Source organism: Geotrypetes seraphini, chromosome 5, assembly GCF_902459505.1.
Source record: "Geotrypetes seraphini chromosome 5, aGeoSer1.1, whole genome shotgun sequence".
In the NCBI taxonomy this organism is placed as follows: Eukaryota; Metazoa; Chordata; class Amphibia; order Gymnophiona; family Dermophiidae; genus Geotrypetes; species Geotrypetes seraphini.
The window spans coordinates 13,959,473-14,097,229 of record NC_047088.1 but is presented as its reverse complement, the minus strand read 5'-3'; the positions used below and the strand labels follow the sequence as shown (position 1 = coordinate 14,097,229).

The 137,757-nt window shown below is 43.8% G+C and overlaps 2 protein-coding genes across 8 annotated transcripts; both read right to left on the bottom strand.

The window, feature by feature from the left end:
* Positions 1 to 17,584: 17,584 nt before the first annotated feature.
* LOC117360941 (pre-mRNA 3'-end-processing factor FIP1-like) lies at positions 17,585 to 56,032 on the bottom strand. 5 transcript variants are annotated; one of them, XM_033945610.1, is made up of 12 exons: positions 55,958 to 56,032; positions 51,898 to 52,008; positions 48,877 to 49,007; positions 47,140 to 47,267; positions 43,216 to 43,321; positions 40,502 to 40,715; positions 33,040 to 33,066; positions 25,672 to 25,729; positions 25,300 to 25,355; positions 23,158 to 23,320; positions 19,520 to 19,690; positions 17,585 to 17,988 (listed from the first exon to the last, which is right to left on the bottom strand). In XM_033945610.1, exons 2-12 carry the CDS (start codon positions 51,902 to 51,904, stop codon positions 17,868 to 17,870), a joined length of 1,182 nt encoding a protein of 393 aa, XP_033801501.1. In that variant the 5' UTR covers positions 51,905 to 52,008; positions 55,958 to 56,032; the 3' UTR covers positions 17,585 to 17,867. The 5 variants fall into 5 exon arrangements, with proteins under 5 accessions (XP_033801501.1, XP_033801499.1, XP_033801503.1 ...); XM_033945608.1 differs by lacking the exon at positions 55,958 to 56,032 and adding an exon at positions 54,671 to 54,807; XM_033945612.1 differs by lacking the exon at positions 55,958 to 56,032 and adding an exon at positions 54,492 to 54,599.
* Positions 56,033 to 58,548: 2,516 nt separating this feature from the next.
* On the bottom strand, positions 58,549 to 137,191 carry CHIC1 (cysteine rich hydrophobic domain 1). Of its 3 annotated transcripts, XM_033945613.1 has the most exons (9): positions 137,011 to 137,191; positions 124,300 to 124,354; positions 115,433 to 115,588; positions 103,307 to 103,363; positions 103,011 to 103,070; positions 78,300 to 78,385; positions 60,408 to 60,447; positions 59,026 to 59,110; positions 58,549 to 58,610 (listed from the first exon to the last, which is right to left on the bottom strand). In XM_033945613.1, the coding sequence occupies exons 1-7, from the start codon at positions 137,163 to 137,165 to the stop codon at positions 60,444 to 60,446; spliced, it is 573 nt and encodes a 190-aa protein (XP_033801504.1). In that variant the 5' UTR covers positions 137,166 to 137,191; the 3' UTR covers positions 58,549 to 58,610; positions 59,026 to 59,110; positions 60,408 to 60,443. The 3 variants fall into 3 exon arrangements, with proteins under 3 accessions (XP_033801504.1, XP_033801505.1, XP_033801506.1); XM_033945614.1 differs by lacking the exons at positions 58,549 to 58,610; positions 59,026 to 59,110; positions 60,408 to 60,447; positions 78,300 to 78,385 and adding exons at positions 88,614 to 91,479; positions 98,377 to 98,670; XM_033945615.1 differs by lacking the exons at positions 58,549 to 58,610; positions 59,026 to 59,110; positions 60,408 to 60,447; positions 78,300 to 78,385 and adding an exon at positions 88,614 to 91,479 and having other exon boundaries at positions 137,011 to 137,180.
* Between the last annotated feature and the right edge of the window lie 566 nt (positions 137,192 to 137,757).

Genomic DNA, 137,757 nt, shown 5'->3' with positions numbered 1-137,757 from the left:
TCTATCCCTGCGGTCCCTGGCAAATTGGATGCGCGGTACCGCACGGTGCATCATAAAGGCTTCGAGGGTCCTCAGCTTTCTCACCAGTCCCTCCTGGTCGAATCCTCGCTCAAGCGGTCTCATCCTGGCCAGGTCTATGCTTCAGTGCCTCCGGGCCGCGAGGGCAGAACCATGGATAAGTTTGGTCGACACATCTATCAGAATTCGATGATGGCGTCTCGAGTCCTGAATTACAATTTCCACTTTGCAGCCTACTTGGAATTTTTTCTACCTGTGCTTCGGAAGTTCACACCATACATCGAGTCCCAGGCTAGGTTTGAGTTTGAGGAAGTGGTTGCTTCGCTGTCCCAACTTCGGCTTCAGTTAATGCAATCTGCCTATGATGCGTTCGAGCTCTCAGCCCGAGCGGCGGCCTGCTCGGTGGTGATGCGCCGGTTGGCCTAGTTGCGGACCATTGATATGGACCCGAATCTTCAGGACCGCCTGGCGAACGTCCCGTGTGCTGGGGCGGATCTTTTTGACGAATCCATCGAGACTGTCACGAAGATGTTGTCTGACCACGAAAAGTCCTTCCAATCTATCCTTCGGCTGAAGCCTAAGCCTCAGCAGTCTCGACCTTCTCGTCCGCCGTTGATTTATCAGAGGCGTTATCAGCCGAGGCAAACTCCACCTGCGAGGCAACCGGCGAAGCGTCAGCCTCCTCAGAAGGGTCAGCCTAAGTCTCAGTCGCCTGCTGTCCCTAAGACCACTCAGCCTTTTTGACTGTCTCGTCGAGGGCATAACCAACCTCGTTCTGCCTCCCCCTGTTTTTCCCATCGGAGGGCGCCTCCATCATTTTTATCATCGCTGGGAGGCCATAACAACCGATCCTTACTATCATCAAGGAAGGATACTCTCTTCATTTCCATCGGGTCCCTCCGGACCACCCTCCAAGAGAGTATCCTTCCAACTTGACTCAGACCGCCCTTCTTCTTCAGGAAGCTCAGGCTTTGCTCCGGCTTCGTGCCGTGGAGCCGGTTCCGTCGGACCAACTGAACCAGGGGTTTTACTCCCGGTACTTCCTTGTTCCAAAGAAGACGGGCGACCTGCGACCCATTTTGGACCTCAGGTCCTCAACAAATTCCTAGTCAAAGAGAGGTTTCGCATGCTGACACTTGCTTCTCTCTACCCCCTCCTCGAGCAGAACGACTGGTTATGCTCTCTGGATCTCAAGGAGGCCTACACTCATATTCCCATTCATCCGGCCTCTCGCAAGTTCCTCAGATTTCGGGTGGGACATCTCCATCTGCAGTATCGAGTGCTTCCATTCGGCCTGTCTTCGTCCCCCAGAGTCTTCACCAATGTCTGGTGGTGGTGGCCGCGGCCCTCCGGAACCAAGGTCTTCAGGTATTCCCCTACCTCGACGACTGGCTGATCAAGGCTCCCTCGGCCTCGGGGGTCCTCTCAGCGACCCTGTCAACGATTCTGTTCCTGCAGAGTTTGGGATTCGAGATCAACTTTCCCAAGTCTCATCTACAGCCGACCCAGTCTCTTCCCTTCATCGGGGCTGTCCTGGATACCGTACGTCTCAGAGCATTCCTTCCTTCTCAGCGCATGGATGCTCTTCTTCATCTCTGCCAGTCTGTGTCTTCTCGCCAGACCATCTCAGCGAGACACATGATGGTCCTCCTGGGCCACATGGCCTCTACAGTTCATGTGACACCGTTTGCCAGTCTCCACCTCAGAATTCCTCAGTGGACCCTGGCATCTCAGTGGACTCAGGTGTCGGATCCGTTGACTCGACACATCACAGTCACTCCTGCTCTTCGGCAGTCTCTGCTCTGGTGGATGACCTCTTCGAATCTATCCAGAGGTTTGCTGTTTCATTCTCCTCCCCACCAGAAGGTTCTCACAACCGATTCCTCGACCTATGCCTTGGGAGCGCATCTGGATGGGCTTCGCACTCAGGGATTCTGGACCTGTGCGGACCGACTCCATAAAATCAATCTTCTGGAGCTCAGAACCATCTTCAATGCTCTTCAAGCTTTTCAACATCTGCTTCACGACATGGTGGTCCTCATTCGCACCGACAATCAGGTCGCCATGTATTATGTCAACAAGCAAGGGGGCACGGGCTCGGCCTCCCTCTGCCAGGAAGCTCTCAAAGTCTGGGATTGGGCGGTTCGCCACAACACCTTCCTCAAAGCTGTCTACATTCAGGGGAGGGACAATGTCTTGGCGGACAAACTGAGTCGTCTTCTCCAGCCTCACGAATGGACACTCCACTCCAGGCCCCTTCATCAGATCTTTGCTCAGTGGGGAACGCCTCAGATAGCCCTCTTTGCGGCTCCCCACAATTTCAAGCTGCCTCAGTTTTGCTCCAGGATCTACGCTCCTCATCGCCTCGAGGCAGATGCTTTTCTGCTGGATTGGGGGAATCGCTTTCTGTATGCGTTTCCGCCATTCCCTCTCATTCAAAAGACTCTAGTCAAACTGAAGTCCGAACATGCCACCATGATTCTGATAGCTCCTCGGTGGCCCAGGCAACCTTGGTTCTTCCTTCTACTTCAACTCAGCAGCAGGGAACCGTACCTACTTCCAGTGTTTCCTTCACTGCTTACTCAGCATCAGGGGTCTCTGCTTCATCCCAACCTGCAATCTCTCCACCTGACAGCTTGGTTCCTCTCAACGTAACTCCGCACCAGTTTTCCCAGGCGGTGAGGGATGTCTTGGAGGCTTCCAGGAAGCCTGCTACTCGTCAATGCTACTCCCAAAAATGGACTAGATTTTCTTCATGGTGTATTTCCAATTCTAAGGAGCCTCAGCGAGCCTCCCTATCCTCTGTTTTGGACTATCTTTTACATCTGTCTCAGTCTGGTCTCAAGTCGACATCTATACGAGTCCACCTGAGTGCTATTGCGGCTTTCCATCAGCCTCTACAAGGGAAACCTCTCTCTTCTCATCCTGTGGTTTCCAGATTTATGAAAGGACTTTTTCATGTCAATCCTCCTCTCAAACCGCCTCCAGTGGTTTGGGATCTAAATGTTGTCCTTTCTCAGCTTATGAAACCTCCTTTTGAGCCTCTGAGCAAGGCTCCACTAAAGTTTCTCACTTGGAAAGTGGTTTTTCTGGTGGCCCTCACATCTGCTCGCAGGGTCAGTGAGCTTCAGGCCTTGGTGGCGGACCCACCTTTCACAGTATTCCATCATGACAAGGTGGTCCTCCGCACTCACCCGAAATTTCTGCCTAAAGTGGTCTCTGAATTTCACCTCAACCAATCCATTGTGCTTCCAGTGTTCTTTCCAAAGCCTCATTCTCATTCTGGAGAATCAGCTCTTCACACTCTGGACTGTAAACGTGCTTTGGCTTTCTACTTGGATCGCACCAAACCACACAGAACTGCTCCTCAACTTTTCGTCTCCTTTGATCCAAACAAGTTGGGACGACCTGTATCGAAGCACAACATCTCCAACTGGATGGCGGCTTGTATCTCTTTCTGCTATGGCCAGGCTGGATTACCCCTTCCCTGTAAGGTCACAGCACATAGGGTCAGAGCAATGGCAGCCTCTGTAGCCTTCCTCAGATCGACACCGATTGAGGAGATTTGTAGGGCTGCCACTTGGTCCTCGGTTCATACGTTCACCTCTCATTATTGTCTGGATACTTTCTCCAGACGGGATGGGCAGTTTGGCCAAACTGTGTTACAAAATTTGTTCTCCTAAGTTGCCAACTCTCCCTCCATCCCATTGAGGTTAGCTTGGAGGTCGCCCACTAGTGAGAATACCTGCCTGCTTGTCCTGGGATAAAGCAATGTTACTTACCGTAACAGTTGTTATCCAGGGACAGCAGGCAGCTATTCTCACGTCCCACTCACCTCCCCTGGGTTGGCTTCTCTGCTAGCTACCTGAACTGAGGAGACACGCCCGGACCATCGGGCGGGAAGGCACTGGCGCATGCGCGGTGCGGGCATCTCGAAACTTCTGAGTTTCTTCAAGCAAGACATGCTTGCAAGATGTCCGTATCGGGGCTTTGTCGGATGACATCACCCACTAGTGAGAATAGCTGCCTGCTGTCCCTGGATAACAACTGTTACGGTAAGTAACATTGCTTTTTGGTTTGTTTGCTCCTTGCTAGGTTCGTGAGCCAGGGGAGGAGCCGATGGCACCTCGACAACCGACGAGGACGAACGGGGGAGGGCGGCGATGCCCACGCGGCAAGCCTCGCTTACCGATATGCCGCCATTAGAACCCATTACGCCTCCGCGCCAACATGGGACCAGACCTCCGATCGATACTCGAAGCCCTGGGCATAGTCAGGAAGAGTTCTTCCGTACTCCTTACCAGACTTGGGTAGCATCGCAAGAACCCGCATCGCAAACCCAGTTACGATCCACCGCTTCCAGCCCTATCCACTTGGGGGCCTCGGGAGACCATGCGATGCACAGACGATCCCGATCCCCGTCCCGCCACCGAGACGGGCACCGATCGAGACACTCATCCTGGCACTCCTCACGCCATTCGGAGGTGTCACCGCAGAAAAAACTGCAACGTAGGGGATACTCCTCATCAGAGGTGTCCCCTCCGAGGGGCCCGGAGTACGAGGAGACACCGGTGCCCGATTCTCCTTGTCACTCCCCGATGTCCACGGACCTGGAGGCCTCATCCTCCTCCAGCCCGTCCCACAGACCGACGCTGGCGGAACAATTGTCCTTCTCATCATTCCTCCGACAAATGGCGGATGATCTGGATGTGACCCTTGACATGGGCTCCAGATACTCCAAAGAGTATCTGGACACCATGCACTTACCTAACCCTCCAACGGAGTCGCTTCGGCTCCCCTTGCATAAATTACTGGACCAGACCTTCATGCAGTGCTTCGAAACGCCGTATTCCATACCGGCGATCCCCAGCAAACTCGATGCTCGATACCGCATCGTGCACCATAAAGGGTTCGAGGGCCCTCAACTCTCCCACCAATCCCTACTGGTCGAGTCCTCCCTTAAACGCTCTCATCCCTCCCAGGTCTACGCCTCTGTACCGCCGGGCCGAGAGGGAAGAACGATGGACAAATTTGGTAGAAAATTCTACCAAAACTCCATGATGGCATCACGGGTGCTAAACTACAACTTCTTTTTCTCTTCCTATCTGGAGTTCTTCTTGCCGGTGCTCCGCAAGTTCACTCCGTTCATAGACAACCAAGCTCGATTCGAGTTCGAGGAAGTGGTAGCCTCCCTCTCCCAATTACGACTCCAGCTGATGCAATCCTCCTTCGATGCATTCGAACTCTCGGCACGCGCCGCCGCAAGCGCGGTAGCTATGCGTCGCCTAGCATGGCTCCGTACTATCGATATGGATCCCAACCTACAGGACAGACTCGCCAACGTACCATGTGCTGGAGCTGACCTGTTCGATGAGTCTATCGAAACTGTTACCAAGAAGCTGTCGGATCATGAAAAATCCTTTCAATCCATCCTACGGCCCAAACCCAAACCTCAACAGTCTCGACCTTCCAGGCCACCCCTGATTTACCAGCGGCGTTACATGCCCAGACAAACGCCTGCTGCGAGACAGCCTGCGAAGAGACAACCTCCCCAGAAGTCTCAGCAAAAACTTCAGCCACCGGCTGTACCTAAGGCTCCCCAGCCCTTTTGACGCCCCTCCCGGGAGCATAACCTCGGCCTCTCCCATAGGGGGCCGCCTCCATCTTTTTTACCACCGATGGGAGGCCATAACCACGGACCTATGGGTCCTCTCCATCATAAGAGAAGGATACTCTCTTCAATTCCACTGGGTCCCCCCGGACCATCCTCCAAGAGAGTATCCTTCAAGCTCGACGCAGACCGCCCTTCTTCTTCAGGAAGTCCAAACCTTACTTCAGCTTCGGGCTGTCGAGCCGGTCCCGTCAGACCAATTGAACCGAGGGTTTTACTCCCGGTACTTCCTCGTCCCGAAGAAAACGGGCGACCTGCGACCCATTTTAGACCTTCGGGCCCTCAACAAGTTCCTGGTCAAAGAGAAGTTTCGCATGTTGACTTTGGCTTCTCTATACCCCCTCCTCGAGCAGAACGACTGGTTATGCTCCCTGGATCTCAAGGAGGCCTACACTCACATCCCCATTCACCCGGCCTCCCGAAAGTTCCTCAGATTTCGGGTGGGAAATCTGCACCTACAGTATCGAGTGCTACCATTCGGCCTATCTTCGTCCCCCAGAGTCTTCACAAAGTGCCTGGTGGTAGTGGCCGCAGCACTCCGGGACAGGGGTCTACAGGTGTTTCCATACCTCGACGACTGGCTCATCAAGGCCCCGTCAGCCCCAGAGGTCACTTCGGCGGCCTTGGCTACAACCTACTTCCTCCAGAATTTGGGCTTCGAGATCAACTTCTCCAAGTCTCATCTACAACCCACCCAGTCCCTCCCCTTCATCAGAGCGGTCCTGGACACCACCCGACTCCGAGCATTCCTGCCCCGGCAACGCATGGAGTCTCTTCTTCATCTCTGCCAGTCGGTGGCTACTCGCCAAACCCTACCGGCAAGACAACTGATGGTGCTCCTGGGCCATATGGCCTCCACAGTACACGTGACACCCTTTGCCAGACTCCACCTCAGGATCCCCCAGTGGACCCTGGCATCACAGTGGAATCAGACATCCGATCCACTATCCAAACGCATCGTAGTCACACCTGCTCTTCAGCAGTCTCTACTTTGGTGGATGACCTCTTCGAATCTATCCAGAGGTTTGCTGATGCACTCTCCCCCCCATCAGAAAGTTCTCACAACCGATTCGTCGAATTACGCATGGGGGGCCCACCTGGAGGGTCTCCGCACCCAAGGATTCTGGACCAGTGCGGAAAGACTACACCAAATCAATCTATTGGAACTCAGAGCCATCTTCAATGCGCTCCAAGCTTTCCAACACCTACTCCACGACATGGTAATCCTCATTCGCACAGACAATCAGGCCGCCATGTATTATATCAACAAGCAAGGAGGCACGGGCTCGGCCCTCCTTTGCCAGGAAGCTCTACGAGTCTGGGACTGGGCGGTGCGCCACAATGCCCTACTCAGAGCAGTATACATCCAGGGGGAGAACAACGTCTTAGCAGACAAACTAAGCCGTCTGCTACAACCGCACGAATGGACTCTCCATTCCAACCCCCTTCACCAAATCTTCACGCAATGGGGGACGCCTCAGATAGACCTCTTTGCGGCTCCCCACAACGCCAAACTGCCTCAGTTTTGCTCCAGGATCTACACTCCTCATCGCCTCGAGGCAGATGCTTTTCTACTGAACTGGGGGAAACGATTTCTATATGCGTTCCCACCATTCCCGCTGATCCAGAAGACTCTGGTCAAGCTGAAACTCGAACGGGCCACCATGATTCTAATAGCTCCTCGGTGGCCCAGACAACCTTGGTTCTCCCTCCTACTTCAACTCAGCAGCAGGGAACCAGTACCACTTCCAGTGTTTCCTTCACTACTTACTCAACATCAAGGATCACTACTTCATCCCAACCTGCAGTCTCTCCACCTGACAGCTTGGTTCCTCTCAACGTAACCCCTCACCAATTCTCACAAGAAGTGAGGGAGGTCTTGGAAGCTTCCAGGAAGCCCGCCACTCGACAATGCTACTCCCAGAAATGGACCAGATTCTCCTCATGGTGTGTTTCTAAGTCAAAGGAACCTCAGCGAGCTTCCTTATCCTCCGTGCTGGACTATCTCCTACACCTATCTCAATCTGGGCTCAAGTCCACATCCATACGAGTCCACCTGAGCGCTATTGCGGCGTTCCACCAGCCTCTACAAGGGAAACCCCTCTCGGCCCATCCGGTGGTCGCCAGATTTATGAAAGGACTCTTCCATGTTAACCCTCCTCTCAAACCACCCCCAGTAGTTTGGGACCTCAATGTAGTCCTTTCCAACCTCATGAAGCCCCCGTTTGAACCACTCAACAGGGCCCCTCTGAAGTATCTCACCTGGAAAGTGCTTTTCCTTGTAGCCCTTACGTCCGCTCGCAGAGTCAGCGAACTCCAGGCATTGATGGCGGACCCACCATTCACAGTATTCCACCATAACAAGGTGGTCCTCCGCACTCACCCGAAATTCCTGCCTAAGGTGGTCTCCGAATTTCATCTCAACCAATCCATTGTACTTCCAGTATTCTTCCCTAAGCCTCACTCTCACCACGGAGAATCGGCCCTTCACACTCTAGACTGTAAACGTGCCTTGGCTTTCTACCTGGATCGCACCAAGCCACACAGAACCACTCCTCAACTTTTTGTCTCCTTCGATCCTAACAAGTTGGGAAGACCCGTATCAAAGCGCACCATCTCTAATTGGATGGCGGCTTGTATCTCTTTCTGCTATGCCCAGGCTGGATTATCACTTCCTTGTAAGGTCACAGCCCATAAGGTCAGAGCAATGGCAGCCTCAGTAGCATTCCTCAGATCAACACCAATCGAGGAAATTTGCAAGGCTGCCACCTGGTCCTCGGTTCACACATTCACCTCACATTATTGTCTGGATACCCTCTCCAGACGGGATGGACAGTTTGGCCAAACAGTATTGAAAAATTTATTCTCTTAAGTCGCCAACTCCCCCTCCATCCCACTGAGGTTAGCTTGGAGGTCACCCACTAGTGAGAATACCTGCCTGCTTGTCCTGGGATAAAGCAATGTTACTTACCGTAACAGTTGTTATCCAGGGACAGCAGGCAGCTATTCTCACGTCCCACCCACCTCTCCTGGGTTGGCTTCTCAGGCTAGCTACCTGAACTGAGGAGACACGCCCGGATCTCCGGGTAGGAAGGCACCGGCGCATGCGCGGTGCGGGCATCTAGAAACTTTAAGTTTCTACAAGCAACATGTGCTTGTGAGACGTCCGTACCGGGGCTCTGTCTGATGACATCACCCACTAGTGAGAATAGCTGCCTGCTGTCCCTGGATAACAACTGTTACGGTAAGTAACATTGCTTTACGGTAAGTAACATTGCTTTTTGGTTTGTTTGCTCCTTGCTAGGTTCGTGAGCCAGGGGAGGAGCCGATGGCACTTTAGCTCGCTCTGTTCTCTTTCCACTAGTTTCTGCTTGGTTGCTGAGACACCATGTGTAGGGTTACCAGATAGTCCAGGAAAACCTGGACACGTCCTCTTTTTAGAGGGCTCTCCAGGTGCCTGGATAGGTTTCCAAAATCCAGTAGTGTGACATCATCACACTGAATGTGCACATGCTCACAGGCTCTCCAGATGCGGCCCGAGCTCGGGGAAGAAGAGACAAGTTCTGTGTGGGGGTGGAATGGGGCAAAATTAGGGCAGGGTCGTGTGTCCTCTTTTTTTAAGGAAGAAATCTGGCAGCCCTAACCATGTTGGAACTGGCAATACTCTTGACTACCCTGACAATTCTAATAAATGCGTTTATATGAGAGAGACTGGCGTGGGTAGTAGTATTGTCACAGCGTGAAGATTCCTCATGCAATACTCATCGTGGACCAGATGCATGCACCATTGTTCTAATCCAGGGGTGGGCAACCTGCGGCCTGCCATTCAATTTCATGCAGCCTGTGAAACCATGGCCTGTATATACAGGAAACAATAGCAGGAGTTTTAGCTATTTTAAATATTGTAGTTTCCAAATATGTTCAGAATAGCCATTAGTACTTTGTTTCCATCATTTTTAGACATAGAAACAGAAACATGGTGGCAGATAAAGGCCAAATCGCCCATCCGCAGCATCCAATATCTACTCCTCTCTCTATTGGCTAAGGCTCTTAACACTTGCATTGTGATGTCATAGAATTTTCTGATTATAGAAACATGATGGCAGATAAAGGCCAATGGCCCATCCAGTCTGCCCATCCACTATCTCTTCCTCTCACTAAGAGATCCCAGGTGATCTGTGGAACTCTCTGCAGTTCTGGTTCCAACCTATGTAATATTGTGGCCCAGTAGGAATAGTATTGACCATTTATACCACTGTTCTAGTTCTTTGTCCAGAACCTCAGGATTCCATATGCTGAGAAATGTGTAACAGGAAACTAGTGTCCCTCTGGAGGTGGGAGTGACTGAAGAGTAGGCTCCCCTATGCCCCCCCTCCCCCTGGGATTATCTTACAATTCCTGGAGGTCAACTAGTATAGTCATGGCAAGGAGCAATGCCCCAGTTGTGGCAGCCATTTTGAGAGCTGGCCTGGAATGGGTAGGAGTGATCACTCTTCCCCCAGCTACAGCCCTAGACCACCAGAAGTTGTAAGTTGGGCTCAGGGGAGCCTATAGGTGAGGGAGGAGGTTCTGGGGAAATGGCAACTCCTGTGCAGGGGGAGGAGGATGGAGGGGTGGAGACAATGGATCAAGGGACAAAGCACAAATTTTCAGCTTCCACTGAAAACACACAGTCATTTTCAGCCAAAGACAAAAACATGGCCAAAAATTAAAATAACCTTGTGACCAAAACTGAAACCACAGTTTTGTGCCGTGAACAAAATTTTATAAGCCTCTAGAGTAGGGGTGTCAAAGTCCCTCCTCGAGGGCCACAATCAAGTCAGGTTTTCAGGATTTCCCCAATGAATATGCATGAGATCTATTAGCATACAATGAAAGCAATGTATGCAAATAGATCTCATGCATATTCATTGGGGAAATCCTGAAAACCCGACTGGATTGTGGCCCTCGAGGAGGGACTTTGACACCCTTGCTCTAGAGTGAATGCCATTGAACCTGCAGGGGCCTTATCTTTCCAGACTCCAGGGTGTTAAATTTCCCTCTTACCCCACAGCTGTGTCTCACAAACTTTTCTCTGCCCCGGCACACTAAACTTGGGCCCACGTCTGGAGGGTCTCCGTGCATGCATGGATGTCAACATGATGACATCACACGTAACATCACATTGATGTCCGCACATGTATAGAGGCCCTGAGCTTAGGGACTTCCAAAACCCAGACAAACTACCAGGTTTTAGAAATTCCTCTATCTGCTAGCCCTAGTGTGGGGACGGGAGTGGCTAACTCGCATACAGGATGTCTTTTGCGGCACACCCAGAATCTTGCCATGGCGCACAGTTTGCAATTCACTGCCCCACAGAATAGGGCAAAAATTTGGAGAAATGTGTAGTTTATCTACCTTGGCTATTTTTTATATCCTGCTGAGACCAAGCAGAGAACGAAATGATGCAGATAGTATAAAAGGGGAGAAGGACATTTATTTATTTATTTTAATTTTAATTTTATATATGTTTGGAATCAACCTATAAATAATTGAATGAATAACATCCCACTATTGTATATTGTTGGGAAGCTTTTCTCAGGCATTTGCTGAACAAAATTATCCTAGAGTTCTTGAGCTTCCCCCCCCCCCCCGAGCTTCCGTTTTTTGAGACCAGGTGCAAAGTGCCCCCCTCCCCATAGCTCAGCACAAAGGGTCATTGCCCTTCTTGTCCTCCTACACCATTGTAGAGCTTCAGAACCTGAACAGCAATCGGGCTTAAGCTGTCCTGTATTTCCTCTAAAGTTTGGAAACACGAGAATAAATATAAAAATGGAGACTAGGGTCCTCTGGATGCAGCTAGTATCAGCCTTTGGGTTTGCATGCATCCTGCAGTTCTGCGCCTCAGCTGTTTTTGGTCCTAGTCTACAAGACATGTAGAAATTGTTGAATGGATTTGTTTAGATTTGGTCATCTTACTATTGTTAAGCTGTTAACAAAATTGTAAGTTTTATGTTAAACTGTACCTACTCTACATCATCTCGGGTGAATCTCTTCATAAAGGTGGTTAATTCAGCCCAATGAATAAAATAAATGGGAAGACATGCGCTAAACTGTATTTACTCGATGCTTGTAACTTCCTGTGATGAGCACACAAACACAATGCTTCAATTATCACAAATCTGAAATGCCTAAGCATCAAACATGGAAACATGACAGCAGAAAAAGGCCAAATGGCCCGTCCGCAGCATCCATTATCTCCTCCTCTCCCTATTGGCTAAGGCTCTTTACACCTGCATTGTGAGGTCATAGACATAGAACTTTATTGTTATAAACTAAGGCTCTTAACACTTGTATTGTGAGGTCATAGAATTTTATCATTATAGAAACATGACAGATAAAGGCCAAATGACATCCACTATCTCCTCCTCTCCCTATTGGCTAAGGTTCTTAACACTTGCACTGTGATGTCGTATAACTTTCTGATTATAGAAACATGAAGGCAGATAAAGGTCAAATGGCCCATCTGCAACATCCACTCTCTGGCTCTTAACATTTGCATTGTGAGGTCATAGAGCTTTATGGACATACCAATAGAAACATGACAGCAGATAAAGGCCAAATGGCCCATCCAATCTGCCCATCCGCAGCATCCACTCTCGTTTCCTCTCCCTAAGAGATCCCATGTGCCTGTCCCACACTTTCTTGAATTCAGACACAGGCACCAAGAGCAGTGAGTGGTGATGCTTCTGTTTTAACCATATTTGTGTGTTTTAGCCAAGAAAGGTTCTCTCACAAACACTACATCCTGCTCTGGTCCTTGATTCCTAAACAAAACTGAACTTGTCAGCTTCCTTCTGGTACGAAACCGCTGAGCGACCAGCTGCTCCAACAGTGAATGGAGGGGAGCAAATGATGTGGTCTGGTAAAGCCTTTTGAAAATCAGTACAAATAATGTGTCACTGTACTTCAGTGCTTGGCCAGGCTTCTGCCAGGAAAATGGGAAAAGCATGAATTTAAACAATGTGGTATATAACTCAAGAATCACTTTTCACCTCTGTACTGGGGTGAACCCAAATTTTCCTCTTTAGTGGTATGCCAGCTCGATCATAACTGTGAGCCTTTAATAATAATGACAAGAGTGTGAGATGCCCCATTCCATGCTATGCCCCACCGCTTTCAAGACTCCTTCATAAATGATCTGGACTTACGCAGGGAACAGGGCAAATATAAGAGGAAAACATTATCAAGGACGTTTTTGTCTTCGAATAAGCACTAATTATCCAGAAAGAGATCATGAGAACAATTTTGGTCAGCAAGGAGTTCAAAATCAGGATTTGTTTGTTTTTCTGCCATAAAGACAGCTGGAGGTATCCAGTCTTGGAATTAATTTACAGAGTTACAAAACCATGTTTATTTTTCCCCCCTTTGCCACTCAAGAGTTCCCCAAGTTTACTAACCCCATCTTATTATACAAAATGGACAGAGCATAATAATCAAATTCCCAATGTTTTAGCTAAATTCTTACTTCTATAGACTACATTACAAAAAGTGTTTGCAAAACCGAACAGCCCTCGTTCCAGGAGTGTTTTAATCAGAGCAAGGCAGAGCCATGGATCCTCTGTTCTCTCTCTGTGCTAGCAAAAGTTAGAAATATTTGAATGTGCTAAAACAAAAAAAAAAAGTTTGACAGAATCTGAGCCAAAATTCTCATTTTGGAAATTGCCAAAAATGAAAAATGTACCTCAGTATGTCTAAAGCAGCAACCATATGCCATGGTTGCTCTGCTTTAAGGAGGCTACAATATGTTTCAAATACAGCGTTCCTCCTTTGTCAGTTTGGACACGTTTCACAGTTTAAGATAAGTTTTGACTTCGCTTTCTCTTTATGTGGCTGACATTCAGGGTAGAAACATAGAAATAGACGGCAGATAAGGGCCCACGGCCCATCTAGTCTGCCCACCTTAATGTCCCTCCCCTACCTTTGCCCTGTGAAGAGATCCCATGTGCCGATCCCATTTGGCCTTAAAATCAGGCACGCTGCTGGCCTCAATCACCTGTAGTGGAAGACTATTCCAGCGATCAACCACTCTTTCAGTGAAAAAGAATTTCCTGGTGTCACCTCGTAGTTTCCCGCCCCTGATTTTCAACGGATGCCCTCTTGTTGTCGTGGGACCCTTGAAAAAGAAGATATCTTCCTCCGCCTCGATGCGGCCCATAAGATACTTGAACATCTCGATCATGTAGAGGGAGAGGGGAATCTCTCGGAAAAGCTGTTGTTATATTTTGTGTGTTGAGTATTTTTAATAATATCGCATTATACTTATTATGATTTAAAGCACACTGTGCGAAATCCCATCATGCTGTGTAGTTTTGACATGTGAAAAAGGTTCTCAACTGGGTAAAATGTAAGCACTGGAGTCCGGATTTGCAGTTTGCACTCTGTTTGGCTTACCACTTCACACCGAGAATTTGAAACACGATTAAAAATTGTTAAAAGTAATAAATCATAGTCTTCCGAGAGCAGGCCCCCTAGCGATATTTATTATTTATTTTGTATTAGAGAATAACACGGGGACAAATTTGTCCCTGTCCCGCAGGAACTCAATTTCATCATGCCCACAAGTTTTATCGCTGTCCCTGCCCCATTCCTGTAAGCCAGGGGTGTCAAAGTCCCTCCTCGAGGGCCGTAATCCAGTCGGGTTTTCAGGATTTCCCCAATGAATATGCATTGAAAGCAATGCATGCACATAGATCTCATGCATATTCATTGGGGAAATCCTGAAAACCCGACTGGATTCCGGCCCTCGAGGACCAACTTTGACACCTGTGCTGTAAGCTCTGCCTTAACTGCACAGGCCTTGAATACTTATGATGTTAGTGTATGAGGCTTGTGCAGGTGAGGACGGAGCTTAGGCATTGGTGGAATGAGACATTATGACATCACAAGCTGAGCTCTAGAATGTTGCTACTTAGGATTTGAAAGTGTTTGAGGCTTGTGCAGATGAGGACGGAGCTTAGGCATTGGTGGAATAAGACATTATGACATCACAAGCTGAGCTCTAGAATGTTGCTACTTAGGATTTGAAAGTGTTTGAGGCTTGTGCAGATGAGGACGGAGCTTAGGCATTGGTGGAATAAGACATTATGACATCACAATCTGAGCGCTAGAATGTTGCTACTTAGGATTTTAAAGTGTTTGAGGCTTGTGCAGATGAGGACGGAGCTTGCAGCAATGGAGCAGGGACAGGAAAATGAGTTCCCGCAGGGACGGGGGAAAAATTTGTCCCTGTGTCATTCTCTATTTTGTATCTTTTAAAGTCAGCAGTCAAACGTACAGAAGTTAAACCAAGCCCATCTGCACTGTTATGAACAATTCTATCCCTTCCCTCGGAATGGAAAGTGACCGAAGAGTTTTGTCTGACTCACTGATAGGGGAGGAGAACAGGAAGAATGGTTTTCCAAATCCGCTGCCACTCAATTACACTCATCCCCATCAGAGCTACCACCTTTGTATCGTATTTGGCACACCAATAATTTTGGAATGTCGGCACCAATGGTTGTCCCTCTGACCAGCTGTGTCAAGGGGCTGCTAGGCAATGGTCTCCCCAATGTAATTTCAGGTTCTTACAAAGCATCAATGATTGAATATAAGCCTAATGCCATCATGTGACAGTAGTAAAGTATGGAGTTCTATTTTAGAATGTTAAAGCCCTTCTTTAAATAGACCTGCTTCCTGCCACCCCCCCCTACTCTGACTCTTGGCTTTCCTGTTTCAAAATTAAAGGGTCCAGGCATTTCCCATTAATGCCCATAATCACATTGTTATTTGAAACGTCCCAGGCTTCATGGTTAACAAATGTGCCATGATAGGAGTGACTGTCATGACAATTTCTTTCTCAGCAGATTCCAGCACATGAGACCCTAAGTGAGGATATGTGTGGAGGTGGTGGGGGACATAATAAGCCATCCAATCAGGAAAAACAATTAGTATAGATTGATCAAGGACCCCAGAGGTTAATAAACTAAAGATAGGGAGGATTAGTTCTTTAGTAGTCACCTAAAGCTTCCTGGGAGGCCTGTAAACATGTAGCCAGACCCATCCGTGCTTGCAGGTATGTGGCGTTTTTGTGGGTCTTTTTTTACTGTTTTTGGAACCCGCTTTGCATAAAGCAAGATATAAATAAAAAACATCAGTTACATGTGCTCAGGGGCAGAGAACATTTCAGCATTTTACACACACTCTACAAAATGGAAGGTATTTGCACAGATTCCAAAACCTCTGTCTGACTCTTACCCCATGAAACAGCCATTTCCAAACTCATAGAAGTACCCGTGAACGCAATTTCACACACTTATGTGCCTGTATGCTGAGCAATTGTATCAGGCAACTAATAACTCACTAAAACTACCCCCTTCAGCTAAAACTGTGACTTTACAATTTCAACCACTTTTGAAGCCAAAAGGTGCGATGGGCTTTTCCCTCGTGCTTTTGTTTCTTGATACACGAGTACCTGATTTGGGCTGTGAAACAGTGGAGAACTTGCTAGATCGTCTGGCATGGAGTGTGCAACTAGCAAGAGTCACCCCAACCCTCTTCTAACCCTTCTGCTGGGGGGGGTATTTGTACAAATAATCTAACAGATTAGCTGCTGAAATGCTGCTTGGTCACCCCTGCTGACATCAGACTTTTCTCTGCCTTACTAAGCTACAAGGGAAGAGGCAGCTGCTACCAGTTCAAAATGAGCCACCATCCTAGAATGAGAGTGGAACAATAAATTACCCACTTATCTCCTCCAAAAAATACAAAACACTTTGCATGAAAAAAAAACATGAATGTAAAAACATACTCAAAGTTTATGCGAGAGCTTTAAGGATCTTCCATGAGTTATTTTATCATAGGGAGAGGGGACAGAGTGAGAAGTCAGAAGATGAAACTAAAGCGTGAAAGGATCAGAACCCACAACCTTAGTGAATGGATTCTGCCAGGTTTTGCAACTACAAAATCCTGAACGGTCCTACCGATGACTCTAGACCAGGGGTGTCAAAGTCCCTCCTCGAGGACCGCAATCCATTCGGGTTTTCAGGATTTCCCCAATGAATATGCATGAGATCTATTAGCATACAATGAAAGCAGTGCATGCAAATAGATCTCATGCACGTTCATTGGGAAAATCCTGAAAACCCGACTGGATTGTGGCCCTCAAGGAGGGACTTTGACACCCCTGCTCTAGACAGTTATTTTGCAGTTCTGTGGAACTTTGTGCGTGCCAAGGTGGGGTAAAAATAATTCTGGTCCCATGGGGCGGCCCTCGACAGCCCACAGAGCTATACTGCTTGGAAGAACAGATATTGAAACTTTAAGCAAAGATTTAACAAAGCTGAAAACATTTCCATGTGCAGCGCCTCTGTTCAATGCAGGTGTTTCCAGAGCTGTCCTGGGACTTCATGATCAGGTCGGCATGTTACATCATCCACAGTGAACATGGATGGCACATAGAGAGAGTGTAAGCATATTTATCTCGCTGTAAAGATCCTGAAAACCTGACTAGCCACTCAATTAAGATGGGTCTTGAAACCACTGGTGTAAGGTAATCCCCGCCACTTGATGTGTTCCTCTGATGCAAAACTCAATCAGCAGGGGGGGCCCCAAAGCCCATTCTGACTAGAGGTCAGCTTCTCTCCCTGGATGCTGCTACCAATGAGTAAAAGATTCTAGTCTATACTACGGAAAACAGTAAAGTCACTTTTGAGAGAGGGGGGTAATGTTTAAAAGATCTCACGCCTCCCCTATCAGTAAACAATTGTCCCTCAGCTGGTGAGTTGAGTCTACATTAACCATCACTCAGGCTGACTCCCATCTCTCTCTGGGATGTGGCGTTGCACTGGGTTTCTCCACCCTCTGCTACTCTCTCCCCCCCCCCCCCCCCTGTTTTTGTCTGTGAAATTGTTATTGCTTCCTGTTAATGACACCAATTCCATTCAAAGCTGCCTTGGGTCAGTGGCCCTGGGGGGGAGGGGTCTGATGAGAGGCATGTGCCTGGTTCCATAGGGGCTTAGTAGTTCACAGCATGCATGGCTTCTGCTCAGCAGCCAACTACAGGCGATCTCTGGTCTGCTACCAGCGCCAGCTCTATCCCTTGGCTCCATCCCACCCCCCCACCCCACCCCCCCTGGCTCTTCTACGCTGGTGGAGTTCGTTAGTCTTTGCTGTCCTGCTCGCTCAAAGAAACCACGTCCTCTTTGTCCTCTCGTGCGCGTTTGCTCTTTTTGTGTTTGTGGCGTCTGTGTCCTTCACCCTCTTCATGCTCGTGCTGTTTCCTGGTTTTAATAAGAACAGAAAACAGTCAAAACCTATACGCCTGGGAAAATGGGGATGCATGAATTCATCATACACAAAAATCAGAGTTGTTCTCCATGTCTGTCCTTCATGGCCTCCAAATAATTTATTCAGGTACTCAAGCATTATTCCCTGTCTGTCCCAGCAGGCTCACAATCTATCTGATGTCCTGGGGTAATGGGGGGATTTAAGTGACTTGCCCAGGGTCACAAGGAGCAGCGCGGGATTTGAACCCACAACCTCAGGGTGCTGAGGCTGTACCTTTAACCACTGTGCCACACTCTCCCCATATAAGTCTGGTTTTTAGTACAACCACAGCAAATCTACACAAGATTATACTACAAACCAGCTTAATTTTAAAATTTTGATTATCCTGAAAATCAGGCCTGCAGGAGGCCAAAATTCAGCGGATTAGTGAAAAGGCTGGAGAAGCAGCTCTGGTTTAGAGAATTAAAGAAAGTTTCATCCTCTGGGAACCTAACGTCCAGGAAAAATGTTCCATTCTTTTATATAGCAGATGACTGCAACCAAAACAAGTCACAAAACCAACCCAATTAGCCCAAGTAACAGCTACAAAGCCTCGTGTTGAGCAGATTCCATTATGAGACTAAGGAATGCTTACACGTGTGAGCTTCAAGGATGGCTAAAGCTGTCACCTGGTGGACCCAAACCATCACTGTGGGACTGGGTTCAGAAATGAACTGGACTGGTATTGCAGGGGGCAATTGTAGAACAGTGTGCCAACATCATTTCTGCTTTATAAAAGGAGAGAAGGCATTCCTTTTCTTTCTAAAATCTTACCTGGGTCTTATATTAATTTGTGCTCCAAAAAACACACTAGGGCTTATTTTCGAGGAATGGTTTATTTTCATTTTTTCATGTACAACGATCATCTCTCCCTTCCTCTCCTCCACCACAATTCTTCCTCTTTCCTTTCTTCCCCCCCCTCCTGTGCAGCATATTTCCTCGCCTCTCACCCATCCCCTTGTGCAGCAGCTCCGAGGCCTCCAAAAACAGTGGCAGCACTCCGAATGGGCTCGGGGCAGGGCCATTCCCTCTGCAGTGTCTTTCTATCTATCCCTCCCATCCCTCTGTGCAGTAGAGCCCCACCGACCCTCCCACCTTGAGCCTGACATACCTCCCCTTTGAAGCCTCCAAAACAGCAGTGGCAGCAGTGCTCTGAATGGGCTGCTTTACGGCTTTCCCCGCTGGGGGGCCTTCCTTTTGCCGCATTACTGATGACATCATCAGTGAAGCAGCAGCCCGTTCAGAGCACTGCCACCCCCAAGACAGTTTTCTAGGCAGTCCCCCCCCCCCCACACACACTTACTACACTACTGAGATCACCTTCTTTATAGGGAATAATTTCATTTTGCTGACTCCCTAAACACATTTTAGAGATGTCAAACCCCACCCACAGTAAACATACAGGAGACCCCATTTGATTACTGTCAGGTTGAGGCTCCCCTGGACCCCAGGCCCGCTAAAGAGTTGGACGCCGAGGCCACTCACCGCCTGGATGCCTTGTGTTTGCTGCTCTCCTCCTTCTCTCGGTGCCTGCGCTCCCTGTGACGCTCCTCTCTTTCTCTGCTGTGGTCTCTACTTCGCCGGTATTCCCGCTCTCGCTCGTGCTCATAATTGTAACTTCTCTCCTGGCTGTAGTAACGGTATTGCTCATCGTTGCTTTCAGAACAGGGAAAGAAACAGACACTGAGAATCACTTCACCTCCTCACAAAAAGAAACGTCACACAAGTCCTTCATGAAGCATCTCTCGTATCGTGATTAATGTCCACTAGGGGCCGCCATCTCTATACAGTGTCAGAGAATTGGACTGCATGGTAATACATTTGCAGATGGAGAAATTAGAGAATATCATGAGATCTAGAAACCTCCGTTTTTAAAATTTTCCTATATCTCATTTTATTTCTCCTTTGGAGTTACTGAAAATGTATTTGAAAGATGTTCTTCACTATGTATTGGTAGATAGCTTTTCTCCTGACAACCTATATTACATTTCCAGAAACACCAAGGAAGTAGTAGAAGAAGAAGGATCGATTGGTATCACCAGATAGTCTGAATATTTCTCAGTTTTTGGAATCTTCTAAAGATTATATTGCAAAATGAGCGACATTACTGGTAACGTTTAAATCTGAAATGGAAAAGCAAGCTATTCTTTTTCATAAACAAGCTCTATTCTGTGGACAGAAATGAAATGTATTTCCAGATGTATCCAGGCAAACACAGTATAGGAGAAGACAGTTCCTACAACTCAAGACGCGAGTTATGGCAGTAGGAGCCTTATACTTCCTTACATTCCCCTGTAAATGTTTGGTTACATATGAGAGTAATAAGCATAGATTTGTTGATCCATCTCAGTTGGAAATTTTCTTACAAGATAAACATAAACTAGACAAATTACCTGAGATTATTACAGAGGTTGACAAGAAGTGAGAAAGTAAAGAAAGGAATATAGATGTGCCTGATTGCCAGATTATAATTTAAATTTTCCTGTAACTATGTGATTTGTCGGTTAAAGTCACAGTCCCAGTAATGTGGACTTGGAATCAAATTTATTTTCTTTGAAGTAATAATTATCTTCTTTATATTAGTGTGTATTCCTAATTTTATTTGTTGAAACAAATGATTAAATTTATAAATAAAAAAAATGAAACTTCACACAAGTCCTACATGTAGCATATCTCGTATCGTGATTAATGTTCACTAAGGGTCACCATCTCTATACAGTGTTAGAGAATTGGACTGCATGGTAGCTGTGACCAAGGCAGAACCAGAAATAATTTACAAAACAGTAACAGCAGAATCACTATATGTTATAAAGCATTGAGTGAGCCAGGGTAGATACTCTGTGACACTGAACCAAAAAGTGCCACTGAATACCAGCGCTGACTTCTGTGGCACTCACTCGACCCTCAGCGTATGGCGTTTACTCGACAAAGGCACTGCAAACAACTGAGAGCTGAGGTCTGACAGTTGAGAGGGAGACAGAGACTGTGTCTGAATTCAAGAGAGCCTGGGATAGGCACGTGGGATCTCTCAGAGAGAGAAAGAGATAATGGTTACTGTAGATGGGCCATTTGGCCTTTATCTGCCATCATGTTTCTATAATCAGAAAGTTCTATGACATCACAATGCAAGTGTTAAGAGTCTTAGCCAATAGGGAGAGGAGGAGATAGTGGATGAAGGGGGTGAACAGACTAGATGGGCTATTTGGCTTTTATCTGCCATCATGTTTCTATGTTTCTATAATCAGAAAGTTCTATGACATCACAATGCAAGTGTTAAGAGTCTTAGCCAATAGGGAGAGGAGGAGATAGTGGATAAAGGGAGTGAACAGACTAGATGAGCTATTTGGCCTTTATCTGCCATCATGTTTCTATAATCAGAAAGTTCTATGACATCACAATGCAGGCGTAAAGAGCCTTAGCCTATAGGAGGAGGAGATGCAAACGTTAAGAGCCTTCGCCAATAGGGAGAGGAGGAGATAGTAAATGCTGAGGATAGGCCATTTGGCCTTTATCTGCCAGCATGTTTCTATGTTTCTATAATCAGAAAGTTCTATGACATCACAATGCAAGTGTTAAGAGCCTTAGCCAATAGGGAGAGGAGGAGATAGTGGATGGTGTGGATGGACCATTTGGCCTTTATCTGCCATCATGTTTCTATAATCAGAAAGTTCTATGACATCACAATGCAGGTGTTAAGAGTCTTAGCCAATAGGGAGAGGAGGAGATAGTGGATGGTGTGGATGGACCATTTGGCCTTTATCTGCCATCATGTTTCTATAATCAGAAAGCTCTATGACATCACAATGCAAGTGTTAAGAGCCTTAGCCAATAGGGAAAGGAAGAGATAGTGGATGTTGCAGATGGGCAGACTAGATGGGTCATTTGGCCTTTATCTGCCGTCATGTTTCTAAGTTTCTATGTTATGAAGGAATCATCAGCTCTTTAAGCTGAGTAAAAATGTTTAGTGTTTAATCCCTTTGCACAGTGGTGGGCTTAGTCCCTATTTGAAATTCACATTTTAAATTTTTTTTAATTTATCAAGCATTTACATAAAGCAGAATCAAATAGATACTAAAGGAATTATTGTAATATCAAGAGAAAAAAAAATAAGAGTCAACTTAATCAATCTCAAGTCCACAATTATTGGAATCCAAGATAGTATTAAGCGGTTGTAGGATTCTCTAGAAAATTGTAGAGAAAAACAAAATAAGGCGAGCAAAACATTTGAAGCTGAGGAGAGATGTCACATTGTAATCCTAAGAGCTCAAGGCGTTTTCAAAGACAGGAAAGTTGGTACTTGAAAAGGTTCAAAAAACACATATTTAAATGAGTGATATTTCACTATGCATTTACAAGATCGGAGGTCAGATGCCACACGATAACATCACGAGCATGCAGGCAACAGGGGGCAGGGCTTGGGCGGGACTAGGGGCAGGTCTAAGGGGTCCAGTAATTGTTTAAACATTTAGTATGATCTCTTGTATAATGGGGTTTTTCTTGGTTAATTCAAAGTGTCCTCCTTCAACCTTGACACATTCGTGAAGTCCTCGACGCAATTGAGCTGCTGGCTCAATGAATTCTGGGGTTTCGTTGATTAAGAGCTCAACTTTTTTTGTGAGCTCCATCCTGTTGAAAAATAAAGGACTCAGAAATCTCAGGCAGAAGTAGGACATTTGGGGGCTATTTGGAAAAATTTGGGGAGGCCCGTTTTTTCCAGACAGTGTTCAAAATAATACACAGACAAATGCACTGCACTTAAAGCATTACCAGTGGTGTAGCTTTAAATAAAGAGTGATTTGGGGGGGGGGGGGGGGTATGGTTGTCTTGTTTAGTGCTTGCTCAGAAGTTTCTCTGCTTTGTTTGCTGGTTTAGGGATATGGGTAGGGGTCAGGGGGGCTTCCGGGGGTGGGGTGGGTGTTTGCACTCGGGAGTGGGTGGGGTTTGGGGACGGGGGCTTATTTGAAAAATCGTTTTGTTGTACTTTTGGTGATCTCGATCTTGCTGTATTGTTTTGTATTGTCTATTTGCTGATTGTGGACCAACAGAACATGATTTACACTAAATAAAGAGCAACTGGACCAAGCCATGTCAGCAAGGGAAGACGCTTCCAGCCAGGTACTCACTTGCTATATTCACTGATGGACGGCGGTCTCTCTCTGTCCCGCTCTCGTCTTGATCTGGAATACTCCCAGCGACCTCCGCCAGGGCTGCTTATCCCCTTACCCACTGTCGGCACCCAGGGTGTGCGAGGACTGGAGACCGGAGGATAGCTGATGAAGCCCGAATCTGAAGCGAAGAAACACACAGCCTCCTCAGTGTCCAAGACCCCCCTCCGAGAGCAAGCACTATGGCCCAGATATTAAAAAAAATATATGTATAGACCTCACTATTAAAGAATGACACGGGGACAAATTTTTCCCCATCCCCGCAAGTTCTTTTCCTGCCCCATTCCTGCAAGCTCCGTCCTCATTTGCTCAAGCCTCAAACACTTTCAAATCCTAAGTAGCAACATTCTAGAGCTCAGATTGTGATGTCATAATGCCTCATTCCACCAATGCCTAAGCTCCGTCCTCATCTGCACAAGCCTCAAACACTTTGAAATCCTAAGTAGCAACATTCTAGAGCTGAGATTGTGATGTCATAATGCCTCATTCCACCAATGCCTAAGCTCCATCCTCATCTGCACAAGCCTCAAACACTTTCACATCATAAGTAACAACATTCTAGAGCTCAGATTGTGATGTCATAATGCCTCATTCCACCAATGCCTAAGCTCCGTCCTCATCTGCACAAGCCTCAAACACTTTCAAATCCTAAGTAACAACATTCTAGAGCTCAGATTGTGATGTCATAATGATTCATTCCACCAATGCCTAAGCTCCGTCCTCATCTGCACAAGCCTCAAACACTTTAAAATCATAAGTGTTCGAGGCTTGTGCGGTTAAGGGAGAGCTTACAGGAATGGGACAGGAAAATTGAGTTCCCGCAGGGACGGGGACAAATTTGTCTCTGTGTTATTCTCTACGCACTATCCTATAATTCTAGGTGAATTAGGCTGGTGACCCATCACCCACCCACAATATTTTGAATATAATCAATGACAATTAATTTAGCAACTGCCCTGTTTAAAGCTTTAGATCTTTAACAAGCAGAAAGCAATTCCTAAGCATTCTGCCACCTTGCTAACTATGGCAGGGGTAGGCAATTCCGGTCCGCGAGAGCCGGAGCCAGGTCAGGTTTTCAGGATCTCCACCATGAATATGTATGAGATGGATTTGCATGCACTGCCTCCTTGAGATGCAAATCTATCTCATGCATATTTATTATGCATATCCTGAAAACCTGACCTGGCTCCGGCTCTCGAGGACCGGAATTGCCTACCCCTGAACTATGGGGATGCCAATCTCACGTATCCCCCTTTGAAATGTCCACTGTAATAGATAACAGTGTAGTAATATCTGAAACTGAGCTGAGCTGAATAGGTAGATCCCTACTTTTAACATGTGACCCTTTATACACCCCCCCCCCCCGGACTCATTTGACCCATCCAACCTGCTGCCAACCCCTCACCCATTATACCACCACTTGCTCTGCCCTCTCCACATAGCAACACTGCCAGACATCACTAAGGATCTCTCCCCTGCTGCAATATAAAAAAGAGATTTACGTGATTGCATTTATTTTAAACGTAGAATCTTTTCCCTGTTCTGCCTATAAAAATGATGAGAGAAATTAGTGAGTCTACATTGCCATAAGCAGCCATTTTAATTAAAATGAGGGTCAGGACCGTCTTCTTCAGTTTGTCTTAGGTCACCGGACTGCAGATGTGGCTCTCAAGAACCCTACTGGATCTGAATTTCAGGGAAATTAACATACACAGATTAAGCTGATTAATTAGAGCAGGGGTGTCAAATGTCGGTCCTCGAGGACCACAATCCAGTCAGGTTTTCAGGATTTCCTCAATGAATATGCATGCAATCTATTAGCATACAATGAAAGCAGTGCATGCAAATAGATCTCTTGCATATTCATTGGGGAAATCCTGAAAACCCGACTGGATTGCGGCCCTCGAGGACTGACATTTGACACTCCTGAATTAGAGCCTATGGACGGGACCCCAGACTGAATATCTGCTATGGACACCGTTAGGTAAGGCCCAGATGCTCTGCGACTTCTCCAGGACTGTACTTGGGATCCACCACCACACAGGCTCTGACTAACCCCCAAGAGACTGTTCCTGATCAGTAGTACTTATTCCCGGTTACCTCTGGAGTTGTATCCAAACGAAGGAGGTTGTCTGTTGTTGTAGCTGGCAGACGAACTTTGGAAAGAACAGAAGAGAGAGCCAGAGTAAGAGATTGCAAGGCACCTCAGCGATGTTCTCAATCTTACATTCCAGCAGCCGGGGTTCTAGAGGCCGCGACACAGAGAGCATCACGGTTCCCAAGGCTGTGCCACGGAGAACTGCACGGTTCCCAAGATCGTGACGAGTGCGCTGCTCCTGAGGATCAGGATGTGGACAGCACATTTGGTAAAGTGTGACATGCAGAGAAACGGCAAACGGAGCTGAGATATTCTAGAAAGAGTGAAACATCAAACACTTCAAAGGCAAGCACGATAATGGAAGTTAGTTTTACCTGCCAAGTGTAGGAATCAAAAGTGCTGGTGGAGGAGCCAGAGGTGGAGGAAACAACCCTAAAGACAAAACAGAGCATGTGGAGGGGGTACTTGGACATTAGAGCAGAGGTTAGGCTTTGGCATTCTTCACAGACACAGCGCTCCCCTCACACCCACTCCATGATCATACAAGCACTCCCTCCCCAATCCTCACAATACACTGCTGGAACAGCTTCATCTCTCAAGACTTCTGACTGTGCGAGAGGGACCAGATTTGGGTTCCCGCTCCAGAAACACCTTTTCCGGATTTGACGTGTGCAGTGTGTGTATCTGTACGTCTACGACTGATTTTCCTAGTGACTCTGAATCTCCAGAGGCCGAAACACGCAATTGTGGGTGTAGCAGAAAACCAGAAGGTTGCTTTATCCTGTCTGTAAAATGTCACATTCGTGGTGTAGGATTTGGGATTTTGTCTTGATTCAGAGTTCACTTTTAAACTGTAGGTAACGGTTTGTGGGCTGTGACTTTTGTCCCAGTTGCATGCTTCTCTGACTGGCCTACGTTATTGTCTTACAAACAATCAGATCATTACCTAAATTATCTAACCCACAATGATTGTCATCAAGAAAAAAAGGGGGGTTATAAAGGATAATTGTACCAAATCTAATTCGATAAATTCATTTACTGCACAAAGGTGTCTAGTTGCTTTTTCAAAAATTATTATCTATCATCACTGAAACCCATTTTTGATCATATGGAGAGCAATCATTTTATTAACATGTTTCCCCCATTATATAAATTAAGAGGCTGAAGTATCATAAAGGATGCATGATTCTCAGTAGAGAGACCTCTTATAACGTAGATGTTATTTCAAGTCTTCATCCTGAATGCATGTTAATATAATCATTTACGTCAGACCTCCTTCCTACCTTAAACCAACGTTGGGGTAGTTCACAAACCCACCAACGTTGGTTTTGGCCAGGAAGCCATCAAGATAAGTGTTGCTGTTCTTCTCTAACATATTGAATCGTATGTGATGGATTGAATGAATCAATTTGAATGTTGGAATTCATTATTCAATTAAATTAAGTTAACAACATATAATATATTTATTAATTTAAATAAAGATAGGGATAGGCCTTGCACTCTTAGATAATTAATTATTTAACAATTTTTTTAACTTAATTAAATGAAATAATAAACATTAATAATAAAAAAAAATTTTAAGGTAGGAAGGAGGTCTGACGTAAATGATTATATTAACATGCATTCAGGATGAAGACTTGAAATAACATCTAAGTTATAAGAGGTCTCTCTACTGAGAATCATGCATCCTTTATGATACTTCAGCCTCTTAATTTATATAATGGGGGAAACATGTTAATAAAATGATTGCTCTCCATATGATCAAAAATGGGTTTCAGTGATGATAGATAATAATTTTTGAAAAAGTAACTAGACACCTATGTGCAGTAAATGAATTTATCAAATTAGATTTGGTACAATTATCCTCTATAATAAAACCCTAAGCACGCATGCGCACTTAGGAGGCCATGATCCCTGCCGCCGTGCTGTGCTTCCATGGCCACATTCCATTTGCGGCGCGTGCTTGGGGCAGCTTGCAGCGTGTGCGCAGGCTTGGAGTGGCTTGCGGTGGGTGCACGGGTTTGGGGCAGCTTGCGGCGCACGTTCCGGCTTGGGGCAGCTTGTGGCGCGTGCAGTGGATTGAGCGGTGGTTTGTCTCAGCAATGACAGGAATTTGTCGTGCGGGTGCTGCGAGATGTCCCATGCTGGTAAGAAGTGGAGGGGGAAAGGGGGCTGCTTTGGGAGGGGGGAGGGTGTGCTGGGGGGCAGAAAGCAATCATGGCTTGCTCTGGGAGGGGAGGAAACAGAAGGGGGCCATGGAGAGACAGGTAGGCATGGCGCAACAGAGAAATACAGGGTCAGGGGGAGGTAAAATAAAGGGAGAAGGGCTGCTGCTGGACAGGGGGAGCAGGCAAGGGGTGGTGGTGGACAGCCAAGGAAAGAGAGAGACAGAAAGAAAGAAACAAAGACAGACAGACAGCGGCCAAGGAGAGAGTGAGAAAGAAAGAAAGAAAGACAGACAGACAGCGGCCAAGGAGAGAGAGAGAGAAAGAAAGACAGACAGACAGCGGCTAAGGAGAGAGAGAGAGAAAGAAAGAAAGACAGACAGACAGCGGCCAAGGAGAGAGAGAGAGAAAGAAAGAAAGAAAGACAGACACACACATCTATTTTAGCACCCGTTAATGTAACAGGCTTAAAGACTGGTCCTTTATAACTCCCCTTTTTTTCTTGATGACACTCTATGTTATTGTCTTGGCAGAGTTGGACTACTGCCACTCCCTTTATGACTAGGGTTACCAGATTTTCCAATCGGAAAATACGGACCCCTAGACCCGCCCACAGGCCCACTCGGTTCCACCCATGCCTGTCCTGTAACACCCTAATCCCGCACCTAGCCCCCTCCCCCAGTTTGCTATTGTCGGTCAGGGAGGAAATACGGGCATGGGCGTATGCCACACGATAATATCACGTGCACGCACGTGTGTGCGTGATGTCATCGCGTGCCATCTGTGCATGTGCGGATTTCCTCTCAGCCCGACGTGATTTGAGGCTTTTCAAAACCCAAAGTGCCAGGTTTTGAAAAGTCGTCCAGACATGTCCTCAAAAGGAGTGCATGTCTGGGGAAATCCGGACGTTTGGTAACCCTATGTATGAAGCTAAGACGGCTGCATGAATTGTAGAATACCGTGGCAAGGATTTTGACAGAGGCAAGGGGAAGGGATCGATTCTCGCCTTTATTGTTAGCAGTGCACTGGCCCCCCCATAGAGACTTTTGCAGCCATCAAATCTCACCGAGTTTCGGTGAGATCCTGAGGGATTCCAGCCCACGCCGCCGGAGACCGAGGACGACCATCGGACCTGCCTGCAGGTCTAGCGAGGCCGCTCCGACTCCTCCCCACTGCCTGCCGGGAGAGGAGACTTTTGCTGCCATCAAGTCTCACCGAGTTTCGGTGAGATCCTGAGGGATTCCAGCCCACGCCGCCGGAGACCGAGGACGAACATCAGACCTGCCTGCAGGTCTAGCGAGGCCGCTCCGACTCCTCCCCACTGCCTGCCGGGAGAGGAGACTTTTGCAGCTATCAAATCTCACCGAGTTTCGGTGAGATCCTGAGGGATTCCAGCCCACGCCGCCGGAGATCGAGGACGACCATCGGACCTGCCTGCAGGTCTAGAGAGCCCGCTCCGACTCCTCCCCACTGCCTGCCGGGAGAGGAGACTTTTTTAGTCCCCCTAGTTTCTACTCTCGATCCCTGACCCAAGCCTCTCACCCCCACTCAGCAAAATGGCACCCTCCACTACCAAACTCCTATGCATCCTGTTACTGCTTTCCCTACTCTCAACAAACTGGAAAACAGCAGGCTACCACTTTTCAACAATTCCAATAGTGACAACAACACACAGACAGACACATCCACACAAGAAACTTCAGATAGGAAACCTGATAGAATGCACAACAACCACACAAGAAAGCATCCCAACCGCATGGGGACGAAAACCACCCCACAACATAAAGAAGTCAGGTCACAAACTCTCCCATACATCCAAGAACCTCCTTCACCCACAGCTTATTCCCAACATCCACAAGAATCATATCACAATCCCCTGTGCGTACATGAACATAAGATCAATCAGCCCAAAGGCAGACCTATTAAAAGACTGGATAGTTAAAGAACAGTTAGGCTGCCTTTTCCTAACCGAAACCTGGCTATCCTCCGACTCGGACCCTAGCATTACAGAATTCTGCCCTAAGGGATACAAACTCGAATTAGTCTGCCGAGAAAAAAAGCGAGGGGGCGGTCTGGCCATCCTAGTGAAAAACAACCTTACCATTACAGTCCTAGACAAACACTCCACCCCCCAATCAGACCTGCTTGCCTGTCAACTCTCCAGTAACTCACTCAAAGATACCCTAACTTGCATCCTCTGTTACATCGTTCCAGGAAAATGGAACGCCACAAAACACGATCTTGAAGATTTCATCTTCCGGAACTCATTAACCTCAACACACAACCTGCTTCTCGGCGACATAAATCTCCACCTAGAAGACAACTCCTCCAAACAAGCTGAAGGCATAATCTCTTACCTCAATGCACTCTCCTACCAAATTCTGTATCCTCAACCCACACACGAAAAAGGCCACCAACTCGATATTGCAGCTTACATGGCCCAACACCCCCATACACCTAACATTCATATCTCCAATGGGGCCTGGCACCCCTCTCTATGGTCAGACCATTTCAAATTCACCTTCAACATCAACTGGACACAAAGCACAAGCAAACACGAAACCCACAAAACCTCCTTCAAAACCCGACCAAAAATCGACCCCTCTACATTCTGGACCACAGTAGACCCCGCAATCGCCTCCATAGACCACAATGTATTCATTCGCCAGTGGCACTCCCTGAGCGAAACAACCCTGAATGGACTAACCCCAGAAAAGACAAAACACAAACTCTGCAGATCCTCAGACAAATGGTTCGACACAGAACTTCTTCAACTAAAAAGACACTGCAGACAACTCGAAAGAGTATGGCAAAAAAAGAACCAAGAACTAACCAAAGTAGCTTGGAGAAACCTAATAAAACAATACAAAGCCAAACTTAAAGAAAAACGAAGAGCTTACTACTCCAAACTAATCGGCACAGAATCCATAGACACAAAGAAACTCTTCCAACTTGTGAAGAACCTCACAGACACGCAGCCATTCCTAGCCACTCAAGGAATCCACCCTCCAACGGCCACCCAACTAGCAGACCACTTCAAGAACAAGATCGCTACCATCAGAGCCTCCTTCTCCAATTCACCGACCCTCCTAGATGAGATCATAATAAACCCCACAACTGATGAAGCCACTGCAGCCGACAGACACTGGTCCAACTTTACAAAGGTGCAATGGTGGGACTTCAACCAACTCTACAATAAATATAGTCGAGCGTCATGCGACCTGAATAATTGCCCCTCATATTTACTAACAAATGCCTCCCCCAAATTTAGAGCTTGCCTACTGCAATGGATCCAAACAACGCTCACGGAAAGCCAATTCCCACAAGACCTAGGAGAAATCATAGTCACTCCAATACTGAAAGATCACAAAGGACCAATAGACACCCCTTCCAACTACCGACCCATAGCCTCTATTCCATTATATGTTAAACTAATAGAAGGTCTGGTTGCCCAATACCTCACCAACTACCTTGAAGACCACAACCTACTCCACCCAACTCAATCAGGGTTCAGATCCAACCACAGCACTGAGACACTGCTAGTCTCCCTTCTAGATACAGCCCGACAACACCTTAGCAAAGGAAGAAGGATGCTGATAATTCAACTAGACCTCTCAGCCGCATTTGACCTGGTTGACCACAGTATACTTCTTCAGATACTAGAAGCAATAGGGATCTCAGGCGGAGTATACAACTGGTTTCCAAGGATTCCTCAAAACAAGAACATACAGAGTAAAAACAAAAGATCTAATATCAGAAACCTGGACCAATCCCTGCGGAGTACCTCAAGGTTCATCACTCTCACCCATGCTCTTCAATGTCTTCATTTCCTCCCTTGGTACCCTATTAGACAAACTCGAAGTAACCTCATTCAGCTATGCAGACGATATAACCATACTCCTCCCCTTTGACTCACAAGACCCCACTACAACAGATAACCTGGTAAAAACCCTAGAAACAGTGGAAAAATGGATGACAGAACACAAACTGAAGCTCAATCCAGACAAAACTAAATTTCTACTGCTTGAAAAAGACAAAACCCCTTCGATAACAGAACTAGAAATAAAAACCACCAAATATCCTATACAGCCCACTCTCAAACTCCTTGGAGTAACAGTAGATAGATGTTGCACTCTTCAGGTGCAAATCAACAAAATCACACAAAAAGCATTCTTTACCATGCGCAACATTTGCAAAATTAGAAAATTCTTCGGCAAAGAACAATACAGACTCATAGTTCAATCCCTAGTCCTAAGTCTACTGGACTATTGCAATATCCTCTACCTTCCTTGTCCCACCTACTTAATAAAACAACTACAGACCGTCCAGAACACTGCCCTCAGACTGATCTATTCCCTTCGAAAATTTGACCACATCACCAACGCCTTCCTAGATTCACACTGGCTTCCAATACAAGCTATATTGCATATTATTCAAAACATTAAACGGAACGGCACCCTCCCACTTAAACAACCGCCTAAATAGGAACCTCTCTTCCAGACAAAGGAGAACCCAGTCCCCTTTCTCCTACCCCCCTTATAAAGGAACTAAGCGCAAAAAGATGTACGACAACCTACTAGCAACACATGCAGCTAAATTGGACCCCTCCATCACCAACCTACTGACAGCTTCAACTGACCTCAAAGCTTTTCGAAAAGAAATCAAAACCATACTATTCAAGAAATTCATCCTAATTTCCTAACCCCACTCTTCTCCCCTCTCTCCCCCTCTTAGGATCCTCCCTTCAAAATGTGATTTAGACCTAACGCCTTTAACTGTATTCCTCTTCCTGAAAACGTCCAGCTATCGTTTTGATGTATCAGGCCCAACGTCTTTAATTGTATTCCTCTTCCTGGAAATGTCCAGTTATCTTTTTGTTGTAATCCGCTTAGAACTGCAAGGTACAGGCGGAATAGAAGTCATTAATGTAATGTAATGTAAAATGGTACGTTTAAGGTTGCCCACAAGATTGCCCCTGAGTGTCTAAATTCTCTGGTGACTGAGCAGGTCTCTCCTAAGCCGTTGTGTTCACCCTACTTGGGGCGATTTCCTTTCTTAGTTGGATTGCAACTAACTTGGTTTGCAAGTGTTTTGCAAGACAAGCAAAACATTTTATTAAATTTTAACTTGATATACAAGCAATGTCTTGTAATACAAGTACATACAGTATACACACATCACAAATGAGCCGATGGCTCTTCTCTCTCTGACGCTGCAAGAGTGTAGTGACTGTTCTAAACAAGCAAAGCCTTGCAATACAAGTATATACAGTGTACCACGCATCACATCATCACAACCGAGCCTATGGTTCTTTTCTCTCTGACACTGCAGGAATGTAGTGACTGTTCTAAATGAGTGAGGTCTTGCCATACAAGTATGTATAGTATTTTGTATTAAAGTTTTTGGGTTGTGGAACGAATCATCTGAGTTTCTATTATTTCCTATGGAGAAATTCGCTTTGATATACGAGTGTTTTGGATTACAAGCATGCTTCTGTAATAAATTATGCTCACAAACCAAAGCTTTACTGTATCTGGAAATTATTAGTCAGTGGATGAGGCAAAAAACGAGGCCTACCTGGGATCGGGCCTGGAGGCGGCATACCTGTGAAAGAAGAGAGCAAAGAGAGGACATTTAGAACCATTTGTATATTCTGAAAAAGATCCAGCTAGAGAGGATGAATTTTTGCCAGTGTGCTTTCTTTTACTCATGTAGCCTACAGAGAGCACAAATGGAACACAATTAATAAATGGAAATCAATAAATCTAATCTAATCTAATCCTTAGGTTTGTATACCGCATCATCTCCACGTTCGTAGAGCTCGACGCGGTTTACAGTAGGAGAAATAGGAAGGAACTACAACAGAGGGTTAGAGGTAGAAGTGTGAAGAAAATTTAGAGGACTTGGGATGCCAAGATATAAGAGTTTCTTTGATTCCTAAATTGGAGGGAGACTTACATTTTTTGAGAAAAGCCAGGTTTTCAGATGTTTGCGGAAAACTTGGAGAGAGCTCAGGTTCCGAAGAGGGGAGGTATTGTTGTTCCAGAGCTCATTGATTTTGAAGTGGAGGGAGGTCCCTAGCTTTCCTGTGTGGGAAATGCCTTTTAGCGAGGGGAAGGATAGTTTTAATTTGTGGGAGGATCTGGTGATATTAGGGTTTGAGGAATTCCAAGAAAGAGGGATAAAGGGAGGGAGGATACCATATAGGATTTTAAATAAGACACTCCCCTTTCCACAAGCCTTCTCAAGGCTCCCGGCTTTCCATGGTTTCCTTATTTCCTTTCCGCACTCGCTGGCACAGGCTTCTACATTTTATATCGATCCTCAACGCACCAACTCCTCAGACTGTCCTTGCCTGTGTGTGGATGTCCTGACTTGGACATCTCCAGGCAGGCTTGGGCGTGCTTCCTAAAAAGCTGCTCCACATGAATGGCATGAAACATCTAATATCACCAGATTTTAAACATGAAAAGCAGTTTGTCATTCAGCAACACATCAAACCTATAACTGCTTTTGAAATGTTAAGGCCTGTGCATTTTAGAGAAGAAAACTGATCAGGTGACAAAAAATTGCAGTCTCTTTCTCGATGCCTTGGAGACTTCTTTCAACTCTGACGCGAAGTGCCTCTGTGGTTTCCTACATTCCTCTCTGTTCTCTTTCTCGGAGGTTGGATATCTGCTAACAGACACTGCCTCCTCCTCCTGGTATGAATATGACGATGTGTTCAGGAGAGATATTAAAACCATACTCTTCAAAAAACACATAAAACCAATCCCAACCCAATATCCAACACTCTATTTACCCTTAGATCTCTCTAATACTCTTCTATCTACCAAACATTATCTAAAACCCATAATTTCACCCTATTCTTATCTCCTAAAGACCTCCACTTCCCTTTGGTAACTCTTTACCCAACATATATTACCTTAAAAATTCTATGTCATCGCTTATTCTATTCCTTCAAATTTTGAATGTAATTTTTGCTTTAGTTTGGATGTAATCCGCCTTGAACCGCAAGGTAATGGCGGAATAGAAATCACTAATGTAATGTAATGTAATGTGTGATAAGGTGATGCTCTTGCACTGAAGGGAGTCTGTAACAAGGATGTCTCCATGGGTATACCTCTGAATAGTAGTATGGCCAAATTAAGGCCCTTCAAATGACAGTTTTTGGGGGGTGGAAGATTCTAAGGATGGAGGGGTCCTCTGAAGCAGTTTCAGAATGCAATCTGCAGTAACCCATTGTGCTTCCAGCTTGAGCAAACCCTTTATTCTTTAGGTCTGGTAAAATTCATGCTATCGCTTCTGAATACATGTCTCCAAAATGACAGAGACGCTGAATGAGAGAAACTGTGTCTCCTCAGAGGGTGGTGGAAGCAAAACCACGAAAAGGATTCAAGAAAACCTGAGGGAGGTTGTAGGGAAGTGAGGAAAAGGCTTGATATTTATTTTAATTTTAAAATATTTTTAGACTGTCTCTTTGACTCAAAGAGTCGTCCAAACAGATATACAATAAATATTGCATACAAGATTGGTAACATTTGGGAATAGGGGGGGAGGGGGGGAGGGATTGAAGAGATGGGATGGGGATGGGTGTAATGGGAGGTTATCGGTAGATAAGTTACTGTTATTTAAGTCTCTTTTCTTATGTTCAAGTAGTTATTATCTTTTATTGTTAACTTTAATGTTGAACTTGTCTTAATTACTGATTTTTGTTCCTATTCCGTACATTTATATCAATTATGCTGGCATAATATTTTGTGTAAGATTTATTATATGTATGGTTTTTATTATTATAACTCAATAAAAATTATTGAACATTAAATATCGCATACAATTCAATATGAACACAACATCATTCTCAAACAGTTGATACCAACTCAGCTCAACCAACTGGCACCACAATCCCACACGGAAACCCTACTAATCCCACTTCAGCCTTCACAGATCAGAACATAATTCCACAAATAGTGGGCTGCCCCAGAAACGGCTCACTTCCTCAGCCTGACGTTTTCATCTCATGTACGGAAGGACTCTTTGACAATACAGTCTAGACATGTGGCATTCTAGCTTCCCCCACGGTCATTGTGGCCCTTTTCAGATTGCAACTTCATAAGAACATAAGAAGTTGCCTCAGCTGAGGCAGACCAGAGGTCCATCTCGCCCAGCGGTCCGCTCCCGCGGCGGCCCATCAGGCCCATTGCCTGAGCAGTGGTCTCTGACTAGCTCTATAACCTATCTCTACTCCTATTCCTATAACTTACCTCTACTCCTATCCCTCTAACCTACCTCTACACCTATCTATACCCCTCAATCCTTTGTCCTCTAGGAACTATCCAAACCTTCTTTGAAGCCCTGTAATGTGCTCCTGTCTACCACAGCCTCTGGAAGCACATTCCATGTATCCACCACCCTCTGGGTGAAAAAGAACTTCCTAGAATCTTATATTGACTATGAGCCCCAACAGGAAACCAGTACAACCTAGCGCCACAAGAACCACTTGTAGCCAGCGCATCTGCTTCCTCGTCTACTCAGCCATTCCCAACCTAGTCCCACTGGGTTTTCAGGATATCCACAATGAATATACATGATCTAAGATTTGCATGCATTGCTTCAATTGCAAGCAAACCTAACTCATTGACTATTCATTGTGGATATCCTGAAAACCCAACGGGAATGGCTGCATTAATTCCTAAGTTCAGCCCATTACCATAATCCAAATAAGGGGGTCACATCAGTACGCAACGCTATACAGAAAGAATAAGTATCCACAACTGGAAGCAGTTTCCAAAGCACTTACACGTATCCCTGCCCACCACATTTGTGCCAGCTCTATGGCTGGGGTAAGTTTAGGCGAGCAAAGGTTAGACATGCCAATCTTGGGTTACGGTAGTTTTCTAGAACAGAACCTCAGCACCTCCCAGTGGGTGGCACCCAGTTGTAGAATGACACAGGGACAGAATTTGTCCCTGCCCCCGCAGATAACTGCGAGAAACAATCTGGTGTCATTCTTTAGTCTACCTCAACCTCATTTCATCTACACCAGCGTTCTTCAATGCAAGGCTTGAGGGTCAGTAGCTGGGCCCACTCTGATTCTTCCCTCTCTCCTTAAAAAATGACACAGAGATGGTTTCCAGTGGTTAACCGCAGGTTCAGGAACAAATTCTGTTCCCGTGTCATTCTCTAGAAGTGCCCAGCAGAGACCCAAATAGTAGCAACATTTCAGAGCTGAGATTGTGATGTCATAATGCCTCATGCCACCAATGCCTAAGAGCCAAACTCGCCAGTGATGTCACAATGGCTTGACTATCTTATATTTGGCTCACATAAGAATTTTCGTACTAGGACAGACTGAAGGTCCATCAAGCCCAGTATCCTGTTTCCAACAGTGGCCACCCAGGTCCCATTTTTTAGTGTCTATCTCATCCTCAGTCCTTCTACACCAACATTCTTCAATGGTCAGTGGCTGGGCCCATTCAGACTCTGATTCTTCCCTCTCTCCTTAAAGAATGACATGGGGATGGAAACAAATTCTGTCCCCGTGTCATTCTTTGGCTCACAGAGCTGCTGAATTTACCAGAAATTTGGATTCACAAGCCCTGATACTATAAATGGCACCTATCTTTTAGGCGATGAGAAATGCAATTGTCAATCATCTGCTAGGCGCCATTTATAGAATTGCGCCTAGTGGTACCTAGGCAGTCTTAGGCGCTGGCAGGGGTTGAAACCTTAGGTGCACTCCTGTTATCCCAGGGTTTTCTTGGCCTGAGTGTGCCTAAATTAAACCAGTACCAAAATTTGCCCCTAACTACGCCTACTTTTTGGTAGATGCCTCAGAGTAGACACCTACCAAGTTAGGCACCTACCAGCTAATTGTTTTTAATTGCTTTTTAATGGCACCTACATCATCTAGGCCAGGGGTGCCCAATACGTCGATCGCGATCGACCGGTAGCTCAGGAAGGCAATGTGAGTCAATCGCTAGACTCGTGTTGCCGTCCTGATCTACCGGGCCGATCAGCCTTCTTCTGTATTCTCCCTAGGGCCCAGCTGTCATCTGCTGCTGCCGCCGCTGCTGGAAAAAAAAAAAAACCGGCTTGGAGATTTCAGCCTGTAGCGAACTTATGCTCCGGGCTCTAACATGTGCGTGCCGGCTTCTCTTCTCTTCCCTCCGAAACCGGAAGTTATGTCCGGGGGGCGGGGGGGAGAAGGGAAGCCGGCACGCACATGTTGAGAGCCTTGAAGCAAGCGTTTGCTACGTGCTAAGGCGGGAGACAGGTTAGTGAAGCATTTCCTCTTCTTGCTGCCGGGTCCTGCCTACTTTCTGTTTCCGCGAAGGCAGGACCCGGCAGCATTTCCCCAATAGGTCGATCGCGATGCTGGTCGGCCGAAGCAAGGAGAGCTTGGGGCGGCGTCGGCTTTCAGGCCTGTTATTAGTGGTGGTTTGGGGCCTGTTATTGGTGGCGGTTTGGGTCCTGGTCCCCGATGGCAGTGGCAGTGGCTTGGGGGAGGGCAGGGAGAAAGTAAGAAAAAGGGCAGGCAGGGAGACAGAAGGAAAGAAGAGAAACAGAAAAAAAAGAAAGGGAGGCAGAGAGAAAGAAAGGGCAGGGAGAGAGGAAGGAAAAGTTGGGGGAGGGAATGAGGTCTGGAGGAGAGGAAGCATACAGGCTAAAAGAAGGGAAGAAAGATTGGATGCACAGTCAGAAGAAGAAGTGCAACCAGAGACTCATGAAATCACCAGACAAGGTAGGAAAAATTATTTTATTTTAAATTTAGTGATCAAAATGTGTCTGAATTTATATCTGCTGTCTATATTTTACCCTAAGGTCCCCTTTTACTAAACCGCAATAGAGGTTTTTAGCGCAGGGAGCCTATGAGCGTCGAGAGCAGCACTGGGCATTCAGCGCAGCTCCCTGCGCTCTAAAAACTGCTATCGTGGTTTAGTAAAAAGGGAGGGGGGTATATTTGTCTATTTTTGTATGGTTGTTACTGAGGTGATAGTGCATAGAGTCATCTGCTTTGATCTCTTTGAAAAACCCTGGAATAGGAATGATAATTAACATTTTCTATGCGTACAGCGTGCTTTGTGTTTTTTAAAAATTTTATTGTTGGTAGATCATTTTGACTTGGTCATTTTAAAAGTAGCTTGCAAGCCCAAAAAGTGTGGGCACCCCTGATCTAGGCGCATCAATCTCTGTGCCCCAGTGCACAAGTCACATAATACCGGCTAGCCTGCATTTTTAAAGATATTCAACATCCATATATACCCGCGATAATTATGGTCAACTAACAAAAATCTTTGACGTATTTGGCAAGACTAGATACAGGGTCGGGTAACACTGACACTTTTTTTTTTTCATAATATCATATTCTGCATCACTTAGGAATAATGTGACAGGTTTTTCCTACCCTTAATCTTCCAACACTTTTCTAACCAAATAAATTCAAATTCCCAAAAAATCCCAACAAAATAAGGGAAAAGGCCTGTGAAAATTACAGTCGATATTCAGAGAGATTTAACAGAGGCAAAGAGGCACACCGAACACTGTCCAGTTAACAAGGGGGTGGGTCTGTGGACTGCTAACTGGTTAAGGACGTGGATAAACGTTGGGACAGCAAAAAGGTCTCCATCGCCATGCTGCTGACCCGGTTCTGGTTCCGGGTCAGCCACGTGCAGCGTGCAAGAGCCACTGTGTGCTGTGCCAGCAAACAAGTGCAGCAGGCGCTGAAGATAAGGAGCAACCAAGCCGGAAGGGAGACGGACACGCGCCTGCAGGGGGCACTAATTCTTCACGGACCGGCAGGAAATTTTTGCGGACTGGCGGCTGAAGAACACTGCGATAAGCTAACTCCTCACCGGTCTGAATAATTGGTGTGTAAGCAGTTAATAATAATAATAATAGCTTTATTTTTATACCGCAATACCTCACAGTTCAGTGCGGTTTACAATAAGAAAAAAAACTGCAAAATACACAGCGATGTTATATCAAGTATAATACATAAAAATTCCATTTAAAAAATCGGTTCATAGACAGTAACGCGGAAGACAAAGGCGCGCGCCGACAACTGAGCGTAAGACGGAGGCGCGCGCCGAAGAAAAAGACTGTTTTTAGGGGCTGTGACGGGGGATTTTGTTGGGGAGCCCCCCCACTTTACTTAATACAGATCGCGGCGGCGTTGTGGGAGGTTTGGGGGGTTGTAACCCCCCACATTTTAGGGAAAACGTAATTTTTTCCCTAAAAACAGGGAAAAAGTTAAGTTTTCAGTAAAATGTGGGGGGTTACAACTCCCCAAACCCCCCACAACGCCCCCACAACGCAGCGCGATCTGTATAAAGTAAAGTGGGGGGGTTCCCCCCCACCCCCCCACCGTCGTAGCCCCTAAAAACAGTCTTTTTCTTCGGCGCGCGCCTCCGCACTGCGCTCAGTTGTCTGCTCACGCCTTTGTCCCGGCGCGCTTTTGACCTGACACCAAAAAATCAGTTATACACATTTGTCAAAAAGATAAGTTTTCAGTAATTTTCTAAAAGCCTGGTAAGATGAAGAAATTGTTAACAAATCAGCAAAACATTTATTCCATTTCCCTGACTGAAAGGAAAGTGTTTTCTCTAGAAAGTTTTTTGATATACAACCTTTTATCTTCCAGCAGAACGCTGTATCCAGATATTCTATGCCGGAGCCGGGACACGGCTCAGTTCCGCCCACAGCTGTCACCTGCTTAAAACGCACTGACTGACTTAGGCTGAATATTGCTACCTACAGCTTCCAAAGCCAATCAAGGTCAAGCGAGGTATTGCCTAGTCCAGGGCTGCCCAAGTCCGGTCCTCGAGATCTACTGGCAGGCCAGGTTTTCAGGATATCCACAATGAACATGCATGAGCGACATTTGCATACCAAGAAGGCGGTGCAGGCAAATCTCTCTCATGCATATTCATTGTGGATATCCAGAAAACCTGGCCTGCCAGTAGATCTCGAGGACCGGACTTGGGCAGCCGTGGCCTAGACAATCCTGGGCTTTAGCTGCCCGTGCTCCAATACTTACCTGGTGGGTGCAGAGGTGGAGGAATGTTGGCCACAGGCGGAGGAGGGTGCAGGAAGTGAGGTGGAGGTGGCCTGGCGAGCGGCAGGGGGGGTGGACTGCTTGGAGGAGCGAACGGTGGCGGCTGCGGAGGAGGAGGTGGCTGCGCTGGCTTCTGCTGAGGTTGGGAGTTTGGCTGATTTGGGCCTTGTGGTAGATTTCCATGATCTCCAAGAACCTGTGTCAGAGAAAGAGAAAAGAAGCCTTCCACAGCTGGTCTGTCTGGAAAACCTTTGCACTGTATGTACATCACTGTCTTTGAAGTGTTCCTAGGCCGATGCTACGAGACAGTGACCTCCAACCTTTTTCCTGTAAAGAAGCACAGAGTGAATACAAGAAAGCCCTGAGGGCCACCAAAAGATTTCAAGCTTACACACACTGTTTACTGTGTAAACCGCCCTGATCTGCTCGTTTAGACTGGCTGTTAAACATTAAAAATGAATACTAATATTGATTCTACAAGACTTAAAGGATATATTTTAAAAACTGACTTTACGTTGGATTGTCAATAGTAGAAAATGACTGAATAACACACCTAAGAGATTGTTTGCAGTTACTATATCAACTGGGAAACATTAAAGGGTTTCTTTTGGATAAATATGAAGCTTTTCGCTTCCCCCACCCTGGTATTGGTCGGCTTTTTCTGTGGAAGGCAGGGCTGGAGGCTAAGAAAATTATTTGGGGGGAGTGGGTTTCGGCTCACGCCCCTTCTTATTGGGCTTGGCGCAATCGTTTGCATGCTTTGATGTTGCTCGAGAAGGGCCGGGTGTGTCATTCCTTGCGACAATCGGAAATTTTTCTGCCGGTCTGGGGTCCTTATCGCTATTCCTTGTCTTTGAGAGCCCGTAGTCTGATTCTTAACACCTTGCCAGTCTAATTTGCCTTGAGCTGGGTGGGGTTTGCGGCCTTGGGATTGCCTTCCTCCAGTCTTCCTACACTACTTGTGTGTGTGTGTGTGTGGGAGGGGGGTTCCCTCTTCTTTTTCTTCTTTTCTTTCTTCTTGTTTGTTCTGTCGCTGTTTTGTCTGCTTGGATTTTTGATTTCTGTCCCGTCTGTTGTATTTTCGTTCTTGGGGGCGGGGGATTTTGGGGGGGAGGTCTTCTATTTTGTCTCTTGGGGATCATCAGAGTCCAGGGCCCTGATTGTCCCTGTTCTTGGGTGAGATGACACGCTTGTTCTTTTCTTGTCTATAATGGGGGGGGGGGGAAATACAGTAATTGTTTTCTGCCTCTGGCACACAGTTCCTATGGTGTTCTTGGTTCTTCTCTTTTAGCTTGTTCCATCTATCTTGTTTCGCACTCATATGCTGGGGAGAGGGCTAGGGCGGACCAAGTTTTGTGTTCTTCTTTACTGCATGTTTTCTTTGCTGTCCTTTTTGGGAGGGGGTGGGGAGGTTATTGCGGTGGGTATTGTTGCTGTCTATGATACGAAACACTTTTGAGCATCTACTGTGTCGTCTGTTGCATTTTTATCCCGTTTTACAATAAAAAATTGTTTTCACTTAAAACGAACGCATTTACAGGATTCGAGGAACATTTCAGCCAAGCGTTTGAGGGCCACAATGGAGGACTTAAGAGGTCGCACAACTTGCAAGGAACCCAGTTTCTTGCAGTTACAAGAATCCTTCCATATCAGCAGGAGGTGAGCAGCAATTGGTTTCTTCACCCTTCAAACACCTTTTCAGTTTGGGACTAGCAACTCAGTGGGCTTAGTAAGCGTAGATGGTGGTAGTGGCGTAGTAGTAAAGGGGAAGTGGACCACCCTGGGCACCGTCTTCATGCGCAGGGGGGGGGGAGCGCTTTTCCTCTTCTCTGCCCTCTGCTTACCTCATGAAATGTTCACCGGTGAGAACAGCATCTTCCATCCGCTGCTCATGCCGGCCTCGGTTCCCTTATGACATCACTTCCTGGTCACTGGACCAGGATGTGACGTCAGAAAGGAGCCAAGGCCAGTGTGAGCAGTTCTCACCGTTGAACATTTAAAGCGACAGGCTCTGGGAAAAGGTGACTAAAGTTGAGGATCCAAAACGTTGAAAACTGCTGATTTTTCATCTTGTGGGCCCATAAGCAATCCTACAGACGTTCAAATACGTTTTATTTTTTTTTCACACAAAAGGATGGGGTTTGGACTGTTGCATTACAAATTGTTTTGCTTTACCAGAATTCATTAAAGCCTCACTTTTTATTTCTGATGACTTTAGTCATCTTTTCCCAGAGGTGGATAGAGGGAGGAGAGGGGGCGGCTCGCCCCAGGCATTGTCTTTCTCAGGGCATTGACACCCCTCCTGCTCTCCACCCCCCCACTTCCAACTGCTCCCCCCTGCCACGCCCCTTCCATAACTTTTAAACTTGAGCAATCACGAACTTGCCGCTCGCGTCGGCTTCGCTGCTCTCTCTAACGTCACTTCCGGGACCCCTTGTCAGAGAGAGCGCCGAAGCTGACGTCAGCAGCAAGTTTGCGGCTGCCCTTGGTAAAGATAAAAAGGTGTGCATGAGTACGCAGCAAGGGTGTGGCGGGTTGGGAGACGGGTGGCACCACCCCGGGCGCCGCTCATCCCCACTACGCCACTGGGTAGACACAGATTTTGAAGGAAAATCTCCTCCTACTCTGGCATTGTGCTGCTGGAAGCAACTGGGATTGCAGGGATGGATTTATGACCCAAGTACCCGACTCTTTACCTGAATGGGATTCTCTTCGGACGCATGCTTATCCCTCCGCCTTCCTTCCACGCGCCGGATGGTGCCTGCAAGTCCGCCAATGACATCGATCGCTCCACCCAGCTTCCTGACGTAAAGCAGACAAATCGTTTCAGCAATGGCACTCAATGCCGGATGAGGCAACGTCTGCAAACATGGAGAGGACGTTCTCTTGCAGACGGGGTCTGGAAGAGACTTGGCCTAGCCTTGTTTCGCACAAGCTGCTTCAGTCAGCATCTCTCCACGTTCACAGAAACGCACTTATTGGCACCTAACTGAATGTAGGCGTCGTGATGTCAGACGCTGGTATATTAGGCCAGGGTTTTCCTGTCCTAATTTACTGGTGCCTAAGTTTAATTATGCAGATTTTAAGATTTTAGCTTGTCTATTATTCTACGTATGTTTTTATTGAGGTAAACCAGAGGTGTCAAAGTCCCTCCATGAGGGCCGCAATCCAGTCGGGTTTTCAGGATTTCCCCAATGAATATGCATGAGATCTATTAGCATACAATGAAAGCAGTGCATGCAAATAGATCTCATGCATATTCATTGGGGAAATCCTGAAAACCTGACTGGATTGCGGTCCTCGAGGAGGGACTTTGATACCCCTGAATTGTAAACGGCATTAAAAAAAGTTTTAAATATATAAATAATAAGTCCTACCACACCTGCTCTTCGCCCCCTAATCACGCCCACTTTTTAGGTAGGCTTAGTTAGGTGCCTCTCCAAGTTCCACTCTTAATGAACTGTTTGGTTTATTTTTAAATTTGAAATGAGCTTTTCATGGCATCGTCAATTAAGCTCATTACTCAATTTGGAGTTCTTTGCAGATCCCAGCCAGGCATCCTCAATCAGAATCTGGCCCCTAGTCAGAAGCTTATTAACCCTTGCCTGATTGACCCAGACACTTGGGAAATCTTTATGTCTCCAGTGGGAGGTGAGAGAGTTGACGTTGAGCGCCTAGGGAAAGATGCTGGTAGGACACTGGACTCCTAGGGGGAAGGCAGATCTCCCAGCATGGCCAGCAAGCTGACTTGGCTATATTCCCCTGAGGATAGGGACCAATCAAATACAGTCAGCCTTGGTCAACAAGTGAGAAATATGGGGGCTGTGGTAAGGGCATGGGAGGATGGTGACCAGAGCTAGAGCAATGTAAATGGCCAAGCCTGAAGGTTGACAGTAGAAACATAGGGGTCCTTTTTCTAAGGCATGCAAACCGATTTAGCATGTGATAACTGATTTATTCTATGGGCGCCTTGGCATTTAGCATGCGCTAAATCAGTTAGCACGTGCCTTAGTAAAAGACCCCCTATAGTCTTGGTGAGAGCAAGAGCAGTGTGAGGGGGGGGGGGGCAAATAACCACACGACCTACTCTGTCTCCTTATCCCATGTCGGCATCTACTACAATATAATCTCAAAGAGACTGATGTGTAGAAAAACCATCTCGGACCGTTCTCTGTACTTCGTCACACGTTCTCCCACTGACGAGTCACAGCCTGGTACCCCCTGACATGGCAGCCGATATATTCACTCGTAGCTATTCTGACGCGTCACATGAGAAAGGAGCAGAGGTTGGGGATGAGGGGCAGAGGCAGTGGCACGAAGTCGGGATCTGCTATAAAGCAGTGGGCTCCAGACCACTACGGAAACCCCCTCCCAAGGGCATACAGTGGACAGAGTGAATAATTACAGGGCTAAATTGAGTCGCTATGGTGGGGAGTCTGGTCTGAAGCTGGTGCCTTGATCAAGAAAACAGTGCTGCTAACACCAGGCTCCCAGAAGAGCTGGATTATTAACATCTGGAAGATTAGAAAGTGATTTGAGGTCTCAAGTGAAGCAAAGAGACGGACAGGCACTCCTTTTAAATGCTGCTCAGAATGCAGAAGCTGGGGACAGAGCTCTAAGGAGCAAAGTGGTCTAAATGCCAGAGCACCTGGTTTTGCCTTTCTTCTCTCGAAAAGCAGTGCTTTTTTTCTAGAAAAAAAAAAAATATATTTAATTCATTTTCTATCTCGTTCTCCCCAAAGAGCTCAGAATGGCTTACAGATTAACATGCATGACGTATATAACACAGTCCAAATCTTAAACCACCTGTATTGGCCAGTGTTGAAAGCAGAATACAGGGCTAGATGGACCACTGGTCTGACCCGATATGGTTATTCTTATGGACTGAGTTATTGATAGTGGGAGAGGTGGCGCAGTGGTTAATGCTACAGCCTCAGCACCCTGAGGTTGTAGGTTCAAACCCACGCTGCTCCTTGTGACCCTCGGCAAGTCACTTAATCCCCCCACTTCCCCAGTTGTGAGCCCACTGGGACAGACAGGGAAAACTGCTTGAGTACCTGAATAAATTCATGTAAACCATTCTGAGCTCCCCTGGGAGAACGGTATAGAAAAAAAAATTAAATAAATAAATATTGCTTCACTCCCAAATTGATATTTATAATTGGCCTTTAAGTGGATGATTTTAACCTATATAACATACAGTCAGACGGGTTACAATTTATCCTAGCGTTACCTTCTAGATCTTCCCACGCTGGTTAGTGACGTGGCATCCTTCCAAACCAAGCAGCCATACCACCAGCCCGAAAAAGGTAAGCACTTCCAAATGGTCTACCACAGTGTCTCTCAAACCGTGTGCCCCAAAGAGATTCCAGAGTTTGACTTTATTTTCAAACATTCTCTTCACAAGTACACACTAGAATAGATGACATGTGCACAAGAGTCTGTCGATGTTATGAGCGTCTTTGTGTGTAAGGATACAACCGCCCAGACATGCATCATTCTTCGACGTGATTGGTCCCTGAAAACTAACAACAAGTAATTTTATTTTTCAGGCAGTAGTTATCCTAACTTGGGTCTCTCTCAGACTCAGAGGAAGACCCCAGGCCTACCTTGCTTCCCTGGCAATCTAGAGTGATTCCCACTCGCTCCTACCCGTGCTCTTGCCAGCGACAAAAATGGCTGCAGCCTCGTGAGGTGGCAGAAAGAAGCAGAGAAGGAACACCAGTGGGAGGGAGGGTGATAGGAATGGCACTTCGAGGGGAACTCAAATATAAACTGAGACCCTCGAAGCAATCCGGATAGTCAAACATCCGGATAATCAGTGTTCGGATAATCAGCATTTGTGACTTGGACTGGCCACTGTTTAAAGCAGAATACAGGGCTAGATGGACCATTGGTCTGTCCCAATATGGTTATTAACACTTAGGGCTCCTTTTACTAAGCCACGTAGTGCAGGTTTAGCACGCGCGCCAATTCTGCACGCACTAAAAACGCTATCGCAGCTTAGTAAAAGTTTCAAGTTTAATTAATTTTAATATACCGACCATCGACGTGCACTGGCCGGTTTCCAATGCTAAAAATGAAAGGTTAAAATAAATTTTTGTAGGGGAGGGGGGGAAATGTGAACATTAAATAGACAAATTAGATTAAAACGTTTTACTTTAATTTAATTTCTACTCTTATCGTTAATCTTGGATCTTAATTTGAGGACTAGTGTGTGATTAAGTTAGGATGTATACTTTCTTTATTATTTTGAATTGCTTTCAGGTTTGAGAGTAAATAATATTATTATGTTTTCTTGATCTCACTTTCTGTACAAGATGATATGCTTGACAATAAATGTGTAAATTTTATAAATAAATTAAAAAAAAAAAAAAATAGACAAATTAGAAATACGAACATGAGCTGGTGGGGAAAGTTAATAATTGCATCATTAAAAACAAATTAATTAAAGGGAAGAGGGGGGAGGATAAAACACCAGGAATGGGGATCGCTCTTAAAAGCGGTTCGTGTTTATTTTGCAGGCTGTTGGAAAGGAAATATTTAGACGCTATGGTTTGCGTCTTGGAATAAGAAACCCTTAGATGCCCAGAAAACTCAGGTCATGTTCTTGGCTGTACCTGTTGGGAGGAGGGCCTGCCTTCGTCCACTCTCCAAGAAGCGACGGCGACAAATCCAATTTAAATTCTGGCGCGATGAGGTTGTTTTCTGGCTCATTCTCTGTATTTCCTGCTCCTCCCTGCTGAACCTGTAAAGAAAAAGTCCAAGGCACACGTTCTCTGGTGTCTTTTTCAAAGGTACATGAAGACACATTTGGAAAGAATACTTATTACATTTGAATGACACAGAAACTTATTGGACCAGAGCAGGACTCTAGAAAACTTACATTACATTGATGTCTTCCATCCCGCCAATACCTTTCAGTTCTAGGTGGTTTACAACAAGAAATTAGCCTGGGCATTCCCAGGGAGATTACAAGGTTGAGAGCTATAGTACGTGTCGGGATCTGGGAAGGGTTGATACGGGTTTGGTTGGATCATTTGACAAATTTCTTGAATAGTATGGGTTTTCAGTTCTTTCCTGAATGTTTTGTAGTTGGGGAACCACAAGTACAAGGGGGCACTCGGAGAAATTGAAAGGGGACAGGTTTAGGACAAATGCCAGGAAGTTCTTTTTCACCCAGAGGGTGGTGGATACATGGAACGCACTTCCGGAGGCTGTGATAGGCAGGAGCACGTTACAAGGCTTCAAAGAAGGTTTGGATAGGTTCCTAGAGGACAAAGGGATTGAGGGGTACAGATAGGAGTAGAGGTAGGTTATAGGGATAGGAGTAGAGGTAAGTTATAGGGATAGGAGTAGAGGTAGGTTATAGAAATAGTCAGGGATCACTGCTCAGGCAATAAGCCTGAAGGGCCGCCGCGGGAGCAGACCGCTGGGTGAGATGGACCTCTGGTCTGCCTCAGCGGAGGCAACTTCTTATGTTCTTATGGGCGTCATGGTCAGCAGATTTGAGAGGTGGGGGTTCTAATGTTGCTGCTCTGGTGGCTAGTAGACCGTCATATATTTTTTTGCTTTGCATGCCTTTGATTGGGGGGTGGGTAAAGTGTGCTTGTGTTCTCCTTGGTCTGGATGTGTTTTTCCAGATTAGGTGGTTGTTCAGATAGCTTGGTCCATTTCCATTTAGGGCTTTGAGTAGCGTGCAGTAGAATTTGCGTTGTATGCGTGCTTATACTGGGAGCCAGTGTGAGTCTTGGAAAGCTGAGGTCATGTGGTCGTATTTTTTAGGGCTGTTTGTAATTGTTTTAGCATGTTGGCGGGGCATGACAGGTAAAGTATGTTACAGTAGTCCAGGAGTCCTAGGATTAACATTTGCCCTATGAGTTTGAATTGTTCATTGTTGAAGTGTTTTCGGACTTGTCTTAAGTTGTGCATGGTTGCGAATGCCTTCTGAACCATTTTGCTGATTTGAAGTTGCCTGGTGCAGCCTTTGTCTATCGTTATTCCCAGCAGTTTTAGGTTGGGCTGTGAGGGATATGTGACGGAGTTTATTTCCAGGTTTGTTATGGTTGGGGTTTTGTTCCTTTCTCGAAGTAAGAATTTGGTTTTGTCTTGGTTCAGTTTTAATTTGTGGTCTCTCATCCATTTTGACACTGTTTCTAGTGCAATGTGTAGTTTGTTCGTTGTGTTGGTCAAAAGGCAAATTTGTTCAATAGCCTCCTATGAGGAGCCGTGTCAAAGGCTTTGCTGAAATCTAAGTAAATTATATCCTTGATCTAATTCTCTTGCCACTCAGTCAAAGAATTCAACATTTTTCCACAACACAAGGACAGGCTGACTACACATATGACGGTCCATACCGTTATCGTATTCTCCACGCTGTCAGGTGGCGAGGCATCCAGTCCCAGCTGAATTCGCTTCTGCTTCTCACAGTAAACTTTCCACGTGTCCTCGTTAAAACCGTAATTGAAATAATCCGATAAGTCAGCACCTAGGAAAGAGAAAAAGTTAACACAACAGAATATATCTCGTCATAAAAACCACACCGTTTTCCCGGTGTGAAAAAGCGAATGCCATGAATTAGAAATGGAAATGATCAAACCTACATATAAAAAAGTAGGATTAGCGATGCCTTCAGATTACACAATTGCTCTGACTTTGGGCAGTCTGCTCTTTAGAAAACACTCAGTGGCTCCAAACGAAACCCAAGACCACCATTGCCACGCCCCTTTTAATTATCCAAGGAGACATGAGCTTCGCAGAACCCCAAATCAAAACTGCCCATTTTATTAAAGTTTCATAAATTAGCAAAGGCAGAGAATGGGCAGATGGCTGACCTGGGAGTCTCTGATTGATAAGAGGGGTTTCTGAGGAGTGAGGTGGGGGGGGGGGGTCGTCTGTTGCTGTCCGTCTACACATCATTTGCAATCCACCAGCGTGTCTTAACTGACATAGAAACATGATGGCAGATAGCCAAATGGTCCGTCTAGTCTGCCCATCTGCAGTAACCATTACAGGTGCACAACGACAATTAAGGACAGAGGTTCCTACACCTTTGCCTGATTTAACTTTTACCTCTCCCAATTTATCCAAAGCAGGAAGATACGAAGCTCAGAACTCTGCCCAGAAGGGATCAGGGCCTGCAAACATTCACTGAATCCTAGGGCCCCACGATGACTCTGCTCTACCGAATGAGCGGCTACTTAGGAAGCTGAGGAACCACGGGGTGGAAGGGGGACGTATACAGATGGCTTAAACACTGGTTGGCAGGCAGAAAGCAAAGGGTAGGAGTGAAGGGTCACTACTCGGACTGGAGGAGGGTCACGAGCAGAGTTCCGCAGGGGTCGGTGCTGGGACCGCTGCTCTTCAATGTATTTATAAATGACCTAGAAACAGGGACGAAGTGTGAAGTTATAAAATTTGCGGATGACACTAAACTCTGTAGCAGGGTTAAAACCGCAGAGGAATGTGAAGACTTACAAAGGGACCTGAACAAACTGGAGGAGTGGGCGAATAAATGGCAGATGAACTTCAATGTAGGGAAATTCAAGGTCATGCATATAGGGAAAAAGAACCCGATGTTCAGCTACAAAATGGGGGGATTAGTACTAGGGGAAAGCAACCTTGAAAAAGACTTGGGTGTGCTGGTGGATACAACAATGAAGTCAACGGCGCAATGCGCAGCGGCCTCGAAGAAAGCAAACCGAATGTTGGGTATTATTAAGAAGGGTATCACAACCAGAACGAAGGAAGTCATCATGCTGCTTTATCGTGCGATGGTGCGCCCGCATCTGGAGTACTATGTCCAATATTGGTCACCGTACCTTAAGAAGGACATGGCGATACTTGAGAAGGTTCAGAGAAGAGCAACAAGAATGATAAAAGGTATGGAAAACCTCTCATACGCAGACAGGTTAGAAAGGCTGGGGCTCTTCTCCCTGGAGAAGCGGAGACTCAGAGGAGACATGATAGAGACTTTCAAGATCATGAAGGGCATAGAGAAGATGGAGAGGGGCAGATTCTTCAGCCTATTGGGAACCGCAAGAACAAGGGGGCACTCGGAGAAATTGAAAGGGGACAGGTTCAGAACCAATGCTAGGAAATTCTTTTTCACCTAGAGGGTGGTGGGCACCTGGAATGCGCTTCCAGAGGTTGTGATAGGACAGAGTACACTACGGGGTTTCAAAGAAGGATTGGATAAATTCCTGAAGGATACAGATAGAGGTAGGGATAGGATTATGAAAGGGTATAGATAGAAGGATAAAGGGTTTTAGACAAGGATCACCTTACAGGTCATGGACCTGATGGGCCGCCGCGGGAGCGGACTGCTGGGCGAGATGGACCTCTGGTCTGACCCAGCAGAGGCAACTTCTTATGTTCTTATAAACTTAATATACCACATGGAATTACAGCGGTTTCCAAATAAACATAAATAAAGCAACCCCCCCCCCCAAAAAAAAACACCCCAAAATCATTCTTCAGAATATTAACAACACATATGAAAACAAATGTACAGATTTTTCAATAACATATTTAAAAAGACGGTACAAAGTGAACAAACCACTTTAGGAAAGACAGATCACACGTCCGTGTGACTTTCAACACCTTCTTAATGGCCCAGTAAGCTTGTTCCACTATGATAATCCAGCAATGGAAAACATTTGGAGTTGGATTATCACATATCTTACATTATTAGCTGTCGGGGCTACCAATTTCATCTTCCCCTCAGACCGTAATGCCCTGGGGGAGGTTTATAAATCTTCCATAGAGATGGAAACCAGAATGGCACAGTTTGATACACTATCTGATGTACCAAGGATAACACTTTGAATTGAATCCTTTGCTCAATTGGCAGCCAGTGCAAACTTTTCAGTGTGGGGGTTATATGGCTACCCCATAGCTACAGAATTCACAAGTACCTGCAGAACCTTCAATTTCGTTTTAGACAGGCCCAAAAACAAGGAATTACAATAGTCCAACTTTGTCAAGAGCAAAGATCGGGCCACAGTTCGAAAGTCATTCTTATTCAAATATGGTTTTAGCCTATACAGCGTACGAAGTTGGCCATAACCTTTCTGAATAATACACCCAATTTGCTTCCCCATAGATAAAGCAGACACCCAGCACCGTGAGATGAATTTGGGTCACAGTAGAGGTCTCAGAGGGAGGAGGCATCCATTTTCTGAGATTCCCCCCTCCCCCATCCACTGTGACTCCATTTGGCGAACCAATGTCTCAGGAACTCACTGCTGTGCCATCACACTCACCTCACAAACGACCCGCCTATACCCACACCACATCTCATACATATCCACAACCACTTCTCCACCATTTTACCCCGTCAGCCACCTCCCCCCTAACCATCTTCAAGGAAAGGTCACCTGGCATCCTCCACGGTTTCTCTTCAAATGAATCCAAGTCCACCTCAATCACTGGCAGGCCATTTATGTTTCCGACAGCATTCAAATCGATTCCTTTCGAATGTAGTTTGACTTTAAAAAGGAAAATCAACCGGGGGGGGGGGGGGGGGGGAAACCAGACAAACAGTTTTATCATTTGCTAAAACAAGGTTTTTGAAATATGTTGATAAATATCCTGACACTACACTCACCAGACTATAATTTTCCAGATCACCCTAGAACCCTTTTTAAAAACTGGCATGATAAAACAAAAGGTTCTTGAAATATCTAGATAAGTATCCCATTCCTGATCAACTCTTTATTGATCTTTTGAGCACGTAACCAGAAATCAATTATTCTCGGGACAATGGTTTTTAGCTTAGCTTTTCACCTTAAAAGTCAATCTTAACCAAAATAAAAAGAAATTTACTTTGATATGTCACGGCAGAGAGATGGGCAGGGTGCATGAAATAAGTAAAATCAAGAAAATAAAGAGTAGCAAATTCCCTGGACTAGATGTTACACACCCCAGAGTATGCTGCCAGAGAACGGTGTAAAAGTAGTTAGTTTAGCAGAGTTTAAAAAAAAGGTTTAGATAATTTCCTAAAAGAAAAGTCCATTACAATACCGCACAAGAGGATTTTAGTGCTGAGTGTTCTGTGCTGCTCCGACGCTCATGGAAGCTCTAAGACCGTCAAAGAAATGCAGAGCATTCAGAGTGCCAGCTGGCGCTAAGAACCTTTTGCGTGGTTTTGTAAAAGGGGAGGAGTGTGTAAGATAGACTTGAGAAAATCTATTGCTTATTACCAGGATATACCGCTTAAAATACATCCTAAGCGGTTTACATAAAGCGTAACTAAAAGAAACTTGAAACAGGGAGGGTTGATATGAACAATTAAAAGAATGTAGGAGACTTTTTTGGATACAAACAGTGAAGGAGACTGCTTAGGATACAAAAGGAAGACAGCCGGATTATATCATATCATAAAATAAACAAATTGATGGGGGAGGGAAAAAGAAAAGGGAGTTTGGTTAAACTGAAATTAGGATCCAGGTCTATACCCCAAAGGTTTTAAGGCTAGCTTTGAATTTGGCCGTATTAGCTTCTTGTCTCATATTCCATGGGAGCGAGTTCCACAGCGTGGGAGCTACGACCGAGAAGACTGTTTTGCGAGTTTATCATGGACTAACTGGTGAATAGAGGAAATGGCAAGAAGATTTTGCTGTGATGATCGGAGTGCTCTACAAGTTGCGTTCGGAACTAACAATCCATCAATGAACACGGGCGAATGTACTGGTTTTACTTTAAAGGTAAGAAAAAGTCATTTAAATGTAATCTGGCTGACCCAGTAAGGCTAATCTTATGTTCTTTTCTTTTTATATATCGAAGTCTACAAAATCCTGAGTGGAGCAGAACGGGTACAAGTGGATCGATTTTTCGCTCCGTCAAAAATGACAAAAACTAGGGGACATTTGATGAAATTACATAGGAGGAAATACATTTTCACTCAGAGAAATTAAGCTCTGGAACACATTGCCAGAGGTTGTGGTAAGAGCAGATAGCGTAGCTGGTTTTAAGAAAGGTTTGGACAATTTCCTGGAGGAAAAGTCCATAGTCTGTTGAGAAAGACATGGGGGAAGCCACTGCTTGCCCTGGATCGTTAGCATAGAATGTTGCTATTCCTTGGGGTTCTAGAATCTTATTGCTCTCTGAGATTCCGGAATCTTGCTATTCTTTGAGATTCTGAATGGAATGTTGCTACTCCTTGGGTTTTGGCCAGGTAATAGGGACCTGGATTGGCCACCGTGAGAACGGGCTCCTGGACTTGACGGACCATTGGTCTGACCCAGTAAGGCTAGTCTTATGTTCTTTTCTTTTTATATATTGCACACCACTTATACTTCCTTGTATAGTGAAATGGTGGGTTATCAAATAAATAAACCTGTCATTGTGCTTTACTCCTAATATTTTAGAAATATGCTGCCACCTCAGCAGCGAAACATCTGGCAACTTCTCTGTATGACAACTTGCAAAATAAGAGAGGGCCAAAGAAATAACATTGTTCCAGCACTACATCATACAGGGAGTCAGCAGGAGTTTCAGGAGGATTTTTGGTTTTCTTTTTAACGCTTTTAATTCCTTCAACCACTAACCTATGCTGTCTTTGTCAGTCTTCACATAACGCCATTGAAGGTTTATACCAGCGTCCCGCAAACTTTCTCGAGCTGCGGCACACTAAACACAGTGGCCACGGCTCGAGGCATCCCAAAGTGCGTGGACGTCATCATGTCCGCGCATGCACGAAGGCCCTGAGACACCAGTGCGAGGTGCCAGCAGGGAAGAGGGCCGGAGAGAAGGAGAGGCACTGGCGTCGGCTGATTGCCTACTGAACGTGTTTCTCGCCGCGAGAAGCACATCCTGTAGGCAGTCAGCTGGCGTCTCTCCTCCTCCCCAGTGTGCCGCGGCATGCCAGAAATCTCAGGAGGCACACAGTTTGCGGTACACTGGTTTATACAGTACACTCACTGCTGCTGTTCCTGCATTCTTTGCTAGAGAATGACACGGTGGATCTTACCAGCGGCTAGCCACGAGTAGCCGCAGATAACCCGCCAAAATGGTGGAGGGGGGAAAGGTGCTCACCGCAGGTGCGGGGACCTGTGGAGCGGTGAATGGCCTTGTCCCCGAAGTTAAGGGAGGGAATGTGCGCGGTCCTACCTTCCTACGAATCTATCTCCCTCCCTCCTTCTCCCTTACCTTTGCGGCACATTTTAAGGTTTCAGAGTACTTGTTGAAAGCCGCCGGAGCCTACGTGCATCGCTTGCATGTTTGGGCAGAAGCTTCTTCTCTGATGCAACTTCCGGTTCAGTCAGAGGAGAAGCTTTCACCCACACATGCAGGCAGGCTCCGGTGGCTTTCAGCAAGTACTTTGAAACCGTAAAACGCACCAAGAAGGTAAGGGGGAGGTAGATGCACGGACCGCCCGAGGCATGCTGAAGGGCAGTGAGGTGGCGAGAGGGAAGGACAGATGCTGCGGTGAAGGGGACGGCGGGGATGGGGCGGTGAAGTGGACGGTGGTCCAGTGATGGGGACAGATTTTTTTCCCCCATGTCATTCTCTACTCTCTACACCAACAAATTCTGGGTATCTGCATTTCTACAAACCCATAATGGATGCCACGGCAACCCCCAAAACTCTCTGAAAGCAAGAATGCCACCAGTGGCTATGCCAGACACAGGGGCAACCCCCAGAAATCAACCCCAAGGCAACCGCAGCAGAGAAAGGGGAGGCAGAGGGGGGGCGAGTCCCTGCTGGAAAGTCTGCAAATCTGAGCACACAGTAGGCGATTGCAACTGGTACAAAATGCAGCGGTTAGGTTACTTTGCGGACTGAAGAAGTCTGATCACGTGACACCTTCCTGCCGACTTCTGCACTGGCTGCCGACGGAGGCATGTGTGAAATTCAAGTTTGGTTGCTTTTGCTTCAAGGTACTTTACGGCTTAGCCCCTAAATATATAACAGACCTTTTCTCCTTCACAACCAACAGATTCAGGAGAACCTCACATCCGAACTTTGTTTCTCCACCAGTTACACCAGTTAGAGGTTGTAAATGTAAAAGTCATCACCAACATCTTTTCTCATATCAAGCAGCGTTATGGGGTAAAGACCTGGAACAACTGCTCGTGCCTACTACTTATAGGGAATTCAGGAAATGCCTAAAAACACATCTGTTCCTGAAGTGCTTAGGTAACTGACCCATACAATCTTAGTCCTCAACAAATGATCTTTAGAACTGTTATTCACTAACTCTGAACTTTGTTTATGCCACTCAATCTGTAATACCTTTTAATCATTGTAAACCGCATAGAACTTCACGGTCCTGCGGTATATAAACTGTTATTATTATTATTATTATTGAAGGGGAGGGGGATGCACACTTATGTCATGCAAATGTATTTTATTTTAATTTACTATATTTCGACTTACAACTTTGATTATGAAGACGACCAGGGTTCACTATTAAAAGAAGCCAATTAAAATCACCTTAATCAATAATATCAAAGTGAAAAAGGAGACCTGAAACCGATGCTCCGTAGCCTCTACCTGCTTTTAAGTTCAGATTCATCGGGGCTCCCCTGCAAAGAGAAAAACATGCTCTCCATCAGTGCTTTAAAAGATTTGAACACCTAGAAATCACTCTTTAATCAGGTGAAAAGGTGAACCAGAGGTTGGAAGAAACTGAGCGAGTTCTTCATCCAGCCATTTCGAACTCTTACGTTCAGATGTGCTGGGGCCGGTACCTCTCACTTTAAAAACAAAAACAAAAACGGTTTTGATATCTTCCTAAAAGGGAAGTCCATAGGCCATTATTGAGATGGCTTAGGGAAATCTACTGCTTATTCCTAGGATAAGCAGCATAAAATCGGTTTTACGCCTTAGGATTTTGCCAGGTACTTGTGACCTGGGTTGGCCACTGTTGAAAACAGGATTCTGGGCTTGATGGACCTTTAGCCTATCCCAGAATGGCAACTCTTATGTGAACCAAATATAGGACAATCGAGCCATTGTGACATCACTGCTGAGGTTGGCTCTTAGTCAAAAATGTGAACTGACTTTGCTGTTACAATAGTAACCTATCTATGGTGTGATCAAGATTTTTCCAGGTTACTCAGAGGCATGAAACTCTACAAGGAAGGGATATACCCTCCCAAGAATGGAACAGAGTTCACTTTCCAATCATTGTAACTGTTTCAATAAAGATCACACTTCAAGCTAGGATACAGATAAATAAAGAATGTATCACAATTTTTCAATGCTTCAATGTGTCAGGGCTTTCTTTTCTTCATGAATAGTATTAAGTTAACATCACTGAAACTGGGTAAGTTATAAAATAATAACTTAACTTTATGAAGGGTTCGAGGTCCCAACGTGGCCCCGTTTCGCTTTCTTCCTCAGGAGACCCAATCATAAATTTGATAAAAGTCCTTTAAAACTCTGAATAATATTAGAATTGGTGATGTATAATTGCTTCACTGCTGGAAATTGCTCTCTCTTCACAAAGTTATTCTCAAACTGTTAACCTAATACTATTCATGAAGAAAAGAAAGCCATGACACATTGAAGCATTGAAAAATTGTGATACATTCTTTATTTATCTGTATCCTAGCTTGAAGTGTGATCTTTATTGAAACAGTTACAATGATTGGAAAGTCCATTCTTGGGAGGGTATATCCCTTCCTTGTAGAGTTTCATGCCTCTGAGTAACCTGGAAAAATCTTGATCACACCATAGATAGGTTACTATTGTAACAGCAAAGTCAGTTCACATTTTTGACTAAAGCAATTTCTGACTTTCCCTAGTTTTTACTAGTATTACCCCCGTGATATCAGAAGGAGGTTGGCTCTTAGGCATTGGTGGAATGAGGCATTATGATGTCACAATCCCAGCTCTGGAATGTTGCTACTCTTTGGGTTTCTGCCAGGTTTTGGCCCCTGTTGGAAACAGGATACTGGGCTTGATGGACCTTCGGTCTGTCCCAGTATGGCGGTAGCAATCTTATAAGACTTAGAGCTAGTACATACCCAGTCTATGTCTGTAGGGGTTTTATAAGAAGCTGGCACTTTTTGTTCCAAAAGCAGTCACGTGGAAATCCACTAAACCATGCCAACTTCCCCTCCCCAGATGCTCAGTACAACCATAGGGAAATTAGAGGTGGCAGCCAGTGGAGCAATGTGGTCGATTGAGTAACCCCCTTCCCCTCTCCCCCTCTCAGTAAGAGCTTGCTTGCATCAGGGCAGATGTTAGCACTGACCTTTTAAGCTGGACAATTACTTTGCTTACTGCTTGTGGATCACCACCTCCACTACATACGGAGAAGCTAAGTTCTTTCAGGCTGTGTATTTTTGAGTTTGGTTGGATTTGGACACTAACTTTCCAGCGTGGCCCCCATCTTAGGGGTAAGAGATGAATTCCTTCTTTATTTTGATAGTGTGTGTTTTTTCTATTTGAGTTTTTCACACATTGCACTTTTTAGGCACCAGAAATATTATCCGGAGCAAGCCCGGGGATGTTTCGCAGTTAACACCTTTCTGGGTGTAAACCCGCGACAGCTTTTCCCTGGAGATTCCAGAGGTTGCTGTGTGACTGAGGGCTTGTCCGTTTAATACTCTTAAATTATAGATTTCTCCTTATTTTCAACTTAGTTTGGAGTTGGACTTCATCTCTTTCCCCTAATCTTTGTAGACTTCTTGGGGTGAGGGAGGTTCTTTATTTATTATTTTGCTTGTGTACCTCCTCGATTTAGGGTTCCATTTTTGTCTTACCATGGGGGCAGGGCATACAAATCTACTTCAAGCATATTCATTTCGGATATTCTGATATCAGATTGGCCGGGCAGTCCTTGAGAACTGAGTTGAGAATTAGAGAATGACACGGGGACCCAATTTCCCATCCCTGCACCCGGCTTCAGAATACATACAGATAAGGCGCTCCAGTTTTGATGTTGCCAATGGTGACTTTCACATCGTCCTCATCGCTGTCACTGTCGGTGTCGTCATCGCCACTCGGGGGGGCCTGGGAGGGACGTGAGCACATTCCGTTCTTATTTCCACACAGGGCTACCACAGAGTGCAGCATGGTACAGCTCACACAATACCGCGCCAGTCATGCAACGCGAAATGTAAAGTCAGCCAGCATGCTGTGAAGTCAACAGGAGAGGGGGATAAGCAACTTCACAGCGGCCATGCAGTTTCCTGGTTGAGATAGAGTTCTCGTACAGCCTTAGTAGCGAGCACACCAGACAAAGATTGTTACAAATATAAAGGTGGAGCATGAGGGCACCGAGTGCCACAGAAGAGAAATGGCATGACAACCCCACAACTGTGCGACTCTCTGTGCCTCTGTCTACCCAAACGTTAACAAGCAATCATAACGATGTTAGCCATTTTGGAAGTTTCCATATCCGGTTTTCAGGAAAAGTGCTGCCAGAACACCCGTCCTCGGGGTGGCTGCATGTGTTTTTCTGAAGGACCGAGACTTACAAAACGTGAAATTCAATGAGTGCTCATTCCTAAACTCATGCTCTCATTAACGCTATCCAACAGGACACATACCTGCTCCGAAAAGTGTTTGTCTTCGCTGATGCCAATCCTGCCCTCCCGACAGATGTCTTGCAAAGGGCGAAGCGGTTCTGGGTGTCTGAGACAAACATTACAAGCACATGTTAGGTACATGTAGAGGTGCACACATGTCATTTGTCCTCTGAGCTTGCTTCCTGCTTCCATGGGTACTTGGCTGATTCTATAAAGAGAAAAAGGAGGAGTCTGTTTTCCTGGAGGTGGGGAGTAGAGCTGATGCTTTGGCACCCACAGGTTTGTGGGATCAAATCCCAGCGCTGCCCCTTGTGACTGGGCAAGTCATTTAATCCTCCATTGGCCCAGGTGCAAAATAAGGACCTGGACATATGGCTGTATAACTACCAAAAGGCAGTATACAAGCCCCAATCCATTTCCCTTTATAGAACACCAGCGTAACCAGGTATGTACACACATATGTGGTTATGCCAGCCAGAATGCTGGTGTAAGTGCTTGGGCCTAGATGCTGGACATACCAGGAGCACCCATTAACCGTTTCCTATCGTAATACATTTTTCGTTACGCTGGTTCCAATCGTAATTATTTTAGCAAAGTTTTGTATTATTCACCGTTTTCATTTACGGCTATTGTAAACATCATGTAAATAAGTCGGAAGTCTGTAAATTCAAATATTTTGTGTTCCTGGCTCTTTATTAGTATGGGACATATGATGGCAACGACATTTTTGGAATGTCCCGTCATCCGGACACATGATAGGAAAAGGTTAAGTGCTACTCCAGAACTTTGGGAAGGAAATAGAAGTTCCAAGAACGAGAGTTCTTCAAACAGCTTCCGCACTTTCTTATTTTCACGGGAAGCGGTAAGAGGGCATGTCGTAGAACACCACGTGACTAGTCAGTCAGGCAAACCAGCTCACCTTTGCAGGTCGTGAGGCAATTTGCTTTTGAGACATTTAATAAATAGTGTTTTAAAAATATTAAAGTGCGGAAGCTTTTCGAAGATCCCTCGTATTATACCGTCGCTCGGCAAGTCATCAAAGCAGTTTACAATTCTAGCCAGAGCTCCGAGCTCACCGTCTCGCTTCTCAAACCTGGAGGCCCATAGCTGAGATATGCGTGTAACTTAAACTACTGTATACGATACACATGTGTGAGTCTCACCCAGATATACGCACCCCTGCGAGATATATATGCTAGTAAATGCCCTAATTTGTGTGCACACCCAAGACACACATACAAATTAATTGAGTATCTGTCTAAAATGGAGAAGGGGTCCACGGTTGTTCTACCACCTGAGCCCCAAAGCAACCTTTATCCACCCTGTCTGAGGGTTACTCTAGTCTAATCTGTTCAGTGAAGAATGATTTCTCAGCAGAAAGGAAAAAAACCCAAAAGTCTTACCCCGAGATTGTCCCATCTTCTCTTTTGCCAATGTTGTCATCTAAAAATATCACATTCAAATATTAAAAGTAAGAAATTAAGGCACGAAATCAAAACGTGAAGTGCAATCAGGACCAGCAGTCTGGCACGGAGACAGTTTTAAAAGCAAGACATCCCCAGCAGGCTTGGAGAGAGGGAGAGGGAGAGCAGATGTTGCAGTGAGCAAGCCTTGTTTACAGGAGGGGCAGGAGAGGAAGCTCTGGGGAGCTGAATGTCCCTTGCCTTCTATGCAATACGCTGAAATACAAAGGAAGCAGGCAGCTCAGGTGAGCAGGGACAGCTTAATGCAGGGAGTCAGGTCTGCGGGACAGCCCTGAACACCTCTCACAGATTAAACCAGAGGGGCCAACTTTTCAAACCAAACGGTCCCCACACAACTGGCTCCTGTGATTAAGAACAAAACTGAGACATTTTCTAAAAGAATCCCAAGCCCCCCCCCCCTCCCCTCCCACCAGAAAAGAAGCAATATGAAACCACTCTGGCATCTTTACTGTATGGTACACACAGACCCTTGCTTAAGCTCTTGCTTTCTGTTTTAGTTCAGGGCTACAAAGCTAATTTGAATAGTCTGACTAACCCCTCCCCCCCCAACCATATATATGTATATGAACTCTCCCTAAAATCACAGGTCAGGAATCTTGGGATACTTCTAGACTCATCACCCACTCTGATCCTGTTTCTATTAACTGCGGCGGCTATAAAATAGCTGTATGGATTGAAAAAAATGAGTCTAACCATCACGACTAGACTACTGTAACGCCTAACCATCACGACTAGACTACTGTAACGCCCTGTGCACAGGCCAGACCAAAAAGAGTTTGCATCAGCTGTAACTAATTCAGAACGCTGCTGCAGCACAACTGATTAAAGGTTGCAAGTGGCTTGACCACATCACACCCTTCCTGCAAAAACCACACTGGATACCAGTACCTTAAAGGGCTAACTTTAAAACTCAATGTTTGTTTGGTTTTTTTTGAGGTCCTCAGACAAAATGGGCCAGAATACTTAAAGAATAAGCTAATTCTTTGCACACCTTTGAGACCTCTGAGGTCCTCTCATCAAAAGAAATTGTACAATGTGATACCCCCACGCTCTGGAACTTACTCCCAGAGGGGCTAAATTTAACTCTACTTCAGGAAGCAGATGAAAGCCTGGCTCTTCTTCCAAGCTTTTAATACATAGGGCGACAGACTATACACTCATTCTGCTCTATATCTAGCTTGTCACACACACTAATTAAATCAGTCCTTATATCTTGTTTAACTGCACAAATAACTTGCCTTGAATTTAGCCACACATCTATCTGGACCCCTTAGACCAGAGGTCTCAAACTCACGTCCCGGGGGCCACATGCGGCCCGCCAGATACTATTTTGAGGCCCTCAGTATGTTTTTCATAATCACAAAAGTAAAATAAAACAGTTTCTTGATCATATGTCTCTTTAGCTATAAATGGCAATATTATATATTAAGACTTAGCCAAAAGGAAAGATTTATAAACTATAAAGAGTTTTACCTCATGCAAAGTTGTCATTTCTTTAATAAAACATTAACTATTTTTTTCTGCAGCCCTGCAAGTACCGACAAATCCAAAATGTGGCCCTGCAAAGGTTTGAGTTTGAGACCACTGCCTTAGACCCACCCCAAGGCTCACCCCACCACGCCCCAGTCCCGCCCCAATCCTACCCTAGCCCCGCCCTGTCCCCTGCTCTGGTCAAGCAAGATGGCATCCGCGCATGCGACGCAATGATGTCATGCGCACCTCCTGCCCGACGGCAATTTTGAGGGAGGCTTTTCAAAACCCGGACAAAGTGCCAGGTTTCGAAAAGCCGTCCGGGGAAATCCGGACTTCTGGTAACCCTAATTCCAACTGACTCTTAACCATCCATCGTGTCTCCATTTAAGATCTGCCCTTGGCCCCTCGGCTATACAATGTGTGATTTTGTCTATCCGCGGTTGCATCAGTTGCAACCAACATTCCCTATTCGCGGTTCTGTGTTTGCGTATTTACAGGCCGGTGCTTTAAAAAACAGCTTTTTTTTGCTTTCACTTTCACCTTGCGGTCAGGCTCTGTTTGCAGATATGTCCCCCAAGTGTCTGGAGAGTGAATTACAGAGACTTCAAGTGCTGTCCCAGGAAGGAACCTAATCCTTTTTTCCCAATAGGATCAACTGTTCACTTTCCATGGTTTTGAGGCGCAATGTGTACTTTCACTTTCACTTTGCGGTCAGGCTCTGTTTGCAGATATGGCCCCCAAGTGTCTGGAGAGTGAATTACAGAGACTTTAAGTGCTGTCCTAGGAAGGAACCTAATTCTGTTTTCCCAATAGGATCCACTGTTCACTTTCCATGGTTTTGAGGCGCAATGTGTACTGATGGAACCTAACCTCTGTTTTCCCCATACACTCAACTTTTCGTTATTCGTGATTTTGCGGTTCGGGAACATTTTCGGGAACCATACTACCGCGAATAACGAGAACTGCCCATGATAGTCTCATTAATGTTTCAATTTACTGATTCTGCCTTCACCTCGTTCATTGTATTTGCGCGTATATTTGGACTTTTTACTACTGTTACGCCATTAGCAAAACTGTAAGTTTTATGTTGAATTATACTTGCTGAACACCATCTTGGGTGAATCTCTTCATAAAGGCAGTTAATAAAACCCAATAAATAAATAAATACTTAGTTTACCCACATTTAGACAAATTAAATATGATAACATTAGAAACAAAACTCCCACTTCATACCGAGCCACTGGAATCGACTGTCCCCGCAGATCAGATCCCTTGAAGGACTCCTCAGCTTTAGGAAAGCAATAAAAACATACCCGTTCACCTAAAACCCCTACGCTTGACCAATAGAGTACAAAGAGATGTATATTGGTACCAGAACCAGTATCTGTCACATAAGAATAACGTGTATCGTACACTGAAACTTTCTGTGTCAAATTAGGTATAACTTGTACTGGAAACCTTGCATCGTAAAGACAATCATAGCAAATTGTAACCAGTAAACTGTATCATTTAGCCCCTAGCATGTATCAAGTTAGGATAAAAGCTTATATCATAAACTTGTACAGAAATTATGTATATTATGTTCAAATCTTTTTTATTGCGAATGTGAAAAATACAAAATATCAAAAAAGATACAAGAGCAAAGGACATCCAACATCCAACAATACACAATTTTCAGACACACCCAATGAATCAAACCCATCCCCCTGACACCCTCCACCCTACCCAACCCCCCAAACTCCCAAAACAATATCCCCCCCCCCCGGGGGGGTCTCCCTCCAGAAAATATACAAAAGACAACCAAAAAGTCTCCCAGATCCAAAGGCCCGTACTCTTGTGTCCCTCGGGCTACATCAGGGGGGATCCCCCATCCCCCCAAAAAAACAAAAAACAAAGGAGAGCGGGCAGCGATTGACCACAGGAGCAAGCGCGTGGAACACTAGCAAAGCTAGTCAAGAGAATTCAAAAGGCGGCTACGATCTCTAGGAGGTAAGGAATCCAGATAGGCTCCCCAAGTGAAATTACCCATTCTGAGTTCTTTGGGGACAATGGGCCAGAAAATGAATTTCGAGGGTCATTTCTTAAATAATGCACACTATTTTTTAAATTTACCTGTTTTATTTTTTTTTCAAGTATTTCTTTACAATCCTTCAATATAATCTCCCTGCTTTGCAATGATCGAGTCCCAATGTCCAGGAAGCTTCATTATTCCATCCAAGACACTGTTTTTGTTCAGTTGCCGAATGGCTCGGGTACCGGCGGAAGAAATCTCTTCCAGAGATGCAAAACGATGTCCACGCATAGGTTGTTTCAACTTTGGAAAAAGGTCGAAGTCTGATGGACTCATGTCTGGACTGTAGGGAGCATAAGGTAACACCTCCCAGCTGTATTCGCATAGTTTTTCAATGTCGACATTCCCTAAGTGAGGGCGTGCGTTGTCGTGAAGAATGAGTGGCCCAGCCAAGAGCAACTGAGGTCGGGTTTTGTGCATTTTTTGCAAAAATTGACAATGCACTGCTGTGACACTTCTTCCACATGGAACTTTGTCTGTGATGATGATGCCTTCATGATCATAAGCAAAAATTATCATCTGTTTGACTTTTCATTGAGCTCATTGACATTTTTTTGGTCGTGGGGAAGATGGAACTCTCCACTCGTCATTGAAAAACTATGCGAATACGGCTGGGAGGTGTTACCTTATGCTCCCTACAGTCCAGACATGAGTCCATCAGACTTCGACCTTTTTCCAAAGTTGAAACATCCTATGCGTGGACATCGTTTTGCATCTCTAGAAGAGCTTTCTTCCGCCGGTACCCGAGCCATTCGGCAACTGAACAAAAACGGTGTCTTGGATGGAATAATGAAGCTTCCTGGACGTTGGGACTCGATCATTGCAAAGCAGGGAGATTATATTGAAGGATTGTAAAGAAATACTTGAAAACAACATGTAAATACAAAACAAAACAAAAAAAATAGTGTGCATTATTTATGAAATGACCCTCGTAAATAAATAAATAGTAGGCTTTGCCCAACTGCATAAAACTGCAGGATTATTTAATCAGATTTAAAATTGATAGAAAGACGTATTCTCGTTAATTAGTTACCCTGCTTACTAGTCAAAGGCCGGTTTTTCAGATGCATTGGAACATCCTGTAGTGTAACACTATCCTTTGTACTTCTCCAAACCTTTCCATGATTCTATATCATTAATTTTATATGTATATTTAAGTAAACTGCTCAGCCAGTTCCTGATGGGCAGTTTAACAAATAACAAAGGGGATTCTAGAACTTTGCAGCGCACAAAGATGGCTGGGTAGAGGATTAGCTCTGTTGTGACAGGCAAATTTTATTAAGATTTTGGCAGTTAAAATTAAAGAAAAGTGAAGGAAAAGAGAGAATTGAAGTAAGAAATGGCTTCGGGTAAAACTAGTAAAAGTAATCCGGTGAATTCAGGAGCAGGAAGTAAAAAAAGAACAAAAATGGATTCGGTATCCCCGACAGCGGTCCCGTTGCCTCAGGAAGAAATTGATAACAGTGATTTGATGAATGAACTTCAGAAAATTAAAGAAATAGTAAGTGATAACGCTAAAAATATAATAGTGGTGAAGGAGGAAATAGAGAGTCTGACAAATAGAATGCAGGCAGTTGACTTCAAAATTGAGCAGTTAGAAAAGCATGCTGAGAAATCTGAGGCAGAGATGCTGGTGTGTAAAAAAGATCACAGAGAAATAGAGGCGTTGAAAAAGGAGTTTGAAGACTTATCAAATCGTGAAAGAAGGAATAATTTGCGTCTGATTGGGATACCTGAGGGGATTGAGCAGAATGATCCTATTCAATTTGTGACTAATTTTATCCCAAAGATCTTGCCATTTAAAAGTTCTTTTCCTTTGGAGATAGAAAGAGCACATCGGATACCGATGAAAAGATCAAATAGTCAGAAGGGTCCCCGTCCACTAATCTTTAAGCTGCTAAGACATCAGCAGGTGGTAGAGATTATAAAGCTGGCTAAAACAAACAAGGATCTTAAATGCCAGGATTCTAAGATCTTTATAGTACCTGACTTTGCAAAAGCTACAGCCTACAAAAGAAAACAGCTTTTGGATTTAAGACCTAAACTGAGAACAATGGGAGCAAGATATGGATTGATATACCCTGCTATTATGAGGGTAACTTATGAGAATAAAACTTATAATTTTGAAAAAGCAGGCAAATTACAGGAATTTCTAGATCAATATAATTTGCCTATGGTTTCATGAAAGTATTTAGAAAATGTAATAAATAATATACTTAGATTATTTTTGGTTTATATTTTTGAGTGAAAATTGAAAGATATTTTATAAAGAAGGAAAAAGTGGAAAAAAAAATAGAAAAGGAGAAAAATATTTTCTAGAAAATTGTTGCAGCTAGATTTAAGGGGGATCAACATTTCAAACAAGATTTAAAGAATAGAAATGAAAAATTTTAAAGAGACAAGAAGAAAAGAAGATTTTGACAAGGTAAGAAGAGGGATGGATCATATAGGAAGTGAAGAAAATATGAGGAACAATTATAAGATTTGGATGGTTTCTTAATGTGAATTTATAATTTGCATTTGAGCGTGACTGAGATAATAATATGAGGACACATAAATGCTACATTGGAGAAATGTGGGAACTTAGAATACAATAAGATAAAAATACAAAAGACTATTGATGTAAAGAGAAGAAGATGTGAAGATGGACTGATGGAAATGACTTGAGCATTATTTAGATTTACAATTTGCATCTGAAATTGACTGAGATATAAGGATGATGTTGCAAAAATACTTTATTGGAGAAAGATGAAATAGCAATCTGCAAGAAGATGGAATAAGAGACTGAAACAGCAGGATGAAGATGTACAAGTGTTACAGTTGTGCAGAATGGAGAATAGACTGTAATAGATTGAAGATACAATGAAAATTAATGAGAGTTTTAAAAAAATATGAGGTCTGCTTGGTTGAAATGTTTGATCCTTCTTTTGAGGTAAGGTTAAAAAAAAAAATGAATATTATAGGATGGAGTGATGTATGTTCCATTGAAGTTGGGAGAAACTTAGGTTAGACAAAAAATAAATAAATAAATAAATAAAATAATAATATTAATCTTGGGGGGGTATATATTGTAAGAAATGGTTTCCGAAATATTGGGTATATCCTTTTATAAATATATTAGAGGTATAGGATGGAAGAATGTTTGGAAATTTGAATGAGGGGGGAAGTATATAATAAAGAATTATAGTAAATATGGGTATTTAGGGTATTGAAGAATGGATTGACTGCAGGAGAATTTAGTGTTGGTTGTTTGAAAGATTAGAGAAAGAAAAATGAGTATGTTATTGCCTGTGGGGAGTTTATTTTTTGCTCAGTAATATGTGCGTTTCGAAGTTTGCATTTGTGTTAGGGGAGGGGAGGGTGGGGGATGGGAATAGGGGGGAGGGGGAAAGAGGGGAGGGGGGAGACTCATATATTGGTTTAAGGAAAAAGAAAAAATGTATATTTTATGTTTGAGTGGATTATATATGTATTTTATTTGTAAAATGGGTTTTAAAATTTTTTCTTTGAATGTAAATGGCCTTAATCACCCTATAAAAAAGAAAAAGGTATTGGAATATATTAAACAACAAAATATAGATATATGTTTCTTGCAAGAGACACATTTGTCTGGAACAGAGTCTATGAAGCTGACAGATAAGTGGATAAAACAATGTTTATTTGCACCAGCGGTAAAAAAGAAGGCAGGAGTTGCAATATTGATTAATAAAAAATGTCCAGCAACATTTAATATGGGTAAGGCAGATCCTCAAGGAAGGTGGTTACTTGTTGACATGAGCATGGGCAGTAATACAATGGCGTTACTAAATATATATGCACCTAATTCGAATCAAAGTGAATTCTTTAAATCTCTACAACAATTAGTTTTACCACTGGCTACTACTAATTTAGTGGTGGCTGGGGATTTCAATGCTGTTATAGATCCAATAATGGATAAAAAGCCTAGTAGAATAATGAAATCAATGGGATTAGATAATTTGGTACAAGTATGTAATTTAAAAGATATATAGCGTATTCTTCATTTTAATGATCGGGAATTTACATTTTGTTCACATGTTCATCAATCGTTCTCAAGAATTGATTATATTTTTGTTTCAGATCAGATGGTACAGCAAGTTATAAAAGCTGACATAGAACCAATAGTAATATCTGATCATGGTGGTATATGGATAGAAGTTAATTTAGTAGATCCAGATAATTCCAAACCTGTATGGAGGTTTGATAATACATTGCTTGCTGATTCTAAATTTTGCACAGAATTTCAAAATAAAATAAATGAATATTTTAGACTTAATGATTTAGAGGAAATTTCGATTGGAATTTTATGGGATGCTTTCAAAGCAACTATGAGAGGACAAATTATATCATATTCTGCATATAAAAAGAAACTGTTAAGAAAACAATATGTGAATTTGGAAAAAGAAATTAAGAATTTGGAATTAAAATTGGTTAATAAATGGGAACAGGAGACATTTCAAATATTGTTAAAAAAAAATGTGAATATAATGAAATTTCCTCTGGGTTAGTAAGGAAAGATATTTTTGCTCAGCAGGTGGTGTATTATGGTAACATAGTAACATAGTAGATGACGGCAGATAAAGACCCGAATGGTCCATCCAGTCTGCCCAACCTGATTCAATTTAAATTTTTATTTTTTTTTCTTCTTAGCTATTTCTGGGTGAGAATCCAAAGCTTTACCCGGTACTGTGCTTGGGTTCCAACTGCCGAAATCTCTGTTAAGACTTACTCCAGCCCATCTACACCCTCCCAGCCATTGAAGCCCTCCCCTGCCCATCCTCCTCCAAACGGCCATGCACAGACACAGACCGTACAAGTCTGCCCAGTAACTGGCCTAGTTCAATCTTTAATATTATTTTCTGATTCTAAATCTTCTGTGTTCATCCTACGCTTCTTTGAACTCAGTCACAGTTTTACTCTCCACCACCTCTCTCGGGAGCGCATTCCAGGCATCCACCACCCTCTCCGTAAAGTAGAATTTCCTAACATTGCCCCTGAATCTACCACCCCTCAACCTCAAATTATGTCCTCTGGTTTTACCATTTTCCTTTCTCTGGAAAAGATTTTGTTCTACGTTAATACCCTTTAAGTATTTGAACGTCTGAATCATATCTCCCCTGTCTCTCCTTTCCTCTAGGGTATACATATTCAGGGCTTCCAGTCTCTCCTCATACGTCTTCTGGCACAAGCCTCCTATCATTTTCGTCGCCCTCCTCTGGACCGCCTCAAGTCTTCTTACGTCTTTCGCCAGACACGGTCTCCAAAACTGAACACAATACTCCAAGTGGGGCCTCACCAATGACCTGTACAGGGGCATCAACACCTTCTTCCTTCTACTGACTACCTGGGTAGTCAGTAGAAGGAAGTCTACTCTTACAGTCTCTTTATACAGCCCAGAATCCTTCTGGCAGCAGCCACTACCTTGTCACACTGTTTTTTCGCCTTTAGATCTTCGGACACTATCACCCCAAGGTCCCTCTCCCCGTCCGTGCATATCAGCTTCTCTCCTCCCAGCATATACGGTTCCTTCCTATTATTAATCCCCAAATGCATTACTCTGCATTTCTTTGCATTGAATTTTAGCTGCCAGGCATTAGACCATTCCTCTAACTTTTGTAGATCCTTTTTCATATTTTCCACTCCCTCTTCGGTGTCTACTCTGTTACAAATCTTGGTATCATCTGCAAAAAGGCACACTTTTCCTTCTAACCCTTCAGCAATGTCACTTATATACATATTGAACAGGATTGGCCCCAGCACTGAACCCTGAGGGACTCCACTAGTCACCTTTCCTTCCTTCGAGCGACTTCCATTAACCACCACCCTCTGGCATCTGTCCGACAGCCAGTTTCTGACCCAGTTCACCACTTTGGGTCCTAACTTCAGCCCTTCAAGTTTGTTCAACAGCCTCCTATGAGGAACTGTATCAAAGGCTTTGCTGAAATCCAAGTAAATTACATCTAGCATATGTCCTCGATCCAGCCCTCTGGTCACCCAATCAAAAAATTCAATCAGGTTCGTTTGGCACGATTTACCTTTTGTAAAGCCATGTTGCCTCGGATCCTGTAACCCATTAGATTCAAGGAAATACACTATCCTTTCTTTCAGCAACACTTCCATTATTTTTCCAACAACTGAAGTGAGGCTCACCGGCCTGTAGTTTCCTGCTTCATCCCTGTGACCACTTTTATGAATAGGGACCACATCCGCTCTCCTCCAATCCCCAGGAATCACTCCCGTCTCCAGAGATTTGTTGAACAAGTCTTTAATAGGACTCGCCAGAACCTCTCTGAGTTCCCTTAGTATCCTGGGATGGATCCCGTCTGGTCCCATCGCTTTGTCCACCTTCAGTTTTTCAAGTTGCTCATAAACACCCTCCTCCGTGAACGGCGCAGAATCTACTCCATTTTCTCATGTAACTTTGCCAGACAATCTCGGTCCTTCTCCAGGATTTTCTTCTGTGAACACAGAACAGAAGTATTTGTTTAGCACATTTGCTTTCTCCTCATCACTCTCCACATATTTGTTCCCAGCATCTTTTAGCCTAACAATTTAATTTTTTATCTTCCTCCTTTCACTAATATATCTGAAAAAATTTTTATCTCCCTTTTTTACATTTTTAGCCATTTGTTCTTCCGCCTGTGCCTTTGCCAAACATATCTCTTGGCTTCTTTCAGTTTCACCCTGTAGTCCTTTCTGCTCTCCTCTTCTTGGGTTTTTTTTATATTTCATGAACGCCAACTCTTTCGCCTTTATTTTCTCAGCCACTAGGTTGGAGAACCATATCGGCTTCCTTTTTCTCTTGTTTTTATTGATTTTCTTCACATAAAGGTCCGTAGACATTTTTATCGCTCCTTTCAGCTTAGACCACTGTCTTTCCACTTCTCTTATGTCCTCCCATCCTAACAGCTCTTTCTTCAGGTACTTTCCCATTGCATTAAGGTCCATACGTTTGAAATCTAGGACTTTAAGTATCGTGCGGCCGCTCTCCACTTTAGCCGTTATATCAAACCAAACCGTTTGATGATCGCTACTATCCAGGTGAGCACCCACTCGAACATTAGAGATACTCTCTCCATTTGTGAGGACCAGATCCAATATCGCTTTTTCCCTTGTGGGTTCCGTCACCATTTGTCTGAGCAGAGCCTCTTGAAAGGCATCCACAATCTCCCTACTTCTTTCCGATTCCGCAGACGGAACATTCCAGTCCGCATCCGGCAGGTTGAAATCTCCCAACAGCAGAACCTCCTCTTTCCTTCCAAACTTTTGGATATCCACAATCAGATCCTTATCAATTTGCTGCGATTGAGTCGGAGGTCTGTAGACTACACCCACGTAGATAGAAGTTCCATCTTCTCTTTTCAGAGCAATCCATATCGCTTCTTCCTCTCCCCAGGTCCCTTGCATTTCGGTCGCTTGGATATTGATCTTTACATAGAGAGCTACTCCTCCACCTTTATGACCATCTCTGTCCTTCCTAAAAAGATTATATCCCGGTATGTTTGCATCCCATCCATGTGATTCACTGAACCATGTCTCTGTGATAGCAACAATATCTAGATCTGCCTCTAATATCAGGGCTTGCAGATCATGAACTTTGTTGCTTAGACTGCGAGCATTTGTGGTCATCGCTTTCCAGCTATTTTTCAGCGATAATCTCCTTTTTCGTATGGATTTTTGTGTCGTTTCACTTTCCGCTGCAATACTAAGAAATGAGTTGCTGATATTGCTTTTGTTGCAGCCTTTACTACTATCACATCTTTTCTTTTGCCGGGGGTGGTCTCTACATACACCACCCCCACCTTCTAGTTTAAATGCCTAGAAAAATATTGTCTAAATTTCTCTGCAAGGTTTCTTTTTCCTGCTGTAGTAATATGTAGCCCATCAGTGCAATATATAGCTTCTTGTCCTTCCATGTATTTCCCCATCCTCCTATGTACCTGAAGCCTTCTTGATGACACCAGGCTCTGAGCCATCTATTAAAGTCCTCTGTGTTTTTCATTCTTTGCTCTCCTTTTCCATATGCAGGCAGTATTTCAGAAAAAGCTAAAGTGCAAATAAGGCTGGAAGATTATTGGCAAATTATTTAAAAGCAAAGAAAAGGAAGGAGAAAATAAGCATAATTAAAGATGAGTTAGGAAATTCTCATTCTCAAATTGGAAATATATTAAAACAATTTTTAAAATATTATAAGTCATTGTATTCTTCGGAGTCTTATTTAAATAAAGAGAAAGATGGGATGGATTTTTTGAGTTTAGTTGAAGGTCCTAAGGTTCCTGATCATATAAAAAGAAGTTTAGATAAACCTATATCATTAAAAGAGTTACAAATGGCATTGAAATCCCTTAGAGTTGGGACCGCTCCAGGTGGAGATGGATTTACAGTAGAGTTTTATAAAGAATTTCAAATTTCCCTATTACCGTATTTATTAAAATTATATCAGGATCAACTGAATAAAGGTTGTATATCAGGCACTATGGCAGAATCTTTAACTATTGTTTTGCCAAAGTCAAATAAAGATCCAACATTGGTTTCAAACTACTGGCCTATATCTTTAATAAATGTAGATGGTAAATTATTAGCTAAGATTTTAGCATTAAGATTGGCTAAAGCTCTTCCGCATATAATAGGAATGAATCAAACTGGATTTGTTGCTCAGAGACACTCTTCTAATAATACTAGACTGGCATTTCAGATATATTATTTAACAAAACAAATTAATGATCCGGCTTTTTCGGTTTCACTAGATGCTGAGAAGGCTTTTGATCGTGTAGAATGGAATTTCATGTATCAAGCTATGGAATGGTTTGGTATTGGATCCGGATTTATACAAATGTTACAAGCATTGTACAGCTCCCCAACTGCTCGCTTATATATAAATAATAATTTTTCGGATGCTTTTAAGTTGCAGAGGGGAGTTAGACAAGGTTGTCCATTATCTCCTTTGCTCTTTGATATAGTTCTTGAACCCTTATTATTAGCTATTCGACAGGCAAAGGACATACAGGGTATTCCATGTGCTGGAGTGGAATATAAAGTATCTGCTTATGCAGATGACATCTTGCTTCATTTGAGGAATCCGGAAACAACAATCCCATGTCTACTGAAGGTCAAAGATACATTTGGAAAATTCTCAGGATACAAAATAAATTAGACTAAATCAGAGATTTTACCTTTAAATGTGCATTGTACAAAAGGTATACTTGATTCTTTCCCTTTTATATGGAAAGAGGATGGAATAAAGTACTTAGGTATTTGGCTGAATAAAACACTTGAAGAGACAATGAGAATAAATGAAAAATTTTTATTACAAAAAGTTACAGAGTTGTGTGAGCAATGGAATCCTTTACATTTGTCCTGGTGGGGAAGAGTACAAACTGTTAAAATGATGATTTTGCCTGTGGTTTGCTATCAATTGGGAATGATACCAGTGTTTTTTCAGGGGTCTTTCTATAAAAAATTAAATAGTATTCTGGTTAAATTTATTTGGCTGGGTAAAATTGCAAGAGTGGCTTTAGTGTCTTTGCAAAGACCAATTGAGGAGGGTGGGGTAAATTTTCCCAATTTTTATAGGTATCATCAGGCCTATATCATGCGCCAAGGTATGTATTGGGTCCTCCCAGAGCTTTTGGAACAATTACCAGAGTGGTTAAGGGTGGAGAGATCACTTATCTTTCCACTTAGGCTTGATCTTTTGCTTGGTATAAAAGTGCCTAAAATACGTAAGGACAATAGAGTATTAATGGAGACTTGGAAAACATTAAGGTTTGTAGACAAATTAACTACTGATTCTATTTTAAAATCGAAACAACAGACTATTTGGGTAAACTCCAAGATACAAATAGGCGGGTTTAAGGTTGTCTGGAAAGATTGGATTAAAGCAGGTATAAGATCATTAACGGAAGTAATTGATAATGGTAAGATGCTTGAGTTTTCACAATTGCAACATAAATATGGTCTGAATAAAAAACAAAGTTATAAGTGGTTGCAATTGAAGCAGGCTATTCAGGTGGGGTTCCCTGAATGGAAATCTTTAAATGATCATTACAGCTTAGAATTCTTATGTTTCCAGGCAGATTTTCTGGGTCACCAGGTCGCAAAGCGATATAAAATTATATCTAATTATTTGAATAAGAAGCCTAAAAATGGATTAAGAGATATTTGGAGCATTGAGATTAAGCATCTCAATGGCCACGTATTTGGTCTTGGAGAATTAAAGGTACGATGTCAGCATCTATTAGACAAACATGGTTCTTTTTGTTGCATAGAGCATTCTGGACCCCTACTAGATTACAAAAATTAGATTGCTCTAAGTCTAATAAATGCTGGCATTGTAAAATTGAAGTTGGAACTCTAGACCATCTTTTATTTTATTGTCCATGTATTCAGGCATTTTGGATATGGGATCAAGTTAATATGTTGATGGAGAGTCATGTGGCTTTATCCTATGACACAGTGATTTTTGGAATGTGTATGAGGGCCAAATGCCAAATATCTGCAGCAAACAATAAATTATTGTTGATTCTTACGGGAGTGGGAATTCAACAGATAACAACTAATTGGAAAGACTGTTCTAGATTGAATTGTAATTTTTGGTGGAACTCAGTTTGTCATATGTATAAGATGGAAAGATTTCTTGCGATACAGAGGGGGTATTTTAAAAGATTTCAAGAGGTGTGGAGGCCATTAATTGAATATTATAACGAGTAAAGTTTATTCTTTTTCCTTAGGGGATAATATATAGAAATGGGATGGGATGGGAGGGATAGGGAGGGAAAAATATTGGAAAGATGTTGTTATGAAAAATAAGGAGATATATGTAATAGGATGGGATATTTATTGTTGTGCATTACTGGGTATAATAAAATGTTTAAAGTGTTTGAGGAAGAAGGATGGGGGGAGGGACAGATTTCATGTCAGATTAATTGTATTATCAAAAAGGGATGTATAATTATATATAAATTTGGAAGGAATATTTTATTGATATGGAAAAGGGTGGGAGGTGGGGGGGAATAAAAACATGTATAATAATATTGTTTAAGAATGCCAAGTGTGTTATGTAAATTAATTGTAATAATACTGTACACTTGTTGAAAGAAATAAAAAGGAATAAAGATTTAAAAAAAAAACAAAAAAACAAATAACAAAGAAACCTGAAACTTAAAGAAACAATCCAAGGCTCCCTTTTATAAAGACGGTTAGGCTTTTTTTTTATCGCCGGCCGCAGCAGTGCTCATAGAAATTCCATGAGCATTGGAGCTTTCACCACTGCAGCTGGTGATAAAAAAAAGCCTAACGCAGCTTCATAAAAGGGGGGGGGGGGGAAACAGGGGGGTTAGTTTGTACCTAAGGCATTGGAGAGTTACTTGACCTCCCTATGGGTACAAGGGATATCAGCGGGATTGAACTCTGGCTTCCCTACTCCACCTGTTCAGACAAACAGAACTGGCCGTTGTGAATCAAGCGCTCAGCCGGGGATGCCCCCATCATAAGCGCCCAAATACAGGCAGTCAAGCGTGGCCACCCCCACCATATTATGAAAAATAAAGGCAGTCAGCCAGAGCTTCCTCACCCCTTTGCTCCATTATCATCCCCAAAACAAAGTTAGACAAGTTCCTGCTGAACTGGAACGTACACAGGTAGGGCTGGTCTCAGTTAGGGCGCTGGTCTTTGACCTGGGGGCCGCCGCGTGAGCGAACTGCTGGGCCCAAGCAGCGGCAATTCTTATGTTGTTATGCTCAGCTGGAGCCGCCGCCACTGCCCTATTAGAGAGAGATGCCAAGTTAGTTCCTGGCTTGGAGATTTGGGGACAGTTTGGGATTTCTGACCACCTCATCCTGGTGAGTACTTCCAGTGTGGTGCCCGATTCTGCCCATGGAAATCAGCACTACAAGTCCCATCCTACTTTGGGGTTTAAGTTCGAAAGCAGGACTATAAAATCTCCAGCTTGGAACCCAACTTGGCCTCTCTGGCATCATCCCAGATATAGTGGGAGTTGAGGGGTAAAGCCAAATGATTAGGGCAAAGGGCTGCGATCCAGGGAAGTCAGGTTCAAATCCTGATGTTGCTTCTTGTGATCTTGGGCAAGTCACTTACTGTAACTCTCCATTACCTCGGGCACAAACAGACTGGAAGCCCCTTGGGGGCAGGGAGATACTTAGTGGTGTATGTGAATGCAACTTGAACTACTGTAAATCCAAATATCTCTCTATAAATAAAGGTCCAAGATTCAGGAGCTCAACAAGGGCCACCTTCACCATGCTATTAGAAGCGGAGGAGGCTGAGAAAGGGGAACGTGGGGTTCAGATCTCTTTGTGACCTTGGGAAGTCCCTTAACCCTCCTCCATCGCCTCAACCCAACTCACTTCGATAGCCCCCCTGGGGACTAGGAAACATCCACTGTACCAGAACTAAAAACATGCAAATGCTGGGGTCGCCGTGACCGTAATTCCCCTAATACAGGCGACCATCACAATATCCTAAGCCCAGGTGAATAGCCCCCAGCATCCCAAATCCAGGCACCGAGCTGCAGCCGCCCCTCACCCCGCTCTACCATCCGAAAGCTCAGGCTTGACCCCCCCCCCTCCCTATATATAGGGGCTTTCCTGGCAGAGACCTTGTAACGGGCCACAGGAGCTATCAGGGGAGCTGGATAAAACCAGGACAGGATCCGTGGGATCCTGTTATTTACCCGGATTTCAAAACTGTTCAATGAGAATCCTGGCGATCCTGGTTTTTTTTTAAACCTTGCTCTGGCATCAGGGGCGAGGGCTAGAGAGGGGGCTCTGGGGTTTGCTCTGCTGCCCCCCCCCCTCCAGCTCCGCATCCAGTGAGTAGCTTGTCCGGAGGTGGGGGAGGGGCGGGTTATTCTCTCTCTCTGGTCCCTGTAGCTCCCCGACCTTCCCCCCCCCCCGGCACTCACCCCCGTAGAGCCAGTTCTCGTCGTCCTCCTCCGCCATGGCCACGCCGCAGAGCAGAGGCCCGAGCCCCCGGGCCCGCTTCCCCACCCCCCTCCGCTTCCAGCACCGAGCCGCCACCGGCGGGTCCTAGCGCCCCCTCCCCGCTGCCAGCGGGTCCTAGCGCCCCCCCCCCACGCCTCGCCGTTCCCAGGGAGGGCCGGCCTCGGCCGTACAGCGCCGCGTACTCCTGCTGTCAGAGCCGAAAAAGGGGCTTAGGCTTCAGCGTTGCTCCCATAGAGCACCCCTGCCCCCTTCCCCAGTGCCAGATGCGCAGGGGCCCATGGCCGGTCCTAAGCTGAAGAAGGCCCAAGCTGGCTTAGGGTTAGAAGGAAAAGCTTGCCTTTTTTCTGGGTGGCACAAAGATGGCCACCAGAATGATGCACTTGGGGTACAGAAATCTGAAAGGAGATGCATGAGAGAGACTGATAGCAAACAAAGCCGAGGACCAGTTCGGCAGCAGAAGCCTGACGGTGGATGTTACTGGTGTATTGAGTCTTGCTGAGTTGGTCAAAAGAATTGAAGTGGTTCAGAGATGGGATGGGGGTCGTTTGGGCCACAAGACTTGATGACCTGAAAAGGTCCTGCCTCCTTTTCTGAAATCACTGGAGGAAACTCCACTCCCAGTCCCACCACTGCTCTCTCTCTCCCACCACCATCTCCTCAACCCATCGGTCTTCAAAAATGCCCTAGTTAGATCTCCACTCCTCTTACCATTTCTATAGCACTGAAAGGCAGATGCAGCACTATAAATTTAACATTCAAGAGGAAGTTCCTTCTCAGAAGAGCCACCAATCTAATTTGGACAGACAAGACATCTCAAGGTTGGGGAGTTTCTGGAAGGTATCAGACAGTGAGTGGGGGTTAAGAGTTGAAACCCAGCTTCAAAAAAGGGGGCCTTTAGCTTGGATTTGAAGACTGGTAGAGACGGAGCATGACATAGTGACTCTGGCAGCCTATTGTAGGCATAGGGACAGAGTCTGGAGTTGGTGGTACAGAGAAGAGGGACTAATCTGATGAACAGAGTTCAAGGTTCAAGTTTTACTAAAATTTCTTATACCACTCAGTCAAACTTCTGAGCAGAGTAAAATTAAAATTTTTACAAAAAAAAATAAAAATAAAAAAGATAGGATTGCAAGTTAAAACTTTACAAAATAGACCATAGGGGGAGTGAGTGAAGCAAATTAAACACAAAATTAAGGACAGATAGGAACAGGAGGGGAAAGGGGGAAACCTAAAATAATCCAGAGGCGTAGTAGGTAGTGATTCGGGGCGTAGGTCTACTGAGCTCACCTCTTCCCGATTCTCTTTGAGTGTGCCGATCCAAATGTTCTTCCACACCTCATCATACTGTTCACCATCTTTATCCAATTTCCCTTCTGTAAAAGGTTGGAAAAGCAAGAAATTCCTAAATCACTCTTTAGCATGAAAAAGAATTTCGATCATTGTTGCTCGCAGACATTTTAGAAAAACCTGACTAGCTGGCCCATTCAAATAGACGATTATGTTTAATGTTTATAATCTTTTGGTAACGCGCTCTATAAATATAACGTTATGTTGTTCACCACACTCTGTCCACCAGGCCAAAATCTCTCATGTCTGCCAGTGTTTACTTGTCTTCCATGCTATGCACACCTTGCCATTTTTGCCAAGTCACGTCTCACTTTGTCAGCCATGCTTGTAACACTACAATTCCATCATTCATCATGTTATGTCTCCCCCATACCATGCTTTGTTAACTTTGTTTGCCATCTCTATCAGGCAACGGTTGCCTTGCTATTTTCTACCATATGATGTCTGAGAGTGTTGTGCAGGGTAACAGCCTCGACATCCTGTGGTTGTGGGTTCAAGCTCATGTTGTCCCCTATAACCCTGAGCGGGCCACCTGGTCCATTTTCCCAGGTACATTAGATAGATTGTGAGCCCACCGGGACAGATAGGGAAAAATGTTTGAGTACCTGAAAAAATTCATGTAAACCAGGGATCTCAAAGTCCCTCCTTGAGGGCCGCAATCCAGTCGGGTTTTCAGGATTTCCCCAATGAATATGCATTGAAAGCAGTGCATGCACATAGATCTCATGCATATTCATTGGGGAAATCCTGAAAAACCGATTGGATTCCGGCCCTCAAGGAGGGACTTTGAGACCCCTGATGTAAACCGTTCTGAGCTCCCCTGGAAGAACGGCATAGAAAATTAAATTCATAATAATAACTTTATTTTTATATACTGCTATACCAGAACCAGTTCAAAGCAGTTTACAGAGGGAGAGACTGTATACAGACAGCGATATTACGGAAGACTTTTGAAATTACATTTGCATGTTGAGGTTAGTCAAATTTGTCTGGAAGTGTTTTAGAAATACATCAAGGCAGAAGTGGGGTCAGAGGTTTGATTGACTTCCTAAACATTTGATAAGAGAGTGCATTTATTCCATTTGCCTGCTTGGAATGATAATGTTCTGTCAAGGAATCTCTTGTAGATACATCCCTTCAAGGATGGAAAAGCGAACAAGTAGGCACTACGTGAGAAGTTGTGCCTGGAAATTCAAAATGATGGGATAGATAGATTGGGGAGAGTGTAGAAAGTTTCAGCCTCAGATAACTAGAGCTGGGATTGTGATGTCATAATACCTCATTCCACCAATGCCTAAGAGCCAACCTCATCAGTGATGTCACAATGGCCTGATTATCCTATACTTGGCTCACTTTTACTATGATTTCTAGAGTGGCGCAGTGGTTAAGGAACCCACAATGGAAGATGCTGGATCTGGTGCTCAAGAATGGAGCAAGATTTTATACTAGGTATACGTGACCTGTCTTGGGGGCTCTATCAGAAGCAGGATACTGTATATGGATCTTTGATCTGAGCCAGTATGGCTGTTCTTATGTACAAGGTTAAAAGATAAGTGAGAAGCATGGAGTGTAGTTATCAATGTAGACTATAATTAAAATGAGACCTGGTGTTAACAGTAAAATAACCCACCTTAACGGTAAGAACCCTCAGTAATTCACTTCCCTTCTTCCTGTACAGTTAAAGCTCTTTGGAGAAGGAAAACTACCCTGTGAAGCCTTAGGACAATGCTATCTATGTGCATAGCTTGCTCGTTATATAAATGTAAATGCTGAAAGTTGTATTTGAAACTGAAGTCATTTGCACATGTAAAGGACACAGGCAATTATGACTTTTTAAAATCATTTATTTAAACTTTGCGATTCTGCAATTTGGAGGGTTTTTTATTTGGCCAACAAACAAGTAAAAAAACAAAAAAACACACACCCTTCACCAAGAGGGTGTCAGAGGTACATATCATCCTACATTTGGCACAATCATGCTGACCGAATCTTTTCATTTCGTGATCTCTAGATTTGAAACAACTCTTGCTATGACAAAGCAATATCACAGTTTTCTTGGTTTAGCTTAAGATGGTAATTTACCAGATGCCACCAAGGGTCATAGGAAGCCTTCAGAAAGTATTTAGCCAAAGCCGAAGCATATAGAGCACTTCACCATTACCAAACGTGCTCACGTGTACTTCACCATTAGGATTTTGCTAGTACGTATGGTAATCGAAGGAAACCTGTGCTGTTTAAAAATATATCTTACTTGATCTATATGTTCAATAAGACATTACAACATTCTAATGTTTAAAAAATGAACTATTTTGAAGTGAGACAACAGCGATCTAAATTGGTGAAAAGTGCATCATGTTAAAGCAGATTATTGCCGCTGCATTATATTAAGCGCTCCTTTTACGAAGCCGCGTTAGCGGTTTTAATGCATGCAGCTTTTTAGCACGCGCTAAACCTGCGCTACGCAGCCAGAACTAATGCCAGCTCAATGCTGGTGTTAGTGTTTAGCGCGGCCGGCAGTTTAGCATGCGCTATTACGTGCGTTAAACCGCTAACGTCAAATGTCAAATTTTGTTTAAAATCAGATTTTCAAAACACTTTTCTAAATGGTTTTAATCCCTGGCCTCATAAAACAGATTAACTTAAATCCTCTCATTACTAATGTAATTTGGCAGCATTTTAAAGATAATAAAAAACAAAACTCCAAAATTTCAGAAACACATTCCAATTTAAGATGACCATAAGATACAATAAACAGACCCAAATACCTAATTTTCATATATTGTATTAGATAGGGCAGCATGTCTATAAAGGCCTTTACCAAACCTTGCTGCTAAACATTGGTTTAAATACTGTATCCTCCAGATCAACAGCCCATAAAAATGACCTTGCTAGAAAATCCTTGAGAAACAGGAAGGTACATGATTTACATTCAGGCCCATTCTGTAAGTGCTCACAGAAAACTACTGAAAATTGTACAGATGGAGCATTAACATTTAGCCCCTTAAGGCCATTTAAAAAGTGCTTCATTATACATTTATACCAAAGGCTGAATGGAATTGTCCAGATCAGAATGATGTGCACTAATGAAAGTGTCCTCCAATGCGTCTGATAATATAGGAATCTTTATTCATCCAATGACTCGACATGCACATGTTTCGGCCAGCAGGCCTTCCTCAGGAGTCTTGAGCGCCACCAGTGTGAATATGTAGAATATGTTCCCACTCTGATAGGTCTTACCAGACTTCGAACCAAAAAGAAAGTCAACTAAAACCTGATGTTATATTCGCTTTTTGAAAAGTGTTAGTTGACTTTCTTTTTGGTTCGAAGTCTGGTAAGACCTATCAGAGTGGGAACATATTCTACATATTCACATTGGAAGGCCTGTTGGCCGAAACACGTACATGTTGAGTCATTGGATGTATTTTTATGTCATTGGATGAATAAAGATTCCTATATTATCAGACGCATTGGAGGACACTTTCATTAGTGCACATCATTCTGATCTGGACAATTCCACTCAGCCTTTGAGTTTGTGGTTTTGGTTTTTTCCCCTGTTTTTGCCTCATTATACATTTTAACCATTTTCTAGAAAAAGCTACAAAATAATGATTTTCAGGAATATCTGAATATGTTCACACAGTATATGCTACATGATTTGGTAAACTTTAACTTCTGTTTAACTCTTATGATGCATTACTATTCATTCTTTTTTCATTAATTTGTCCCCAATAAATGACATTCATTGCTGATAGAGATCCTATATTACTTTCTGAAAAATGTTTAGAATAGGAGGCACTTTTAGTGAGAAAAAAAATTAGCACTGAGGGTTTGTCTGTATTACAGATAAACCAGGGTCTGAGATGTCTAAGCATATTCTTTATGGAAGCCAAGGACCAAAGTATATTTTGCATGTCAAAAACACTCAGTTGCTTTAAGAGAAGGATGACGGATAAAGAAGGGTAAATGATTAAGGGGAATGAATTAAATAGGGGGAAGCATAAGAGAACATGTGAAAAGATGAGGGAGCAAAAAGTGACAGGTGTATGGGGTGGGTCAGAGGAAGGACAATGGGGGAAGCAAGAGCAATCAAACTTATCTATAAGGTTGGGAAATATGATCACGTTACTCCTCTTCTGCGAGAAGCTCACTGGCTGCCCATCACCTATAAAACTTTAATACTGGTCTTTAAAATCAAACTTTCGCGTCTCCCATCTTTTCTTGATAAACTCATCATCCCCTTTTGCCCTCCTTGGACCCTTAGATCGGCTGATCAGAATTTACTGACCATACCTTCCATCAACAAACTCTACTACACTAGAAAAACTAACTTTTCCGTTGTAGCTCCGACTTTATGGAACGCCATGCCACCTCAACTCCGCCTCGAAAATTCACTTGACAAATTCAAGACTAAACTAAAAACGTTCTTATTCCAAGACGCAAACCATAGCGTCTAAATATTTCCTTTCCAACAGTCTGCAAAATAAACACGAACCGCTTTTAAGAGCGATCCCCATTCCTGGTGTTTTATCCTCCCCCCTCTTCCCTTTAATTAATTTGTTTTTAATGATGTAATTATTAACTTTCCCCACCCCTTTCCCCTCCAGCTCATGTTCTTATTTGTAATTTGTCTATTTAATGTTCACATCACCCCCCCCCCCCAACTACAAAAATTTATTTTAACCTTTTATTTTTCGCATTCTAAACTGGCCAGGTGCACGTTGATGGTCGGTATATTAAAATTAATTAAATTTAAACTTGAGGATATTGGAGGATGGTGGGTATGGGAGCAGGGCAAAATTAAAAGGGATGTGTTTTGGGAGGGTGAGAGTGAATTGCCCAGTCTCTTGACCCAAGTCCCATTTTCATGAGCGCTCTCCTCCATTTTTCTTCCTGAGATGCCTTCTCTTCCTATCTTCCCAAGCCTATTTTCTGTGCGCCAAATCACAAGCCCCCTTGCCCCCTCTCAAAGGGCCAAATAAGCAGGAACATAAAAATGCTAGAAAAGTGACTTCATCAACAAAAATAAAGAAATAAGCAGAGCAGATCAGAAAGGCTCTTTCCAGCTCACGTGCAGCAGGAAAAACTGAAGGGCACAGCAGAACGGATTCAAAAGTTGGAGTGGATTCCTTCTGCACAGCTTGCGAGCATTGGGATATTACGTGTCCATCCAGAATGACATACCTATTGCACTAGAAAATGACTTTTTTTAAAATAAAAATACACAAACATACAAAAATCATAAAAATAGACCACATAACTGCTGAAGAAAACAAGGGCTGTGTTCATAGCTAAGAATGTTTCTCTATGCAACCCTTGTCTGCAAGAACTGTAAACACTTATGGCAGAGGTGTCAAAGTCTCTCCTCGAGGGCCGTAATCCAATCGGGTTTTCAGGATTTCCCCAATGAATATGCATGAGATCTATTAGCATATAATGAAAGCCGTGCATGCAAATAGATCTCATGCATATTTATTGGGGAAATCCTGAAAACCCGGCTGGATTGTGGCCCTCGAGGAGGGACTTTGACACCCCTGACTTATGGCAACCAAAGTTGAAAAAGGAGATATTCGTAAACAAAACAAGAGCAGCTTATCAAAAACAAGCAAACCACAGCATTTCTTGCTTTAATTTAACCTTTGCTGCTGCTATTAACAGCCTGCAAACAGGATTCCCATTAAACAGGTCTGATCATATGGCTGTGGCTTTCTCACTCTGTATCAGCTGATGCAGTGAAATCCTGAGACAAAACTATACAGATAACTCATTTGAACAATTCAAGGTGTGAGGTCTTTTGAAAAATTAAGAAGTTCTTTATTTTTTTAATTAACTGTAAACAGACAAAGAAAAAACTTGTTAAGAACTCAGTAACATTTTGACATGACAGACAAATTTGTCTTGCTAGTTACAAATTATGTTAAATTTTCTTAAAAAAGGAAGCAGGATTAGAAGACATTTGTGAAATTAGGGTCAAAATATATACACTGAGTACTAGAAGAGTTTTACCTCCTCTTATTGCTTAAAATGCCAGTGTTAAAATGTAACAAAACCCGCAATCACAATTCCTACTAAATGTACATACAGCAACTTATATACACTTGTTATGACAACAGAATTTAGCAACAGAAGAATAAACCTTGAACTATTTACTGACCAAAACAAATTCTTATATAGACCATTCTATAGGCATTTCACTCTCTCTCCCTCCCTCCTAAAAAAAAAAATGTCCCTATTTGAGGGAAAAACACACACCAAGACAACCTTTATTATACAAATTCTACTGTTGTCTTCATATCAGGCTGAAAAATTCCACGGGCTCAGAGATCATCAGATAAAATTAAAAGTTTATAACCAAACAGGCAAAAGTAACAACTTTTTCTAGCATTAGATGGCAAAACTTACTAGATAAAGTTACTTTTGTTAACCAGCGTCCAAACTGAATAGTACCCCAGCTCAGTTATGCAACCAAAGGTTGCCTATACAGTCATGTGAAAAAATTAGGTCACCCCATGAAATATTCAGTTTTTTCTTAAGAAATGTTCACATATCGATGTCAAATCTTTTTTTTATTTATCTCTGGAAAAGAAAGTGATGTCATTGCAGGTAAACAACACAATTTTCCTTGATTTAATCATGAAACAAGATATCCACAAAAATGTGTATTCTAACTGAGGAATCAATTAGGACACCCCTCACATTTCCTCCCACTTAAGTGGCTCATATCACACACAGATGTATCACATCAGGTGCACATGATTAGAACATTTTTACTCAGCATTTTGAAGGTTTGCCCTACTTAAACCTTATACATTTAGTTTGGTGTGCTCATGACTGCTGTGAAAGTAAACACCATGGTGAGATCAAAAGAGCTGTCTAAGGCCTTCAGAAAGAAGACTGTAGCAGCTTATAAATCTGGTAAGGGATTTAAAAAGATCTCAAAAGAATTTGACATTAGCCATTCCACAGTCCAGAAAATAGTGTACAAGTGGAGGACTTTCCAAATCCAAGCAAGCTGACCCCCAGAGCAGACCACAAGATGCTAAAAGAAGTCTCCAAAAACCCTAAAATGTCATCACAAGACCTACAGCAGGCTCTTGGTACTGTTGATGTGAAAGTGCATGCCTCTACAATCAGAAAGAGACTGCACAAATTTAACTTGCATAGGAGGTGTGCAAGGAGGAAACCTTTGCTCTCTAAGAGAAACATCAAGGTCAGACTGAAGTTTGCCAGAAAGAACGTAGATAAACACCAGGACTTTTGGAATAGTGTTCTATGGACAGATGAGTCTAAAATTAAATTATTTGGACACCAGAAAAGAGGACATGTTTGGCGTACACCAAATACAGCATTCCAGGAAAAGAACCTCATATCAACTGTGAAGTATGGAGGTGAAAGTGTCATGGTTTGGGGATGCTTTGCTGCAGCAGGACCTGGCCAGCTCACCATCACAGAATCCACCATGAATTTTACCGTGTATCAGAGGGTGCTTGAGGAACATGTGAGACCATCTGTAAGAAAATTAAAGCTGAAGCGGAACTGGACCCAGCAACACAACAATGATTCCAAACATACCAATAAATTCACCAAGGATTGGCTGAAAACTAAGAAATGGAGAGTCCTGGAGTGGCCGAGTCAAACCCTAATCTTAATCCCATTGAGATGCTGTGGGGTGGTTTGAAATGGGCTGTACATGCAAGAAACCCCTCCAACATCTCACAGCTGAAAGAATTCTGCATTGAGGAGTGGGCCAAACTTTCCTCAGACCAATGTCAGAGACTGGTAGATGGCTACAAGAAGTGTCTCGCTGCAGTTATTTCAGCCAAAGGGGGTAACACTAGCTATTAGGGTTTAGGGTGTCCTAATTTATTCACGTTAGAATACACATTTTTGTTTCGTGAGTAAATCCAGGAAAATTTTTGTTGTTTACCTGCAATGACATCACTTTCTTTTCCAGAGATTTAAAAAAAAAAAAATTGACCGATTTGTGAACATTTATTAAGAACTGAATATTTAATAGGCTGTCCTAATTTTTTTACATGACTGTATCTCTAAGAAGGTATCAAGCGAGAAGCAAGGACTAGTGCCGCTAATTTATCAGGGCTTCCCAAATCTGTCGGGTTTCCAGGATATTCACATTAAATACACAGGATAAAGAGATTATGTACTTACCCTGGTAAGCTCTTTTCCAATAGATAGGTGAGACATTGTAGACAGCTGGGTTATTTCCCCATACCCGCATGCTGCAGAAGGAATCCACTATGGGTTTTTCATTTTGCCTCTGGGGTACTTCACTGTGCAGTTTAGCACCCTCTACAGTTAGTACCCAACACCGAGGAGCACCCAATATACGTGAAGTAGAGGCTATAACAAATAGTTTGTTTATATATTTATTTGATCCATTTTCTATATAGTTCTCCCTAGGGAGCTCAGAACAGTTTACATGAATTTATTCAGGTAAAGCATATTCTGCTCAAAAAAAACTAAATAGTACCAACACAGGCTTCAAAGGAGCTCAGAAACTACTCCCCAATAAATGGAACATATATACAAAGTCTTCCGAGCCTTCAAGGGCTGACAGGCATCCAAGAATTAGTTTGGAGAAGCATTAACATGCTGAAAACTGCAAGCAGGAAGGATAGGGTGGGGAGTCTAGAATGTCTCACCTATCTACTGGAAAAGAGCTTACCAGGGTAAGTACATAATCTCTTTTTGCAGTGCAATAGGACAGCCGGCATGTACAAAAGCAGTCTCCCAAATAGTTAGGGTGGGCTTGCTGTGCTGGCCCTTAGGACCGAGGACACAAAAGCAGAGTCCTGTCTTGCAGCTACATCCACTTTGTAGAACTTAGCAAAAGTGTGAAGAGATGACCACGTTGCCGCCCTGCAAATCACCTAGCTTTGGCCCATACTCCTAGTACAGTACACCTTGACGGAAATGGGGGACTGTTTCCCAGAAAGAATGTAGGCTGACAAAATGGCCTTACAGATCCATCTGGAAATCGAGGCCTCCCCCCATCCCCCCAGCTGAACTAAGTGAGTCAGCACACACAAAAAAGATCAGAGACATGAAACATGCTGGTAACCTCCAAACGATGCAAAAGAACTCTGCACACATCCAGTTTCCGCAACAGGACATGAAGAGCCCCCTTCAGAAAGTCAGCGACATCAAAATGAGATGTCCATAAGGACTGACACTCCTGTGACCTAAAAACAAGAGAGGGAGCCCGGGCATCTAGATCCAAAGGTAAATCACAGTAAGGCCTTTATCCAAACCAGCCTGAAAAAAAGACGAGAGAGTGAGATCAGAGCTGAATACTGATCCACCTGGTGTTGGGTGCATCAATGTTGGAAGGCCTTCCATGCCTTAGTGTAAGCTGACACCGAGGATAACAGATTTGAGGACTATCAACAACCAGAAACATTCAAAACCCCACTTTCCAAACTTCCCCGATGTCTCTCACAGGCTGACAGGATCCATGCTGCAAACCTGCTTTCAGCTCTCTCACAGTAGCTATAAGAGAATTTCACTGCCATAATGCTGGGAATTGGTCCTTAAAGTTAATCTTGATCTGCCAGTCAAGACTCCTCTGACTATACCTCCACCACTGTGGACCAATGGATGCACACCAGGATAGGCGGAGGCGCGAAGACGTAGCCGGCCCATTGTGAGACACCGCCAAGCCTCCTAAGGGTACCTAACAGCCTGTGCTTGACCTCCGCTTAAAAGTAGGTGAATCACTTCAGGGACGGTCCCAAGTTCCAGATAAAACTATGCAAGCTGGTCAACAGGTACCCAAAGGGATCGGCCTGTCAGCTACAAACCGAAGTCTGTGAATTCTCAAGCAGGCAGAACTTCAAATTCACAGTACGCATGAAATTACTCGGAAAGGGGACAAAATTACATCAAATTTAAAATAATAAAATAGGGAGAGCAGAACACAAACACAACTGCAGTCATGCGTGCAGAAGGAAAAAACTGTAGAGGGCGCTAAACTGCACAGTGAAGTACACCAGAGGCAAAGTGAAAAATCCATTAATGGATTTCTTCTGCAGCATGCGGGTATGGGGAAATAACCTAGAATGTCTAAAATGTCTCGCCTAATTGCACTGGAAATATATTTGTATATGTCGAGTCATTGTGCATACCCAGAAAACTGGACTGGTTGATGGGTTCCTAGGCATGTTTGGGGAGCTGTGCTCTAGACAAATAAGCATATGGGACATGTGACTAGCATGGCTATGTTTCCTGGTTTGTCAGGGTCAGATTCTGTCACTTATGAAAAGCTCCCCTTGCATACTACCCATACCTCTGCAAATGCTTAGCTTTCAATCTTAGAATCTTACAATTCTAGTACAAGTCCAATTCTAAATAAATGGTGTTTCTGCTTTGTTTTATCATTAATATTCTTTGGGATTCAGACAGATTTACCTAGTTCATAACGGGAGGCAATGCACATAATTTGCACTGCATTTCTGATTGGCTAATATTCTTCAAAACGTTGACTACATACAAAACCCCACACACAAGACAGAATAAAAAGGGCAAATTAAATATCAAATATATATGTAAAGGATAAATGTATGGTTCACCTGAAACTGCATTTTTTGGGAGGGAGAAGTAATTTGCTTTACACCCTTGTTCACCCTTCTATGTAGTATTTCATTTTAACAAGAGAGGCATTATCTTTTCAATTCATAATACAGTTGTTACCTCTGATTTACGTTAGCCTGGTATGAACCCTTCTTTAAATAACACTGGGTAAAAAAAAATGCCACTGTGCCTTGGTCTTTATGAAAAATTTGTACTCGCATTAGGGGGCCTATGTATGAAAGATTTCTTCTCCATTCCAAATCTGCAGGAAAAATGTTTACTTAGTACATGATAGCAGCAGTGGCTTAAGAGACCTTCCACACACTCTAGATCTAAATTTTAAAACTGAAAGATGAATTTCTGGGGAGAGAGAGGAGTATCGGGTACAAACTTAAAAGTACTGGAACAGCAGTCATTAGGGGGTATTTACTATAATGAATACAGGACCAAGATGAAAAGATCAGACTAAAACGACTACCACCTAACATTAATCTGGATAACTAAACTCAGGAGTAGGTCTGTTCTAGTAATTTTTTCCTTAGTTCCAGTCCCCGTTTCTTGTACCAAGTTTCTCTATTTTCCCCCCACAAAATGGTTTTTATAGAGTCTTAGCAGCAGTACATCTTTAGAGCCTGAGAAGCTGCTGTCAATATGACATATATTCCTTTAGATGTGGCTGTATAAAAGCATAATCCTGAGGTCACAAGAGACATATGGATGGTCAAACAGGCTCCCTCAGGGAAGCAGATGGTGCCATCTCAAATGGCTCCACATGATTAAACACTGCATTGACTGGAGCTCTTAAAATCCTAGTTTCTTTGTAGAGGATCTGAGCTTTCTGCTTGCCCAAGAGAGGAATTATTTTATTTTTTTTATTCTATAGTAACAGTGATCCGCTAACCCTCTTAAAACAAAAACATTTTTATAGTTCAATTAAAAAAAACGAATTGAAACACAATAGGGCTGCTTTTTACCCCAAATGGATTTTCAGACTACCCCCCCTCCAACATACATGTAAAGGCTAGGCTGAATGCTACAGTTATTCAGACACCCCTAACAATTTTTCCTTTAGCTCAGGATGGAAGGACCAGACCAGACTACTCTGCCACCATCTGAGCTGTGGCTGCTGCTGGCATTTGAACTTGCTGCATCTACAAAAACACAGTGACTTACTAAACCACCTTTTTCTATGTCACCTAGGGCTCCTTTACTAAGGTGCGCTAGCGTTTTTACGTTTCTAGAACAACGCTAAGGTCTAGCGCACGCTATTCTGCACCTTAGTAAAAGGAGCCCTGAAAACTATCAGTCCGTTGGGAACTTACTTACTAATACACAGCTTTCCAAATGAACCTTCTGCTCTTTTCCAGTATGTCCTCCTATTTTAATTAACTACATATGAAAAAAAAATGGCTAATACACTTGTGCTATTTTATTTGTTGTAGATAATTATTCATGGGCAACTTTACTGCAAACTACAGTAATATTTTGACTTCACTATAGGTCATTTCACTATTTTAACAATATATTCATGTAACCTGTTTTTTCCTTTTGGCAACAGATTAAAGTTTTCTAAAACGTGGCTTCTATTTCCTAACAGTATACAGAATTTCATCCGTTGCACACCGGTGTAGTAGTTTTCCAAAATAGAAACCAAAATAAAAATAAAAAATGAACGACATCTAGAGATTCTGAAGAGAAATGGTAACAAAATTATTGTACACAGCTTATTTAAAAACAAATAGAAAAGTAATGCAATAAATGTTCTATTTGCCACAAAATGCAGCTCAGCCCTCCATGTAGAATATGTACAAACTCATTATGGCTTTACTGGAGAATGGCACATAACAGATCCTCCTAACGTCATTTGAAAACCAACTATTGGGAAGCGTTGGCAGTACATTAAAGAGCTATATTACATGCTGTAAACACTGGCAATCATGCTTTACATTACAGAGGCAATATTTACAAATTCTTTGCAGGTAAAATCTGTATATAATCTAATATACACAATGCTCTTTTTTTCTCTTTTTGCAAAGTGCAGGGTCAAAGTAGTGTTGCCTGTTGCAAGTGCTTTGCCATCAAGTTCATTTCTAGACAAAAGCAGCGTGCTTTACATGTTTCCATATAGAAGCGGCGTGGTTTCCATTCTAGGATGGGAAGAAGGGGCCTGCAGGTAAGGCAGAAAGCTCAAAATGAGTGTTAAGCAGCACTGATATAATATCCTTAGTGGCAAGTAGGTTATTTCTTCTTTGTCCAAATTCAGAGTGCAAACATATCTCAATGAACATAAAAAAATAAAATGTGCAAATTGTAGTCTTATACAAATAACAAAATAAAATGTAGCCAGGAGGGTATTCTACTATTCTAGAAAGAATACTTCTTGTAAAATTCAGCAATGAAGACTGTCTTCTCTCCAAAGTCATCTACAAGGCACTAAGAGCAGGAATGACGGGAAACATGAAAAAGGATTGAATATGTGTCCTCAGTCGGGTCGAAATATAGGATATTTTGGTAAGAATTCTATTAGTATCACCTATGGAGGAAAGAATAGACATTTCAGTTGAGACACCACAGCCAGGCTGTCTTGTACTACCAATAGGCTTACAGAAAGCTTAGATTTGTTAGAAAGGGCTGAAGGATGAATTATGAAGTAAGCAGGAGTATTCAACTAAATTGCTTATCCTGTGCTTCTAATTCCTCTAGTGTTCCTGAATGCAGTGAACAGTAGTTAGTAGGTAACAATGGGGGCTATAGGCAAGGCTATAATGAAAGATTAGGTTCTTACCTTTGTTAATCTTTTTTCTTGTAAATCTACGCTCTATTCCTGGACAAGTGGGCTATGCATGCCAAGTCACAAGACTGCTTGTAAGAAGACTCATTTACATAATTTTACAGACTCTCTCTTCTTACCTTAGGACTGCCCTCAAGTTTCCAGTTCGTGCCACACCTGTAGAGGACATAAGACAAAACTCCCCAACAAATAAGTCTAATCTGCTCATAACATGAATTATTATATAACAATCATAAATCATGGAAACAGGTTAATAAACAGTATAAAACTGAAATAAACTGTGCTATAAGGAGACACAGTCTGCACTAAGAGAGGGGGAGGGGCACTACAACTAGGGACCCCCAAGGCAAAGTGCATAACATATTTGGATGGTACTCACAGAAAGGCTGGTCAAGAAACCATGTCCAGCTTACTAATACTTATTAAGGTAGATAAATCGGCAAATCAGCAACTTCAAGGGCAGGTTCCAAGAATAGAGCATGGATTTACAAAAAAGAAGATTAGCAAAGGTAAGAACCTAATCTTTCATTCTTATACAATCCTGTTCTATTCCTGGAGAAGTGGGGTTGAACCTACTGCCAAAACAGAGGAACCAAAAGCAGCATCCTGCTTGGCTGCCACATCGATCTTGTAAAACTTGGTAAAAGTATGAAAAACAGCACCAGGTAGCAGCCCTGCAAATCTCCTCCAAAGAGATTGTCGACAGCTCTGCCCAAGAAAAGGAAACACCTCTAGCAGAATGAGTCATCACAGAAATAGGGAGCTTCTTTCCGGCTGCGATATAAGCAGATGAAATAGCCATACGGATCCATCTCGAAAAAGTGGCTTTCGAAGCTGGCCTACCCTTATGGACAGGGTCAACCAATACGAACAGGTGGTCGGAAACCTAAAACTCGTTTGTGACCTACAAGTATCGCAACAAAAGCCAGCGCACATCCAGTGACCGTAATACCTGGTCCTGTTCTCTCGAACAGGAGGGAACAAAGGTAGGAAGTTGAACCTCATGGTTGATGTGGTAGCTATAGATCACCTTCAGGAGAAAGGAAAGAACATTGCGCAGAAACACGCTGGAATCCTTAATCCTAAGAAAAGGATCCCGGCAGGATAAAGCCTGAAGCTTGGAATCCCTGTGGGCAGAAATAATGGTCACCAGGAAGATTATCTTGACAGAGAAAGCCATTAAGGATGCCTGCTCTAAAGGATGATAGGGCGGACAAGCCAGAGATCGTCCCACAAGATTGAGATTCCAAGTTAGACAGGGTAGCCTTAGAGGGGGCCAAAGTCTCAGAGCATTCTCAGAAACCAGACAACATCCGGGTGAGCGGCCAAAGAGCTTCTCAGAGGTTTAGGGCCCAAACAAGAGGCCAGCAATCTGAACCCTCAGGGAGCCAGCCAGCTCCTTTTCCAGTCTGTCCTGAAGGAACTCAAATATCAGAGGTACTGACGACACAGATGGATCCTCATGCTTCTGGATGTATGATTGATAACATCTCCAAGCTGTCACATAAACCGCCACAGCTGACTTCTTTTGCTGCAGGAGTGTAGCTATCACGCCCGAAGAACAGCTTCTGCGAACTAAGGCCACGTGCTCAATAGCCAGGCCATAAGATCAAAGCTGTCCAGATCCCTCAGAGCAATCAGGCCCAGTGTAAGGAGACGAGGATGACATGGAAATCTGAGTCCCTGGACCAGTTGTAGACAAACCAGGTCGGCATACCATGGACGCCTTGGCCAGTCAGGCGCCAAGAGGATCACGCGACTTCTGTGCGCCTTGATTCATCTCAACAGATGGCCTATTATGGGCCATGAAGGGAAGACAGATGACCCTCCAGTGGCCAGGACTGAATCAGCGCATCTAAGCCTTTGCTGCCTGGCTCACGACAACGGCTGAAGAACCCATCTGCCTTCTTGATGACCCCACTGTTCCATGAAGCAGCTAAACGTTTTTTGGGACAGGGACCATTCCCCGGGATCCAGGATCCGACAGCTGAGATAATCCGCCTGGACATTGTCCACTCTTGCCATGTGCACTGCTGAAAGTGCCACGGGGTTCTTTTCTGCCCATCAAAAGAGAAGCCAGACTTCCTTGCACAGAGGCATGCTCCTGGTGCCTCCCTGGCGATTGATGTAAGCCACTGCCATGGCATTGTCCGAGAAGACACGCACGGTCTGATTCCGGATAAGATGCTCAAAGTGGAGGAGAGCCAACCAAATCATCCAAAGCTCCAGACAATTGATCAACCACTCTCTCTCGGAGGGGGACCACCAGCCCTGAACCTGACTGACCAGGCAAAGAGCACACCAACCAAACAGACTGGCATCCATTGCCAGGATCACCCAATCGAAGATGTGGAGGGGAAGACCCCTGGACAAAGATGAAGGACATAACCACCAGGCTAGACTGTTCTGAGCCTCCGCCATCCATGCAACGGATCCTGCTGTGGGCTCCAACTAGAAATAAGCGCATCCTGCAACGGGCACAGATGGGCCCTGGCCCAAGGAACTACATCTGTAGTCACAGCCATGGACCCCAGAATCTGAAAGTACTATCAGTCTGTCAGAACCGGAGTCTTCAGAAAGACCCGTATTAAGTGACGAAGCTTCTCCTGGTATGAAATGGGTAGGAACACCTTGTTCTGTTTTGTGGCGAAGCAAACCCCTAGGTATTCCAAGTCCTGCATCAGCTCAAGGTGACTCTTTTGAGAGTTGATCTCCATTCTAGGCACTGAAGCAGCTGAAAAACCTGGTGATCAGGGCATGACCTGAAGTATCTTAACCTGAGGAATCCATATGAGCGGTTTTCTTGCAAAAACGAAGCTTGTAGAGGCAAAAAATAACTTTAAATTCAAATTAGGAAAATCCAAGATGGCTGCCTAGTGTAATTTTCAGAAAAAAACAGCCCAGGAAAAGCATGGTGGTTTTAGGAATGGGGTGGGGGTGTAGTGCTAACTTACAAGCTGCTCAAAACTCACTTTTAAAGACTCTCCAAAATTGATAAACAGGCCATCAGCCCTGTACTCACTGTGCAATGCTGCACTGAGAGTTGCAGTAAAGGAAGTTGAAACAATTGAGCCTCAATCTGAAAGTGCAGGCTGTCCAGAAGGTGTACTGTCATGCAGCCAACCCCCTGGAAATAGATCTTATCCTCAAAGTCTGCGATCTCCCACAGCCAGAGCTGTCCCTGCTGGGAACCTCTGCAGCAAGAAGATGCAAAGAATGTAAACTACTTACTTTTAAGAAAAAATAAACATGAGCAGAAAAGACTAGCTCCTACTGTCTCACTTGTAGGAAAGCAACTGGAAACATGAGGGCAGTCCTAAGGTAAGAGGGGAGGGTCTGAAAAATTATATAAATGAGGCTTCCTACAAGAAGTCTTGCGACATGGGATGCATAATCCACTTGTCCAGGAATAGAGCGTGATTGTACAAGAAGTTTCTTTATCAATTCTTGCTGGCCCAGCAGTCTTGCTGTTTCTCTATACTTCAAGCTCAACTGAAATCAAGGTGGGGGGTCTTTGAACCATAAGCCTTTCATTCACAATTACTTGGGGATTTTTTTCCCCTCACTTTTATACCCCCACGCTAAAGACAGTCTGCTCACTGCAGTGATGATCTTCAGCCACAGGCCATGCACCAAGGCTCATTCTGGAAGGCTGCACTCACGGCCACTAAATCCGTCATTCAGAATCATCCTCAAGCAATGGCTGACTCTCTCCTCCCAGGAAGTGGAACGCTAGACATGGGGATTGAACTGGGAATCTTCTGCACAGAACTTACCAATGAGGTATTGAACTGGCTGGCCATTCTTTATCATTTAAAAATAATTTGTTTTCTATCCTGTTCCCAAAGAACTTAGCGGGTTACAGGTTAAACATACATAATTTCAGTACAAGTTTTTATCCTAGCCTGACACATACAAGGGGTCTAATATTAATATACATAATATACAGTTTACCAGTTAGAGTTTTCTACAATTATCCTTACAGTGCAAGGTTTTCAGTACAAGTTTTATCCTAATTTGACACAGACAGTTTACATGTTAGATATGCCATAGTTAAAGTGCAAGATTTTACAATACAAGTTTGCCTTACGTGACACATACTAGGTTCTGGTACCAACATACATTTCTTTGTACTCCATCGGTCAAGGGCAGGGGTTTAGGTGAAGAGGTATGTTTTTATTGCTTTTCTAAAGCTGAGGAGTTCTTCAAGGGATCTGATCTGTGGGGGCATTCGATTCCAGTGGCTCAGTATGAAGTATGCAATATGTAGATGCTGGAATTAGCAACTCTTATCTTATAACATTCTTGCTCACATTTTTGCCTTACATAACCACTTGAGTCAGGGTCCTCCTGGTAAATATGTGCAAAATGACATTCTTACATAGTAAGAGACACTGGAATTAGAACACCTTAACTAAGAAAAATACAATTTTATATAAAATGAAACGTGATTTCAGATGGATAGCGAGAGGGGCCTTAGGCACCTGAGCCAATCAGGCCCTAGGATCCTGTGGGTTAGGCAGGGGAGGGGCTGGCCCACCTCATTTGGACAGAGGCGGGCCTGTGGCCAGATGGTGCGAGGACCTGTCCGGACAACTTGTAAGTAAGCCCGAGGGGGGGTTCCGGGGTCGGGGTTTAGTTGGGGGGGGGTCCGGTAGGAGGGGTTGGGCACCCCACCTGCCGGCGATCTTCAGGGGAGGGCCGTTGGGGGGTCTGGGGAGGGGGATTGGGGCATTTTGTTTGGGAGGATCGTTGAGAGGGGGTCCGGCAGGAGGAGTTGGGTACTCTCCTGCCGGCGATCTTCGGGGGAGGGTGGGTTCTGTCGGAAGGAGGGGTTGGGCACCCTCCTGCCGCAATTGTTAGGGGGGAGGAGGGGAGACTGGCAGCCGTAGCCACGGCCGCTATACTAATCGCAGCAGGGAGATCCCTTGCCGTGATTAAGTATAGCGGCCACGTCTAAACAAACCTGATTCTGTAACCGGCGTCTGCAATATGGACATCGGTTAAAGAATCGGGTTTACTTTGGGCGGGTTTTGTTCAGATTCTGTATAGGACGCCCGAGACAGTACTACATATATTAATTATAGAGATGAATGTTTTCCTATATCACTGGACAACAAAGGTTTTGCTTCTTCAACACTTTAAGGTGTATCTTACAGATTTTTGGCTGCTGATCATGAAAATCACATTTAAAATTACGTATCACATACTGTTTTAACCAAAAAGTACATTTTTACAATTTCTTCAGGCTAATGCAATTAATAATTAATAACTAATGGCAAGCTTAAGGAAGGAATTTTTGTCGGTCCGCAAATCTGACACATCAATAATGACAAGAGATTTGAAGGTCTGTTAAGTCGTGCCAGAGAAAATTGCCTGGAAAGCATTAAAGAATGTCGTTGAGAATTTTCTTGGCAGTTACAGAGCACCAAACTATATTCACCTGGCTGACAAACTTCTCAGAGCATACAAAACCATGAAGTGCAACATGTCACTAAAGATGCACTTTCTACATTCACACTTGGACTTCTTCCCTGTAAATTTTGGTGCGGTCAGCGACGAACATGGTGAAAGGTTTCACCGGGACATTGCCACTATGGAAGGTCGATGAAGCAAAGTATGAAGGTTTTTGGTATTCTTTGCTCTTCTACAATATCCATCTAACATTGGCAATGTAATCTCTTGTTCCTTGACCTTTTCTGAAACCAGTTTGAACTTTGGGTAGTTCTTGCTCAACATATGATTGTAACCTTCATTGTATTATTTTCAGCAATATTTTGCTGGCATGTGGAATTAATGCAATCATTCTGTTTTAATGCAATCGGACTGTTTGTTACAGTTCTTGGCGTCACCTTTCTTCTGTATAGGTATGAATAGTGATCAAACCGGCTATGTCACTTGAAGCCCAAATGATGAAATTGCAACTATCTTACTTTGGTCACACCGTTAGAAGAGAAAGATCATTGGAGGAGGATATCATTTTTGGGAAGATTGAAGGAACCAGGCGAAGAGGGCGACCTGCAACCAGATGACTTGACACTTTCAAAAACAACCATGGGGATGATGCTGGAAAACCTTACTGGACTAGCACAAACTGATTTATTTTTAGATCTATAATTCATTAAGTCGCTAGGACTCGAACACAAATCAATGGCACCTAACAATGTTTTCCTGGTTAAATCTAAGAAAGACTGATCAGGAAGTGCAAAACTTTGCAGGATGTTAACATCTTCAAAAGGGTGCCCTTAATCCAATGGTAGTCAGAGAAAAGCAAACCTTTAAAGTTCATTGACAGAGGAAATACTTGTGAAGCTGGGCCCATTTGCTGAACCCACAAGTACTTTTTAAAAAGTATGTAGGGCTAGGAAAATAAGCTTCCCTTTGAAAACCTGAAGCTGTCTAGTGCCACTGGTACTTCAGTAACTGTGAACTTTGTAACTGCTTATAGATATTGAAGGGAATTTTATACGGATCACCCAGTTTGGAGGATAAACTGAAGCCTGTTTCATACAGGCACAGAGCTGCCTGTGTCTCTCTACAAAATACTAAGGGTAAGCTGGCAGAAATTGTGGTTAGACCGAAGTCATGTTAGCATTTTAGTACACACATGTACATTTTAGACACTCCAGCCCTTTTTACCTGTTTCTGATGTTGTATTGAGGATAGGAGGTGGATCACAGGTGTCAGTTCCGATGTTGTGGCTGAGGATTTTGTGGATCTGGCCCTGGCTGGGCCCAGGTCTGTTGCTGTACTGTCGTTCCTTATCTTTCTGTGATGCTGTAGCGGCTGTCTGCTCCGGTGTTGTGTGTATAAGGCAGATCTTAGCTGGAGATGGGTGCTCTGGCTGTGCTATCTGGAGCTGGCATGGAAAATCCTTGTCACATCATATCCACGGCTGTCATCCAATGCCAGCGTTGAAAGGGTCGATCTCAGCTTGTTTAAAGACATTAGAATTTGAACTATTCGAAATACGGATAGTTTAATCTGACAGGGTCTTATTTTTATTTAACTTTAATTACTTTTTTGGTTTTTATTGATTCAATTTTGTTATTTTGTTTTTCTTTTTAACCCTTAAATGGTTGTAATTATGTATTTATTTGGTCTTTCTTTATCCTTTTTTTATATCCTTAGTATGTAAGCAATTGTTTATACAGGTGCTTTAGTCAGATTGTGAGTCCATTTGACAGTTAATTAAGGATGTTTTCCAAGCACCTAATATTAGATATTTCATTGTTTGGGAACTACTGTGAACTTCGAAGAGGTATTGGCAGTGTACACCAAAAAATTGTATCGTATGCATATTTTATGAAGACCACATATATTGCAACCCTGCCTCAGAATGCATGTACTTGCCACCTTCAGTACTTTTACAAACACAACCCCTGAAGTAAGTTTATGACACTTTATATGAGGAACAAGTTTATAAAATTACCTCCCAAGACAAAAAAGGGGAGACACATCAAAGTGAAAGAAATAGCTGAAGTAGTGGTTCTCAAGCAGTGTGTCATGGCACTCTGTTCCAACCCTAGGTCTTGTGTAAAAGCCACGTACACCTGCTGATTGAAACAAGTACAGAGCAGGAAACCAGAGATTTGAAATTTCTACTGCTGCTTCCTACTAGTTCTGGGTTGGAAACATTGGGTCCTGCTCTGTTCCCCATGAATGCAATCACTGCCACTGCTGGATGAAGAGGAAGCATCATCTTAAAGGAGGAACAAGCAAGGAAAATCAGAAAGGGTAAAGAAAACAGCTGAGCCAGCAAAGGGAGGATATGAATTGAGGGAGAGGTTGAATCTAGAGGGTATGAGAGGGAGGAGAGGAGCCTGAGGGAATGAAGAGAGGAGAACAAATCTGAGTGTGTATGACAGAAGAAAAGCCTGTCATGACACTGAAGGATCCCCCAACCCTCCATCTTGTAATGCTCATATATGCACTGTATCATAAATGAGTACTGCACTGTATATTTCTGTAGTTGAGGAATTCTGAGCTGAAGCAAATGTGTATTTTAATTTTTCACCCTTGTTTTCTTGTCTGCTAATAGCAGCCTTGGTGAAAATGAAATCATCATGATGTGTTGGTTCTACCATCCCCTTATGAATCAGCATAGACATTTTTTCCTACCTAGAGGGGAAGTAAGGTTTCAGCTTTTGACTTTACTGGTTAGTTATTTGGGTAAAATCCCTGTAAATTTGTTGCCATTACTGGTGAGAAGACGGAAAGATATTCTTACCTTTGCTAATCTTTCTTGTAAACCCACACTCTATTCCTGAACAACTAGGTAGTCAATCCCATCTCACAAGATCTCTTGTAGGAAGCTTTGTTTGCATAGTTTTGCTCCTCCTCCCTTACCTCTAGACTGCCCTCTAACTTCCAGTGCGTGAAAGCAGACAGCCACTCCTGTAGAGAACAGAGAAAGGGGAGGGGTAAGGAGAAACTCCCCGAGAAACAAGTCTAATCTGCTCATATCAATAATCATCATAATAAAAACAGGCAAACATTTCTTGGAACAGAACAAACAATGAAACAATGCAACAAGGAGACTCAGCCTACACTAAAAGTATGGGGGCACATTAACGAGATACTTCCTTGAAGCAAAGTGCCAGATATTTGTGGATGTTATTCTTGATAAGGCTGGTCAAACAAACAGGAAATCCAACTTATCGGTGCTACATATTGAGGCAGAAAACTGGCAAATCAGTATCTTCCAGAATGGGCTTCAGCAATAGTGTGTGGATTTACAAGAAAGAAGATTAGCAAAGGTAAGAACCTAATCTCTCCTTCTTGTACAAACCCACTCTATTCCTGAACAACCAGGACATAACAGTGCAGTCCCTCAACTTTGGGTGGGAATGATGAGCCAGCTGCAGGACCTGAAGTGCTCCAGGTCAGGTTTTCTAACAACCCTCTTTGTATTCATACCCATATACACTTCTAGACACTCTTGAAGGTATAATGAACATGTTTATTGGTGTATAGCAGTGGTTCCCAACCCTGTCCTGGAGGACCACCAGGCCAGTCGGGTTTTCAGGATAACCCTAATGAATATGCAAGGAGCAGATTTGCATTCCTGGCACCTCCATTATATGCAGATCTCTCTCATGCATATTCATTATGGCTATCCTGAAAACCCGACTGGCCTAATGGTCCTCCAGGACAGGGTTGGGAACCACTGGTGTACAGGACCTGAGTCTGTTCCTTCACAAGCTCAGAGAAACCAAAACTTTTAAGTTCAGCCTCTTAATCCAGTGTAACAGTTTGTTTTAAAGACAGTATCAATTCTCATTCAGTGCTTAATCAGTTAATTAGCTCTTAGCAATTTCAAAACCAGCGTGGCTTACCTCAGCCACACCAAACATTAACTGTTCCTGTCACAGTAGTGTTAGGCTCTTCAGAAGACAGCCTCAACCAAATAATAATTGGCTTACCTTAGCCAGCACCTTTACTGTCCAAGCTTCCAATACATTCAGCAGGCTTCTCATCCAGCCAAGCACAACACCACTCACCATACCAGCTCTTCCAAGTAATCATTATTAGTCTTCTCAGCTTCCCCCGGGGCTCTCCTTAACCCAGGCTTCTGAGCCTTCTCTGCTCAGGGAAGTCTCTTTGTGAAGGCTCTCACCTTCTCACAGGTGACCCTCTCCTAGGGCCTCTTACGGGGACCTCCCAGAATGAATCCCAGACTAGGCATATGAAGCTCTTCCTGCTTGGGTTCCACCCCATGATTCAGCAGGGTAGCCTGTTCAGCAGGGTAGCCTGTTCATGCAGTTCAGTGCCACCTGCTGGATGAGGGTTGAGCTCTGAGCTACAAAGCTCAATGCATTCTGGACCCTGTAGTTTACCCACTAATTGGCCAGCGCCCTCTATTGCCCATCAACATAACATCACTACTCGTGAGGGAAAACCCTGACTCCCTCACAACAAGCTTAATTAATAAAGTCATATTAATAAAGTCACGGGGAAATTCTTGCCCCAGAGGACCCTGTTTTGAGCTTTTATAGGATTTTCACGTTGAATCACGGCTGCACATTGCTAGGGACGCACTTGAGCTGCTCGCCGGCTCTAATTTGGACTTTTTGGATGGTCCTCAAAAGGACTGTGCAGCAGAACCCCCCGAAGGAGCAGAGGGGGCTAAAGACAAACTACCACCTCCCCCTCATGCACCATGTGGCACACAGATGCTTCTCTAACCGCCACTGTTTTCTATCAAAAATGAGATGTTTTGAGGCAGATAAAAGCTTTTAAATTCAAATCAGGAAATAATTTAAATTGAGAAATTCAAAATGGCCACCACAGGAGTTATTTTAGCGCTAAAATGGCCCTGGAAATCCATTCTTGAAAAATTTAAAAACGGCGATTTTAAGATTTTGGGGGTAGAGTGGACATAGGACTAACCTCCAAACCACCCAGATCCTCCAAAATCAATCTCACAAGATGTCAGCCTGTTACTCATTGTGCTATGCTGGGAGTGGCAAGATTGAATCTGAAACAGCTTACAGGGAGATCCTCTGTCTCAAGAAGACTGGAACCTGGACTGCCTGTTTATTCTGACTGCCTCTTAGTCCACCAAACCGGCTGAAGATCTCCACCTCTCCCAGAACCAGTGCACGCAAACAGGTGGAGAAACACAGTCGGTCCCGATCCTGGATAAACTGCCACAGAACCTGTGCTTGAACCCATTAGCGGACAAACCTGGGGTGAGCTATGCTCCTAAGGGAACGGTCCCCTAGCCCCGAACTGTGAATGCAGGCTGTCCAGATGGGTGTACTGTAAAGCAACCAATCCTCTGGAAGCAGAGTCTGCGATCTCCCGCAGACAGAGCTGTCTCTTTAAGGGATCTTCTGCAGTATAAAAAAGAAATCATGCAAAGTAGCAAAAATATACCGAAGGAAAGAAAAATAAACATAAGCAAAAAAGACTAGCTCCTACAGTCTCGCTTGTAGGAAGACAACTGGAAGTTGGAAGGCAGTCTAGAGATAAGAGAGGAGGAGCAAAATTAGGCAAATGAAGCTTCCTACAAGAGATCCTGTGCGATGGGATTGACTACCCAGTTGTTCAGGAATAGAGTGGAGTTGTAGAAGAAATGCACATTATTTAGAGTAGAATCATGAGTCCCCAATGCTACTGTCCACTTAAGACAAAACAGTGAAAATTTGGTGCAGCTAAAATCTATCCCCTCCCAACTGAGATTCCAGAAACATTAAATACTATTCAAATGTAGCAGGTTTTAATGCTGGCCAGATGCTCAAAACACAAATTAGAAAAATTATACTTACATACTCCATCATATTGCTAGTTTCACATTTTCTTTTACTCAACTTCCAGTGCAAACCAAGCTGAGGAAGTACATTAAACATTCTAGTGTTAATATATGCTATTAACAAAATTCATGTCACTAATTTTTCCCATCTCTTGTAAAAGACAACACTACAATTTAGAACCTGCAGTTTTTAAAATGTGGGTTTGCAGGAAACCTATACCATAATGCTCGATTTTTCAAAACCCTTTTAGAGCCAATGCATTCATAACTACTAGACCAAAACAAACAGAATCATATAGAAAAAGCTCTTACCTTGTGATATAATCTGTTATTTTCCCATTCTAATAGTTTCTGAATTGATCTTCTAGTCTGAGGAAGAAAGTCAAAGACTTAATGGAGCATCTATCAGGATCACAAGCAGAATTGTCTGTAGCACACATTTATTTACAGCTGGCCAAAAACAAAACGAAAACTAGGAATGAGACCAGGAGAGGAAGCTCTAATTTTTAAAAAGCCCATACCTTGGACTTCCTATAGCAATCAGTGAAGGATTGAAAAAACCAGAATGTAGCAGCAGAGCCAGCTCAAGGATAGTGACGCCCTAAGCTAACTTATTTTGGCAGCACCCTGATCTAATTGCTTCCGACACCTCCCTCCCTCCCCCTGCAGGTTTGGCATCCCTCACCCCCACCCCCTTGGTCCAGTCTCTCTTTTCCCTTCCTCTGTCCGACACTAATTCCTCACATACCAAAATAGCAGATGGCAGAAGATAAAGACATGAATGGTTTGGCCAGTCTGCCCAACAGACTGGATGATTAAACAATACTAAATGCAATATAAAATACCTGCTTTTTCTTTGTTGCTTCTGGGGCACAGACTTTAGAAATCTGCCAAGTATTATCCTTTGGTGGCGACCAATGTAAATGTTACAGGATTGTAGGGGAGTGAGAGGTGAGGGAGCAGTGCTGGACCTGTTGGGAAAGAGGGAGGAGGGAGAGAAAGGGGAGAAACTGGACCAGTGGAGGGGAGAAAAGGCAACCTGTAGACTGGTGAAATCAGAGACTGGGTATTTTGGCACTCTTAATCACTGGTGCCCTGGGCAAAAGCCTCACCTACTCCCATGATTAAGCTGGCCCTACATAGTAAATGGTCCATCCAGTTTGCCCAAAAGTTAAATTCATTACTGAAGCATTATCGAACAATTCAACAGTATTATTACATTTCACTCACTAAATTAAGAACATAAGCAATGCCTCTGCTGGGTCAGACCTGAGGTCCATTGTGCCCAGCAGTCCGCTCACGCGGCAGCCCAACAGGTCCACTATATGATTTATTTAAAATATGTATTACTTGCATTATACACGAGTTCTAAGCAAGGTACAATAAAAACACAGAGTCAAATGTCATCTTCCCCTTCCTCAGTGAAATAAGCAAGACCTGGTATAAAATATGCATATTTGCTCCTGACCTGACCTTGCCATTTTATTCTAATCTAATCTGGGATTTGAGCTGCACTATGCCTAAATAGGTGCAAGACAACTTACAGTACAATTTTAAGAGTCATAATTTAGAACGGTACAAAGGCAGCTACAGGAGACGCATTAAGAAAACGGTTTAGGGAAAGGTACATTAGAAGAAGATAAAGCAGTACCGTTTATGGAGTGGATCTATGAGGCAGAAGGTAGAGATAAGTTATAGTCCACAGTCAGGTGGATGATGGTAAAAAAATCTCTGCCCTGCCCACTCCAGCCCATCCCAATTTATCTTGCCACATACAGACCGTAGAAGTCTATCCAACATTGCCTTCACTTTCCCACTACTGGAGTTGCTGCTGCTAAACAAAAAAAGCATGTCTAATCTCATCCTTATTTTCCTATCCCAATAATGGTTCCAGTCAGATTTCTACATATTCCCTTCCATTTCAAAGTATATTAACTGGATAACTTTCCTGGGTAAAAAGACCTGACTGTAAACTGCCCTCCACGTATGAGGCTAAAATCCCATGTTGCTTCTACAGTGTGCACACTTACCTGCATTAAATTTGGGCAAGGAAAACAGTGTGAATAAGTAGAATTTCCAGAAGTGAATACATCATATTTCCTCTTCTTGGCAACTCACACAAATAGATCTCCCAGGATTACCAGGTTAGGGAAGATTGTGGCACAATGTGAGATCTAATTAAGAACCTTGTCTCCTATTGTGTTCCAATTGCCAGGTGGTCTATAGCAGTGTTTTTCAACCCCTTAGGGATACGTGGGCCGCTTGTTGGGGGTACGCAGCCTGGCTGCCACAGAGGATATTCCCTGCCTGACCGTCTAAGCTGCAACTATTGCCAGGGATTCTTCCTTGCAGCCCGCCCCACCCGCTGAAACCGCTGCTGGAGATCCCTGTCCACCCTCTTGTCCATCAAAGCTGATCCCTCCTTGCTTCCTGCCCCACCCGCTGCCAGGGTTCCCTGCTCCTCCCTCCCTCCCAAAGCCAACCCACAGGGCTTCCCTCCATCAGAACTGATGTCAGAGGAAAGCCTTCCGGGTCAGCGGGGCTTTTCCCAGTTACCTCCTCACTCATTCTTCCTTCAGTGACTTCAGGGGGGACGTGCAGCAGGCAGCGATTCACACGCTGCACATAGATGACCTGGAAACCTTCTCTCCGACATCAGAGCTGACATAGGAGGTAAGGCTTGTGGGTCAGCCACGTGTAGCATGTGAATCGCTGCCTGCTGCGCATCCCCCGAACAAGCTGCTGAAGGCAGAAGGAGCAGTGCGGTTTGAACAAGAGGACAGAGGGAGAAAGGAGGGGGAGAGGGAGAAGGAGTGTATTGGGACATTGGAGGGGTAAGATTCTTGGACAATGACTGGAAGGCAGGGAGGGGGAGGGGCACAAACTCAACACAGAAGAAACGGGGGCATGAACATGGAACACAGAAGGGAGGGAGGAAGGGGGCACTAACTTGGGACAGGAGGGAGGGAATAGAAAGGGAGAATTGTTGGGCATCAGTATGTGAGTGAGAGGGAAAGGAAAAAAGAGGAAAATTGGGCATAGAGAGAAAAAGGAGAGAGGTAGAGATGCATGGGGAGAGAAGGATGAGAAATGTTGGATATGGTGGTGGAAAGGGAACAGAGGGACAAACTGAAGGTACTGATAGGGGGGGAGGAATGTTGAACAGTGATGGAGGGAGAGATGTGGCATGGTGCAGCAGTGGGGTGATAGGAGAAATGGACATGGAGCTTATGGGCAGTGCTGAAAAATGCTGCACATGATACGGGGGATGAGAGTGGGAGAAATGTTGGATGTAACAGTAGGGGGGGTGGGAGAGATGCCTGGATCTTTCAAGATAGATGGACATGAGAGAGAGGGAGGGAGATTTGTTGCCAATAGGGGTGGAGGAGAGAGGAAGAAAAATTGGACTCACTGGAAGGACAGAGAGAGATGTTTGTTGGGGAAGAGAATGAGGCCCGGAGGAGAGGAAGTGTGCAGGAGGCAGAGAGAGAGAGATGGATGGGGAGGGCAGAAAGGAGGGAAGGAGAAATGTCATACTCAGGGGAAGTGGGAGAGGGCAGAGTAAAAAGTTGAACTCATGGAGGGAGATAGAGAGAGAGAGATGTTGGTTGGGGGAGGGAATGAGGACTAGAGGAGAGGAAGCGTGCAGGAGGCAGAGAAAAAGATGTTGGACTGGGGGAAAGGAGGGAGAAATGTTGGATGTGGCAGCAGAGGGAGTAGAAGAGATGCACCCTGGATTTCTCTCTCTTTCTCCACTCCCTTTGCAGGAAGGGAGGGAATGAAAAAAGGACAGTGAGAGAGAGAGAGAGGGAGACATGCTGCCAATGGGGCTGGAGAGGAAGAAAAGTTGGACTCATGGAGGGACAGAGAGACATGTTGGTTGTGGAAGGGAATGAGGTCCGGAGGAGAGGAAGTGCGCAGGATGCAGAAAGAAAGAAATATTGGATGCACAGTCAGAAGGAAGTGCAACTGGAGACTCATGAACTTACCAGACAACAAAGGTAGGAAAAATGATTACTTTCAATTTATTGATCAAAATGTGTCAGTTTTGAGAATTTATATCTGCTGTCTATATTTTGCACTATATTTGTCTATTTTTCTATAGATGTTACTGAGGTGACATTGCATATTTTAGGTGCGGGAGACATTTCTGGCGTCTCATTTGAAAGAAGTCTGATCGGTGGGGATACACCCTGAGGCACCAGATTGTGAAACGCTAGCCACCATTGATGTACCGATCAGCTGAAGACAAGTGGAAAAGTTTTTCTTCTATCTCTTTTTTATTAGTAAAGCACAACATAAAGCTTTTATTTCATTGAAGGTTTTTTGCCAATGAGGTGATCGCTCAATCACCTTTAGCAAACCACTTCGGTGGAGGTGGGAGGGCCCTTGTTTGAGGCTTTTTCCTTCATTTTCAGTCATTTAACAGCCTATGCTGTTCTTAAATTAAACTACAAGACATTACAGCATCACTACTGAAAGTGTTTACTATTTCATACAATTTGTTTTCATAACATCTGAGTCATTTGTGGTGATTGCATATTTTAAAGTCAATTGCCTTGACCTCTAGGATAAAAACCCGAATATAAATTATAATTAATATTTTCTCTACATACAGTGTGCTTTGTGTTTTTTTTAATTTTATGGTTACCATTATGTATTAATAAGATTATATTGTGTGCATATGAAAAATGGATGGAAGAAATTGCATTACAATTAGTACTATTATTATGGGGGTGTAGTCAGGGGAGGAGCTTGGACGGGGATACTCGATTGGTATTTGTTAGGGTTAGGGAGTACTTGGCTTGAAGAAGTTGAGATTTGCAGAAATTTAAAAGCAGTTTAACTAAAATATAATTTTAACAGTTCTCTACTTTGACCCTATCTTTGCCACCAAACTCTTTCTTCTTATCCCTCTGTGTACTTCCCTTTTATTTTCTTTTTCTCTAAAATTGTATTTCTCCCCCTCTTCCCTATTGTTTCCTGTGACTTTAAAAAGTAGTTACCCTTGTATGTCTTGTAATGAATTATGTATATTATGTTACTTTTACTATTTGTACAACGCTTTGTACCTTTGGTTAAGCGTTTAATCAAACAAATGAATAAACTTGAAACTTGAGAAACACTGGTCTATAGAGCAGTAGTATGCCTAAGTCTTTCCCTCATTCAAGGTTCCTCATCTTACAGAACATATATTCTAAACCCCGATTTGTGCAGCTATCTAGATTTAGTGAAAGAAATGATTTATATGCTAGGAGGTGGCCCCCACATCTTTCGTATTTTCTGTGGGAGTGGATCATTATGCATCATGGAGGGAATAGATCTGCCAAAAGTGGGGATTGTCCTCCGGTATGCAATTATTTCTGCTTGGCTATTGGTGATCAAGTCATTTATGAGAAGAGTCTTATGACAGACAGCGCGAGCATTTAATTATTCTATTGGTATGTAGCTCCCGGCTGAAGGAATCTTATCAATGCAGGTGATTTGCAGTAAGTTCTTATGTTCCATCCTTTTATATTGGTGGGTTAACTAGGGTTTCCATCTTCTCCAGCTCAATATCACTTCCAGTAATTTTGGGGTTCCCATTAAAGATGTGGTCTGGCCAGGCGGGGCTTTGTGCTCCCGCCTATGGTCATTCTAGTTGAGGGTTTACGAACCCAATCAAGGAGTATATATCTTGGGATGAAGTTGGTATTGTATGCCCATGCTACCACATTTATGTTAACTAAGGACAGGCCTATTAGCATGAGGCATGATAAGAGTTGCCAATTCATCCTATATCCACTATTAACCTGTGTGCTATGATGTTGTCTATTGTTTGAGTGGCTATCTGTATAGCTACTCTACTCAGAGGCTTATACCCTTTATGTTGGATCGGGGGGTGGGGGGGCACTCTAGTAGGGACTACGTTGTTGAATGCTATGCCCAGTACCTTCTCACTGCACATTAATCGTTCCGCTAGTCCTGGAGATAAGGGTATGTATTTTCCATGATGAAGTTGTGCAGTATATCCTGGCCTCCTCAGTTCTCATGAAGGGCTGCACATAGGGCCCCTTTTGCCAACAGGAGATGCCTGCCTAGCGGCCCTTTAAGGTCAGGCCCAATGATCCAGGATGGTTGGGGATGTGGCTTCCCACGACAACAAGGCTGAAAGTCTTGGTGTGGTGAGGAGGGATAAGATGGCAGCCCCCTTTGTCCTCACCATGCTGGAGCCTGGACGGAGTAGCAATGAAGTCTTAAGCTATCTGTATTCGCCAATACAAATCAGTACTCCTCACCCCTTTTTAATGAAATAGGTTATGCAAAGCCTGGGGATCATCATCATTCTGGCTTTTTTTCTGCTTTTCTTTGCCTCTCTACCTAAACTCATGGGGGAAAAAAAAGCTGCCTGCTTGAGGGACAAAGCATTCTCAATAGATGAAGATATACCCTCAATAAAAAAGTTTGAAAGCAGGATGGTGGAGCAGATGTAATTGACACACACTGGTCAGTAGTGTCTCAGCCTTGCATGGGAAGATATTTTAGCAGCTCTCCTTCAGCTCATTTGAGTTCAAAGTGGCCCCGACTTAAAATTAGTGAAGACCACTGCCTAAAGCCTAGATAAATCTGTAATATTTCAATCTAGTATAACTGACCTGATGAAGAGAGGATAACTTTCAAAAGCTTGTTGCAGATCTATTGTTGGTTGGAGTAATATCAAAATCAATGCTTTGTTCAACTAACCTATTAAAATCTTTCAACTGCTTGTTTCCAAGGTGTATAACTGTACAGCAAAATTATATTACAGTGGACATTTATAACCCACACATACCCCATAAGCTCAGTGTGGTTTATAACCTAAGAAATTGGACATACCCAACAAAATTGATACCTTTAATAAAAACAATTAAAACATTCAGCATGAAAAGAACCTCTGAAGTTATTTAAACATTTTTCAAAATATTTTGTAATTAGATATTTGTTTTAAGTTGACAGGTAATAAATTGAACCATTTTTCGTTACTTGATATTAAAATAGTGAAGTCAATTCTTTTGGGAGATGGATAGCTATCATGATTTTTTTACTGGATAAGCATAAGATTAGACATTTAATTTGGAACTAAACCAAGAATGAGCTAAATCAAAGAACCAGTAAAGCTTCATCAGCATAGGAGTGACTCTCTCAATTTTGAGGTTTTAAAAATCAAGCACACAGCCGTATTGTGTAAGGGGTCTAGAACGATTTAGCGCAGCCAGATCAGCACAGTGTGTAAAATAGAGGAAAAATAAACGCACATGCCTGAATGGATAATAGACATTCTCAAAGTTGTTTATTCATTAAGGGTTGAGCAAGTCCTTTTGTTTTTCCTAAACTTAAATTTACCATACCCTCTTACTTAACCTGGCCGACAGGAAGTATGATTACTTGCTAATATTCAAAACGATATCCAGTTCCCTCTTCACAGTGGGCTCATCACTCCTCAGGCTTTAAAGTGCAATCTACTACTACTACTACTACTACTATTAATTATTTCTATAGCTAACAGACGCACGCAGCGCTGTACAGAGTCACAAAGAGTAAGAAAACAGCCCCTGCTCAAAAGAGCTTACAATCTAAACAGACAAGACAGACAAAAAAGATGTCATGGATATAGTTAAGGGGAAGGGTTAATCAGCTGGCTGGGTTGGAGGGCAGAGGAGTAGGGTTAAGGATTGAAAGCTATATCCAAAAGGTGGGTTTTCAGTCTGCTTTTAAACAAGGGAAGGGGCTTGACCGACAATCTATATTCAGATTTCAGGAACTCAAGAGTCATAAGAAATAATTCAGCAGCATGCATGCCTATCACCTACAAAAATAAGAATATCCAGATTGCTGCTGAAAATTAATTGATGAAATCTCTGAAATATCTAGAAGTTGGTGTGTAGACATTTTGCCCTGATTCTATAAAGGGCACCTAAGGTATGCCTAAAGTTAGGCATACTTTAGGCGTCCAATCTAAGTAGTTAATGGGCCAAGAGTTTTAACAAGCAATAATTGGCACTTAGGCATCCAAAGGATGTAGACGCAGCCAATTTCATGGACGCCCAGGTTTAAAACTCACACCTAACTCAATAGGCGTGGGTGTGGAATGGGCATGGTTTAAGCAATGACTCAATTTGAGCGTCCTTTCATTCATTTACATATCACTGAGCGACCTAGGGCGTCCATTGCATGCCTATATTGTAGGTGAATGAAAACCAATCTACTTTTGAGCTTAGTTTGGGCTTCAAATATATCTGAGTTCTATGGATGGAACTTAGGCACTCTTTAGACGCTCTTCCGAACTTAGGCACAGTTTGGATGTCCTTAATGCGATCTGCTAAATAACTCTCTGGGTTTTTATTTTTGCTTTATTAAGCTCAAAATACATTTAATAAGGCACCACATAAATGGGGCACATCAAAACAGATATATTGCATGCAAAACCTATTTTTGTGGACAATCAGCAATGTTATTTGCTAATTTGAGGAAAAGATCCATTAACTCAAGCACAGCACATGAAAAACATAGCTTTAGTTTTCTTGCTAAAAAGCTACCTTTTTTTCTGACTAAACAGTGCTCCAATCAGCTCATTCTTGAAAGCAAAGAAAGCACATGACAAAAATATATAGATTGCATACATAACTTCATTTGCAAAAGCTTAAAAACAGAAAAAAACTGATACAGACCTTAGCATGGCTTCTACTTAATTGCAAATGGAGGTTTGCACCTTGATGATCATCAAGGTGCACCTACAAGGTAAAATGGCACAATTAAAATATGTGCTGGGATTTGAACCCATGACCTCTGGAGAGGCGCACAGGGATTTTACTTATTGAGCTATAGCAGTTTCCAGGCAGGTATCTCTGACTGCCTTGTGATATGATACCTTAGCAAATCTCTAAGCTATCATATCACAGGGCAGTTACAAACACCTGCCTGGAAGCTGCTATAGCTCAATAAGTAAAAGCCCTGTGCTCCTCTTCCAGAGGTCATAAGTTCAAATTCCAATCAGCTCCTCAGCACATATTTTAATTGTAACATTCTATCTTGTAGGTGCACCTTGATGATCTCACAATGAGGTCACCATTGTGCAGTTGCAAACCTCCATTTGCAATGAAGTAGAAGCCATGCTAAGGTCTGTATCTATTTTTTTCTGTTTTAAAGCTTTTGTAAATTAAGTTATGTATGAAATCTATATACAGTATAATCTCGTTATAACATACTCGCTTATAATGGAACCTCGTCTTTAATAGACGAGCACCTTTATAAACATACAGAAAATCATCGCATATAACGGACTCGGATATAATGGACAACCAATTTGGTCCCCAGAGCCGCTTTTAGCTTTAGTTTTATTCGGCTATAATGGGCATGCAGGCTCCGCCTACAAAGTGTGTGGCGTGCCGGTGATATAGTATCAAAATGCAGCCCAGAAGAAAATGACAGATTATTTTTCTTTTCAGTACAGTATGACATAATGCTTTAGAACATATTTTAGTGTTCTGGTTTTGCAATCATTTCGTGCCATACCAATGTTTTGCTGAGTTTTGTTATTGATGTTGCTGATATGCTTGTGCAGTGACTGTTGTTCATTGATTGTACGTTGTTTCAAGTTGACTTAAATAAAGTTTTAAAAGAATGCAATTCTTGATATAATGGACCATTTTTCCAGGGCCTTTGAAGTCCATTATAATGAGATTATACTGTATTTTTGACATTTGCTTTCCTTGCTTTCAGTAATGAGCTGATTGGAGCACTGTTTAGTCAGGAAAAAAAGCTGCTATATGTATAGCGGTATACATTGAGCTATATTAATGGAAGAAGGTTTCAGTATGAGTAATTAGTACTATTCTGAATGTGGATATTTATCCGAGTACTAATTTTGCACATAAAGTTCTGAGATTGTTTTAATAGTGACATTACATGATCGTATTTACAAGCAATACTCAATATTCTCACTGCCGTATTTTGTAATGTCAGAAGACGTTTTAGTTGTGATTTTGGTAAACCTGCATAGATCACATTACAATAGTCTAATTTTGAATTTATAAACGCAAAGAAAAGTTTCAGTAAAGATTCTTTGGTAAAAAAATTTAAAATCGCTTTAAGTCTCTGTAGACCATAAAAAACAGATTTTACCACAGCTGTTATCTGGGAAGTAAATAATGCTGAATCAATAATTATTCCAAGGTAACAAAATGAGTCGACTAATTGAATTTGTTTGTTCAAAAGTGTGGGAATCAAAAAAGGAATCAACTTCCCACCTGTTACCCAACAAACAGTAGTTTTTTTCCGGATTAAGGATCAGCCAAAGTGAAATCTTTGATAAACAAGTTTGCAAAAGAGAGGTCTGGTGAATTAGATGAAGTGTAATAAACTAGTAAGAAAAAAATCTTATGCTACATAATTGTTTAAGAAGCGCTAATGGGCTATGAAAAATTAAACAACAGTGCGATAGTAACGATGTACTAGTATCACTGTTTTTGAGGTGATCTATTAAAGGACTATCAACGGTATTATTTCTTTTTTGAAATAAGAATCCATTCCCCATTTCAAAACCTCAACATGGTTGCAGATCTTAAAAAAAAAAAAAAATAGATCACAAGATTAAAGAGGTCATTTTAGAAACATCTGCATTTGTGATTAGGGGCATTTTTATGTGTAGGCTGGATAGATTTGCCAATAGTGATTTCAGAAAACTCCATAGTAATTTCTAATGAATCACTCATGATCCAGGTGATTTAACTGTGCCTCCTTCTATTCTATAGCTAAGAATTTTGAACACTTAATAACAAAACATATCTACAATTAGTAGCTAAGGAGTCCTTCCCTTCCTTAGGTATTACTGTGATTGATGCATCAGGTGATACCTTTTTAATGGTCTACCAGAATACACTCATAACAAGCTTTTCAGAGATACAGTGTTTTTCCAATTAGTGCTAAAGGAAGGATGATGACATTTGTCTGTATAAGTAAAATGAATTGGTTTGCAGCAGTGGTCTCAAACTCGCGGCACGCCGGGTATTATTTTGAGGCTCTCGGTATGTTTATCATAATCACAAAAGTAAAATAAAACAGTTTCTTGATCATATATCTCTTTAGCTATAAATTACAATATTATTATTGAGACTTAGCCAAAAGGAAAGATTTATAAGCTATAAATTGTCATTTCTTTAATAAGACATTAACTATTTTTTTTCTGAGGCCCTCCAAGCACCTACAAATCCCAAATGTTGCCCTGCAAAGGGTTTGAGTTGGAGACCATTGGTTTACTGCCTTGGAAATAAATACTGCTCTGCTCTGGGTGGTTAACATGAAAGGCAGGTGTTTCCAAGCCAATCAAAGAATGGGGATGCTGTGGCATTAGGTGGCCCCCTAGCTCCTTCTTAAGGGACTGTTACTGTAACAGCTGGGTTAGGTGGTTCATAGACAAAACCGCGGAAGACAAAGGCGCGCGCCAACAACTGAGCGCAAGACGGAGGCGCGCACCGAAGAAAATGACAGTTTTTAGGGGGGGGGTGTTGTTGGGGAGCCCCCCACTTTACTTAATACAGATTGCGGCGGCGTTGTGGGTGGTTGTAACCCCCCTCATTATACTGTAAACTTAACTTTTTCCCTGTTTTTAGGTTACAACCCCCTACAACGCGGCGCAATCTGTATAAAGTAAAGTGGGGGGGTTCCCCCCCCACGCCCCCTGTCGGAGCCCCTAAAAACAGTTATTTTCTTCGGCGCACACCTCCGCGCTGCGCTCAGTTGTCGGTGTGCGCCTTTCTCTTCCGCAGTTTTGACCTGACACCGGGTTAGGTAGATGGAACAGGCAGAGTTATGAAATAAGGAAACTATTTCCCACCCAAGCAGTGTCAAATGAAGGTTCACAGCATCAGATCCTAACAGAAGCAGGTTCTCTGAGCTGGAAGAACCTGTTGGGGCAAAAATTAGAGAAACCCCCCATAAATATTGATGTGATAATCTAATCTACAATTTATTTGTATGGTTACACACTGTTCTTTGCTTATTTTGCAGTGACCTGATGAAGACAGCAGCGCTCATGAAAGTTAATTATACAATACAGCACATATATTGTTAGTCCAGTAAAAAGGTTAGCATCGCTAACTTGTTAATGCACTTGGATATGTAGAAATAACACTATAGTCAAGTTGCATTAATCACAAGATATGCTACTACTTATTGTTTATATCAAATAACTTCTTCTGAGAATGCTTGAATACATATTGCCTACCAACCATGAAAAAACACACTTCTGAGCAAATTACACAACTGTGAACCCTGTTCCATGATTTCTGTTCATCAATTTAAGGGAAAGGTCCTAATAAAAAAAGGGCTTTGTTACCTCAATCTTTACACATCGACCCAGCTTTATAACATTAACAGCAGTCATATATTGTCTCATTATAAAACTATACAATTTGTACTTACTCTTTTGTTTAAACAAACAACAGGCCATAGGCTGCAGCCCAATGTGCAACAGCAGCAAAGGCAGCCACAGAGTAACCATTTTACATTGACCGGGAGATTCTTTTTCAAACACGCATTCACGCGGCCAATGCTGGTCTTAAACTCTTCTGGAGCGACCTGAAACAATGGAGAACAGACTTCACTGGTGTGCACTAAGTATTCTCAGCTCAAAGTATACATGGATAATACCACAGAAGAATTACTTCAGCCACATTGGGAAGCTTATTTTTTTGGATTTATATCCTGTCCTCCTCCATAGAACTCAGAAAGGGTTACAATTTCACAAAACAATTAAATTGAAAAGTCTAATCGTGTACTTTAAGTTTCTCTCTCTGGCCCAATGGGCTCACAATCTCACTCGCTCCCCAATTCTATCTCAGCAACGCCGATTCCAATTACTGGCAACCTGCTACCAGCCATGCAGGCTTCCTTCTACCATGGTCCTGCCTGTGAAGAAAGAGGAAGTGACATCGTCTAGGGCGAGAGCGCAGTACAGGGAAGCCTACAGAGCCCATGCAGGCTGCTTGAAGATGTGCCAGCAGTGATTTGGGCTGCATAGAGGGGCGTGCCAAAGCCTCGGGCCACAGAGAAGGGAGTGCTGATTCTGCGCAGATCATAGGCTTGCCTGGGGAATTCTGCATTGCAGTTGCACAGAATTCTGCCAGGAGTTTTACTCTTAACATACTGGCTGACAGTCGGGAAGTAATTGTGAGGTGTCGTGCCAATATCAGCACTGATTAAGCCTACTGGACAATCAAAAGTAGGTGTCGCTATCAGCACCTAACTTTAGGAAGATTTTATAGAATCAGGGCCTGAATGACTAATTCTGAAAACAACAGACCTCTCAAAACAAAGAGTGGTGGGGTGGTAGGATTTGAATCTCAATTCATTTATCAATTGAGCTAGTTGAATTTTATTGCCACAGCAGTCTGTCAGGATCAACCCCCCCCCCCACACTCCCAAATACAATTGTTAAAACAAAGCAGAACCTTTTACGTACTGTGCAAAACTTCAAACCAAATTCCATAAAATCTGGAGAAACACCTGTTTTAAAGCCCCCTCTTTTTTTATTTATTCTAAAAGATGTTTGCCTACAATTTCATGCTGCCCCAGCCAAATTAGATAAGAATCAAAAACCCTGGCTGTTTCATACTGATTATGCCATCATAAATGATATTACAAACAATTATATCAATCAAATTCATTCCATTTCAGAAATAGTGTGGCTGCCATTCTAGATTGCTCAGTCAATATACAAACAAGGCAACACTTTCATACTATTTTTTTTAATTAGACGTCATCCACTTCTTGACCAGCTTTTGGGAGCTATCACTCCAACCTGCTCAAGAGTTTAACTCCCAAAAGCTAGTCCAATAAAAAACGACTACCTTATATTTTTCTGTTTGACTTTATTTTTGCTTATTTGGCAAATATCAAGAGTTTAAGGAAATCTGCGGCACAATTTTTAACTGATGAAAAGGGACATTACAACTTGTTGGGGTTGCTTCTGAAATGCTACACTTTACATACTGATACTAAAGAAGAAAAAGGACGCTAGCAGTAAATCTCAGGAAACAAAGATGGCAGTTAGAGACAAAATAGCCCATCTAATCTGCCCAGCAACATATAACCGTCCTTCATATTCTCATGCCTTCTGTTTAAGGTTGAAGATCGAGGTTTATACAAACAAACCGACTTGGACATACTAATTAAAGGGTGCTGCTTTCTTTTAAAATCTAATAAATGGGGGGAGTTTTCTTTTTGCGCTATCTGTGCAAGTGCTTTCAAATATGTTTTCTTTGATCCATCTCAGTTGACTGGTTTTTTGTCTCTAAAACGCCTTGATAAAGTATAAGATATAACAACCTCATCTCAAATATAGAATTATTCTCCTACCATTTCAGGCTGCCTCTTTTTCCTTAATTAAGTATTTTGATTATATTATGTTTAGTCACTTAATGAATCTTGGAACCCTTATAATTGAGGACTTGAGAATGACGGCAAATTTTTTTTTGATTTCTTGGTAACTGTATTCTTAATGTTATTGTTTTCAAATTTCTGTCAATCTTTCTGTTCAAGATGATTATGCTTGGAAATGTATTTGAAAATTAAATAAAGATTAAATAAAAAATTAAAGAAACCAAACAAATCTATAATTCAAAATGGATTAAGAACATAAGAACATAAGAATTGATTCTGGAATGCTGTCAGAACTATGACCAGAATAATCATAAAGCATTTAACTCTAAAAAGGGAGACGAAGAGGAAACTAGATAAGATACTAAATAGAGCAGCTACAAGTCTGTGTGAGGTGTGGGGATGGAAGTCCAGGTAAACAATTCCTAAATTAAAAACATATCATATCTGTTAAGCATGTGAAAGAAGCTTTTACATCCAAAAGACATCTTGAGGAAGTGATGTCATCAGGAAAGATGGCAGCATAGTTTCTGTGCTCCGTCTTTGGCCTTAGCAAACCCCTATAATTGTGCTAACTGGCAGAAGTTCTCAGCTCCCTTCTAGCTGCATGGAGTTAGGATGGGTTAGTGTGAGTGTATGTGTGTGTGTTTCTGAGTAAGTGTGTTAGGGGGGTGTAATCAGGTTGGGCAGACTGGATGGACCATTCAGGTCTTTATCTGCCATCATCTACTATGTTATTATGTATGAGTGGGGATAGGGAATGGGACTTGTATACTGCCTTTTTTTCAGTTTTACAACCACACTCAGGTACTTCAAGCATTTTCCCTATCTGTCCCGGTGGGCTAACAATCTATCTAATGTACCTGGGGCAGTGGAGGATTAAGTGTTGGGATTCTCACTGGCGATTTCAAAACTTTTCGAAAAGAAATCAAAACCCTACTTTTCAAAAAATTTATCCAGATATCTTAACCCAACCCTTCCCCCTCCTCCTAGATAAATTCTCCCCCAAAACCTCCACTTAAATAATCTCTTCCTCCCCAAAACACCAACCAAGTTTTCAGATCCCTGAAATTAACGTAATCTTATTTGTACTCTAACTGTAATCTATTTGTTATATCACACAGTAACGTACAGTCAATTTAATATCCAATTTGCAAGTTCTTCTGGAATTAATCCAGCTACCTCTCCTCCCTTGTAACAAAAAAAAAAAACAAAAACCCCAAAACTGTTGTAACTTCACTGGAAATGTCCAGTTAGCTCTTTTGTAATCCGCCTTGAACTGCAAGGTATAGGCGAAATAGAAGTCCCTAATGTAATGTAATGTAATCTAATGGTATGGGGGAGGGTGGGGACGGACAGGAGGGGATGGGGTGGTTGGGTTGAGCAGAGGGGGGTAGGGAGATGGAGCAGGTTTGGCTGAGTGAAAATGAGGGGTGAACATCTGAAGATGGTCTCCTATAATGTGAGAGGCCTCAACTCTCCTTTTAAACGGAAGGCAATGTTTAAGGAATTTACAAGAGTGAAAGCTGACATTTGCTTTGTCCAAGAGACCCATTTGGTGAAGGCCCTTGAAAAGTATGTGGCATATACATGTTTCCCAGAGCGGTACTGGGCCTCTGCTAGGGGGATTCTATTGGCAAAAGGCTTGGGGTTTGAAGTAAAGTTAAAAGGGAATAGATTCCGTACAAACATAAGGAAGTTCTTCTTCACCCAGAGAGTGGGAGAAATCTGGAATGCTCTTCCGGAGGCTGTTATAGGGGAAAACACCCTTCAGGGATTCAAGAAAAGGTTGGATAAGTTCCTACTGGAACAGAACATACACAGATAAGGCTAGACTCAAATAGGGCACTGGTCTTTGACCTAAGGGCCGCCGCGTGAGCATACTGCTGGGCACGATGACCCAGCAGCGGCAAATCTTATGTTCTTATGATCCTGGGGGTAGATACCTATTGTTGATAGGGGATATTCAGGGAGAGCGGTATTCATTAGTTAACCTCTATGTTCCGAATGAGCAGCAGGGCTTATTTCTGAAGGACTGCCTACTTCTGATTTTGAATAGTAAGGAAGGCTCCCAGATATTGGAGGGAGACTTTAACCTCACCAGGGCTCCTAGTTTGGATAATTCTAGGCCCACTGCAAGCCATCACAGAAAAGATAGGAAATATTTAAGGAAATTGCTGGAGGAACTAAATGTAGTGGATATTTGGCGGTGGCTTCATCCCTTGGGAAAAGATTATACATTTTATTTGCATATACATCAGTTCTACTCCCACACTATCTTTTTTGGAGAGTTGTTGTCTTCTGTTCATGACTCAGGGATTGAATCTATAACTTGGTTGGATCATGCCCTGTGTGGGTTAAGTTACGGCACACTGGGGTGGACCAGGGGATCCGATATTTATGCCTCAATGAAAGCTTGCTAACGGACCTAGATCTGGCTGAGTGGATTAAGGGGTTTGTGGAAGAATATTTTCTCTTAAATGAGGGAAGGGAGGAATCGTCAGAGGCTATGCGGGAAGGGATGAAAGCCATAGTTTGGGGGCAAATTATCTCTTTAGTCTCCCATCATAAGAAATGTAAGCGGGAAGAGCAGATTCAAGAGTTCGGTAGTCCGTAATAAATTGGAGGATTTGGTAGTGGAAGAACTAGAATTCAAATTGTGGATGTTCAAACAATGTTTTTTTGAATTTAACAATAAAGCTAGTAGGAAGAGGAGGATGCAGAATAATGTCACACAGGTGCGGTCAGTGGAGGGAGCGCTCTATACTAAGACCACGGATATTAGACAGCAAATTGTCAAAGCTGGGAGTGACGGAGGATGTTTTGGAGAGTTATTTGGATTCTGTGCAGATGGGATGGGTTTCTGAGTATGATGCTCAGCGGTTAGACAGACCTATTACAGGGATAGAAATACGGCAGGCATTACATTCCATGAAGACTGGGAAGTCTCCGGGACTGGACGGGTTCTCAGTGGGTTTTTATAAGTGCTACTAGGATTTGCTTATCCCACTGCTGGTATGTTTTGCGAACTCATTGGGGGAGGGGTCCTCTGCCGTATTTTATGAGGTTGGCGGGGACTGTGGCACTTTTGAAAGAAGGCAAAGATCCGATGCACTGTGCTTCCTATAGGCCTATCTCACTGTTAGGCATGAATACCAAGCTCTTTACTAGAGTACTGGCTAATAGGATGATGAGCTGATTGCCAAGATTGGTCCCGTCGGACCAGTCGGGGTTTATAGCTGGGCAACATGTGGGTAACAATATCCGGCGCATGCTAAATTTGATGAAGTGAGCCCAGGTTTCTAGGCAGGAGATGGTGATTTTAGCCATAGATGCAGAAATGGCCTTTGATAGGGTGGCCTAGCCATTTATGTTTAAAGTGTTGGAAAAGGAAGGGTTTGGCCCCCTGACTACGCAGTTAGATACAAATTTCAGTACACCTCCCCTCTGGCATGCATGAAGATTAATGGGGGGTATTCTGTGCCGTTTTCTATTGGTAGGGAGATGAGGCAGGGGTGCCTTTTGCTCAGCGGGTTCAGGCTTCCATTGGAGGAGTTAGGGTAGAGGATAGGGAGTATAAATTATATCTGTTACATAGTAACATAGTAGATGACGGCAGATAAAGACCCGAATGGTCCATCCAGTCTGCCCAACCTGATTCAATTTAAAATTTTTTTTTTTTTTTTTTCTTCTTCTTAGCTATTTCTGGGCGAGAATCCAAAGCTTTACCCGGTACTGTGCTTGGGTTCCAACTGCCGAAATCTCTGTTAAGACTTACTCCAGCCCATCTACACCCTCCCAGCCATTGAAGCCCTCCCCTGCCCATCCTCCTCCAAACGGCCATACACAGACACAGACCGTGCAAGTCTGCCCAGTAACTGGCCTAGTTCAATCTTTAATATTATTTTCTGATTCTAAATCTTCTGTGTTCATCCCACGCTTCTTTGAACTCAGTCACAGTTTTACTCTCCACCACCTCTCTCGGGAGCGCATTCCAGGCATCCACCACCCTCTCCGTAAAGTAGAATTTCCTAACATTGCCCCTGAATCTACCACCCCTCAACCTCAAATTATGTCCTCTGGTTTTACCATTTTCCTTTCTCTGGAAAAGATTTTGTTCTACGTTAATACCCTTTAAGTATTTGAACGTCTGAATCATATCTCCCCTGTCTCTCCTTTCCTCTAGGGTATACATATTCAGGGCTTCCAGTCTCTCCTCATACGTCTTCTGGCACAAGCCTCCTATCATTTTCGTCGCCCTCCTCTGGACCGCCTCAAGTTTTCTTACGTCTTTCGCCAGACACGGTCTCCAAAACTGAACACAATACTCCAAGTGGGGCCTCACCAATGACCTGTACAGGGGCATCAACACCTTCTTCCTTCTACTGACTACCTGGGTAGTCAGTAGAAGGAAGTCTACTCTTATAGTCTCTTTATACAGCCCAGAATCCTTCTGGCAGCAGCCACTGCCTTGTCACACTGTTTTTTCGCCTTTAGATCTTCGGACACTATCACCCCAAGGTCCCTCTCCCCGTCCGTGCATATCAGCTTCTCTCCTCCCAGCATATACGGTTCCTTCCTATTATTAATCCCCAAATGCATTACTCTGCATTTCTTTGCATTGAATTTTAGTTGCCAGGCATTAGACCATTCCTCTAACTTTTGCAGATCCTTTTTCATATTTTCCACTCCCTCTTCGGTGTCTACTCTGTTACAAATCTTGGTATCATCTGCAAAAAGGCACACTTTTCCTTCTAACCCTTCAGCAATGTCACTTACATACATATTGAACAGGATTGGCCCCAGCACCGAACCCTGAGGGACTCCACTAGTCACCTTTCCTTCCTTCGAGCGACTTCCATTAACCACCACCCTCTGGCGTCTGTCCGACAGCCAGTTTCTGACCCAGTTCACCACTTTGGGTCCTAACTTCAGCCCTTCAAGTTTGTTCAACAGCCTCCTATGAGGAACTGTATCAAAGGCTTTGCTGAAATCCAAATAAATTACATCTAGCATATGTCCTCGATCCAGTTCTCTGTTCACCTTGACGTACATCCTGTTCACCTTGACGTACCCTGGGACATCCATAGAAGTTCTGATTGAGGAACTGAGAGCTTTCGGGATGTTGTCTGGCTTTCGGGCTAATATAAATAAGTAAGAGTTGTTGAATGTATTGTTATCAGATGGGGCTCAAGAAGAGCTTTGGGAGGTACTCCCTTTTCAATGGGTATGAAGGACAATGCAGTATTTGGGGGTTTATCTGGGACTATGGGCTCCAATCTGTTTGATCTGAATTATGGACCTCTATTGCGTCGTATTAGATAGGAGTTGGAATCTTGGAATAGGTTGAGTTTGTCTTGGTTTGGAAGGATTGAAGTAGTGAAAATGACGGTGTTACCTCAAGTTCTTTTTCTATTCCAGATGTTACCTATCTGGGTGGGGAGATTAATGAATCATTATTTGAGATTAATCATTAATGATTAATGAATCATTATTTGGGATTTTTCTTGTGTTTTGTTGGAAGAAAAGGATTCTGTCCATGCGTTTCTTTTGGATTTTTCTTTCATTGTTGTTCTCTCTATGTCCATAAAGTGAGCTGTAAGTAAAATAGCTAAGCTTTGTATTTATGTTTAAATTCTTTAAAAAGCAGGTACTAATTTATGTGTGTCAATCTGCCAACAAGATTTTTTAAATTTAATTTTTTTTAGGTTTGCAAGATACAGAATGAACATACATCCAAATCAGGAATGCTTTAGGAAACTCTGGCATCAGACAAACAATGTAGTTACTTGGAGAGTTTTTGTTTGTATCTTCAAAAGAAAGGAAGATAAGCATACAGCTTCTGGCTGCACAGTCCACATTGTAAAGTCGACATTTCCTTCAGGCTTCTTCCATTTCTTTTTAAACATCTTTAAAAGGGGTTGTAATATTTTACAGCAGGAAGCGAGAGACACTGCAAATAGAGGAAAAGCCTGAGCAAAGCCCAGCAGGCTGGATCTGCCTCCTTCAATCATCATCATCAGGACCTAATCAATCACTTGTCAAGTTAGATCACAATACAGGAGGGTGCACTTTATGGCCTATACTTTCCTCCATTGCAGGCTAATCTTTCCATATGGCCATCTTTGTTTAAAACTCAGGGCAGGAAGCTGCGGTGCTTTTCCTTAAGGTTCAGTCTCTCTCAGTCACCTGGAGCAGTCTGGGGTAATGTACCATATATGACAAGGTAACTTTTCCCAGTATAAAACTATTGCAAGAGATAAGAATAACAGCTATTTCTTCTGTCCCAAAGATGCATTTTGTAGTATTAAACCTGTATTCAACAACTAAAAATATGCGTCTCCTAGCCCCCTACCAGAACCAAGTTACACTACTGACGTTATTCCTTGTATAAGAATATAATAACTCTTGAGAGTTAAAAATAAAACATGAACTACATGCTGATATGCAATAAAAGATGTTTTGATGTCAATCTAATAATTCAATGCAAAGATGAGCTACCTCATTATTCTTACTCTGATATTTTCTGAAACTGTGTTTGATTTTAATCATGTTTGTTTATATATACTGAATTATTTCTTGTGTCTAGTATAAACTGTCTACAACAGGGATGTCAAAGTCCCTTCTTCAGGGCCACAATCCAGTTGGGTTTTCAGGATTTCCCCAACGAATATGCATGAGATCTATTAGCATACAATGAAAGCAGTGCAAGCAAATAGATCTCATGCATATTCATTGGGGAAATCCTGAAAACCCAACTGGATTGCAACCCTCGAGGAAGGACTTTGACACCCCTGGTCTACAACAATAATGGATAGTAAAAAAGTTTATCTAAACAAACCTTACAAAATTTCACACTCATTGATATTGTCTTTTTTTGCATTTAGAAAAGCTGGCATAAATTTGCTTACCTTCCCTGTCAGAATAGAAGGAAATTCAGGGTCAAACTTGTTGCTCAAGCCAAACCTTAAAAATAAAATGATAAAATTTTATTCAACATTTTATTTCACTTTGTAAATTATTATGTTAGATATGTGTGAAAAAAATGACACATACATTCCTCATGTTAGCTTTATATCTTCTGTATACCAATATTTCAATAGATAACAGGCCTATATACATCTTCCAACAAGTTCCAGAAGTTCAACTAGGGGTATTATGCAGGCCAATGTAGTGTTTTAAAGTCAATAATCAAAGGTCTTGTGCAGGGGAAAATGCTTGGTGTATGTGTGAGTGTGTGTGTGTGGGGGGGGGGGGGGGGAAGAAGACCTGTGAGCCCCTCCAACAAGTGGTTCCCTCCATGGTATCTGCATTCGTGGTCCACACCATGGCCAGAGAAGTACACACCTCGTCAATGAGATGAAAATTCATCTCTCTGAAAAAGCTGAACATGAGACCACTTTTCCTCTGGTCCCTCCACATTGGAATCTGGAGGTGACAAGAAGTCTGAGAGGACCTCCAAGGCCTCTATATTTGTTGTAGAAGACACCGGCACCTCCATCTACAAAGCACCTGCCATCCTGCGATGTTTTGACCCCAGAGCAGATGAATGTGTGCCAAACTCTGAAGCCTAAACCCAATTGGGCTCGCTTGGGGCACCCCCCTACAGGGTGGATCCAAGGGGGATAGAGGACACTAATGCCCCACCTAACCAATCCCAGAGGCAGAGGGAACAGGTTCCTGTTGAATTAAAACTACAGCAGGAGAAAGTTGTGAAGACAATAAAATGGCTGCGGTTCATGCCAGACATCAGGACTGCACATCCTGATGCATTCGAAGGACAAATAGAAAAGTACCTAACTCTACCCCCCCCCCCGCTGTTTTTTCAGAACCCTTTATTAATACCAGCTTTCATATAAATTGTCAAGTCATCCTCTAATTTCTCAGGATATAAGGTCAACTGGGAAAAATCAGTTGTAATTCCTCTCAATTATCTGATTGATAAATCGGAAATCACCCAATTTGGATTCTCCTGGTCAACTAATGCAGTAAAATATCTAGGTACACTTCTCCCTTCGTATTCGCTGTGATAGGGGATTAACAGAACCGCAAATACAGAAAAACTGCGGATAACTTTTTCCTATGTTATTTGCTGTTTTCTATTAAAAACCATCATGAATATGATGAAACCGTGAATAACATGGTGGGAGACCTGGCCTGTTCCTGAAGGAGAGGCAAAACACGGTGAAGAAAGTGATGGGAATCAGCGATTTTCTCTATAAAAGCTTGGAATCAGCGATTTCTCTATGCAAGCTGATGTAATTTGAGGGGGAGGAGCCAGGAAGCTAAAAACCATGAATAATCAAAACCACAAATGCTTAAACCGCGAATACAGAGGAAGAAGTGTACATACATTCATAAAAATCCTAACCATATTACAGATCTTAACATTTGTAAGCTAAAAGAAATTGTTAATCTCTCCATTACAAGATGGTTACCACTGTACATTTCTTGGTGGGACAGATCTTCAGTTAAGATGACTCTTACATCTCAAAGGAATTACTGTATATTCTCTCCATGCTCCCTTTCATTATGCAAATCATCCTTATATCAATGGATTGATCAAAAGATGATGAAATTTGTCTGGAACAATAAAAAGCCTAGGATTTCAATCCATAAACTCAATGCTTCTAAATATAATAGCAACATTAATTCTGCAGGCTTTCATAGATACCATATAGCATCCTTAGCGAAATACAGAGCCAGTAGGCTCCAGACTGATTGCCAAAACAATAGCTCTTTAATTCCTTCTTGGTTAGATTTAGAACTTCACATATGTAAACCAATCCCCATTAATGCTCTTCTTACAATGACTTTACCAAAACATCTAAAACATTTCAAGCTACTTTCAGCAACACAGACTGCTCTTCATCTTCTGGATAAAACAGCAGTTAGCTCCATCTACTCTCAATCAGATATGGCTATCTGAAACAACCCTTAAATGGAAAACTTGGCAAAAATGTGACATCTGGTACATTAAACAGCTCTTTCAAAACGATTGCCTTATGTTTTTTTACTAAATTTAGTAAATTTAGGTTACAACTATAACAGAATGTACCACAGATCTTTCATTCTACGCTCCTTACATCCTTGTTTTAGGGAATGTTCTTGTGACTCTAAGCTGATTGACTCTTTAATTTCAATTGGTATCCAACAGGTACTACAAAATTGGAAATCTGCTTCCCTTCTTGATTATACCTTTTGGTGGAACTCAGTTTGTTTATACAAGAAATATGAACAACATGCCACGGAAAAACTTTACCCTTTCATTTAACAAAAAAAGTCAAACATGGTTACCTATTGATAATTACTTAAAAAATTCTCCTGTATTTCAATAATTTCTTGTTCTAATGAAAGTTGATTACATTGACCTGATTATAATGCTAATTTGTATATGACTCTCCTGATTGTTACATGTTTAATGTTTCTCTTTTATTGTCATTTTTTCAAAAATACAATAAAAAATATTGAACTTAAAAAATAAAAAATAATGGATTCATGATGACACTGGGCTCTGAAATGATTAGACCATAAGTTGTCCGTTGTTTAGAATTGCTCTCATGTTTTTCTGGTCCACCATAAAAATAGTTAAAAAATTAAATTCTTAGTCTTGTTGCTACTTATCTCCTAGTATTTGCAATTAAGATAATTGTTACTATGTGCCTTTTTTTAAATAAGCATCTTTTTGGCATTCTCATATAGGTGTGCTGTTAACAAGTCCTCAAGATCACCAATGGAAAACCATAATTTTGAACTAGGAATCATTTTTTTGCCATTTTGTCTATAATGAATTTCCATTAAATCTTTCACTGTTGATGACAGCTGCACATATGATTCTTCTCTTATCCCCTCACTAATCCCAGTTTCTTCCCTGGGTCATTGTCCAAAGTCTACTTCTCCTCTTCCATAGTAACATAGTAGATGACGGCAGATAAAGACCTGAATGGTCCATCCAGTCTGCCCAACCTGATTCTATTTAAATTTTTTCATTTTTTCTCCTTAGCTATTTCTGGGCAAGAATCCAAAGCTCTACCCGGTACTGTGCTTGGGTTCCAATTGCTGAAATCTCCGTCAAAACCTACTCCATCCCATCTAAACACTCCCAGCCATTGAAGCCCTCTCCAGCCAATCCTTCCCCAAACGGCCATATACAGACACAGACCATGCAAGTCTGCCCAGTACTGGCCTTAGTTCAATATTTAATATTATTTTCCTGATTCTAGATCCTCTGTGTTCATCCCACGCTTCTTTCAACTCAGTCACAGTTTTACTCTCCATCACCTCTCTCAGGAGCGCATTCCAGGCATCCACCACCCTCTCCGTAATGTAGAATTTCCTAACATTGCCTTTGAATCTACCATCCCTCAACCTCAAATTATGTCCTCTGGTTTTACCATTTTCCTTTCTCTGGAAAAGATTATGTTCTATATTAATATCCTTCAAGTATTTGAACGTTTGAATCATATCTCCCCTGTCTCTCCTTTCATCTAGGGTATACATATTCAGGGCTTCCAGTCTCTCCTTATACATCTTCTGGCGCAAGCCTCCTATCATTTTCGTCGCCGTCTTCTGGACCGCTTCAAGTCTTCTTACGTGGGGCCTTACCAATGACCTGTACAGGAGCTTCAACACCTTCTTCCTTCTACTGGCTACGCCTCTCTTTATACAGCCCAGCATCCTTCTGGCAACAGCCACTGCCTTGTCACACTGTTTTTTTGCCTTTAGATCTTCGGATACTATCACCCCAAGGTCCCTCTCCCCATCCGTGCATATCAGTTTCTCTCCTCCTAGCATATACAGTTCCTTCCCATTATTAATCCCCAAATGCATTACTCTGCATTGAATTTTAGTTGCCAGGCATTAGACCATTCCTCTAACTTTTGCAGATCCTTTTTCATATTTTCCACTCCCTCTTTGGTGTTTACTCTGTTATAAATCTTGGTATCATCTGCAAAAAGGCACACTTTTCCTTCTAACCCTTCAGCAATGTCACTCACAAACATATTGAACAGGATTGGCCCCTGCACTGAACCCTTCAGTTTAGCTTTCCTCATAGCTAGCTTTTTATTGGGCCTTTTTGGTTTTGAGTTCTGTTCTGTCCAAACACTGAAGATGGATCACTTGCCCAGATCTTTGACCACATCAGAGGTGAGATATGCAACTGAACAGGACCTACAAATGATGCAAGATCCATAAGTATGCTGCCTCCTGCTTCTAAGAATAACTAGACATTGCTTTTATTCTGCCGGTCCCATAAATGGCAAAAAACAAACAAAACAAAAAACCCCAGACAAACAGATGATCAAGGTTGCAGTGGGCTTCAACTGCAACTCAAGTAAGTTGGGAAGTAGACCAGTGCCAGGCAGACTTCTACACTCTGTGACCCAAAATTGGCAAGGAGAGAAAGAGATTAAGTATACTAGGTTTGATCATGAAGTGGAACCTCTGCAGAGTGCCAGATTCAACTCTGGCCATCTTGTTGGGCAGACTAGATGAACTATGCAGGTCTTCTTTATCTGCTTACATGTAACTATTTCTCATAATTTTATTTTTAATTTAAATGCAGTTTTAGCTTAAAGTCTTCCCCCCTTAATTATGACAACCCTATAGAGAATATAGCATGTGGGAAAGAGAGGAGTAACCTGCAAGGAGAGGTAATTACAAAAGTAAACATCTTGATGGGCAGACTGATAGACCATGACCATCTGCACCACAAAAGTCTTTTATTCTGTCATGTTGTTACTACAACAACTTATTGCTACTATTAGATGTATTGTGTGCTATACATGTTTGTAGTAAATTGGTTTAGGGCTCAATATAGTCTTATAAAAATACTACTAAACAGACATGTACGTGCTCATGCTTACAAGGCTAACATATTAGTGACATATTTGTTTTCAGATTTAATAACTATGGTAAAATTATGGTCATACCTGTTAATTTTCTTTCCTTTAGAAGCAGCAGATGAATCCAGAGACTAGTGGGTATAGCTCACATCGACCAGCAGGTGGAGATAGAGAACTGATTAACAGTTGGCCTTAAAGGCTGGTGTTCCTTCAGTTAATTCAGTTATGCACTTTGCCCAAGCATCCCGAAAGGAGAATGAGCCGCCACAAACTCCATTCCAGTAAAAACTTTGTCTTTCTCTTCTGAATACCATTGATATTTTTCTCTTTTTTTTTTTTTTTTTTCAATTGAAATTTTTTTTTTTTTTTTTTTTCAGTCATGAAAGAATACACTTACCAACTATCGCCCCGGCTACCCTAATGACATAAACCCCCTACACCCAGCCCGTGCATTTGGGGAGGGGCTCTGGATTCATCTGCTGCTTCTAAAGGAAAGAAAATTAACAGGTATGACCATAATTTTACCTTCCATAGCAAAGCAGCAGATGAATCCAGAGACTAGTGGGATGTAGCAAAGCAAACTCAAACTGGGTGGGACGCCAATGCCGCCTCTGCCAGCACTGCTGCGCCAAAACTCGCCTCTGAACGGGCCGCTACATCTAACCGATAATGCTTTGAAAAAGTATTCCCTGACGACCAAGTGGCCGCCCTGCAAATCTCCTCTAATGACATCCCCCCGGACTCCGCCCAAGATGTAGCCAAAGCCCGAGTGGAATGAGCATGAAGATGCTCCGGTACCTTCTTCCCTGACAACACATACGCCGAAGCAATAGCGTCCTTGACCCAACGCGCAATGGACGCTTTAGACGCCGCCATCCCTTTGTTTTTCCCCGCAAACGCGATAAAGAGATGGTCCGACCGGCGAAAATCATTCGTCACTTCCAAATAATGGAGAAGCATACGGCGCACATCCAGTAGCCGTACCGACAAAAAACGCTTCCCCCAATCATCCTTCCTGAAGGATGGCAGGAACAAACTCTGGTTCACATGAAAGGACGAAACAACCTTAGGCAGGAAGGACGGCACCGTCCGCACCGTCACCCCAGTCTCCGAGAAACGCAAAAAGGGTTCCCTGCAAGAAAGTGCTTGCAGCTCCGATACTCGCCTTGCTGAAGCCATCGCCACTAAAAAAACTGTCTTTAGTGTGACATCTTTCAACGTGGCCGCTGACAGGGGCTCAAAAGGTGCCCCCTGCAATTTCCCAAGGACGAGCTTAAGGTTCCAAGTTGGACAAATTCGCTTAACCGGCGGCCTGATACGTTGAACCCCCTTGAGGAAACGCACCACGTCCGGCTGTGATGCGAGAGCCGAGCGAGCCACCCGGCCCCTGTAACAGGCAATGGCCGATACTTGAACCGTTAAAGAGTTATATGCTAACCCTTTCTCTACGCCCTCCTGCAGGAACGCAAGAATAGCCGGCAGAGAAGCATGGAAAGGCGCAACTCCGTGTCTTCCGCACCATGCCTCAAAGATTCTCCAGACCCTCGCATAGGAGGCTGACGTTGAAATCCTCTTAGCCTTAAGCAGGGTTGAAATCACCTGTTCTGAATAGCCCTTCTTCTTCAGCCTTGCCCTTTCAATAGCCAGGCCGTAAGACCAAAGCGGCCCGGATCGTCCATTAATATTGGACCCTGAGTTAGCAAGTCCGGAGTTACCTGGAACGCTACCTGCTCGCCTACCGACAGCAGCATCAGATCTGCGTACCACGGCCGCCGTGGCCAATCCGGAGCTACCAGGATTACTCTGCCTCGAAAGCGAGAGATGCGTTGCAACACCCGCCCTATCATGGGCCAAGGTGGGAATACATAAAGAAGGGAGTTCGGAGGCCACGGGAGAGCTAATGCGTCCACCCCCTCCGATCCCTGATCCTTGCGTCGGCTGAAGAACCGAGGCACCTTCGCATTGCGGGAAGAGGCCATGAGATCCATCTCTGGCAACCCCCAACGACGGACTAGCAGGCCGAACGCTCGACCCGACAACTCCCATTCCCCCGGATCGAGAAGAGTTCTGCTGAGGAAGTCCGCCTGCACGTTTTCGTGCCCTGCAATGTGTGCCGCCGATAGAAGCGGAACATGCATCTCTGCCCATCGAAACAAATGACTTGCCTCCTCGGCTAACTGCATGCTCCGGGTCCCCCCTTGCCGATTGACATACGCGACCGCCGTGACACTGTCCGACAAGATCCTGGTCGGTCTGTCGTGAACTCGGGCCTGAAACGCCCGCAGCGCTAACCTGATCGCTCTTAACTCCAGCAAGTTTATGGGCCATTGAGCCTCCTGGGAAGACCAAATTCCCTGCACTGACGTCTGCATGCAGTGGGCTCCCCAGCCCTGCAGGCTGGCATCCGTTGTCACTACCACCCAATCCGGTGTGGCCAACGGCATGCCCCTCCAAAGATGCAAGTCCTGGAGCCACCAGCGCATGCTGTGAGCTGCTCGAGGACTCCACTGGAGACGGACATTGTAGTTCAGAGAAGCTGGAGACCAGCGAGAGAGCAGAGACTGCTGTAAGGGCCTCATGTGGCTCCGGGCCCAGGGAACCACCTCCAGAGTCGCCACCATGGAGCCCAGCACCTGTACATAATCCCAAACGCGAGGTCTGGGTGACCCGAGCAGGAGGCGAATTTGAGCCTGCAATTTCTCCCCCCGATCTCGGGGTAGAAACACCTTCCCCAGAGCCGTATCGAACCTTACCCCCAGATGCACCAAAGACTGCGAAGGGGCCAAAACACTCTTGGGAAAGTTGACAATCCACCCCAACGACTGAAGGAGAGCGATCACTCTCTGCGTCACCGCCCGACTCTCCTGCCGGGAAGAGGCGCGTATCAACCAATCGTCCAAGTAAGGGTGTACCCGAATCCCTTCCTTGCGTAGAAAAGCGGCTACCACCACCATGACCTTGGAAAATGTGCGGGGGGCCGTCGCCAGGCCAAAGGGCATAGCCCGAAACTGAAAATGTTGGCCCAGAATCGCAAACCGCAGATACCGCTGGTGCGGAGGCCATATCGGAATATGGAGGTACGCCTCCTTGAGATCGAGAGACGTGAGGAACTCTCCTGGTCTCACCGCCGCAATCACCGAGCGCACCGTTTCCATTCGGAAATGGCGCACGCTGAGGAATCTGTTGACCCCTTTGAGATCCAGTACTGGTCTGAAGGACCCCCCCTTCTTGGGTACAATGAAGTACAGGGAATAGAAACCGCGGCCTACCTCTTCTGGGGGCACCGGTACCACCGCCCCCAGATCGAGCAGCCCCTGCAGTGTCCTGCGGACCTCTGCTCCCTTGGCCGCACCACGGCACGGGGACACCAAGAAAGAATCTACGACGGGAGCGGCGAATTCTAATTTGTACCCTTCGCGAACAATGTCCAATACCCATTGGTCGGACGTGACTTTGGCCCACTCCGCCCGGAATGCCGAAAGCCGACCCCCTAAGGGCAGGGCGGAGGGAGCCAAGCCCCCGTCATTGTGGAGGGCGACTGGCGGGGGTACGGGCTGACTGCCCGGAAGAGGGTCTCGCCGTCCGAAAGGAACTTCTCTGCTGAAACCGAGGTCTCGAAGCAGAAAACGGGCCAGATGCAGACCTGGAAAAAGGCTTACCAGCCCTGGCCCGCCTAACATCCCGGAAACGCGGCCTAGACGATGCGGCCCTTACCGGAGGCCTAGCCCTGTCCTCCGGCAAACGCTGCGTTTTGGTATCCCCAAAATCCTTGACCAGTTTCTCCAACTCCGTTCCAAACAATAAACCCCCTTTAAATGGAAGTCTCACCAGCCGTAGCTTGGATGCTGCATCGGCTGCCCAATGACGGAGCCACAAGGACCTGCGGGAAACCACAGACAGAGCCATCTGTTTTGCAGACGCCCGAATAATATCATACAAGGAGTCCGCCAAATAAGCCAAGCCGGACTCCAAATCAGCTAGTTCCGAAGGGATAGAACCTCCAGACTCCAGCAAATTATCGGTCATCCCTTGTGACCACTGCAGACAAGCTCGCGCCGCGTAAGAACTGCATATTGCGGCCTGTAAGGTAACTGCAGCCACTTCAAAGGACATCTTTAGGGAGGCTTCAACCTTTCTATCCTGTGCATCCTTAAGTGTCACGCCCCCTTCTACCGGCAAGGTAGTTCTTTTAGTCACTGCCGCCACCAGAGCGTCCACCTTAGGCAATCTAAACCTGTCCAATTCGGTCGGAACGACCGGATACAAGAGCCTCATGGCCCTTGCCACCCGCAAACTGGCCTCCGGCGCCTCCCATTGCGCCGAGATTAGCTCCTGCATGGCCTCATGGACCGGAAAGGCTTTCGACGGCCTACGGGTACCTGCCATCAGGGGGTTACCGGACCCCGTGGCATCTTCCTGAGCAATGTTCAAACTTTGCAAAGCTTTAGTAATAAAAGAAGAAAGCTCCTCTCTATGGAACAACCGGATAGCCGTAGGGTCATCCCCCTCTCTACCCGGGATACTCTCCGCGTCCCAATCCAAGAGCTCCCCTTCCTCCAATGACTCAGGCAGGGAAAAAGGAGATCTGGGCAAAATATCCCCCGCCTCCGCAGACACTAGCCTGCGTTTCTTGGCCCCCTGCAACTGCCCCGGGGATCCTGCCGCCCCTGCCGAGGGCCTATCCTCTGTCCCCTCCCCCCCCTTAGAGGTAGAGGGTACCGCAAGGGCCTGCCCGGCCCCCAGCCTCGGCTGGGTAGGCTGCGAGCGCTGCAATTGAAATGCCTGATGGAGCAACATAACAAATTCAGGCGAAAATGCACCCCAACTAAGAGGCACTCCCCCGCCCTGCTCCGAGCCGAGGGGAGGGGCCGCGCCGGCCACCAGCGCTCTCGCCTGTTCCCCCGCCGCCTCACGTTTGTCCTCCGTGGCCGAGTCCTGCAGGAATCCAGCATCGACTCCGAGCGGCGGGGACATTGCGCAAGAGTCCCGTACCCGGGACATGGCCGCCTCACAAGCCGCCAAAAACGGGTCGTCTGCCGGTGCTTCCAAGCACCCGGCAGAGCACGGCCCCGCTCGTGTTCGGCGCTTCCCGCAGCGCGAACACATCTGACCAGCCTCTTCAGCCATCCCCCCTCGGCCTGCCAAAAAGCTCCGACGCGGGGTTTTTTTTTTTTGTTTGTTTTTTTTTTATTTTGAACACACGCGGCGAACGCCGGCGGCAGACGACTCCGCCCACTAATACGCCCGGCACCCGGGAAACGCGACTCCACTCAAAAAAAGGCAAAGCCAACACTCACCCGGTCCGCCGCTTACCCCCGAAGCCAGGCCATCGTTGGTAAAACGTACTGGAAGCCGCGTTAACCACTGCCCGGCTCAGTACTAGCAGGCAGGCTGTGTATTTTTTTTTTTTTTTTTTTTTTTTATACTGGAATGAAGCAGCCAGCCACTATCCTGCACCTGGAAAGGAACCCCTCTATCCAACGGAGGGGAGGGTGGAGCAGGGACCTGGGAGGGCCCAGGTGTACCTCCCAAAGCCGGCACCAATCAGCCAGGCACCCCCACCTACTGAAGAGAACTAGTCTCAACAGAGGAATCCTAACAGAACACCACCTCCATCTATCCTGCAGCAGGCAGAGACCAGGAGCTAGAAGGATAGCTCCAACCCTGCTGGGAGATAGAGCAAAACTGAATTAACTGAAGGAACACCAGCCTTTAAGGCCAACTGTTAATCAGTTCTCTATCTCCACCTGCTGGTCGATGTGAGCTATACCCACTAGTCTCTGGATTCATCTGCTGCTTTGCTATGGAAATTAAGTTTAAATTCTAGTTTAGTTTTGTGAAACTAGTTACCCTCATTCACCTCCATAACTTTTGTTCCTATCCCGTATAATCACTTGATTTTTCTCTTTTTGCTTAGAAATCGCTTTTTTTGGTTATTCTACCTAACGAGTACAAGAAGACAATGGACTGGATTCACTAAAGTCAGCAATCGTTGCTAAATCTGTTTTCACAGGTTTCGCGACAATCGCTGTTAACCAACCCAATCCAGCCATGCAAATTAGTAAAACCCCATGCAAAATAGCCATGCAATTCACTTACATTGCTTAGCTATTTAGCATCGGGTTTTATCAATCCTAAAACCCAATTGCTGTAGACCTGTCAGTAACTGTGTGAACAGAGAAGGTAGTGTGTTACAGACAGGTCTGCCTGTTGTTTTCCAATGGCACAGATATTTTGAGTGTATTACACAAGCAAAATATCTGCCCATTAAAAAAATATGAAAAAATCCCCCCACCCCCAACAATCACGTGCCCTCCCAAAGAAAAAGACCTCCTGCCTGAAGAAAAAGGCAGGAGGGATGGTCACTCCCCCCTCCCCTCCGAAGAAAAAAGCAGAAGGGATTCCCAACCCCTCCTGCCACCGGAGTCCCCCCTCCCCCTCCAGGTACCTTGAAGTTAGGAGCAGGACGTACTGAAAACACTTCCTTGTTGCTCCTCCCTGACAATGACAACACTGGGCCTTAGGCCCCTCCTCTGACTGGCTCAGACCCTCAGGCCCCTCCTGTGGGCAGGGCCTCAGGCATCTGAGCCAATTAGGGACTTCCTGAGAAAGGAGCCTAAGGAAGTCCCTGACTGGCCATTTATTTTGGCCAATCAGGGACTTCCTTAGGCTCCTTCCTAAGGAAGTCCCTGACTGGCTCAGACACCTCAGGAATCACATGATGCACCAAAGGGGCCTAAGACACAGTGTCATCATCAGGGAGGAGGAGTAGGAGGTGTTTCAGTACCTCCTGCTCCCAACTTCAAGGTACAGGGGCCTGGAGGGGGCATCCCTCCTGCCTTTTTCTTTGGGGGGAGTAGGGGAGATCTTTTTGGGGTTTGGGGGACGGTGGCTCGGGATTGCCAGTGTGGGGGGCTCTTTTAATGGGACAGATGGCGCGCAGAACATCTGTTCCATTAAAAAAAGCAGAAGCCCTGACAGCAATGACAGGAGGCTGCTTCCCCTGCCACTACTGTTGGGGCTCTGCATTATGTCAATCGCTCACTGAGCGACTGAGTCGGTGGGTTTGTGTGCAAATCATTTGCATTCAAACTTGATAGTGAATCAATCGCTGTTGGAAAATCGGCCAACAGCAACTGAGTCACTCTCTTTAGTGAATCTAGCCCAATGTCTCCCATAGCACTTCAGTCACCTCATTTCTTCAGGAAAGAAAACCGTGACTGTACACATTTCTAAATGAATGGGGATGGGGGCAAACAGAATGCTAATTAATCCTCAGTGGACACAATGAAGGAGCTTGCTCAAAACTGGGCGTGCTCAGCAGCCAAAAAGCCGATTCCTATGCTATACACCAAAACAAATCAGAAGGACGAGGTGAGAGTTAAAACACAATAGCTTAATACTGCTTATATCCAATATCAATCATAAGAATGTGCTAAACATCCAGGGGGCAGGTAGGAAAGTTCTCATCTTTCAACAGGCAATCTGTGTTCCTGCTACAAACTAGCAAATCGAAGTCTGTCCCTTCAACTTTTCTTTTCTAAAATCATCCTAGCCACGGCCGAGAGAGAGGAAGGAAAGAAGGTCAGGAGTAAAACAAAAGATCAGCAGCAGGCAAGGGAGGCGGGGCGAGGGCGCGTCTTTAAAATGAGTTTCTTTCAGAGCCGCTGTCAGTCAACGGAAGCCCCGCCCTACGGCCTAGCGCTTCCAGCGGCAAAAACACCGCCTCCCTCAGCCGCACAACAACCGCGGCCGCCTCGGCGCCCCTCCGCTTACACCGTGATGTGGCCAGCGCCCCGCACCACTACCGGATCCGGCGTGCAGCACAGCAGTCGCTCCTCGCTCACCACCCGCTCCACCTCCTCTTCTTCCTCCTCGTCCAGCTCGTAGATTGTGTCGAAGTCCGCCATGTTCGGCAGCAGGGCGCTCATGACGTCACCGAGCGCCGCGTAAACGCGCCGAGACAGAGCGGGGCGGGGCCGAAGAGAAGCCGCTCGCGGTGGGGGGAAGGTGGCACGCGCCGGTGACACTTTGGTTTGGCGCTACGGCTTTGGCGCCTGCGCGTGGTTGGCCTCGTCAGCCTTAGAAAACTGGTGTTGACAGAACGAAGCGCGCGACTAGAGCGACCGTTGGCCCCTAATAGTTGAATAAACTTGATAAACCACTATTCGTATAATGTCAGAGTGGATACATAACCAGTCATCCATAAAATACATAAGTACATACTCATTTAATAATAATCATCATAAAAAGCCAATAAACAGAAAGATTGGCTGGTAATGCTATAGAAATAATTAATAGTATTGGCTGCCTCAGTGTAGCCCACTAATTGCTTTCACAAACAAATATGTTTTTTTAAAAAATAAATAAGTGCTCCTTTAAACTTACTGCAATAATGACTATCCTATTCCAGGGGTTTCAAACTTGCAGCCCAGGGGCCACATGTGGCCCGCCAGATACTATTTTGTGGCCCTCGGTATGTTTATCATAATCACAAAAGCAAAATAAACAGTTTCTTCATCA

Coding starts and splice junctions, on each gene's coding strand:
- LOC117360941 (XM_033945608.1), bottom strand. Junction 49,008..51,897: donor GAAACCGTGGAGGATGCCAG/GTGACCTTTCCT, acceptor TCTCTTTCCTAG/GTGCTGACTTATCGGATTAT. Junction 25,356..25,671: donor TTGATTCCTACACTTGGCAG/GTAAAACTAACT, acceptor TTCTTTCCAAAG/TTCGTCTGCCAGCTACAACA.
- CHIC1 (XM_033945613.1), bottom strand. CDS start 137,165: ATGAGCGCCCTGCTGCCGAACATGGCGGACTTCGACACAATCTACGAG. Junction 124,355..137,010: donor GGCGCTGGCCACATCACGGT/GTAAGCGGAGGG, acceptor TTTATTTTTAAG/GTTTGGCTTGAGCAACAAGT. Junction 115,589..124,299: donor CTTCTATTCTGACAGGGAAG/GTAAGCAAATTT, acceptor CCATTGTTTCAG/GTCGCTCCAGAAGAGTTTAA.